Below are 144,179 nucleotides of genomic sequence, written 5' to 3' on the forward strand. Positions count from 1 at the left end.
TATATTGTATATATGATCGGTCTGAGAAATTAAAACTGCAGTTCCCCTTCAATGAGAAAACCTAAAATCTCTACAATCATTTACAGATTTCACTGTTCAGGGTTCTCCTGCAATTTTTCCTCAGAATTACATTCATTTTGACGCTCTAACCTATCATGTTCATTCTCACATTCTTTCTTTTTGTTCTCCATGCTTTGTAAAAGCACACTTGCTCTTTCCTTCACTGAGACATGAAGAAGACGTAACACCTAAAATTGTATGTTTTTTTTCTTTCTGCTTTTCAGTGTTGGATGAATGTCTACCTGGTCATTTACTCCATGTGGTTATCTTCCTTTTGCCTATGCAATCACTTTGCAAATAAAACAAATAATGTAAAGTTTTTCTTGACAATACTTACACTTTTGACTAAATGTATTAATCAATCTAGGGAAGATAGAACTTCACATGCTTATTCTATGTAAAAAAATACCTACGTCAGACTTCAAAATTACATTCCAGAATGACAATTAAATACCATACAGAGAGCTTAGGAGCTTGTTTTTATATAGTTTGTGTAATCTCTTATTTTGCTTGTAGAATTGTTATGCGAGCATGCATCTAACGGTTAATTTTATTGTTGATTCAGATGCATAGGGAATGTGTAAACACAATCACATCATAAAGTCAATGCGTTTCATTATTTGAACGCCTCAGAATGAGGCAGAATCTAGGTAAACATCACAAATTGTTTCACAAAGGAATCCCTGTAGAGATCTATATCTTTGTTTAACACATTCTGGAATATAAATTATTCAAATGCAAATGGTCTCTCTTTCAGAAACTGTTGTTAAAAGTCTGTAGTTCCTGTAAAGTGAAAAGCCTTTTTCATGAGTAACAAAGTATTAGAGAGTACTTTATTGAAAGCTACATGGACAGGAAACATGGTGAAGTTCCTCCTATATCCCCTTTGAAACAGCCACAAATACAGTATACTGTATCCTTCTACAATTATTATTCAAGTGAAGATTGAATATTGTATTAGAAATACACTGTCGTTCAACATAGAATAACAGTACAGGAGTGGGAGGAGCCGAGGCAAGCACTGGGAAAAAGTCGACCCACGTGAGGTTAGGGAAAACCAAAAAAAACACAAAAATGGAGGGAAAAAAGGAGAAAGAAAAATGCACCGCTGTGCACCATGCTGTCCAGACTGAACTTACCCTATCTAACGGGGTCCAGCCATGAAGAACAAGAAGCGCATAGTCAAAACAAAAAGAGAACTCAACCTGTCCCGGTGGGACAGGACGGGAAGAGACGGAGGGAAGGAGGTAACAAAGGAATGAAAGAACAAGGGCCTTACGCTCGCGTCACAATCCACTCCGGGATTGTCGCTGGAATTTTTGCCAGGTGGTCTCTCCGGGAGGTGTTCACTGTGTTCTTAAAGGACCCCCACGGTTGTGGCCTGTCGTGAATTAGCCAGAACAGCTGTGGTTACTAAGGCAACACGTCACCCTTAATCCGGGGTTCCACCTCCACACTGAACACGCCCACGCGTAATGCCACAACAGTAAAGGGTGAGAATGCAAATAAAGATAGAAATGGATCTTAAAAAGGCTGCACCAGGGGTATGGGGCAACAGATGGTGATTCAAATTAAATGGGTCAGTGTACTGCTGAAGAAAGTATTCTGCATGGGTTAAGCGAATTGTTTAGGTGACCTTCCTCTACATTTAAAAACTGGGATAAATAAATATAAATATCCCATTTAGAGCTATGTTATTGTAGTGTATATACTTTTTCAGTGCAAAGATAATAATTCTGTAATAATTTCCATACAGTAAGTGTTTATCTTCTTTTCACTAACTTTAACAGCTATCATTAAGGTGAAAGTAGTTAATTACATTAAGAACATAAGAATGCTACACAGGAATGAATAGCTGATAACAGCTCTCTTTATATAAATAGATGTGAAATATCATTAAGATGCCATTTAGAATGTCCATTAATATTGAAATTAATTTATTTAGACACACTATTCCATATTATTTTTCATATTAAGCAGATTCTAAAAAGTATGCAGTTTTTTACTGTGATAACGAGTACACGTATTCATAAAAAAGGTAAAAACATTATAGCTTTTTATAAAGTATATAACTTTAATACATTCAGAATAAGCATGCCAAAACATTTCCAAAATAACTACAGTAAGTGACTGAGTGAAAGACTTTGATGCATAAAATGTTTATGAAGAAAGTGGAATACTGTTGTGCATTTTTTATTTATACTACCACTACCAGCCTTGACGTTCAGAGACATTATGTTCCTCTTATGTTTATGCTCCGCAACTAAACTTTCCCTTTAGTTGTAAATTTCTATATTAATATATAATATTAACCGGATTTAAACATCCACTGTAAAGAGATTAAAAGCAGCAATAGTTTCACAAACAACTAATGCACCACTAGTGCCACCTGTCTGTCATTTTGGCCAGCCAATCAATACCGCAGTAGTCTGCGCGTGGAAATTCGCGGTACAGAATTTTACCGCGCATTTTGAATGGCTGCATCTGTAAGTAATGTGAGAATGCTAACCCCTAGCTAGGGTTTCTGCTGAGCAATTCTGCAATCTGTCTCTGAAGCCCTCCCACACCTTAGACATTTTTTACGCTCAGTGCATAGGGAACTTCAGAACAAGTGATAATTTGATCCTTTCTGCAAGTTTATTTTTCAGAGACTTTTGGCTGCCAATGTTGCATATTGCAGCTTTCAGGTATTGAATGGCAAAACCGAGTGAGATCAAAAGTATTAGAAAACCTATTTTATTGGGTAAATTCTCCTAATTCTGTCATTTAAGGTGCAACTAGATGTGTCACTGCAGTCAGTGATTGAAAATTTGCCTAAAGCAGACAAATTATTGAAGATGATAATTTTCCAAGAGCTTTTTTAAATGGCTTTCATTGTGCTAGACTCATACTGTATGTTTTGGTTCGACCAACATTTTCTCATTTTATGACTGGTGGGCATCAGAGGGCAGATTGCAGGATTGCTCTGTTGAAACCCTAGCTAGGGTTAGCATTCACAAACTACTTAAACAATTGTTATGCTCACTGCTGGATTTTGGAGCCCAAAACGGGTTTAGGACAAGTGATTTTTGCTGCTTTCTGAAATTTTTGCTGCCTGGATGGTGCGGTGCACCATTCAGTATTTGTATCTCAAAATGGAAACGGTCGGATCAAAGTTGTAACAAAAACAATACATTTACATTTGGAAAACCTTTTCTCAATAGGTTCAGTTGTTTCAGTCTCATTGGTTTGGGGAACATGTCAAAATCTGATGAGTGAAAAGCTTCATAGACAAAATGCGAAACTGCTCAGTTGAAGTCCCAGCTAGGGTTAGGGTGAGCAGTCACAGACTACTTAGACAATTTTTACACTCAGTGCTGGAATTTGGGGCCCAAGACAGCCTTAGGATGAGTGAATTTTTGTATCATTTTTTGGCTGCCTGAATAGAGCAATGCACAGTTTGGTAATTTATCCCAAAAGTGAGCCGGTCAGATATAAAGTTGAAAAAAAAGCTTGTCGATTCCAATAAATCTGGAAGAACTTCCCTCAATGGTTTTGGTTGCTTCACACTCATACTTTTTGGTTTGGGGAACATGTCAAAATCCGAGGCCCAGAGAGGCTCAGATATAGATCGCGGAAATGCTCAGTTGACATGCCAGGTAGGGTCAGGGTAAGCATTTACACACTACTTAGACAATTTTTAAGCTCAGCATTGGATTTCAGGTTTAGGTTTAGGATGAGTGATTTGTTGCTCCTATTTGAAATGTTATTTTTTGGAAACACTCTGGAGTCTGGATTGCACGGTGCACTGAGCAGTAATTGTATTCTAAAACTGAATCAGTCAGAACAAAAGTCGAAAACAAACATTAAAGAATCTAATACTTTTGCAAGAGCTTTTATCAATGGTTTTGATTGTTTCCCTCTCATACTTTTTGGTTTTAAGAAAATGTCAAAATCTGATGCCAAGAGAGGTTCAGCTATAGATCGGAGAAATGCTTATTTGACACCCACGGTAGGCTTAGGGTTAGCATTCAAACACTACTTAGACAATTTTTAAGGTCAGCGCTGGATATTGGGACCCAAGTCATGTTTAGGACGAGTGATTTGCTGTTCCCATCTGAATTTATTTTCTGAAACTTGGGCCTGGATGGCGAGGTGCACCGTGCGGTAATTGTATCCCAAAACCGAGTCGGTCGAATCAAAATTTGTAACCGAGCATTATTGAATCTCATTCACTTGCAAGAGATTTGATCAATGGTTTTGATTGTTTCCACACTCATACTTTTTGGTTTCAGAAAGCTTAATTCGTTCAGAGCACCTGACATTACAAACTCAGAGTTAAAAAGAACATATTTCCAATATAATCACAAGTGAACGAGTTGAGGGATTCGATAATAATAGAAAAATCATAACAATAACCCAGAGTTGTTTCATGCTAATCATGTACTGAACTGAAAGAAGGACACTTAAATCAACACAAAAAGACTTTATAACATAACATAACATCACTTTATTAGCCCTATACAATTTCTTGCATTAGGAATTTGTCTTTTCTCATACGCCAGCTTGCTCTCCATGAGACACACAGATAGGGAGAAAGCCTGGGGTCAGAGCGGAGGGTCAGCCATTGTACAGTGCCCCTGGAGCAATTGGGGTTAAGGGCCTTGCTCAGGGGCCCAATGGAGTAGGATTCCTCTGCTGGCTGCGGGATTTTAACCAGCAACCTTCCAGCCACAGATGCAGATCCTTAGCCTTCGTGTAAATTCTTTTTACCTCTTAATTAAACATTTTAAACAATTTAATTTTTTAAACACACAGAATTTTGTTTCTGTACAGAAATAAAATCATGTTTTCTACAGGTGTTAAGTAGATTAGCAGGTTGCTGACAAAATAGCACACCGTCCACTAACTGTAAAGACTGTTCTACAGCTTCTATTTTTAAAAAAAACATTTGGAAAAGATTAATCTATTCAAATACCACAGACTATTCTCGATTGTTTTTCTGAATGTCACACTTAGTTCAATATTTTATTTACATATAAATAAGAAAGTCAGGTGTTAGCATAAACTATTAGTAATCAATAATATTAAAATTTGCAATATAATAATTTGTTGCACTTCTACCACATCTTGTAAAAACATTAATTTACAATAATTTGATTGAATATATGTTGAATCTGACTATCTGAAAATAAGTAAAATACAAAACTATAAAGTAAAAAGGCAAAATATAATTTGAAATTAAGACAGGATACTTTCTGTCTCTCCTTACTCTCTCTCACCCGCTTTGATTCGGACACAGAATGATTAAAAATAGGAGGAAATGTTTCGTGCCAGTCTGTGCTTTATCATCTCGCACCAGAGGGAAGGAAAAAAGCTGGTAGTACTAGTCATTTATTTAAGTCTTCATCACTCTGCCCATTGATATAACTTTTATATAAACAAAATTTAGTACCTGGTTCAATTTAAAAAAAAACTTATTTTGAATTAATCAAATCCCAGGTGTGAATTCATAAAGCCAGAATTACGTACTATCTCCATGTAACACCTGACCATTTACTGTAAAGCTTTCAGTGCTTTGTTTGTGTATATTCCAATCGCAGTGGGGGCAGGGTGTGTGGGGAAACGTTTAGGCTGCAATTGAATTGGGGCTATATATTGTTCACACCTGAAACATCGTTTTCTCTGAAAGTGTTTTCTTCCCTCTTTAGCTGATCTTTTGCAGCCTACAGCTCCCTACATGAATTCTCATTCTTGACTGAGAAAGCTTTAGAGAACTTTACAACCATTTTTATTTTCAACAAATTGTAAATATGATGTTTACATTGGAGTTTTTATTAATTTTTCACTTAAGCATATGGGGGAGTGTCAGCTGTCAAGGAGACATGCAGGTGTGTAATAGAGTTAACAGCTTTAGATTTAAAAGGTTATTAGTAATATCTTCCATGTCGCATTAACATTGGAATGTTCTTACAAGTGTAAAAAGAGGCGATACACTACGTGTCTCCTCTATAACTCTTCAGTTTACAGAGAAATTCCGCCAGAGCCACACAACATTGTCCAATGATACTCTTCTTGTGTCTAATTTCCAGGGAGTAACCCTGTTACAAAAGGGAACAGTTAATTGGTCCTTGACTATGATTAAACAGTACATACGATGTCTGGTAGAGTTTCAGCGTTCACTTTTCTGTAATCTGTACAGAACCATGACGTATCATCAATGTTTGGTACCAATATATAGGGGGGGCTTCACAGACTTCCTTCTTTGAACTAAACTGCGCTCCAGTAAATAATGTACAGTTTATCACCTTCTGCAATGCTTTGTTTTGCGCGATAAGCACATTGTTTAATGGGGATCACGTTACCCACGTCTGTATCACTGTAAGACACAGGTTTGAGTTGGAGTGTCTGTTAATAAAACAGAGCGCCTTCCAATACATACAGTATAACTACTGCACGATTTCTTTATCTGTTTCAGCTAAATGAGGGGAATTAAATCACTCAGAATCTCGGAGTTCCAATTGTAAAAATAACCCTCCCCCCCCCCCCCCTTTGTTTAATTTAAAGAATTTCGCTAAGAAATCCTTAATCACATAACCATCACTTAATTTATCCAGATACACAAATTCACGCCAGAGCCAGTAACAAGCTATAATAGTGGACTGTTTTTATATATTCACTATATAAGAAACAAACCAAAAGTAACACTCTGATTGTGCTTTGAACCATTGGGTGCAGTGCTTTGTCCATTACCAGTACAAGGACAATAAAAGTTTTTTAAAAAGAACTTTTTCTAAATTTTCTAAATTGTTGTGAAATGTCCACCTGTGATATTTTAGCAGCTTAGTTACACGATTCCATATTCATATAACTATCAAGTGATGTTAAATCACTACAACATTTATCGTTTAACAATAACAGCAAGTGGTGTTCATACTACGTATTCTTAGAAAAGTATAAAACGTTATAACTTTTTATGTAGTACAGCATATAAGCTTAATGTTAGAACAAGCACGTTAAAACCAGAACCCAAGTTACCAAGATAAAGTCTTTGATTCATAAAATATTTATGCTTAATTTAAATATTTATGATGAAGGTGGAGGGTTGTGTACTTTTGTCCAGCAGTCTTGCTTTTATAAAATATGCAACTTTTTAATATTAAATGATTAACATGCTATAATACACAGTTTAAAATTATTAAAAGTCTAAGGAGTATACAACTTAAATTCTGATTGGAAAAAGATTGTCTCTCAGCAATAACTAGGATTTGAAACTGGCCTTTTTCTGGTGACAGCTCAAATGCTGTACATGAGATGTTAAGCTTTATTAGCTCCACCTGGCAGTTTTACAAGGTGCTTCCGGATACTATTATCATATAATTCAAATAACATGCGGTATGATGCGGTATATTGCGCCACGCCCACCTTGCGCATTTTGAATGGCTGGATCTGTATATCTGAACTTTTCTCGGCATCAGATTTAGACATTTTCCCCAAAACCAAAAATTATGAGTGAGAAACAATCAAAACCATTCTTAAAACTCTTGCAAAAGTATTAGATTCTATAATGTTTATTTAAGACTTTTTATTCGACTGATTCAGTTTTGAGACACAACTACCATGTGGTGCATGAAAAAAAAAATTCAGATAAGGACAAAAAAACACTCGTTTTAAATCTGACTTGGGCCCCAAAATACAGTGATAAGCAAATAAATTGTCTAAGTAGAGTGTAAAAGTTAACCCTAAACCTAGCGGGGGTGTCAAATGAGCATTTTACGATCTACATCTGAGCTTCTCTGGTCAGGGGATTTTGACATGTTCCCCAAATCAAAAGGCACGAGTAGGACGCATTCAAGACTATTGAACAAAGCTCTTGCAATTGAAAGAGATTCAGTATTACTTGGTGACAACTTTTGATCCAACCGACTCAGTTTCTTGATACAACTACCACGTGGTACACAGCGCCATCTAGGCCCCCCAGAGTTTCTGAAAAAAAATGTTCAGATAAGGACAAAAAAACATTCATTCTAAACCTTACTTGGGCCCCAAAATACAGTAGTAAGCAAATAAATGGTCTAAGCAGATTGTAAAAGCTAACCCTAAACCTAGCTGGGGTGACAACTGAGTATTTTGAGATCTAAATCTGAGCCTCGCTGGCCTTGGGATTTTTTAATGTTTTAGAAATCAACAGGCAAGAGTGGGACACATTCAAGACTGTTGAACAAAGCTCTTGCAATTGAAAGTGATTCAGTATTGCTTGGTGACAACTTTGATCCGACTGACTCAGTTTCAATATAAAATTACCACGCTATTCACGGAGCCATCCAGGCCCCAGAGAGTTTCTGAAAAAAAAATTTCAGATAACTTGTCAAAACCACCTGTCCTAAACCTGGCATGGGCCAAAAAAAACAGCACTGAGCTTAAAAATTGTCTCAGCACTTTGTGAATCTTAACCCTAACCCTACCTCGGGTTCCAACAGAGGATTTCTGTGAACTACACCTGAGCCTCTCTGGGCATTGGATTTTGAAATGTTCCACAAACCTCAAGGTATTACTAGGAAAAAATCGAGAACATTGGTCTTAGCTCTTGCAATTAAATGATATTCTATAATGCTTGTTGACAACTTTTGATCCCAACGACACAGTTTCGGCATAAAATTACAGCACTATTCACGGACGCATCCAGGCCCCAGAGAGTTTCTGAAAAACAATTTCCAGATAACTCTACAAAACCACCCATCCTAAACCTGGCTATGGCCAAAAATAACAGCCCTGAGCTTAAAAATTGTCTCAGCAGTTTGTTAATGCTAATCCTAACGCTACCCTGGGGTTCCAACTGAGCATTTCCGCAATCTATACCTGAACCTCTTTGAGCATTGGATTTTGACATGTTCCAAAAACCTCAAGGTATTACTAGGAAACAATCGAGAACATTTGTCTTAGCCCTTGCAATTAAATGATATTCTATAATGCTTGTTGACAACTTTTGATCCCACCAACTCAGTTTCGACATTAAATTATAGCACTTGTGATATTTTAGCTGCTTAGTTATACAACTCAATACTAATATTACTATCAAATGGTATTAAATCAGTACAACTTTTATTTTTTTAAAATAACAGCAAGCGGTGTTCTTACTACAGTACGTATTCATTGAAAAGGATAAAACGTTACAACTTTTTATGAAGTACAGTATATAAGCTTTATAATGTTAGAACAAGCACGTTAAAACCACAAACCACTGTAAGTTACCAAGTTAATGACTTTGATGCATAAAATATTTATGCATAATTAAAATCTTTACAGTATGAAGAAGGCAGAAGGTTGTGTACTTTTGTCCAACTGTGCAATCTTGCTTTTATAAAAATATACCTAATTTTTAATCAGTTTAATGTTTATTAAGTCTAAAAAGTATACTTAAATTCTGTAATTGGCAAAAGATTGTCCCTCAGCATTGACCAGGATTTGAAACCGTGCGTTTTCTGGTGACAGCCCAAATGCTGCACATGAGACGTTAAGTTTTCTTAGCTACACCTGGTGGTTTTACAAGGGATTTTACCCTATTTAAAAAACCTTGTGGTTCCTTGCGGAACATGCACTTTGATTTACCGCAGCATACCTCACACATTTTGAAAGGCTGGATCTGTAGGTACTGTAATTTTCTATTAAACATTCTGCTCTACATTGTTTCCAGCTTAAATACACAGATGTCAAATAAAACCTAAATGCACAAGCATACTGTATATGTTCAGGTGGGTAGCTGCGTCAGCATGCGTAGGCTGCAAAGGAACAAGTAATAGGTTTATTCCATGCTGAAAAAAAGAAGAAAGAGAACACGTTTCGGCCGTGGAGCCTTCTTCAGGTGTGTTAAGTAATAAGTTAAGTAATAAGTTAAGTGTTAAGTAATAAGTTAAAACTATATTACTAGTTTTAACTTATTTTCACTGGCTTTCTGTGGACTTCAGAAGATGATTCAAAATATGGCAGCTTTCCATTAAGGGTTTGAACTGAGTACATCAGTGAACTGTTAACTCCTTTTACACCTGCTGTACATGTCATTTGTCATTTTTGGAATCTGGCCTTCTTCATTTCCTTATAAAAAGCTCTGAAGACTGAAAGACTGTGCCTTCTGTTCTGTCTATTCTAGACTGTTGAATGATCTCCAAACCCATATCTGATTTTACAAGTTAGACAGACCTGTGTTAAAACTCACTTTCATACTCTAGCTTTTCATTACTTTTAATTTACTGGTTTAATTGGTTTATACATGTTTTGTTTGATTGTTTTATTGTTCAGTCCATTGTGATATTGTACCATGAAAGTGCTATACTGTACATACGAAAAGCTATTATATTGATGACTAATATACTAGTTTTTATCTGAAGTAACTACTTTTATACTGTAGTATTTTGCAAATTTGCACAGTTATGTGGCAATAAACACTTTTTAGTGTTTTAACAGGTTATAGGGTTGTAAAGAGTATTAAAGTATTATTTCTAATTGCTTCCACAAAACAATCTTCTAACAAATTTACAAACACCTGCATGAATCTCTTTGAATGAGTCCACAAAGCATTTCAGACCCAGCTTCATAAAGAAAGTTGGGAGTTTCCAAACAATGTGCAGGAAAATAAAGATGGGTTTAACAAGGCTAAAGCCGTGGATTTCTGGACCAACATCTCAAAAAAGTCTTGTACTAATTATTAACAGAGTATTCAGGATAAAGCAACAAAACCTCAAACATAGGCACAGAGCTATCATATTTGTTTTCTTTTCCAAAAATGCAAAATGAGTCTGTATTTATAGGTATAATTAGGACACCTGGTTTTAATGTTTTGAATTTTCAAATAGTGCACATGTATACTACTGTATTTGCATTTCTAAAATGAAAAACACATTGTACTGCACAGTCTTGAACAATGTGGAATTATTGCCTTTTAATTTCTAGGCATCTGTGCCAAATAACTTTTTCTATTTTTCCACTGATCTCATCTACATCACACTACAATGAGTACATTTGAACAGGCAGACTGAATAAAAAAAAACCCTTATACAGTATGAATATAGATTATTTATCAAAAAGTACCTAGAAAAACCAAACTGCTCCTAGAACAAATCTTTGTGCAGCAGTACTTTGTTGCACTATTTCTATATATAACAGGGAAATAAGATTTTAAGACATAAAATTCATCTCCCTTTTAAAATTTAAAATTTAAAATTTAAAATATGTAAAAGGCCATGCTCGAGAAATCCCAAGGAGAATTTCTTTCCCATTTTACACCATTACAGTTATTGAAGACATTCATAGCTTTTCGAACTTAACATTACCAATGAGTCTGCAAAGTAACAAGCAATACGTTAATTCCATGCTTTCACAGTTTACAGGATAATCCAAATCTTAGATGTTGTCAATGTGTATTATTACTGTTATCCATCAGAGTTTGAAGATTAATTTAATCATGAACTGTACACTGTACAGGGAAATAATAAAGTTTATGAACTTGCATTTACAGGCATTTACAGGCTGTTAGATCAAACGGTTTAAGTTACTTTCTTCCCACTCTCCACAGGTGATCAAGAAACATCTGGAACTGCAATCTGACAATTCTGTTCACAAAGGGTTGATTGGCTTGAATTGAGTTTTATGACTGTTTGTCAGCAGTGTTGATCAAAGGTGACTACTTAACTTGTCTGTATTTATTGTGGCCAGCTAGGATTCAATGCTTTCATCACTTCAGACAGAATGGCAGCCTAAGTAGATGGGAAAAAATCAACATGATTAAAATATTCTAAAACTAGTTGTTTTAGCTGTAAAATCATAACTACTGCTGTCATGTCTAACACTAATGAACCTACATCTACTGCTTTGAACATGAAAGCTAAATAAGTCTGACATTATGTGTGTATGTTTTGTATTAAATTGAGTGGACATCACATTTACATCTGTTAATTACATTTACATAATTAAATCATGTGTAATCATTTACATCTGTTTCTTTAGGACAAAGCGTACTGTACGTATGTGAAAATTTAGAAAAGGGAAAAAATCGGTGCTGTTTCAAGTATCCTTAAGTATTCAGCTGCAAAAGCAATGTATTTACAGCTGAATACCTTGTTATATACGGTACCAGATTACACTTTGTTTCTGGTTCACAGCACAAAATTAATTATATCATCATCAGACACCATTCAAATACAGTACTTCCATCCTCCTCCACCACTTAGAAAGCATTATGTGAGGACAAAGCTGCAGTAACTTCTTCACAATTATGAATGTGTCAGATATATGCTTACCAACATTGTGTTTTTGTTACAGATGAAAGGACATAATTTGTGAAAAAATATGAGGTGGTAGAATAGAAGCAGTTAATGTGAAAAATAATTTACAGACAGCCCTTTGGGAAAGTAAACTATTTCAATGGCAACATACAGCTCCTTAAAGGGGAACTGCAGTCCCAATTTTTCAGACCGATTATAAAATCTGGGTAACAAAATAAATTGACAGTATCACAAAATTTTACAAATTTCAATAAATTGTAAAACCGTGAACTTGGTAAAAGTACTGTATGGTTGCCATGTTGTCCCTGGAAGATGGGAAATTGCTGGTCTTATCACGAGTGGGAGCAAGGGTTCGCGTGTATTGTGACTTCAAAGCAGCCCTTCCTGCTCACTGATGGCTATAAACAAATGAGAAATGTTGTCTCCTAACAACATTAATCCATTTTTGTTTTTTTGAACTCACGTATATACTTTTAACGATGCCTCACTGTCGATCATTTAGCTGTTCAGAACATTGTGGTTTCACACAAAAACAGAGGATCAGATCAGCAGAAACTCAGATTGTTTCCTTTTCCAAGGGATATTCAACTAGGAAGGAAAGAGGTAATAAAAATGGGCACTGACATTGATCCCCTCAACAAGTTTCTCGACAAAATTCAGTGTGGTGTTTAATCAACTACTGTAAGTACATGTTGTACAGCAGATACTGCACTGTATTTTACCCCAGAAATGTTTGAAAGTGATCGACATGCTGAAATAACAAGTAAGTAGTATTTGTCGACAAAACCGTCTCGAAGAAGATAAGTTCAAGTGACAGCATGGGTTATGCCACAGCACGTCCTCCAAAAATATAAGCCCTTCTAGAACTTTTTTTCTATTTGATGTACCATAAAATGACAGGTTGCTCTTTTTTTGTAATATACTGTATACATAAAATATCTCTCAACTGGCTACCCACTGAAGCTAAGTAGGGTTGAGCCTGGTGAGTATCTTGACAGGAGACCTCCTGGGAAGCTATGGTTGCTGCTTGAAATGGTGTTAGTGGGATGAGAGGAGGGCACCCACCCTGTGGTCTGTGTGGGTTCTATTGCCCCTGTATAGTGGCATATACTATACTGTAGTGGGTGCTGTCTTTCAGATGAGACGTTAAACAGAGGTCCTGACTTTGAGTGATCATTAAAGATCTCTGGGCAGTTCTCGATAAAAGTAGGGAGTTATCCTGGTGTCCGGGCCAAATTTCCCCCCTCTGCCTTTACAGTGGCTTCCAAATTGTCCCCATGTATGATTGGCTTGCACTTGCCCTGCGATGGACTGGTGCCCCGTCCAGGGTGTACCCTGCCTCGCGCTCGTTGCTTGCCAGGTAGGCTCCGGCTTCCCGCGACACCGTATGGTATAAAGCAATTTGGTAAATGACATGACGTGACATCTAATCAACAGGTTGCCTTGTACGTTGTCAATTTCATGAAAATATTAACTATTAATATAATAGCAAAATTCACTTAGTCTAAAGCACATTTACAATGTAATAGGGCCACTTTTGTGTCACCGGAAGTTTTGTTGCCTCATTCTGAATTGCAGAAAATGAAGGCAATATGATGCTATGACTACATTGAAGTTCCATCTCTTTGTAAAGTGGAGGTTGCTCACATTACCGTGTATTTGGTAGTGTAATTGTGGTTTGAAATGCCTATTAACTGTAACCCTGAAATGTAAAAATAGCACTGTAGTTCCCCTAGAAGCTATTCGGAATCTTTCATCACCCTGCCTGGCAATCTTAACATACCTTGTGACTTTCACTCAGAGTTGAAAATGAGACAAATCTGACGAATCTATGGGTCCTTCTGACAATTATTTCTTTTTCTACCTTAGAGGAAATCCTGCTACTGTCTCACGTTACCATTACTAACCCTACAACAACAGGCATTGTTATGCTTTTTTGCAGTGATTGTAGACTTGTATTCATTTTAATTATCTGAATAATCTAAAAGAATTAAGGCAGATTCTACATCTGTTAATCAAGGTCTGTTTCAACATATTATTTAACCCATCAGTGGTATTTGGGTTTTAAAATAGGAAGCTCAGTTTAAAATAATAACGTCAAAAGGACCCAATGCAACTATTTCTTACTTTTTTAAGAAAAAAAGTCACATAGCTGTCTTGCTTTTTTGCTTATTTAATTTACTGTAGTGTACCACAGAAGGGATGTGTGCTTTTCCTATCTCAGCAGGCTCCTTACAATACACAGCCATAAAGCTGCAAAGCAAAGTCCTTGTAACACAAGTTATGGTAGAGTTGTAAAACCTCATTGTTTAAAGTCAGACCTCAAGCTGTGAGAACAGATGTGAGCTCTCATTAAAAAAGAAGTCCTGTAAAAATCTTTTAACCTGGATTCTCCCCTGGAACTGCCGAGTGTTTAAAAAAGAGCCTCCATAATAAATTGTACAAAGTCAGGGAATTCAGATGCATGTTCTATTTCTTCTAACTACTGTACTTCATTATTTTTAACTTAAATGAACCCTTATTAGAATAGGTTTTATTTATTCAGAGATATCAACTGAACTAAAAATAAAGGTTCTTCATGTTCTTCCTCACATCAATACCAAAGTCTTCTAATCAGTTCAAAACAAACATTATACCATGCAATATGCAGTACTATACACAGCCTATCAAGTTAGAGTTTTTACTACAGCTGAGATCACAAATTTAACAGATTTTATTTAAATATCATGTCTAATTCACAGCACTCACCGATTATTTTTATAAAGGGAAAATAGTTTAAATGAAAATGCTTTCAGCTGTATGTATTATAGTTTGAAAGCCTTTTTTTTGGCAGTAACTTATGACAACACTCAGGTTAGATTTTTAATGCAAATTATATGAAGGTGGCAGAAAACTGTTGAAACCATTGTAGAGGACCAACAGTAAATTTGTGAGGACTAGGATAATTCAGACCTTATTTTAGTGTAGGTTAACTTTATTCAGCTGGTTAATTTCAACACAGTTGTTAACAATAAGTGGGAGACATTTTAAGATAAAGTGTGACAAGAAAATACCTGCATTTAGAAACTTAACAGTGATATATATTTTAGAAAGAATCACTGATTAGAGACACTTCCATTTTTTAAAATGGCCCAGTGACCTTCTCTCATCCTTAAACGTTTTAACATAAAATTATACTGCAATTAGGAATTGGTACACTATGAATAAGAATATGTATTTTGATTTGACAATGGTGTCTAAAAGTGCAACAATACTTTGTTGTTGTTTAATATGTTAAATTTGTTTAATATTATGTGTTAGATTTCCAGATCGTTAAATTAAAAAGTAAATAACTTTTAGCTATTTAATATGAAACGCATGTAAAGTGAAATTTTAGAACAAAAAACACAACACTGAAACAACTGAAAAAACATCTCCAGTTTTTTTTTGCCTCATTCCTTTTCAATGCAAGTAATACTCAGTAATGTGATGTAATATTGTGTTAATGTGATCTTGTAAGTGGGTCACAGAGCAAACATTCACCTCCTACACCCCTCCCCCCAAAACAGCAAGTTGTATTTATCATTAATCAAAAAAGCACTGTCCTGTACTAGGATAAGCTGTAACAGGCAGTGCCATGGCCTTTTATGCCATTAATCAGATGTTACCATGTTGTACAGATCTGATCTATTGCCTGGCCAGGACCTCTGATCATTCTTCATTAATCATTTTATTCAAGAACGGATTGTCTACCAACCTGCCAGCCACCCTTCCATCACTGAATATCCTCATTATGATCTGTGAAATTGACTAACACTTTTCTTTCAGCAACTGAGAACTGAGCACTTCATCATCATTATTTCAAAAGGAGATTACATTTCGAAAAATAGCTTTGATACTTTTTTACAGAGATTACAAACATGTTTCACTCTTCTATCCTGATTTTAGAATGGCACATGGTTTTACAGTATGGTGCTTTCATATTTCATGAATATAGATTTTGTATCTTTACACTGTCTCCGATGACGTACTGATACTTTCGTAAACTCTTTGACTGAAAATTAACAGATGAAGTTAATTTCTTCCATTCACTTATAGTTATACAGATTATCGGTTTAAATGATCACAAAATAACTTATTTGCATCAGATCGAGAAATAGTTACATTTATGATAAAGTTTGATTCTGTGTAATACATTAATTTTGCACTCTTGTGGGACTTCAGAATCATTACACTTTGCTTAGACTGTAGACCTTGGTCTAAAGTGAAAACAATGACAAAAAGTTTTAAGGAAAAATTGTTCAAAACATTTTTTTCCTGTGAGAACTTTACAGATACAAAAATGCAGCCCCATTAAGGAATAATGCGCCAACATACAGGATTCCAATGGAAAAGAAGAATATAATGTTCAATCAGCATTTCCAAATCAGAACTTTAGTTGCTTTAATAGTTGCTATAGTAAAATCCATCTATATCCTGAGACTAACTACATACTGTGTTCATCTTTACCAATACTAATAATTTAAAATTACTTCCAAATTTCAATACAGCTAAAGATATATGTATTGTAACGCAACGGGGGTTCAGGTGGGCGCCTTTGCCGCATTAGGTCGGCCCCGCACCGACGGGGGCTCGAACCCGGGACTCCCACATCACTCAACAGTGACCCAGCCCGGTGAACTAAAGAGAGATCTCTCTATAGCCCAGTAGCTGTAGTCCTGCTATCACAGGGAAGGGCGGTGACGTCACCGCTCTGGTAAGTCGGCTCTTACACAGTACCTGTCGGCCGTAAGCGTTACAGTATATATAACAATGGGGTTTCATGTTATCAAATAACATTTAACACAACACATTACCATGGTCTTTCTTTCATGTATCTCTGTTTTGTCTGTGGCAGCGTGTCTGGCCATTTGGTCATGCGATTTCAGCAAATTCAGAAATTCAGAAAATCATATCTTAGTTTTAATTGCTCAAATAGTTAATTAATTTGTGTTCCCGACAGTGGTCTACAATGCCACTTTCCTTAGTGCATTCTGTTTCCCCATGACCAGCATCAGAAATCTCTAGAATTATATATACAGAATACAATAATTATTCCCAAATCAAGGAAATATCTATATGCCACTTACATACTTCATTTTGAAAACTATAAGCAGAATAAACCATTATTTAAATGTTATGCTAAAATGTACCTCATTTCTATTAATAATAAAGTAGTAATAAAGTAATAAAATAGAATATGCATATACCTGTACATGTAATATTTAAGTCATAGTACTATAATTTATCTTTCTGATAACTTCCACCAAGGTGTTATTAGATTTTCTTTTAACGAAAACAATAAAAGTCTTGGAGAGAAAATAAAAAAGAGGATTTCAAAAGGAAACCTCTACAAAACTAACAAGCATCTGGATATCCTTCTGTTCTGAGTAGTAAGTGACAGCTGCTCCTTTTCACTGAGTCTTGGAGCCTAATTCAGTCACGTACTCCTACACTTTTGTAAGGGGTATCCAAGGATGTCAAGGGGGTTGAAAAATAAGGGGAGAAGAAGATCACTGGCATTAGTAAATGTAAGGCCCTGAACCTAAAAAATCCTCTACTTTAATCCTTTAATATTCATAATTGCACATGGTGGCAATCCCTGCCCCAAATAATCTCCTGCACCACTGAAGCATTGCATCATATTTCAAAATCTAGAGATGATGTTTAAATTTGCATTTTATGTTTCTTATTTCATTTTTTGGCACTTTACTCCCATTTTGCTTCAGAAGTGAAGCTTTTGCAGATATCAGTTCCTCCCAGTAAACAGGTTCTCGTAGTCATCAAAAAACATTTATACAGTACATTTTCGTTTTTACACCTGTAATCACAGTTTTGCACTAAAATCAAAACATGATCCCAGACGTTCTCATTATGTTCACTGAAAAATTAGCTGCAAATTAGTTCAAAGTTTTTACAGTACATGAATAATTTGCTGTCAGGAACATTTACTGAAATTGGCTGAACACAACCAAATGTACTTTTACATTGAAGGCTCACTCAAACCCTCTAGAACAGGTATTATCATTCAAATCTTGAGCATGTGTAACCAACTGACAAGGATTCCCGAGCCCCCATGAGCCATTTGTTTAGTACCGCTGAGTTGGGTAAGTTTGAGATTAAATCTTGAGATTCAGGATTAAGGCTTTTCTGGCACTTGAGAGCAGTTATCTGATACCTCTTTTTCAGTAAAAGCTGTGCTGGCACTGCATTTATTTTATTTGTGGTATAGATCCTTTGGAGGTCATTGTACAAAAACATGTTTAATTACAACGGTGCAGATATTAGTACAAAGTGTGCATATTATCTTCATCTTTCCTGGTAGGTGCAAAATTTGTAACTGTGAGGCAATTAAGAATTAAGAAACACATTCAAAGAGTGTATAAATATTAAATCAATTTTATTTTAAATATTTGTTAATTTCTTTGTTCAACATTTTACTAGACTATTAATTGTTACGACCCCAAGTGTCTAGGGGTAAAGGGGTGTAACATTTAGGATAATTCTTTTGGAAGCAGGGGGGTTTTGGTGAGGGACTAGGAAGCGTGATAACAAGGGTAAGGAACTAGAGTGGTGCCAAAGAAAAGAAAATTACAAACAAAATGGAGCTGGCTAGGACAGTGAGGGAAAGCTAACCTGACTACAAAAGAAAACCCGAAACACACGGTCTTTGGCGTCTTCAACACCCTAGCTAACCTCCACTGAATACCCAAAACCATACAGGAAAATGGCACTCACCCGTACTAAACTAGTGTACTAATACAAAATCAACTAAGTGTGTAAAGTGTACCCAACAACCTAAACTAACCTTATACACAAAAGTTCAAACAAAAACACAAGTGAACCAGGAATACAAATAAGGAAAATGAGAGTAATCAACAGGTACAGGGTACAAAGAACACAAAAGTTGAATATATAACACGTTAGGGCAAGGTAATGGCAAAACAAGGATAAACACACAAACAAACGAAAGTACAAAGAAACTAACAGAAAACCAACAAAACAACAAAGCCAAAGCAATAACCATAAGCGAAGCGAAGCAATAACCAAAACCAAACAGGACCGAAGCCAAACAAAAGGCCTCTCCTTGCTGAAAACCTCCATGTTATATGCTGAATAAGATGTGTTCTGATTGGCTGAGAGCTAATTGATGATGACGTCATACTGAAAGTGTGGTGTAATGGTGGGCCAATGGGGAAGGGAGAACAATCAAGGGTCAGCAGTGTGGAGATAGAAAAAACACACACAGAACACACACTGGGACGTAACACTAATATTTTAACAAACCTTCTTATCTTTCGGGTTTGGCTGTTCACTAAAAGTACCAAGCAAACTATATGCTAGTTTACCCTTGTTTGGCTTGGTAACCTTTATTATGTTCTTAATCTCCTATTTTTTTTATTAATTATAAATGAAAACGTTTAGGTAATTACTACAATAAATGATTTTTATTGACACTGAAAAATCAAGTGACGGTTTTTATACTTCACATGCAGTTCGTCTGTTACATCATTTCAGTATTTCATTTCATGTATGACTATGAAGTTAACACCAATCCAAATCTGGCAGTGTATTGTCAGAACTTGTCATATATTGAAATGTTCTCTGTGTACAAAGTTGTGTAATTAAGTACATTGGACTCTCTTAAAATAAAGAGAATTCTTACAGGTATCATGGTGAACTTGTATACTTAGAGTGGAGTGGTGGCACTGTCGCTAAGGATCTGTGCTTGTGGCTGAAAGGTTGCCAATTCAAATCCCATGGCTGGCAGAAGAATCCTACTCTGTTGGGCCCCTGAGCAAGGCCCTTAACCCCAACTGCCCCAGGGGCACTGTACAATGACTGACCCTGCACTCTGACCCCCAGCTTCTCTCCGTGTCTGTGTCTCAAGGAGAGCAAGCTGGGATATGTGAAAAGACAAGTTCCTAATGCAAGAAATTGTATATGGCTAATAAAGTGATCTTATCTTATACCGAAAAAAAACTGAATGAATCTGTCATGATAAAAACCAAACCAATGTGTCTGACGTATTTAGGGTGCAAGACTATATCAGTCATACCTCAATGGACTTTGATATTTTATACCTACTGCTCGAAGATATTCCTTGACAGTTGTGCCCAAGATACCAATTGTCACGATCACCATCCCTCCTCTAGAGGGTGCTCCGACCCTTTTTGTATTTAAGTTTCATTATTACGTTCACCTGCCCCTTGTTCCATGTATTTTATTAAAACTCCAGGCCTCCAAAGCTTCGCGCTCAGCATTGGAAGATGGATGCTACAAGGCTTGCCTGTGAATAGCAGGGACCTCAGCCGCCGGGCTGGTGGGAGATCTCCCTTTAGCTCAGCTGGCTAGTTCCCTGTTGAGTGGTGGGGGGCTGACCTAAGGCGGCAGTGGCGAGGGCGCATACCCACATGAACCCGAGAGCGCTACATTGGCGTGTGAAGAGGGATGGGATAGCCCTTCTCCGAGGATGGCAAATTAACCGGGGTAGAGTGTAACACATATGGCTGACATAACAGGTTGTGAGAGTCGGCTTGCCAGCATGGTGACGTCACTGCCCTTCCCTGTGAATAGCAGGGACCTCAGCTAATGGGAGATCTTCCTTTACTTCAGCTGGCTGGTTCCCTGTTGAGTGACGCCGGAGGCCCTGGTTCGAGTGCCCAGCGGTGGGGGGCCGACCTGAGGCGGCAGTGGTGAGGGCGTATACCCATGTGAACCCGAGAGCACTACAATATAAAATTCTAGCTCTGTAACCATAATGCATGTCTTGTAAACCTGTAAATAGTATGTATGAGTTTCACTTTTCTTCAATTCAGTTGGGCCCTTTTATATACTGTATACGTTACAATGTGGCTGGATATAGCTACAGGGGTGGTAATTGGACTAAACCCAAATGCTAGGGACCAGTGAGAGGCAGAGACACCCAACCAAGGCATTGAAGAAGGCTCCACGGCCGAAACATTGTGTTTTCTTTCTTCTCTTTTCAGCATGGAATAAACCTATTACTTGTTCCATTGAAAGTTTTGTATTTTTAATTATTTTTTCTAAAAATGATCCATTTGTTTTTCCCTTAAATTTGCTGGTTACAAGATCTTATTAAAAGTGAAAAAAAGCCTGACATGATTTGTCTTGATTTCAGCCATTATCATCAACAATAGCTAAAATTTCAATAAGGATGTGTAGACGTTCTATATCCACTGTAGGATTTATGTCAGTTTAGATTGTGCAATTTAGGTTATGTTGTACATATCCGATTCATTATACAATATATAAGATCACCACTCATTCCCTCTTACGGCCAGCTAACTACTTTATACTATAATACATATTCAATATGTATGTTTTGTCATCAGCTGTCACACATGTATTCAGGGCCTTGAATCAAAAGAAGACAAAATTATAATATTCTTATTCCATTATAATCATTGTACAATTTACATTCCCATCATAGTACTTCATTTTCTTTCAGTTTTTTCCTGGTACATGATCATCTTTTTTTTTCTCCTTGAATCGTGTAGGCTGTCAGCCGAATGGGTTATAATGGGGAATTCAGGCTCAAAACATATTTCACTCCTTCAGGTGGTGAAAGAAACAATTATAATTTATCCAGACGCAATAGGAAATGAGTGGAAACCAATCTGAAAGCAATAGATTCTTATTATAACAACTTTAATCATCCTAACTAGAGAAATGTTATTAGAAATGTTATTATTTTTTGCCTCTGGTTCTGAAAGAAAAAGTCCCAAAGCAAAACATTTTGATTAATTTCTGTAAGCCTGGACTCAGACAACAAAGGAAGCCTATGATGGTTATTAGACTTCTACTCATCAGGAATTCATCCTTACAAATACAGACAGTAAATGTTCATAAATGTTCATATAGAAACATGACAATACGAATAACTTGTATTTTTTTTATAATTCAGCAAGCAGATTTCCTATTGGTTCAACACAGAGCATATTAAAACAAAATGACTGTTACAACGCAGGATACATTGTACAGGTCATGGGTGTCAAGTCAGTTCCTAAATAAGGCTCCAAAAACTGGGAGACTGGGCTTTTCATTCTGTCACTCCGAAGCTGTGGAATGACCTTTTGTCTCAGACTTTGAAAATCCTGTCTTTTAAACATCACGTTTTTTTAGTTTTTGTTTCCTTTACATTGTTTGTGTTTCCCTGTCTCTTTTGTTGATTGATTCATTGTAAGGATCATTAAGATGATGTACTTTATGCTGTGAAAGTTGCATTATAACTTCTTATACAGAATATCACAAAGAAAGTATTTGAATACATTAATAAATGTGATATTTCTGGGTTTTTATTTCAGAAAATGCATAATGACAGTGTACCTGAGATCTACATGAACCTGAAAAGCAAAGTCTTAAAGAGGTTTATAACTTTACAGATTTAAATTATATAAAAAATACATGAATGTTACCACATTCCATGATTCATCTTTTTGGAGATCTACAGATCACCACAGGAATTATTATTGCCAAATGCCAACATATCTGTTCTGCAATATAACTTTTTATTTAATTTCAATGTCAATAAAATTATTTGCCTCTGTTATTAAATTTCCCTTTCTTTTTATTAGGAAAGAGGCATCTGTGCTTTTTTTAAACACAGATTGGGCACCACACTCTAAAATCAAACCTCTCTTCATTTTGAAAGAAAAGAACTAAGCCCCTACTTTTCAAAGACCATACATATGTATGGATAAATCTGTAACTGTGACACCCCAGTTTTCTGAATTATCCCAACTGTGACAGCAGGGGTTTTTAAATGGTAATTTCTTCCCTTTTTAATTTAATGTACTGTATAATGGAAGACCTGGAATTCAGAATAACACTTGTCTGCTTGCCAGATAGATAGGGGTGTTTGTAGATAACTGACAGAACTGAGAAAGTAGTGATTTAGTGAAAGATAATAATGCTTTGGCACCAATTTTGGACATTTAGGAGGGTCTTTTAACTGAGGCCTCTGCTGATTTATTTAAAAAAAATGTATAATATGTATTATAATACATTCTGGTAAATACAAATGAGCAGGGCTTTGTGTGAATTATCAAAGCCACTTTCAGTATTCTTTATTAACATAAATGGTAAAGTCAGACACAGTGAGCTGAATCTTTATTATCACATTATGCCCTTGGAACTCAAACATGTTGAAGGCATCTGCAGCATTTCAGCAAGTACAGGACTAAAATAACCAAACTCATTTTTTTTCATTTCTTGTAATATTTATATGTATGTATATCATATGCACTGTGTTTCAGTTTGTATTTTTCTTTTCTTAATTATTTGGGTGCATTTGTCTCACTTATACTAATGCCATGTAATTTGCTTCAATTGGATAACTGCCACATTGCCTGCGTATAAAAAGCTCAGAAATGTGTTAATAAACTCCTTTTCATGTTTTGAATGTGTTATGCAGAAGAAAAGGAAAAAGACAGCCAAAGATAAGTTTTTGTTTATAGAGGAGTGTATAATGATTTTACTGTGACTAGGTTCTGACAAAATGTGCTTTAGAATCAGTAAATTGTGTTTGGAGGTCTGTAAGCAGCTTGTAAGCACCTACTGTATCTTGCATTATGTGTTTAATTTAAAATTGTTTTTAATTGTGTCTTCTATTAGTGTACTCAATGTACCAGCTAGATATGTCGATGAGCCATTGATTTCTGTAGTACTGTTGTGTCTAAATTTTCTTTTAATCTTTGTAATCATTTTATGTTTTAGTTTTCTGTATCATTCTAAGTTTGTTTTGCCTTTCCAGTCTTCCATAAACAATTATCTGTTTCGTGTTTAGTTCAAATGACTGAATCTTTCTTATTCTTTTCCTTGGTTGTGACAGACCAGTTTCTGAGATGTGTAAAAACTAAAATTTTAAGTCCGATAATAAATGTTGGAATGTTGTCTGTGACATCCAAAATTATCGTTACCTCTTACTCTTAAAAGCTGTTGTCCAGTGACTAAATGTAAATTATACCTTTAGGGAAACTCCTACCGATTTTATTGTATCTCAGCATGTAGAAATGTGTTCTAATTTACATCTGCACTCTGGATCACACACAATAAGCAATGGCCTGTTATATCTGACAGATAGGTGTGGAATGCGCCTGCCGCCTTCTCAGACTTAATTGACTTCTTTTACTACTTTTTCCCAGCTTCCAAGCCCCAAAAAGTGTTGTGTCCTTAATTCGTGGTTGACCGTCAATGTGTTGTTATTGATTTCACACTTTGTTCCCCACATTTGTTAAAAAACCCACCACTGCAGTTCTATTGTACTATATAGTTAGCTATTGTATGAATAATACAGGCATAAGCTTATTAACTGTTTTTTTTTCTTTAAAATGTAAAGCATGAGCAATATAATGAACATTCTAGCAGGTCCCTGAGTCATCAGTAGCTACAGTAGATTATATGCATAGTACTGTATACAGTATGTCTTTTCAAAAGAAAACATTCACCCACAGAATGAAGTTGTTTGCCTTTTACTGGTTCAACATAAACTTAATGAAGACTTAATATAATAGAGATTGAATGAGGTCTTTTGTATTAAAGAGTAAACATTTACCATCATCTTATGTGAAGCAAGGTAGTTGCTTCATAGTTCTTTGGTCCTGAGTTTGATTCTGGCCTGGATACTTCCTTGTGTGGCTTATACTTTACTGTGCCTGCATGAACTTTGTCACACTGCTCACACTGATGTTTTTTTTAACTTGTTGATTGCTGCTGTTCTGTTCGTGTTTTTTTTTTTTTTTGGTGTTTCCATAATTTACTTTGTATTGAAGCATACATGCAAATAAACATGTCATTACACTTGTGCATATGACAATAAACTGAACTGAACTAGGAACCTAGTTTTTCTCTCTCAGTCAAAAGCCATGTTGTAAAATTTGCATTTCTGAACTGCACTGTGAACATACTCTGTTATGTCATCCTGCCATGTGTCCTGTGCCTGCCAGTTTAAGCTTACCATCCTCTAAAAACAAAGCCGTTACTGAAAATGGATGGATGTATATACATATACATGTGATTTCTTGTAATTTTTTTAGAGATAGATTGCTTAGGATGTTATGTCTGTTACAGACTGATAGTACTGAAAAATATTTTAGTGGTTGTAAATTGAAGACAACTCCTACAAACATTCTGTAAAAATAATCTTTTGACTTTTTGCTACTTGTTTTCCTCAAATCATTACTTTCCTATCTCAGTTTATTTCCCCAGTCACCCTGCATACATGACCTTTTGATATGAGGTTCAAAGCAGCTTCAAACAAAAATGCCCTGAAATGTGTCTTCTTAACAACAAACTGACACGTTCCATATGAGCCTACAGTTGTATGAAGCTTTTGTATTTGCTAGATAGAGTCCAAGGTTCCTTTCTGAATGCCAGCCATCTGATCCCTACTATTACACCTTCAACAATCACTGAAGAGAGTATTAATATATAGAAAATGTGAAATATTTAGAGGCTGGGACTACAGCATAAACTACTTGAACAAAATTATGGGAAAAGCATGGCCTAAGGGTACAGAATGACAATTCTTCAGCCAATTTAATACACAACATCTTACACAAAGTAAAAGAAAAGAAATGCTACATTTCTGCTGTGGAGCCTTCTTCAGGTGCCTTCTAAAGGTGTCCATTTATAATATGTTTATTCTGTATGTACTGTATATATATATATTTTATGGTTGTACATTTTATGGCTTTTTTGTATGTTTATTTGATTAGGTGTACATTTAAATAATGTCTAAAGTGATAATTGATGTCCATCACTTCTCTGCTCAGTAACCTTATTGACCACTTACTGATTTCATTATAGCTTTACACACCTAAATACAAAAAGAACAATTTCATAAAAGACAGGGATGCCAAATTTGCTTTATTGTTTTGCTTTAAAGCTTTCTATTTATTTTTTCTGTCTTGTGAGCTTCTAATTTTGTATTTTTTCTCTTGTTTTATTTTGTTCTGTTTTATAAATATAATGAAAAATACATTTTTAAAGAAATTTGGATATCCTGAGGGTGTGTGCCTGTCTTTGTTATTGTGTTGAAGAGAATATTTTTTAAAAGGGGGATTGAAATATCGAGGAGAGACCTGTCCCTCTGAATGTAACAGGTTTCTTGAAGGCTTTGATCATTTTAATTTTCTTCTTAAATTTTTTATTACCTTAAATTAATATATATTAACCGACCATTTATAACAAAATATAGTGTGTTGCTGTTGCAATATAAAAAGAACTAGATTTTATATGTTATATACAGTAGCAGTAGCAGAATCTTTTTAAATTCATAAATATCATTATGAAACATTTTGATCTTATAACTTACACAGTATTACTATTATTGACCATGCTCAATACTTTTTCCTTTCATGATTTAAAGGACTTAATCTTCTTGCAGTGAACTGGCATAGTTTTGTCTCACTCTAAATGTCTTGTGATTTTATCATCTTTAAACTTTCTGGAGTATTTCTGCAAGTATAAATTTACTTAGTATAACATTTGTTTTTCATGTAGAGTTTTAAATAAATTTACTTTTAGGTTTGAAGTTTAACCTGAAGCATATTCCAACAGATATGATTTTGTGTTTATGTGCTCATGATCTACAGTAATTCTATTAAATGTACCTTATGACTTACAGCAGGTTTAAGAAAAATAGGCATCAGCCTTCTTCCTTATGTAAAGGAAGTTTCCCTGTAAAAATTGAAATCTATCATTTTAGCTAACATCATTTGGTCATCAGGTTTTCTGACAATGTTACTTATAGCACAGTGATTCCTGTAATCCATACGTAAGGCTTTTGTTGTATACTGGTGCACTGTAAACCAGAAGTGAACAATGCCCTGTACATTTTGGTCCCCCTTGGCAGATGCAGTTTCAAATCTATTCATCATTACAGTTGAACACAAAAAAGAAAGAAAATGAAGAGCAATAAACCCACATGGCGAGAAAAAAGGTGGCTCCCTGCTGGGGTATGCTCTCTCCAGGGCAGGAATTAATTTGCTGTGAATGCTAACAAGTCACGATTCCCTTCATTACCCATTCCGGTTTTGTGGAGATCCTGAAGTAGAAAAGTAGAGGAGCCCCAGATGCTGGGTGTTTTGAATGCAATCCCCCTTGCAGACAGCCTGATGTTCATGAAATATTTATTTGCACAGACATGTGACAACTTAAATTGAATCCTAGAGTGCTCTTATATGGATCACACCAACTGGGTCACACCTGTGGGTACCTTCATTTTCTGAATTCTAATGGCAGCTTGTAGAGCGTTCCAAATTGTTTTAATAGCAGGAGTAGTATTTGCAGTGAAGAAAAATTAAGAGAATTTTACCAAAATGGAAGAGTGATAATGGTGTATTTTGAAAGTGCATGGCTATTCTCTGTCAAATATTATCAATCTGTCGTTTAGCTGTAGAATTCTATAACTTCAAACGATTACGGTTTTGATAGGAGTTATAAAAATGCATACCTCTGTTTAATATGTGTTTATTTGTACAGTATATACAATCTTCATTGCTCCATTGTGTTTCTTTTTAAAACAACATATTAGTAAGGAATGTGAATCCTTTAAAGTCATTTTAAGAGAAGCTCCAAACGACATCTTTTCACACGGGGTACATCCCTATTGTAACCTCTCACGTGCAAGGTAAATCTCCTGGACTTGGGCAACAGTTATTATAATATATATACAAAAGTTCTAATTGTGCCAAATCATGCTAATGCAGGTTTATGGCTATCAGCATGTTTTCAATTGTTGTGGTTATTTCCCTTATCTTATGTGCTGTCATGAATTGGTCTGTGGATTCTGTTTGTGTCTGCATGCATTTAGAAAAGACAGATCTTGCTTTCCTAAGTAGATACTGTAGGTCAGCTGCTGAAAGACCATCAGCAGTAATGAACATAGAATATTCAATGTTTTGGGGCTGGTCCCCTTAATCGATAGCATGGTGGTGGAGACATTAACCACTACTGAGTGTTTGTACTGTTATTTCTAAGCTGAATATATCAGTCCAGGGTATCTCTGCACCAAGATTTCTTGTGCAACTTAAGTAGTTCTAGAGGTACTATGTTATTTACTTTCATGGTCATTGCAGCTCTATGGGATGCTATGGTGTCTTCTGTTGGGGTTTTTTCCCAGGAAAACAACACCTTCCATTTTACTGTGGATGGTAGCGTTACACTTTATAATCACTAGGAACTATATCCTACTAGTATGGCAGGGGAGGACGTGCTCAAATTAACCACATGTTAGTCAGGTCTTTGTACCATTTACACTCCTAAACTGAATATAACCATAAAGGGAATGTCTAGGCTGGGTTGAGGCTGGACCAACCCTGGTGTTAGGAAATTACTTTGGCACCCTGGCCTCATCTCTGACCTACTTTGTTCACCCAGTTTGCTATTTGTTCAGATCCCTAGGAACAGTAGGTTCCTTTAGCTTGAACCAGCAGCATAAGTTACTTAGTCCTCCTGAGAGCTTCACCTCTTTTTGCAATGGAACCAACTGGCTCTTTGGAGAGTGAGCTCACCATTGGTACCTAAATATTATTATACTAGTTGGAAGAGCAAATCAAACTTCTCCCTTTACATTTCCTGACATAAGGCATTCCATAACAACTGGGAAATACCATCACTATTTAAGCATATCGTTTTTAATGAATACTCAGTTGATGGGCAAGCACTGAAACTTCTCACTTTCGTGCCAACTCTTATTGCTCATACTGGTCTTTCCCAAACATATCTTCTCCTGCTTTCTTTAATTATTTATAGTAAAACTTAATTGGAATCAGCTACAGAAGATCCCTCTGTTTCATCACATATGAATGCTTGCCATTATTTCCTCCTCTAAAATGGCCTTGAGCCACCCTCCAGCATCTTAGACTGACAACAACAGCTCGGTGAGACAGCCTTTTCATTACAGATGCTTTATTTAAATTTTAAAAGGCTTTGATAAAGTTCAAAATTAATTTTGCAGTTTTATTCAATACAATTCAGCATGTATAATTGGTTAATGCACAAACTGGAGTGATGTTATTAGTGTAGTACCATAGAGGTCCATTTTAGAACACTTCTGAACTAATATACATTCCGGAATAGTTAATAGTAAGGAAGACAAACCTGCAGATGATACCACAATAGGAGGATTATCCACCACTGCAGAAGCTGTGAATAAAATTATTTAGGCAAAATGCAAGAGAAGGGAAACACCTGATAGAGGACATTTAATTTAGGAAAGTGCAGAATGTCACATGCAGGTAGCAGATGCTTGAATTATAGATATATGATATCAAAGACTTTTGACTTTTTGTCAAAATACATTTCATATAAAGACATAAAAAAGACATTTATATAAAAGACTGAATGTAGGTATCAATATGGTGGATCCTTTACATCTTCTAACCTGTAGAAGCAATAACAAAGACAAAATGAACTGGATGAAGAAAAAATCATTGGATGTATTGTACAGTGCACTAGTAAGACCTCATTTGGAATAGCGTGTATGATTTTGGTCAGTATGCAGCCAAAAAGTGTCACACACTTACAGGCTAAAAACTGAATCTTTTCAGTCTTGAACAGAGAAGACTACAAGGGTACATGATTCAAGTATTTAAAATACTGAAAGGAAATGAAAGTCAACCCAGTGAATGTCTTCTTAATAAACAGTGAAGACGGAAACAGAGGACACAAGTGCAAACAACATGGAGGTAAATTTAAAACTGGGAACAGGAGACACTTTTCCCACAAATGGTTGTTGGTGGATAAAACAATTTATCGGGCAAAGTTACTGGAGCTGAAACTCTTTGAAGAAATAGAAAGGAAAGATCCTTGGCTTCCCCAGACAGATAGCTCCCTTTTGGTTATAAACTTTCTTATGTTCTGCTTTTTTACCTGTGTGTCTGTCCATCCTTATGTGGTAGTACGTGGTTGGTCACTCTAAGTGAGAAATATGCAACTGGTGCCATCATTATCCTGTGCTCTGACAGTGCAGGTTGTGCCCTCTGCTGTAATTTGCCTGCATAAAGTCTTGTGAAACATTCACATGATAAATAATATAGAGCAATAGACTTTAACACGAGTCTACTTTTTGCTAGAACCCTTTAGGTTTGCACTATGCATTATTATTATTATTATTATTATTATTATTATTATTATTATTATTACTGGCTTAATCAGAACTTCACTATGGTTCCTAAATGAGTAAAGGCGAAAAACTTCTGTATTTCTCCATAGACAAATTTGAATTTTCAGAAAATCCGAATTATAATGTTTTTGAAATTACCCCCTTCCCCCATCTGTCATTCAGCAAACAGGCCTGAGGTCCCTGCCCCCTACTGATCCTCTCAATACACTGTCTGAAAATCAAAGCTGCTCTGTCATTATATCTGTCTTGTCTTTTTTAAGGTTTCTTGATCTGCCCCTTCAAATGTTGCAGCTGGTAGACATTTCATGTTTCCATTATTTGATATTTCTAGAAAGATATGAATAATCTGAGATGCCTACTTTTAAACAAAGGTCTTGAAGTAAAGATGCCCAAGGATTTTTGTGTTTCTTCCAAAGGGAGGCAACCCTTCTAGCACACCAGGGTCTGACAGCATGGTTGAATTGGCAATTAGATGAGGTTATTCATCCAAGTACTGACTACGCCCAGCATTATATATTGTGCTGAAATGATCAGGCAACAAAGTGCTTTAGCTAAAGGCTATTGGAAGGATTTTGAAACAGTTCATTTGAATTAATTAAAAATTGTGACTAGAGCACACTAGTCAGTGCAATGTCAACATTAAATTATGCTGGAGAGAAAATAAATGGTATTACAGATTATTTAAAATGGACTTATTTAGTCAAGTGGAAAGATTCAATAATATAACACAAAAGATAAATTGATATAGTAACTACAGTAAAAGCCATAGAACATAGAATTTCACACAAGACTGCAAACATTTGTGTCATAGAACAAAGGACACAAGGAACTTAATTCTAAGAATTTGTCTTTTCAGTTTTTCTTTCGTATGTTACAAAACAAGGAAAGCTGCACTTGTCAAATTGAAGGACTTTGTTAATGAAAGGAATGCTTTTGATCAAAAGTTCATTGACTGAATTTCTGCATTGTAAACGATGAGTTAATTCCTCTACAGTTTCCTTCACAGAGTATTAAAAATAACACATGATGGATTGGTGCTTATAGACTAAGCATTTTTAATAAATTGCAGGCATCTTAAATGCAACAGGGTTCTGAATTATTGTATTACTTTGCAAAAGGATTAAAATTAGTTACTTTGGTACATAATAAAAACAAGATATCTGTCAGATCAAAAGAAATACATAATCGTACTATAAACAAAATAATAGCTTCAATACTACAAACTTATATAAATGTAAATATAGCTGCTGCCTTTTTATGAAAAAAAAACTGATATACATGTAATACACACTTAAATGGGAAATTAAAACTCACTTAGGGCACATGTATTGCTGATCTGAAATAGGAAGATCTGTATTCAATTGATCAATTGTACAGCATATGTATAAAAAGCATCTGCTGATTGTTTTTTTATATTTTGGGGTGGGAGGGGATCTGACCACTACTGTCTTACAGCTTTTAGGTCCTGAGTTAAATTCTGTAATGGGGCTCCTTCTGTGTGCACTTTGCATGTTCTTTCTGTGCTGATATGTGTTATAAGTGCTCTGATTTCCTCATGTTCCCAGAGATACAGTATGCTGGTTAGGTTAAGTCATGTCTCCAAACTGTCACTGTGAGTGTGTGCTTTCTGATTGTTGTGCTGTCTAGAGTTCAGTTCAGTGTTACAAAGGTAAATTCTGAGTTGCTACAACATTTACCAGGAATAAAAGGCAATAGGGGATTAGTTTATTATTATATTATGTTATATACATTCTTATATACTACTTAATATAAAACAAAATTGCTGTTTAATTGGTGAACAATAACTTTCTTGTTTAGACATCATACCCTCTCACCGGTTTGCATTTTTGTAAGCATTTCTAAAACAACAGGGCCCCTGAAGAGTTCTTTTGTCATGTGTGTGTCTTCTTCTCATTAAGATCATTAGTGTTCAAATGTAATTCTATTTTAAATCTTGTTATTTTTGTTCCCGTTCTCTGTGCCATGTGCCTGGAATAATAGCTTCTGTTTCTGACATGCTTATGTTGTCACTGTGACCTTTCTTGATTACTTACTCCTCAATTAATTTAAAGAGTGTAGATTTAGAATAGACAAATTATTTAGATGGGTGCTACTTACAACAATTGATGGGGTTTGTTTCATCTAATTGTGGTATTAACTATAGCAAATATATAAGCCACATATAACAAACAGAAAACAACAGCCATAAAGACTGTATATACTGTATATATATTTTAAAGGTGCAGCTGAAACTCTTTTTACAATGAAAATTATGTAGAATTATTATCTGGAACAATGTGTCTTAAATTAAAAAAAATCATCTATGATGCTTCCATTGAACAAAATCCTTACTAACACAATGCATATTGCAAACATAACATGAAATATTTCATTGACAGCTTGCAAGACAAATGTCTGACTGACTAGTGAACTCTGTGAGGCCCAAGGCGCAAGATTTTAGTTTATTTTTGTACAGGAATTCAAGCACTGTCAGCTTGCAGCTGTTGTGTATTATCACAGATCTGAGATTATTAGGAAACTAGATAGCACATTATTTGTTAATCATTATATTTTAATATAAAGGAACAATATTTTGGTATACCATAGCCTTTATTGTACATTAAGCTCATTATGAAATTTGTTTTTACTATTATTTCTATTTTATTTTAAAACAGTATATCAAGTTTACAATTCATTCTAATGAAGTAATTATCATATTTTATAACAAATTGTTGAGAGATACTAAATACAGAAAAAGTATTAAAACACTATAACATCAGCAAAAACAGGTAGGTAAAAATGTGAAATGTCTCTTTTTGGTCTAGTGTGTATTGGGAAGCTGAATACAAAATATGGATTCTATAAAGCAGATTAGATCTGTTTATGAACATGTTGTTAACCCTGTTCCTGCTAATGATTTTGTACCACAGTGCTGAATTTATCTATTTCTTATTTATGCATTTGGTAAAGTACTGTGCATTAGCAACCTCCAGTTTAGTGGTAAAAGTTACAGAAAGTTCAGTTCAATGTAAATATTCTCACATTTTACATTCAAGCACCTATGCATTTTCCAGAAATAAATAAGAACTCAACTTTCTTAAACTAAGCTGTTTTTTACTGTGGTCATGATTCACATTTACATTGATGAATTGACTTAATCAGTGTAAAACTGTAGAATTACATAATTGTTAAGTCATTTATAGCTTTCCTCATTAACTGAGCAGATCTTGTCATGCAAGCAAAATATTTGCTTTCCATGAAATGAATCCTGTGCTTGCAATTCCAGAAGCTAAACCCAGCCCCTAGACTTAACCTGGTCCTATTAAAATACCACTGGGTGGTTGTGAAGTAAACAGCTGTCAAAATAGTCTAGTCTGTTTTATTAGACCTTAATTCCAGTGCCAATAGCAGAAACTAGAAAAAAACATATCTTTTCTGATAAGGGTTTTGATGGGTATTATTTCTCTTTCTTATTCTGCTTTCAATAGAACATACATTTCTATACCAAACCTACTATTATTTCTTAGACAGAAAAGGTGATATTAATTAATTATTCCTAAAAAAATGGGAAGCAGTCTCTTTAATTTATATTTCATTCCTTATGTTTAATTCTTCAGTCATGAATTATTACAGGCTGACATTATTACTTACATTATAGACTTACATTACAGAATATAAATTTAGGGCAGCATAGTGGTACAATAATAATAATTTCTCCTCATTGTTTTCAGGGGTTCCCTCCAGTTTCTCCGGTTTCCTCCCCCCAGTTCAAAGACATTCTAGTAGATTAATTGGCTTATATGAAAAATTGGCTCTAATGTACTGTAAGTGTGTGTGCATGTTTGTATTTCTATCGGTGTGTGTCCTGCAATGGACTGGCTTCTCATCCAGTGTGCATCCCACCTTGCACCCATTGCTTGCCATGATAGGCCTTCTTCACCTCCAGAGTCCATATAGCAATACATTATATTATGATGTCTTTTGAAAGTTGTTTGACAAATACAAGTACAATATGTAATTGCGAGAAATAAGTACTGTATTCTAGTTTCCTTTTATCTTTACACACATCAGACTCACTGTTACTTCACCCCTTAGTGAAATGACTTTGTTATCCCCAAATGTTTTCAAAGTATTTTTCTCTTTTCTCATACATAATTATTGAAGGCACAGTAAAGAAGAATAAATGCAGAACACTGGACAGCCACAGGTTTACAATAGTTCAGGTGGGTAGCTGCGTCAGCATGCGTAGGCTGCAAAGGAACAAGTAAAAGGTTTATTCCATGCTGAAAAGAGAAGAGGGAAAACACAACGTTTCGGCTGTGAACCCTTCTTCAGGTGTGAAGAAGAAGCATTGCATTTCACACCTGAGGAAGGCTTCACATCCGAAACGTTCTGTTTTCTCTTTTCAGCACAGATTTACAATGGCTGTTCCACAAGATGATGGCATTTCACAAAATCTCTAAAGAACGGGTAACTTCCCACAAGACAATAAAAGGGCAATTATTCTCTGAGTATTATTTATTGCATTCACTTTGCTATAAAAGGAGACATTAATCAACACGTAGAGTGTCCTCCATATTTATTCATAACTTTATACAAAAAAGAACAAAAACAGCTTAATAAAATAATGATTGTGTAAAAATTCACCTCCTTTAGGACCTAAATAAGTTCATGCTCCCAAAAGAGAGGTCAACATGAACAGTTGAATGGTCTCTGTGTGCAATAATAATATACCACCTAATTTCAAATTAAATATACCTGTTCCTGTAAGGTGCCTCAGCCTGGTCACTCCAAACTGGGTAAGGCTTTTAGGGTTGCCGGTTTGAGTCCAATAGTGACTTTTAAAGAGCTACATTGTACAATAGCTGAAATGGAAGAAATTGTTCTTGAGTTAACAATAAGAACGTATAAATATTACAAACAAGAAGAGACCATTTGGCCCTTATACTCAGTAAGGGTATCTCATCAATAACATGGCTGGCCAAAAATACTCCATACTGCCTCAACCCAAGCTGTGGCAAACCCAAAATCTGAGTGGCAAACACAGCTTAAATCAGAATTTAAAACAGAATTTAAAATAACTTACAGTACTTCAGTAACTAAGTATTTAAAGTAGTTAGCTGACACACCTGAAGAAGGCTCCACGGCTGAAAACCTTGTGTTTTCTTTCTTCTCTTTTCAGCATGGAATAAACCTATTACTTGTTCCTTAGTTAGTTGTGTCAGCATGCTTAGGCTTCTTCTCTTTTCAGCATGAAATTAACCTTCATTTGTACTTCAGTACGTATGTACTTCACTGAACTTCAGTAATATGGAAACATGGAAAAAGATTTTGTGGTCAGACAAGACAAAATAGGATCTTTTTGAGCTAAAAAGGAACTTTTTGATCAAAATGCAATGCTTTATCTTTTGCATAAACTCAACATAACACATCGCCCATTCAACACCAATCCTACAGTACGTGTCAAGCTTAGTGGTGGCAGCATTATGCTATGGGGCTGCTTCTCATTAGTATCACTGGGAAATGTGTTTAAACAGAGAGAAAAATGGATGGAGCAAAATAAAGGCAACTCCTAGAGGCAAACCTTCTTCAGTGTGCTAAACACAAGAATTGTGGACAGAAAACACTTTTCAGCAGGACAATGATCTACAGTAAAGCACCAGACTAATGCTACACTGGAGTGGCTTAATAGGAAGAATGTGAATGTCCTTGAGTGGCAAAACGTGAAAATAGCTGCCCACCTGCTTAACATATTTTAGTTCTAAACTTGAAAATAGCTGCCCACCTGCTTAACATATTTTAGTTCTTGACTAACCCAAAAACTAACCCAATTAATATATTTTAGTTTTTAATTTTTCTTTGCAGTTTTTGCTGACATTTAACTGCTTACACCCATAAAAACATTCTGTTCAGGATTCAAGTTTTGATTCAGTTTAAAAATTGTGTACTCATCATTTGTAATTAAACAAAATTAGACATCATGGGAAGGGTATTAATACTTTTGAAATGCATTGAATAGGCAGATTATATTTTTACATTATATAAAAACATATATGTATTAAACTTACATAAAGTGGAGACCTATCCAAGAAGACTCATGGCTATAATTTATCCCAAAGGTGCTTCTACCAACTCAAGGGGAGTGAATACTTATGTAATCCTTTTTTTCGCTTCTATATTTATAATTAATTTAAGGACAATATGTAAAGTTTCACTTTGACATTCCAGATTATTGTTTGTCTATGGCAAAGCGACACAAAATAACATAATGTACTGTACAATATTTAATTGGGATTTAAATGGCAAAAAATCCCAATTAAATATTGTATATTAAGTTTCTATATGGTAACACAAAAAAAATGTGAAAAGGTCCCAGAATGATGAATACTTTTGATAGACCCTGTGATATAGATAATGTATGACAACAGCCATGATTTGTAAATGTATAATATTGACATATGTAACTGAATTTCATCTAGACATTCGGTTACAGCCAAATATGTCCTGCGGGCCTTGTTGATGGGCGTGTAGACTAGTAAAATGTCTTATATTAGTGACTAATGCCGTGGAAACCTGGAATCATACCCTACAATTAATGGCTTTCAGGTGGTAGAGAGGGTGGAGAATTTTGTAAGAGTTTACAGTGACAAACGAGTCTCCTAAATGACATCCTTAAAAGTGTTTGTGAACAGAGGACATTTGTTATTACTTCATCACTCACAGCATTTAATTACTATCTGTTCTACTAGTTAAATCTATAGGCTGACCAAAGCACAGAAGTAGTTTTTTTTAATAGAAATTTAAAGCATTTTCTGGTGCAATTCTGAGAAAATAGTGTTCTTTTATAGCAAACTGCTATAATTATAGCTGTTCCTTCAATCATAGCCTGATCCCCTTTCAGAAGTTAAGAAGGGTTGAGCCTAGTTACTACTGAGATGGAAGAACTCCAAGGAAAATCAGGTTGCTGTTGCAACTGGTGGGTCAGTAGGTGGCACTCTTTGCCCTGAGCTAGAATTTCCAGATGTTCCAGTATGACCAGGGTCACTGTGTTGTTGTTTTTGTGGTTCTGTCCTTCAGATGAGACATTGAGCTTAGTTCCTCACTGCTTGGTTTGTTAAAAATCTTCTAAAACTGTCCAAGCACACAGGAGTATTATCAAAAAAAAAAATTCTGGCTAAACTCCCAGTCTAGACTTACATAGCCTAAAGTTCCCAAGTAATTCAATTGATGGAGCATTTAATCACATCTGTACCTATGTGATCTCTACTGATCTTCTTCTTATAGGGTTTACTCCTATACATAAAATCACTTTGGGATGAAAGCAGTGCGATATAAAATAAATTATTATTATTATTTGAACATTTTCAAACCTATCCATAGCCAGAGCCTATCCCAACAAGCAACAGGCACAAGAGTGGATATATCCTCTGGATGGGACACCAGTTCATTGTAGAGCACACACAGACACAAAGATGTACACACTCACACCACTACCAGCTTTCTCAGAAGTCAAATGACCTGTCACGCCCTCTGCAGCCAGAGGGCGCTCCTTCTCTGTCCTGTCTCTCATTTCCGGTTCTCTGCTGTCCTTCCGGTGTTTCTCTCTCTCTGGGGCTATGTTTCCGGGTCTTTCATTCTGCCTTCGTCAGCATTGACGTTCGGATGTCCTAAAACCCGCCTAGCACCAGGTCGTCCCATGTCCGCTACCTGAGGGCATAGGTTTCTATATGGCATTCCCTGAACAGCTGAGCCCGGGCTAACCCCCGTCTCGCCGCTACGCATTGGGTCTTTTCGCTCTCCTGTCATTCTATGGTTCGTCCTTTCCGACATCCGTGACATAACCTACCTGTATATTTTTGGACTGTGGGAGGAAACCCCACACAAACCAAGGGGTAACATACAAACCCAAAACAGACAGCACCCCAGGAATAACTCAGGTCTTCAGTGCTGCAAGGCAGCAATGCTAACCACTACAACACCATTTTACTCATTATGGCTGTCTGATCTTTTTTGATTTTCTTGGATGGTGTTGTTCTATTTACTGTAAATGCCTTAATGTATTTAGGCATCAAGCAATCTGTAAATTATTGTAACTATTTTCTATTTTCTGTCACATACTGCCTATCAACATCCTCCTCCAACAATGCAAACTAACTCTTTTGAGGACATGATCATTATACAAAAAGAAATTACATTTTCCAATTATAATTTGCTAATGGGTAGATCAAATGGCCACAGCTAGGGCAGCAGCTACCTACCATGTGGAATGTTGGGGATTAGAAAAACAATTCAATCTTTGCCTGCTTCTTCCTAGTCAAGAAGAAGATGAAAGGATTTGACTAAAAAGAGTCAATCTGTTCACATGGTCAACCGAGCAGCAGGCGCTGCTTGTTAAAACCGAGAGGGTGGCACTGAGCTCATGGATTTTTGTAATAGAGACAGACGTAAACTCTCAGATGTCTGCAATTCAGCAACTGATCTCGAAACTGAACTTGGTTTCAGGTGACCAAAAGGAACAAAAAAGTCACAAAATACCTTGACAGTGAAACTGGAGAGTCTGGAACACAAGACTGTTGAGATGGAAGACTGCTCATGTTATAGCTACATCTCTATACTGGCTCTTCCAGAGGGAGCTGAGTGAGAAAATCGAGTCAGTTTCTTAAAAAACAATCCTTATATCGCTTCAAGCTTTGAAATGTGGTGGTTGGGAGGTGGAGTGATCAAACAGAATCTATGGTAATCCACCTTTGGAGGCCCTGACGAGCCCTAATTGTTTATTTTCAAGCCTATCCATGAAACTGAAAGAAAACTGCTTCTGATGGAAAACAGGTGATCCAGCCCATTCACTGTTCTGAGGAATCTGTATATCAGATTGTCTTTTATTTCTTATTGTGGTGAGTTGTTTTGGTCCATTACTTTGGCCGTGTTGTAAGGAGTGGTGCGTGAGTGCTCTGCCATAGAGTTACTGTATAATTGCAACTGATTTGATGAGAGGAAGGGCCTGGATAGGGAGGGGCTCCAAATTCAATTGACTTCTCCTTTGTTGGAATCTTTTCTGGGAGGTGGTTTCCTGTACTTGTTATTGTCTAGGATGGTTTTGGGTAGTGGTACCCTTTTTAAGGATTTTGTTTGTGTTATTTTATCTCTCCATTTTTTCTTGTCACCTGGTACACTTACTTCATTCAATAAAGAAATATTTATTCATCTTTTTCATTGATTTTCATCACTGATTTCTATGACTAATGTTCCTCTTTTGTCCAGGGTAATTATCCTACCAGGCATGCTAGCTGGATAGATTTACAGCTAAAGAAAAAATCTATACAGGAATCTCATTAAAAACAACAGGATACTTGTAGATTTGCTAATAGATATTATATTACGGCAGTTGCTTGTTTTGCAGAAAACAAAACAAAGGTTGCTTTAATGACAGTTGATCTACCATTTAGATTCCCCAATAAAAATGCTTTCTTGTCATTATATTGGGGTATTACGGTTAGATGTCATGCAGAAAAACTACACATTTGGCCTCTTTTATTTAAAACTGTTAAGTCTTGATTTATGATATGATCGAGAAAACTGCATGATTCACCAATCCCTTCATTTACATTACCTTTCCTGTTCTAAACTTGCTGTACTAGAGGTGCTTATAACCATGTCTAACCTAGGACCTGAGAATAGGTGAATTAGCTGAATAGTATTCCACTTTTTGACCACAATTAAGCCTTCTCTTTGAAGTGATGCAAATGGCAATTGAGAAGGGTTCATTTTGGAGGGATGTTAAAAGACAAAGAACATACACTTTTTCCATCTCTGTGTCATTCCTTTATTAGATATTATATTATGGTCTCTCACAGTGCTGTTATTAGATAAGAGATAATTAATATATACATATACACGTACTGTACATACTGTGATGAAATGGCATCCCATTCTGGGTGTGACCTGGCTTGTGCAATAATAGTGTAATAATATTGAAGCAAATGTGTCTGTGTCTCATAGAGAGCAAGCTGGGGTATGCAAAAAGACGAATTCCTAATGCAAGAAATTGTATAGGGCTAATAAAGCAACATTATATTACATTATTATTATTATTATTATTATTATTATTATTATTATTATTATTAGATAAGAAAATTTTTGGCTCAAGTGGGAATATTTTTGGTTGGTTATAGTTCTGGCTTTAGATAATACTAATACAGTTAAAACTTTATACACTATTTTAAACACCGAAGGTGTTGTTATTTTTGTTGTGCATTGGATTTGTTATGTTAAAAAATGTATTAGTAATAACCTTAAAAAAGTAAAATACATATATAGTACATATACTGTATGTGCATGCTTTATCCATTTTCAATAACTGCTTAGTCTAATACTAAGTAAACTTAAATAGACAAGCTAATATTTAGTTACAACACTTAACACTAGCACACAAACTACTATTAACATAATATTTACAAAATGTGAGTCCCTGAGTACAGGCTTGCTATAGACCTAAATTACTTTCACTTGACACTTCAGAGATGGGCCAGACTTACTGCTAAAAAAACACAGCAGCTAAGGGAGGACATGCTGAATTCCAAACAACAAAAGGCCTTTCACAGGGCAGTCTGCTTTCTAAAACTGACACATAATTCTGAGAACCATTTCGCTAATGGAGATAATGCATCCTAGAGATGTGAGCACAGCCTGGTGAGTGCTAAAAAGGAAATAAATCTTTCCTCAGCTATAAAAAAGAAACACAGCTATTTCCTCCCTAGACTTAAACTGGTTTCTTCTGTGAGCAGACTTACCTACTGTTCTAGTCCCCAAAATGTAGGCTGAAGTGCTGGTATCTTGGATCTGTAGGCGGGTGGTTACTCACAAGGGTGCTGCCTCTTGTCTTGTTGAAGGATGAGATAGATAAAAGAGAGGAAGAAAACAACTGACTTGGCTCTATACCATATACAGTATATCAAGCTAGTCCCATAGGAAAGGCCAATCATCTATTAGGCCAACTCCAGCCTAGGTGTAGGCTACCAACAGGTTTTCTATTGATAGAGGGCAGGAAAGACATTCTTAACCACTCCTTCACACGCAACAACATAAAATAGGCCCCTAGAAGCAAACATACAACAAAGAGAGGCAGAGATGCATGCCAAGTTTGAAGAGACTTATATTGATAATTATTTTTATCTTCTAGATACTGTGAGGAAGTAATACAAAAAGCAAACAGAATATTAGGATACACAGCTCCAAGTAAAAAACTGAAATCCAGGGTTTGGTTAAAATTGTACACTGCATTGTAAAACCTCATTAAGGATACTGTGTCCAAGTTTGGTCACCGAAATACAGTCCACACAAAGATACCACATACTTTCCTGAGCTGAACCTTTTTTAGTCTTGAACAGAGAAGACTACAAGTTGACCTGATTCGAGAATTCAAAATTCTCACTAACCTTTTCTTGAAAAGAGAAACACAAACTAGAGGGCACAACTGGAAACATGGGGCACTTTTTACAAAGTGTTGTTGGAGAAGGACACAGGTTTTCCAGCCATGTTGACACTCTACCCTCTTTCAGTAAGTAATTGGATGAGGTCTTTGAGTCTGCTACTGTAAAACCAAATGAGCAAGACAGGCTAAATCACCTCCTCTTGGTTTTAACCATTCTTATGTTCTTTCACCTCCAGAGGTTTTCATTTGTTTTAAATTCTGTTAAACTTTAAAATACAAATGTGGTCAGAGTTTTGTGTTTAAAACATTTTTCATATATGATCTGAAACTGTTTATAAATCAAAAAAAGATATATAAATGTGGTTACAGCCTACATTATATCTGATTTTAATCCCATTGCCTTCTCATTCTTCTGTGTCACACACTAAAGGTGGATGGAGTGGAACAGAGCTTAGGGACAAGACCTCAGATGGCATTTAATTTATATGTTAATCTGTTGACCTTTGCTCTTGTTCCTTGGTGTAATTGGTTCATGACTATTCGACCCTTCGACTACTTTAACCCTTGTTATTTGGTTTAAATGTCAGTTGATTGCATTTTTAAAAAAAATTTAGAAGTAACATCATTCAGTAATGATCTATCATTCATGGTGATTTCGTTTGTACTGTAGCTCTCTTGCTGCAGGTGTATGTTGTTATATCAAAATCACCAACCAAAATTATTTTGTACTACAGACAAAAGGAAATAACTAACACATGGGTAAAAAGAAATTTGTTCAAATAAGGAAGCATTTTTTTCTGAAAAACAGGAACATTTTGCATATTCATATTTAACATTTTTTTCATAAAAGACAACTACACTGTTTATACATTGCTTTTAGTTAGTAGTAAATTTAGTTTTGTGGCAACAATAGAATGCCTTCATTGTTTTCACTTGTAACACTGATTCTCTTGCATAGCTTCTAACTAGTGGTGTGAATCCTAAAGAAGCCATCATTTTTATTATTAAGTCTACATAATGTGTAATTACAATTACACAAAAAGCTGAAAAGCAGTTCTCTCACTATCCTAAGAAGACATTTCAAAATATCGTCAGGTAATCAAAGGTTCAATGTGGTAATAGGTAAGGAAAATATTTAATTACAGTAGTCCAATAATAGTCTAATTATTTAAGAAATATGTTTAATTGTGAAAAAGATGTAGAAAATATTTAAAAACTACCACTAAAGAGGCCGTAACATAAGCAATGTTAGCATATAAACAGTGTGTGTATAGGCTGGCTGTGAAGCAATGACAGCTCTAATAACAAGACATGTAGTTTCTCTTTTGAACAGCTTCTCTTTAATTATATGATTTATATTATAAATATAATTATTGTTTCTGTAAAATATTTTTTTCTTACTTCAACTTGCATTACATAAAACCACAGAAATCACAAATATAAATAGAATTTTCTTTCACCACAATTCTCTTTTTTTTCTGTAGAGCAGTTACTTCATAATTATGACACTTGTTCTGTTTTGTAATTATAATCAAAGATATTTAAAAAATGTCATTCATGTATATTATTTCTATTTACATCTATAAATGCATAAAATGCTCTTAAAATATCTATTTTTTATTTTAGAAATGAACTGTTTACCATTTTTCCCTCAGCTTAAATGCTGTAAGTACAGTACAGTTAATTAAGAGTGCCAAAACAGCCCCATGCAACAAAGAAGGAAGACTGACACAGTACATCAAAACTGTAAAATGATTAAATGTGGAACTCCAGAATGAGAATATAAATAGTGCAGGGACTTAATAATTTTAGACAGCTGGGACATTAATAATAAAGGTATCATCTACTGTCCTTTACAACCTTTGTTATTGCTTATGAAGACGCAGCCTTATGAGCCCATTTGTAACAACCATTATTTTTCAATAAAATCACACTCTTGTCATTAATTGTTCATGTACAGTAACCATCATCTCTGGAGTAGAATATTGTCCTGGATCTCATCAGTGTCAACAGTGTCCTCAGATGAACCTGGCAGCAGCTATTGAATAATGTGTGGAGGAGTGTAAGGGAAAGATCCCTTGCCAGCATTCCTAAAGGGCATGAACACAAGCCATCCGGGAGCTGGAATTTCAAATAGTGTCAGCCGCACTGCACGCCTGTACAATGCCCAGTCAGCACAAAAATATGATTTGGTTTTGAAGAGTTATTATAGGAGAACCAGTTTTGTGGTCATTGTCACTCTGTTTAATTTTTTTGTAAAAAAACATTTAATTCTTTTAATTCAGATTTTATGTGCAAAAATAGAAAGACCCAGTAAAGTGCCCAATGTTAAATGCAATTTTATAACAGCTGTACATTTGCACTGAAATAGCATTTGCTATTTAAAAATAAAAAGGAAAAGAAAGGAGGATGCACTGTATTTGACTATACTACAGTTTGGTTATTGTTATATCTGCTTGTATAGATTAAGTGCTGCAAAGAAAAAATATCTGTAAATGAACTAATACCTGTCTTTAGGATGAGACATTAAACTGAGGTCCTGACTCTGAGTGGTCATTAAAGATCCCCGGGCATTTCTCGATAAGAGTAGGGAGTTATCCCGGTGTCCATGCCAGATTTCCCCCCTCAGCCTTTACTGTGACCTCCAAATTGTCCCCATGTATGATTGGCTTGCACTTGCCCTGCGATGGAATGGCGCCCCCTCCAGGGTGTACCCTGCCTTGCGCTTGTTGCTTGCTGGGTAGGCTCCGGCTTCCCACGGCACCGTGTGGTATAAAGCAGTTTGGCAAATGACATGACATGAACTAATGCAATAATCTAAGTGGTCTGTGAAAAATTCCCAGGTAACAAAGTATGTATTTTATGCCATTTGTAGTTCTTTTACCGCTTTTTCTGTTCCTCTTTTATTGTTATAATTGAAATCCATCAAAGATCATTTGGATTATGCATTTGTGGTATTGTATATAACCATTCTAATACAGCACATTGTATAAAATTGTGTATACCTTATGAAAGCAGTTTAAATATATTTGGTGATTTACAGATGTAATTTGTACATCTATAAATATAAGCAAATCAACATTTAAGGTGTAATATTTCATAGCATATTTTATGCTTTGTTTTATCAAACGCATTGCTATGTAACAAAAATGAAACACCAAGAAACAGCCATGAAATGATGGGTGAACAATAATTTTATTTTACATCACAAATGGTGTGCCCTGCAGCTCTAAACACATACACAAAACCACAATAGCTGCTATATGTGAACAGAACACAAATCAACCTCTTATTGCTTTAACAGGATTAAACTCGCTTTACGGTAAGGCAAATTAAAATGTATAATTTCAAAACCAGATTCAATGCTTTGTTTCTTATATTGAAGTTTTACAACATGCCTGTGGTAATAATAATAATGTGAAAACCTAAAAGGGTGTATATTTATTTAAGCTACAATGGATGGAGAAAAAAAACGCAAAGAAAATTTGCAAGACAGATACTTAGGGACTGGAGTCAAAAAGAAAACCAGAGGAAAAAGTAATTAATTGCTTATACCTAAATGCTATTTACATACATTTGAAAGAACCTTTAGAAAACTACAATAGTCATATACTGTTACAAGATGGAGGTTACAAAATGAGGATGTGGATGCAGATTAGTTAAAAATTAAATAATCATAACCCCCTACTTGATTTTTTCCAAGAATATACCCGAGCGGTTAATATAGGTAGAGGAACGTGAATTATTTGTTCTTTGACATAGTTTTGGTGAAAAGAGAAATAATTCATGGACACTTGGTTAAACAGATATTTATTAAAAATTACCATACACACACAACATAAAGATACACAGTACGTTTACAGGCATTTCAGATGCCTACTGTATGTCTCCAGTAACCAGAAAAACCCCAAAGTGCTACGAAGTATTCAGACTTCTAACACCTTCAAAGGTCAGAATAAGATAAAGCTGCCTTCTGAACTAAATATAAACTAAATAACCTGCAGTTAAATCTCTCTCTCTCCAAACCCAGGTCCCAACAAAAGAAAGGGAACATATCTCCTTCTTTTAAAATGCACCCACAACCACGAGAGGGTGACTTTAACCAAGGGATTCTTTGCTCTGGAATTCAGGGTTGCACAGAATTGCAAACTCTCTTAGCAAGGTTCACATATTTAGTTTTAATCTTTTTTTTTACAGATTATTTTGACAAGGACCTCTTGCCTGGCACACACTATACATTCTGTCTCCTCCTGTCTACCCTCTCTTTTCTGTCCTTCTCTCTTCTCTTTTTCTCTCCTGATTTGATCTGTTTTTTTATCCTACACTTTTTACACTCAATCATTAAGGCAGTATTTAATTAACTAAGGTAAACCAGGAGATTCTTTTGATCGGTGTGTCCCACATGCAACACAAGTTAACATCCTTTGGTTTGAAGCTCAAGGAAGTGGAAATGTTAGCACAGGCAAGGTGTTACCCAGTGTCTCTGGATGCTTAGAGACACCTCCATAGCCACCTACCATAACATATAACAATATTATTATTCATATATATTATTTATGCATTATTCAAATCTTTGTAAATTGTACAGGTGGAGTCCAAGACAAATGTTTACAATTTTAGAAAAACAGATCATTAAGGAATGAGACAGAGTTAGGAATGAGACAAAGAAGTAAAATTGGTTAGTACAGAAACTGAAATAGTAGAGAATTTATGGGAACAGGTTAAAGAGATTCCGCTTTGAGCATGGAACAAATTATCCCATAGACAGAAAAAGTAGTGACTGAAATGTTTTAATAATCAGTAAAGAAAAAATAAAAGCTGAAGAAAGCAGTTTACAAAATCATCAAAAAGGATTAGGATCCTGTTGTGACAAGGCTAGTTGTTGGAAACAGCCATGTCTTGCTGACAGGCTGGAGAACTCCAGTGCAGTAAGGGCTTGAAGAAAGTTGAAAGTTGAACTGAAGATAGGCACACTGAGGATGATGAAGATTGCCAAAGTGGAATGAAGCCAGGTGAAGATTGAGGAAATAGAATGGAGACCACTGATCCAGTGCTCTGTAATTGAAATACCTTCAGACCTAGATAGTGTGCTCAACAATACTAAGCTGTGTCACCACAGGATACTCTGATTGAAGGAGAGTGGCAGGAATGAGAAGGTGAGAGCTTTCAGGCAGGAGGCTGTGCAGAGAAATTCTGGCAGAACCATACTAATGGTCCGGTGTTGACAAGGCATCTAGCTGGTGACTGGGAGAATAGGCTTAAGACAAACCAGGAATCTTTCAGGTGGATTCAGGCAGAATATTCTATGATGACGCAGGTTAGTATTGCTGAGCACTGTATATATCGGACTCAATGACAGAGCACTGGATCAGTAGCAGAGCAGGGTTTAAATATAGTGGGCTGATGAATAAATCACCAGTTAACTGGATGAAGGAAGCTGTGACAATTGGTTCAAACAAGTCTGAACAGCCCTGGTTGAAATGCAGCTCCTCGTGGGCATGTGCCCAATTTCTGTGGAAACTGAGTGCTGTGAGCTTTGGCTTGCCTTGGCATAACAGTTCCAGTTAAAAGAAAAAAATAATATAATGAATTATAAGCAAAAGTAAACAGGGATATTAGAAAGCACAAGAAAGAGAAAAAATAAAAATTACAATGTAGTTTAAAACAACAGCACAGATTAAAATTAAGTATCTCGCATACCAAGACACCAAATACCAGGGAAGATTTAAATCAAGAAGAAATCACATACGTAACCCAGGTGTTTACCAAGAAAGAAAGAGACAATGAGTTTCATGCTAAGAAGACAAAATTACACATAAGTAGTATTAACATGGGTGACGAAAAAGGTTACAGTTGTTCTTAATCAGCTGTTCTTAAGAAAATGAAGGGGAAACCTTTCATGTTCTCATGGAATGTATTACAAAGTAAAAGGTTAAAATAACTGAAACTTTTTATTCTCTCTCTGTAGAGATGACTATAGAAGGATACAAGTCTTCAAAACCATCTATGGCATTGACAAAATTAGCCCAGTGGATTTCATTGAAACCAACAGTAAAACCTCATCCCTAGGACTCTAGTGTAAATTATGTGCAAGTACATTTAACTTGGAAACTAGAATAACTTCTTTATCCAATGGGCTTTGGGAATAGAGAGCAAGCTTCTCGGTCGTGTGTTGAAGCCATTACCCTGCGTTCTTTCACAAGATGGCTGGATGAGAACTTTGGTTAAATTAGTTACCGACTACCAAACAAGCTAGATGGGTTGATTTTAAAAACAAGAGATGTTACTCACAGGCCAAAACCAAAGCTCTTCTAACAATTACTCAAAACGGGGTAGTACCCGTGGAGTAGAAAATTGATAATTTAGGTACCCAGCCATATAAAGGTTGAAAAACTGAAACAAGCAATTAAAGTCCAGAAAGTCTTACTTATATCACGTGTAAGTTTATGGAAGCTACAATTTGGACCAAATTAGTATGTGCATCTGTATGGAAATAGGTTTCTAGAGGATTGGCAGCATCAGTAATGTATACATACATTTGAATATTGAATGTTTGATTTCATGTTTTTGGATTCATTTTGATTAATTCATCATTCATGACTAACTCAAATGATTTTCACTGTTTCATAACAACAAAATCATCTTAAGTGAGAGGCTGGCATAGATGAGGAGGTGATTTCACCTTTTGAATGAGTGAAAACCAATAATGACAAAAACGGAAACGAACCGGAACCAGAATCAGAATCAACACCTTTGTCCTACTGGTATGTTAGAGCAACAACACAGATACCTTTTCCAGGGTATCGACTTCAACAACATGGTTGTCTCTTCTGTAACCCCACAGCTTTTGGCATTGTAAAAAAGGAAAACAGAATGTTGATACATAGTTAAAAGCCCATTATTATATATACCAAAACATTATCAAACTTTAATATAGACAAAACTATCCCTGTGTTTTAAGAGGATGTCAGACATTTCTTGTCATTGGAGATACCTTGGGAACATACACTAATTAATGTTGTCACAGACCAAAAAATTTAAAAACAGAAAAACAATGCACAACATCATTTTACATATAGGATAAATGTAAGCATGCAAAAAGTGATGCAATATAATATTCCATCCAAAATACCCTAACCTAATTTAAAAATGAAATTCGAACTCTCAGAATCAATAAAATAATCATACTCCATTTGATCCTTATTTTACAAGCCTTCTGTACTACTGTAATACAAAACAAGAAACCAGCTGAAACAGATGTTTATATTGGCAAAAGTATACTAGAAATATTTATGAATACTTTTTTTCAGGAAAATATGACTTCAGCAACATTTGGTTTGCTCATTATCTCAGTCATGCTTGTCTGTTCTCATGACATGAGACCACTTCACATTTGTTATTGTTTGAGAGTAAGATTTTATTTATTCTTTTTGACAATGTATTAACATTGTGCTATTGAACATTTCACTGTACATTTTCATTGTTTTTTTCCCCAAGTACTTTTAAAACACTTTTATGGGTTTTCAGGTCAGCAGTTTGTTATTATACTGTATGTTTCATGTTCAAACTAATGAAATGCAGAGTCTTGTAATTACTGTGACAATAAATATTTTAAAAATACTTTGCGGTTAACACTATGAAATCTAATAAGGAAACTGTCTAAACTTCAAAACAAGATTAAGCTTTAAAACACCATATTGTACCATTTTACACAACAATGTATGCAACAAATCAATGGATTTAAGTGGATTTCTGCTATTAAGAAGAACCTATCTGTCCTTTGGTTTAATGTCAATCCCATCCACTTAAAATTATCTTAAATGGACAAATATCTGGTCTAGCTAAACCAAATACACAGAAAAAACCCACATTTTTCAAAATATTTTTTCATTAAACAAAGAATACTTGCCTTTATATATGGGTTAGAACAAGTGTTATTTTGAAGAGGCCTGTGGATCCAATGCATGTCAGGCACTGAACTAGCATTAAAAAGCTAAAAGGTAAAAGGTATCAGGTATTAATTAAAATAATGTTCTTTACAATAATTAAGGCATACTTACCGGCATCCAAGTCTCCAATTTTGAATTCTTAAATTTCTTTAAGGTTTAAATTGCGTTATAATTTATAGTAATACTGTATATATTATACTTGGAAAACATGACCATGTGATTAAAAAACAAATTGTTCCCTAAGCAATTTAAAGCTCTTTGCAAGATTAATTTGTTAAATTGTATAACTGTGAATCCCCCAAATTAGAAAAGTATTGTCTAATAATAAGTGTAGTCTTGTTCCAGTCTTGTATATTCAAGACACTACACTATCTGGAAGGCAAATTAATTTTTGATATTCTGGAAGAGATCCATCTATCCAGAATAGATCAACATTTCCAGGTCCTAATCTGTCTTGCAGTTTACACTATTGCTTAAACAGCTTTTGTAGAAAAAATAGCAGTTTTTAGAGGAAGATATATAGTAGAAATGTGTTCATTGTCCCTGTTCTTTAAGTCATATTTGTGTTAATTGCCTTACAATGCTTATAACTTTGTTTTCAGTTTACTCACCTAAGTCATTCTCAAATTTTCAATGTAATTCCCAAAGACCGATGGATTAATTGAGGCAATTAAACATGCTGTCACAGGCACAACAGCAGTCAGGGAATAGAACAAACTGGGTCAGTGACTGCTAGGAGCAAAGAGATATCAAATACGTTATACACAAAAAGACAAGCGAAAAAGAGGAAGAAAGTTAAAAAGTGTGTTTAAAAATAAAACGACATTACCAGGGCTAAGAGTTATTAATTGAACAGATCAAAAGTGCAAGTGATCTATAAATGAGCAACATCTGGAAGACCCATACTGTGCTGACAAAACATTTATGTACACGTTTGTTTGACCACATCACATCGACAGGTTGTTTGGTTGGCTTCCCATGTCTTTAATTATCAGTCCAACATGGTCTTCATGTTAGCACTTCGAATTTCTCCAATGAGTGTGTTATGACTGCTCTTTCAGATCTGTGCAGTATAAAAGGTTGGGAGCTGACCTCATGACCATATCTAAGACTTTTTCATCTTAGGGTTGGACTGAGGTATCATGTAAGGCCAAAGGTTAATGGCTTAATACAGGATTAAATCAGCTTGAAGTGATATAAAAAGCTAAGCAACTGTGAAATGTGCTGTCATCTGATAATCTTATCAAACATGCCGTAACATAAATGACAATTCTCATAAACATTGGGGTGCAGCACTGAATGAGAATTGTGTATGAACAAACAAAATCTACAGCTGTGCTAGAATTGAATGGTCTTTTAAACCTAAAGATTCAAACACTGCATTCTGTATGCCTGCTCATACCATATGGTGAAGTGTACAGTATGTAGAGGCACATTAAAGAAAGAAAAAAAAACATGAGCTCAACCATTTCTTGTCTTGTAGGCTTTATTCTATTGTAAAACAAACTGAAAATGTAACAAGGATAATGGCAGCTGCAAAGTAGCAGGGCAACATTGCTACTGGAGCACAAGAAACATATTCCCCTGCAACATAAACCGGTTTATAGCCATGCTGTTCTGTGCTATATATGCTTTTCTGTATTCTATAACATCAAGAGCATGAAACTCTTTGTTCAGCCCTCAGTCTTATAATAATTAAAAAAAAAATCAACATTACTGAAAGGTGGAAAGGCCACAGGGAAAGGCAGTCATCATGGAACAGAACCATTCCTGCATTTTTTGCCCAACTGAAAACGAAGAGCATAGGTTTTTTTATATTTACAATACTGACTTCAGATTTAATGAGATCAGCCAAAGTACACATTTATTGGATATTTCCACCTTCATTCTGAAACAATATTAGACTGCTCACTGATGTGTGTTAAATCTATGGTAATACAGAAATAATTGCAGTGGGAAGGGAAAAATGTCATATAAAATAAAACAAAATAAGTTCTGGAAAGTGTCCCCTTGAAGCACTGTGACAATAATATGCAACCAATCCAATGAAAAACCTAAATAATAATTAATAATAAATCTAAGCTTTTATAATGTGGCCATATGAAATGAATGTTGTGATTTATAAACTAGACAGGAAAAAATGTGGTTATGAAAAAAAAGTGAATCTATAGGGCTATTGATTTAAAAAAAAGTGTCAGCATTATAAACAAGGGAGAGTCTGAACAGTTACCTGCAGAAAAGCAAATATATTTATTAAGCACTTTAATATACATAAGGAATTTCAGCTTCATATAATACAAGAAATAAAATAATTTTTAAAATGTGAAGGTCAATGTACATTATATGCTATTTACAACCATACTGTTTAAATGCAATCCTTACAGCCTAAAATGAAAAACATACTTGCATAACAAAAAAAAGATGGAAAAATAAGTTCAAAGTTGGCTAAATGATCATAAATACTGTCCAGGACAGAAGGCCTTTAAAGGGCCCTTCTGTTTCCTATGTGCTTTTCCCAGTCCTTGCTAGTTTGCAAGTTTAAGCAAAAACCAGAACACTTTAGTTTGAAGCTGTTATACAGATCTGTTTGAAAGATGGCCACAGTTTATTTCTTTATAAACATAGTTCTCCACACATTAATGGTTTTCCACTTTGTTTTTAATTTAGGAAAGCAGTGGCATACTGATAGTCCATCTTCGTGAAACTAAAAAGCCAGAAAAACTATGACATTACACAAAAACGCGCACACACCCTTCACAGGTCCACAAGAAACAGATGTTCAGAATCTCAGAGCTCCTTGTGCTCTAATTCTGAGCTCCTTTGCTTCCTGGCAGTCAAAGCTTGGGGATATGAAATATAGCCGCTGAAACCAATACTTTTTCCTCTTTGTTTTTCCATTGACTTTCAGAGACATGACAAGCATAAAACATCCAACACTGGCTTAAAACAAGAATATTATTGAAGTTTAAAGCTTCAAGGGATCAGAAAAAAAATACCCTTTACCAACCCATGGAAAGTGTTTTTTGCCACAAACTGCTGCATTCTCAAGAATGTCTTATTGTAATTACGACAGCAAGGAAAGTCTTAGAAAAAAAAGGTTACACATCTTATCTTGCAATGCACATATCATAGGCTGCTGAAAACAACTTAATTTCATCATGTTACTGATGAAATTCATTTCTCTAACCTCAAATACTGGCGCACCCTAAGAAGCTTAAATCTAACACTATTTTAAGTATCTTTTCTGACATATCTAGTCATTAAAGTCCCACTGGGACAAATGAAAAGCAACTGTTCCTGATGATTTCATTGAAATTTGCTATTGGGGACCCAGTAATACTATGGTATTCATGAACAAAATAAAAATGCTTAATGGATGTCAACACAGCCCCTTTACATATCTGTAGGGAAATGATCATGACAGCACCATGGTATAATACACAATACAAGTGGCTTTTTCCATAATAAATAGTGTTGATTATATCCATACTGTAAGTTACGATTTCTGTTAACATAAAACACACAAGATCTATAGGAAATGTATGATTTCTTATGAGAGGAACACTGTTTCAAGTCCACAGAGAGAGGTTTTGACATCAGAAAGGCAGAGTATATAAATACATGTAACACTGCCCTAGGCGATGAAATATCTTGAAATTCAACAGTGAGGTGTTGCAGTATTGTACTAAGCAGTACATTTATTTCTAGAAATGTATATTTGCAGGCAAGGAAAACAATAAAAAAGCATTTTCAACAATTATTTTGTTAGGAAACAAACAGAAGTTGTCTAAAAAAAGTGCATACTCTGCATATTAAATATATGGTACATTAAATAAAATTATAAAGCGTGCAGGGCTACACTGAAAAGGCCATCACAGATGTAGGCACATTGCAGTATCAGTTCATGTAATCAGTGTGCAGCAATCACATTCTTCCCTAGGCTTTCGAGGTGTTCAAAGTTCCCACTCTGTAAAGAGTGGAAAATAAATTCAGTTTTCTGCAGATAAAAGAGGTTCCTTTGGCACATTCTCTCCAATGTCTGTATGGCGGATACTGTTGAAGACATCTGAAACAGAAAAAGGAAATCAGCTGTAAATTTCAGTTATCTATTTTAAAAATGTTATAAACAGTTCTCAGCAACAGAGATATGGACATTATATGGGACTTAAAACTTTCACAAAATGTATTTTAACAGCTATTCATACGGTGTCGTAATCAACAAAGAAGCACTAGAGTTGAGAATAGACTTCACTTTGCTTGTTTTTTACCACCAGAAGAATCAATTCATAGCAGACAAGGTGTTGAAAAAGAAGAGTTACCTCCAAATCATGACAATTTAATACACAGAACCAAAGCCTCTGCTTTTTAAAAAGTATTAGCATCCAAATTTAAAAAATCTTGCTCCCTGTAAGCGTTTCTAAAACAAAACAACATTAATTCAGATTAATAATTTAACTATATTCTCTCAAATATTTAAATAAAACAGACAAGATATTTTTTGTCAAGTCTTATGTTGACTGAGTAGCAGTCCCTTACATTTCAGTATTGCTTAACAAGCAGAATCAAGCAGAAACATGTCCCAGGGTTCTCAATGTACAATAGGATAAAGGTTTATACAAAAGTCATGGGCAGATGCAAGAGCTACGAACACCAAGTTACAAGGAAAATGTTTTCATAAACTTCCTTGTGCCTTCCTTTTTGTATTTTTTGGACACAATACTAAGGTACCAATTAAATTCTTCCTTCAGCAAAAAGATACTATATTTTTTTCTAATTTCTTTTCTAAAAAGAACAAATGTCAGTCCATGTTTGACATAACGTACCAGCTATAATGGAGTTTCCTTTTTGTAGTTAAAGCTTGGGTCTGTTCCTTCAATCTGCAGTTTCAGGGCTTGTTTAAGGCTAAGTTCTGTCTCCCCTATGGGGTAACCATCTAGTACTTCCTGATGCCCTCTATCTTGGACAGTTCTTGGGACAGACACTCTCCCAAGGAAAACTTGATTCCCCTGAAGGTGATAGTTGGGATTGGTCATGATGCCATTCCTTTTCTTTTCTGTACTGTTTTGCTGTTGGATAAGGAACTGTTGTGGTGACCTTCCCACCTCTTGCTGGGTGGGTGGAACAACTATTTTACACTGAGGTTCTGGAAGGAGCTGCTTCACTGTCACTCCAGCATTTGATGCAGGCTTTGTTAGAGAGATCCTTTTGTCAAACTGCGTCATTTCATATTCTAACACCTGACTTTGTGAGCCACTATTCTTGGACCTTTTTTTCTCCCCTGAACTACCCTTACTTGAGCCATTGGATGCATTATTTAATTTACTTCCTTTGGTTGACTTTAGGCTTGGCTTTACTTGACTCCATTCATATTCACTAGAGGGTGAACTGGGATGTTGTCCTATGGACTTTGTTGTAGAAGACGGTGATACTATAGACTGCCTGCTTCGACTGCGAGGCAAAGAGTGCTGTTGAATTTGCTCAGTAAAGGACAACCCATGGAAACTATCAATTGGCACAGTCTGGGCAGTTGCCGTGGATGATGTTGTTCGCAAGGAAGAGTTCTTTGAGCTTTTGAGAGAGTTGTTGGAGAGAGAAGACTTATGCCGGTCAACAGTTGAGTCAGGGGATTCTGAAGGAGAGCTAAAAGCGTGTACAGGTCCATTAGATAAGCCACGACCTGAAGGCTGGAGTTCCCCAGCACCTGTGCTGCCAGAGCTGTTTGATTTTATTGTTAAAGACTGCATCTTACCAGTTACAGAAATGGGAGCTTTCTGTTCCATTGTGTGAACAGGAGAAGGACTACAACCATTCAAACTAGAAGCCCCGTATGTTTCTAAAAGTTTGATAATCTGCGAATGCCCTCCCTTTGCAGCCACTCGCATGGCTGTGCGTCCAAACTGGTCTGCGTGGTTTGGGTCAGCACCATGTTCTAATAATAGCTGGACCACATCAATGTGTCCTTCCTGGGCTGCAATGCATAATGCTGTTGCTCCTTGATTACATGTGTGATCCACGTGAGTTCCATTATCAATCAATAACTGCACTACCTTGATGTGACCCTGCCATGCTGCAGACTGCAAAGCCGAACGCTTTTCATTATCACAAGAATTCACATCAGCATGGTAGTTTATCAGCATTCGCACCATTTCTACATGCCCCTGCCAGCAGGACACATGAAGAGCTGTTCTTCCTTCTGTATCACTGGCTTCTACATTTGCTCCATTTTCTAAGAAATATTCTGCCATGGCTAGTTGATTTTCAAGAGCCAAGATATATAGAGTAGGACGTCCATCTGCATCTTTACAGTCTATGTCAGCTCCATGGTTAAGAAGCAGCTCAACAATGTCTCTATGTCCTTCCAAAGCTGCTACTCTGAGTGAATTCCTTCCATCATAGCCTCTCTGGTCAATGCTAGATTTATTTTCAATTAGTATCTGTACACAATCATAATGACCTTCTTGCGCAGCAAGTATCAGTGGAATCCGCCCATCATTGTCAACTTCACTGCATCGGGCACCTTGTTCAATAAGCGCATCACATACTAGCCTGTGCCCCTCAAAAGAAGCCATGTGCAGTGGGGTCCAGCCTGCGTCATCTCTATGATTTTCATCTAGTCCCCTGTCCAGCAGAGTTCGCACAACTTCCACATTCCCTTGAGCAGATGCTATACTCAGTACAGTTCTTCCTTCACTGTCAATACTATCTACTGCAGCTCCCCAAAAGAGAAGGGTGTTGACAACTGATGCATGTCCCATAGAAGCAGCTGCAAGAAGAGGTGTTCTCCCATTGTTATCAGTATGATCAACATCTGCTCCCCCTTCCAGCAGTAAATCAACAACATCAACGTGTCCTTCATAGGCAGCAACTAATAAGGGGGTCATGCCATCTTTGTCACAGTGATCAACTTCTGCTCCTCTGTCTATAAGTAGACTGACTACAGAGGCATGCCCTTTGCTTGCTGGTACACAGAGGGCAGCTACTGAAAGAGCAGTCCTTCCATCCACATCCTCATGATTTACTTCTGCCCCATGGTCAAGAAGATGCTCCACAATCTCTCTGTGGCCCATATATGCTGCAGCAATGAGTGCGGTCCTTCCTTCATTATCTGCTTTATTGACTTCTGCCCCATGTTGTAGCAGATTCAACACAATGTCCTCGTGTCCTCCCCAAGCTGCAGCCCTCAAGGCTGTTCTACTATCAGCATCTGCACAATCTACTTTGGCGCCAGAGTACAAAAGTGCAGAAACCACCTCAGAGTGTCCTCCCCATGCAGCAGACCTTAGCGCTGTCCAACCATCATGATCAGTGTGATTGATATTTGCTCCACACCCAATAAGGCAGTTCACAACCTTGGTATGACCTTGTCTTGCTGCAAGTGTAAGTGCTGTCTGTCCATGGCCATCTTCAATTTCCAAATTTGCTTCTCTAGAAATTAATAAATTAACCACATCTAGATTGCCACTGTATGCAGCATTTGCTAATAAAGTTCTTCCACTTGAGTCACTTTGGTTTACAGAAGCTCCATTATCAAGTAAAGTCCGAATTGAATCCTCCCTTTCCAAGGCCTGTTGGACGATACATGACGCTCGGTCATCTTCACTGCTGACATGGGCACCAGCTTTGACCAACAGCTGTAAAACCTCCTGTTCTTTTGGGATGGAGGTTGTCAAAGAGTCTTTAGCAGGTGTGCCATTCCATACCATCCAGAGTGCAAGATGATAGGGCTCTATCTGGAAGTTGGAGTTAATCAGGTGTAATGCAAATTCTTGCACTTCCAGTGGTTTAAGCTCCTTGGCTCTACAGGTATAACTCATAGCCATCATTCTGTGTCCCTCTGCTGCATTACACAAATATTTTTGAGTACAATGCTTTACATCCAACAGCCACTCTGCAAAGCTATAATGAAAAAGGATTTTAGTATTTCCCAGGCCATCGATGAGTAGCTTTGACAGGATATCCATCTTTCTTTGAAATTCTTCCAATGTCAATGACATGTTTTTTGTCCAGACTGCATGATAAAGCTCCTTAACAGTAAGCGGTCTGCATGCTGCAAGAATCACATTCAAGATGGGTTGCACTTTTGTAAACTGCTTTCTCACAAAAAGCCTCTGGCAAAGCCACAGGTACAACCCATTCAGTGTTCCAGGGATGTCACGGATCTCTCGAAGCATGATGAAGTTCTCCACAACTCCATCTAGCACTCGTTCCAAATACAGGAAGCATCCGCTGCTTTTGATATGGAGTTGATTCAGCATTTCTGCCGTTTCTTTTGTTAGGTGTTGCCTCAGTGCTTCTTCTTGGTCTAATCGGTGTAGGATATACTGTTGCACATCCTTCACAATGTAAGCTTTACGAAGGTCATCAAGGCTGATTTTACGGAATCCTATGAGAGAAAAGCAGAAAAAATTAGTACAGATGACTTTTACTCACATGACAATACATACTTTATTTAATTGTGGAGCTTTTTAGGAAATGGTCTAAAAAGTACTGGCTCTTTGAAAAAGATATGACATCTTTTTTTATAAATATATATAAATGACACTTTTAGTAACAGAAAACTTTTTTCACAGTGTTATGCTTTTATTATTAACTTGGTATTTACAAAAATATTTTATATTAAATGCACTTGTTAAATGTTAATAACTGAATTTCCTGCTATATGCAGCACATATTCTCCATTTTTCAGTGATATTACAAAGTTTACAAATATAAATCATTTGGCCCAGCTAGGTTTTTAGTTAAATTAATAGTTTGCTGTTATGAGGTCAGATCCAGTTTTACTTTCTGATGTTGTCATACAACTGGTAGTCAGATTTCAAATGGCTTAAGAACAAGATAGACCATAACCCAGCAGGCCTACCAGGATCAAATACTTCAAAGAAATCCACATTTTATTACCCCAGGCTGTACGTATTCACAAAAGGTGAAACCTCCTGCTACTGTAACATCTATATTTAACAGGTTAAAATAGAGAGCTGCATCAGTGTTTGAGCTGAAAGGAACAAACAGTGGTTAATTCCACAATAAAGATCAATCCTTTCACCATTTAATGTGGAATTAACCTCTGCTTGGTTCCTATGTATAATACATATAGATAAATTGAATACTTACATATGAAATATAAAAGATTGCTTATTTATGCAATATAATCTACATAATATAAAACTAAAAATTAAAAGCATATTTAATTTTAAGTAGGTTTTGTATAATGTGAAATACTGTCAAAAAACAGTTTAAATCTAATGTATAGTCAGTGAATTACTAACCAGACCATCAGGCCCCTACATTTACCTCCCTAGAACAATTTGTTTTATCATCTTAGCTGTCTAAAAAAAATATTTTGCAGTTACATGAAAAACGCTCACTTTTCTATGATATCAGAAATGCAAATTACATGATAATAATGAATAGTGCATGAAATTAAAAACAATATATCCTTTTATGTACAGAGACACTGTAATGCTTTTTAGTTTATGGTTTCCCGTCTTTTACTTGTTAGTTATATTTCAGGGATATAAAACTACTTATTACCGTGTGTTGCTTAACCTCAATCCAAACCAATCAGTTAAATTCCTATTAGCAACATACACAAGCACAAAGAAGTAGGAAGATCATTTCAGAAACAACACAAGGTTGTATTGCAGAAAGCAGTAAAGCTGAATAATGAAAAAAAAACATCACATAACCACCAAAACTATCATCACAACCTGTTCAATCATACTTTTTGTTTGGCTGTAATCAAAACTATATCGGAGACATTAAGAAATAAGTATCTGAATTTAAAAAAAATGTCCTCAACCATTTTTAACCGTTAAATACCACAAGATAGAAATTATTTGTTCTGTGTTTATAAGGTCATAATCACATTTTACACGGAAAACAATTATTAATTATAAAAACTTCTACATATCACTAGGTCCAAGGACAGAGGAGTATTTACATAAAGCTGTACTGTTCCCAGGGTCTCCCTTAACTTGTTAAAGGGGGGAAGGGACACAGTCTAAACATTCACTTGCACTGCTTTGGCATAGTTCACATATTTCATAAATGTAATCAGTGTATTCAGTGGGAAAAAGAAATGCTGCATTCTCTTATTTATTGAATTCCCTCATTGACCAAAAACAATTCTGCTCTGAATGCAAATCTTCACATTCTACAGAGCCCATGGGTCATTAAATAAGTGCATCCAAATTCCCCATTTCTGGTGAGAAAGTCTAATGTTTACATCTTTTTATTCTAATGAAGCAGCAGATTTGCTTAGAAAATAACATTAAGCCATATTTTAAACCCTTCCCCTCTTAATATCCACTGCAAACTATCTTCTGTGAAAAGGACAAAATTTGCAACTTTTATACAAGATAACACAAAGTCATTATAAAAACAGTAAATTGACCATTTAATTTAATATCACTATAAATCTAAGAAAATTCAAATATACATTCTAGCATATCAGCAAAATACTGTGTAGCCTTCTATGATTTGTCATTTCTACAGAAAATAGATCATACCTAAAATTTAGTAAAATCTAAATTCAAAACTGCTCATCTGTTAGGCAGACCTTGACTGGAACTTCCAGTTGGTTTAGGTTTTTGTAAAGAAAACACCTAATGTCCAACACAAAAAAATAGTTCTATTATGATGACTAGGCTAAACAAAAGTAATCAAACCTAAACAAAAAACAGTGACTATTTTCCACGCCTCTATTCCAAACACTTAGTGTGATCACAAAATAATTTCTAAGGAATAATGCTTACTGGTGATAATTTAGTATTTGGTAGAAAGCAAGTAAAAACCGTTTGCTCTCAAGAATTAAGTAAAGTACACTTATTTTATTTAATTAAATCCACATACATTACTCAAGGATCCTCCTTGTGTTTTACAAAGCATTCTTCTTGTATGTAACAACTCTATAGTACCTGGACAAGCAGAAAACAGGTATACACTGGTAACTTAAGTAACAGCCTGATAATACTTATTGATAAATTTCACAACATCTTGCTTATAACAGTAGTACTGTACCTCAAATTATGAAAATTAACAATAAAACCCTAACACATTCAGTGGCATTAACTTAAAAATGTGAACTTCACAGACTTCTATATATACAGCCGCATTACCATTTTATCATCAGAAACTATTTTCCATTACTGCTCCAGACAGCCTACATTTATTTCCAGTTACAATGATCTAACGGTACAGAGCTGCTTAATACTTAAGTGAACACTTGGGAAGAATCCAGGCTGAACAGGAAACAGTCTGGTTTGGAGAAAAAGGATAGAGGCCATGCAAAAGGATAACCAATAAACGAAACATTTTATGTATTTCTGATGGCAAATGCAGACTGACATTTCTTTCTCCCACTGTAGAAATCTTGCAGTTTTAGTGTATTTTGAAAATGTACCTTTTGTTTACCTTTTAGAACACAGAGTTTACCTTTTAGAATAAATGTTTCCAAGGATTAATTCCTTCCGGACTTCAAATGGTAGAGAAAAATAACAGGATTGTGATGTTTCATTTCTTCAAGTTAACAAAGTTTGGCTCCGCAGAATATAATGTGCAAATTCTATGGGTGTGTGAAGACAGTATACCTTCTATACTGAGATAGCATAAGGTGTGATATTATACAAACCATTATTAAGGGGATATTAATATGTAAAAACAAAAGAAATTCTAACAACTCCTATAAAAAATCAAAAATCTATTGCCTACTTGAAGTTTAGATAATGCTATTTTATAACTCACGAGCTATAGATAACAGATCTAGAAATACAGATTAAAGCTGTTAGCTAGTACAAGTACTACCACATATGGTGTATTACCTGTTAATTGACATTTTAACGTATTTGAATCTCACATTATTATTCATGGCAAGATAAAGCCTTACTTCTTTAAGTGTGGAAGATCTGAATTTTGTTTTAAATTCATATTGTATAAATAAACTTCACAAAGTATCAGAATTACACAAAAATTAAATGTATTTGCTTCCTTATACTTGAAGGTCTAAAATGTTTACATTTTCTGGATAATAAGCATATGTTAGATTTTCATCATAGTTTTCACCTTGGTATACCAATGAAAAGTTCTCTGTAATGCAATCCTTGTATCAAGTAGTGTAACTGATCTTAAAATAGTGATAAAATACATTTGGCTTTAGAATAAGAGCTGCAACAGTCATTATTAATGATGTCTTACCTGTTGAAATGTGCTTTATTATTGCAAACCTTAATTTTGAAAAGGAAGTCATATTATAAAAGTCTAATAAGGTCTTCATTAGCATAAATATAATATTCACTTCGGAATAGGAGCTATGGAAGTCTTTATTCCTGATCTACAAGTAGTGGATAAAAAATGGAAACACCAATATAAAGCCACTTAACAGGGTGGCTTTCGGGTACTTAATATTAACCAACCAGCCGTTTCCAGAATTTCTATAGATCATCCTGAGCATAAGGGGATGTTATTTACTTAATGCATGAGCCACACCTGTTTGGAAGCCCTTATTTTCAATATACTTGATGCCCCTCAGTTACCCATAGTGTCCCTTAGTTATTTCCATGTCATACTTCATTAATCATTAATGACTAACAACCAAGGCTCTTCGAAAAGGAAAATATGCTTAGAACAACATGCTAAGCTCTGACTAAAACTGCAGGGAAAAACTTATAAATATAATGTGGAATTTTAAACTGAAGAACATTTTACACATACATCCTTCAATTTGTTGCTTTATTACCTAAGTGTTTATGCTTAAAAAGCAGACAGTAGGCTCTTAACTGGACACCTCTAGTCTTCACTTCAGAACCAGAGTTAAATAATTTGCAGACTTCAATTTATATCCAGTGAATTCAGTGGCAGAGTGGAGTAGCTGTTAGGGCTACAGACTCTTAATCAGATTGTTGTGGTCTGAAATAACTGGTAAACACACTGTAGCCTTGAACTACGTACTTTACACAGATTATACTATATGAGTGGGTACCAAAATTTACATGTAAAAACAGGTAATCTCCATAAGGTTGTCTGGCCTAAAGTGTCAGCCAAATACATGTATAAGACTGTAAAAAGAGAGTGGAATAACTAGCTTACAGTTTTATTCTTAGCTGACATACAGTGCCATAAAAAAATATTTGCCCCCTTCCTGATTTCCTCTATTGTTGCAGACTTTTGACACTGAATGTTTTCAGATCTTCAACCAAAATCTAATTTTAGATAAACAGAACCTGAGTGAACAAATAACACCTTTTTTTTTACTTATTTAATTTATTTAATGAACAAAGTTATCCAACATCAACTGGCACTGTGGGAAAAAGTAATTGCCCAATTAAATCAACCCAATTAAAGAGAGAATTTAGAGTCAGCTGACTGAACACAGGCAGGCTTGATTGCAGCCAGTCCTGTTCAATATAAACCTCACTTATTTTGACCCTTACCATCAGAGTCAAGTTGCCAGCACAAAGATTCAACAAGCACATTATGACATGATCAAAGGAAATTCCTGAAGAGATCAGAAAAAAGGTGTTGATATCTATCAGTTTGGAAAAGGTTACAAAGCCATTTACAGAGAGAGTCAATCTCCAAATGGAGAACACATGGAACAGTAATGAAACTTTCCAGGAGAAGCTGATCTGCCAAAATGTCTCCAAAGGCGCAGCGTTTCATCCAGGAAGTCACAAAGGATCTAAAAAAAAACATCCAAAGAACTGCAGGCTTCTCTTGCCTCAGCTAAGGTCAGTGTTCATGACTCCGGAATCAGAAAGAGACTGGGCAAAAATGGGCTTCATAGGAGAGTAGCAAGGCGGAAAAAACTGCTAACCAAGAAGAACAAAAGCTCGTCTCTCATTTGCCAAGAAGAACCTGGATGATCCCCAAGCCTTTTGGGAGAATCTTCTATGGACAGATGAGTCAGAAGTGCAATTTTTTGGACGACATGGGTCCCATTATGTCTGGCGTAAAGAAAACACAGCATTCCACATTAAGAACATCATACCCACAGTCAAACATGGTGGTAGTAATGTGATGGTGTGGGGATGCTTTGCTGCCTCAGGACCTGGGCGACTTGCCATAATCGAAGGAACCATGAATTCTGCTCTGTATCAGAAAATTCTTAAGGAGAATGTCCAGTCATCTGTCCATCAGCTGAGGCTGAAGCATAGTTAGGTCATGCAGCAAGACAATAATCCAAAACACAAAAGCAAGTCCACATCAGAATGGCTGAAAAGAATCAAAATTAAAGTTTTGCAGTGGCCTAGTCCAGACCTAAAGCCAATAGAGATGTTGTGGCAGGACCTAAAACAAGCAGTTCATGCTCAAAAACCTACCAATGTTTCTGAATTAAAGCAGTTCTGCAAGGAAGAGCAGGGTAAAATTCCTCCACAGCGATGTGAAACACTCATATTGACTTACAGGAAGCATTTGGTTGCAGTCACTGCAGCTAAAGGTGGCGCAACCAGTTATTAAGTGCAATTACTTTTTCACACAGGGGATATGGGTAATGGATAACTTTGTTTATTGAATAAATCAAAGTGTTATTTGTTCACTTAGGTTCCCTTTATCTAATATTAGATTTTGTCTAAAGATCTGAAAACATCCAGTTTGACACATATGCAATAATATAGGAAATCAGGATTTTTCACAGCACTGTATGCTTTGTTTGGAGCTTGTTATTTACCAATAGGGAATACATGTCTAGTGATGATGTTTTCAATCAAGTTATACTAGTTTGAAAGGGATAATGCCAACATCAATATACAGAAACAAGACAAAAATAATCCACTCAAAAAAGCATCTTATTCATAGTCCGCTATACGATGGGATGAAACTCATCTCTGGACAAAACAAAATCCGTTGTTGTTTGCCAAAAACTGGAAATGAGCCACAAGCCAACAAACACAAAAGTAAATTCCAGTTTTCCCTGTTTAATTACTCTTCCACATGATAAAAGGACATGTGGTTTTCTGACTGCTGGCATATAAAAATCAGCTCTTCCTTTTGCATCCCAGAGTAAGGTGATAGCCACATCCATGACTAGTGTTAAAGTTCAGTTATAATCCTAAACAGAAGATGGATGATATAAAAAATTGACAGCTCTAAGATACTCTGCAATGCTCTCCCCTAACCTTAACCCGTCCCTAACCTTAAAGGTTCCTTACATTTCCAAAAGCTGTGAAATAAGTCAGGAGTTATGATACGTGGAGTTTATACTTCTTTGCATTCTTTGCTCATATGTTTATTGAAAAAAAAGTTAAGACTGAGATTGATACTTGCTTTCACTATTTTATGTTATGATGAAAACATATCTGCTTTATCAACAAATGGATATAGGTTTATGAGAAAACCTGGGAAAATATTCGTACATTTTATTATTGGTTTCATACGCTGTAACCCAATAATGTGACTACAACTGAAAAAAACTGAAAACAGAGTACTATTGGATTTACTCTAAGAAGAATAAAACAGTTCTAAATCCATTTTTCCATTAATCACTCAGGACACATGTATGCTCTTCAGTAGGTATGATGGATGAATGAAGCATAAGATCAATTTACAGGACAATGACTTAGACCCTTCAGTAATGTGAACTTTGTAACCTTCAGAAGCAAGTACCCACTGCACCTTATAACGTTTTAATTGGAGATTTGATATAAATATATATTATCTTTGAAATGTTGGTAAAAATAGGGACATGGTCCCTCTCTTACAGAAATACATAATGAGAATATTACAGAACCTTTTCTGGATGTTGAGTCAGTCAATATGGAAATGCCAACTTATTAATAGTAAATTTTTTTTTAATTTGTAAATGATTTTAAACCTAAAAACTGTACTTCACAGTAAACATCAAGAGGGCATAAAAATAATCTCTGTTCTACAAATGAAACACATTTACTTCATATTAAGAGTTTTAAAAGCACACTGTCAAGTTCAGACATGCCAAGTCCTAACATTTAAATACTAGCTTCAGAAAAATCTGGAAAGCACCTTTAGTAAGTGATAGATCCAACAGATTTACATGTAGGAGAATGGCAATGTAAGCAAAAGGAAACATATACTAACCAAAAGTAAATCCTGCTTTCTGATCACGTATTTTGGTTGAACACCTCTTTAAAATTCTGTTTAAGAAGAATAACATGCACAATGACAAGAACTGTGAATTGTCAGCTGGTTACCAACACTAAATACATGAAGTCATTATCTGTTTTCTGAAAACATGCAAGCCATTTTCAGCATCAAAAATTTTCTGATGGCAGTCATGTCATATAAATGACATGCAATGTCTTTCTCCATGAAAATAGATTAATCATAAATGATCTATGTGAAACTCAAGATCAACAGTTTATGGGCCATGGAAGGACACATATTTCCATTATATATACCCCTCTCCCATTTAGACCAATGGTATATTACAGTTTTATACCCCATGATAAATCTAGTGTAAAGCACACCTGCACGCACAAAACATGGTGAATAACAGTTCACTATTTCAAGACATTTATCATGATAATCTCTTTTGTCATACCACACAGTTGCTTTTGAGAACTACATCTTTAGTTGGATTACTTTCAAACAACTACATGACAAACATGATCTGGAGTTAAAATTATTACATTTTAATTACAATAAGTTTTTGTCAAGCATATGTAGGATGACAACAATAGGGGTGCTGGTTTTCAACAAGCTTTGCTTTTCTCTAAATTACTGTGTATTACAATAAAGAAAAAAAAACATTTTCTAGTAAAGTCCAACTAAAAAAAGCATTATGATCTAAGCAATTTCTACATTCATGGCATGTAACTTGCAGGCTACTGAAACATTCCCAAATTTTTTTGCCATTTATGACCTCTGCTCAACCTTTTGTACTAGAATCATTGTATTTTCTCTGCTGCTGCGCTGTCACATACAGAACAGACCCAGAATACTTTGCTAGAATTCTAGAACAGCATTGTAAATGTCTCTGCTTCTAAAGACAAATGTGTTTTTTTAGCAGTAAAGAAACTTCAAACAAACATGTCTCTGCTACTGGTTTGCAATGGAATCTGAAATTACTTTGGGCCAGCAGTTCAACATACAGGATTTAGAATCAGGTACTTGTAAAGTTATTCTTGGCATGCATGTGGAGCTTTGGACACTCAGGGATGCCTCCCAGTCACTAAAACACTTTTGCTCAAAATTATAAAAGGCCTTAGAGTTAAATAGGTACAGGACTGCTGTATTTTATTGCATTCCAATAAATAGATGACAACCACTTTGTGCAAACTTATTTTTTTCTTCACATTTAAAATGCTTAATTACAAACCATCTGGATAAATAAAATATATACATTTTCATGGCACTTGTATTCAGAATATAAAACCTTAAGATTATAAATGGAATATGTACTGAATCAATGGCCTTTCATTGCTGAAGACCAAATAAGGAAATATTCTGGTATTGTGCTAAAAAAAAGTCTGAATTCTGTAGTTCAACTGCAAGGTGCTGTACTCAAAAAAAGACCTGACCTGTAATTACCAAGCTCTTTAGGGAGGACTGTGCATGGCAAATTACAGTATTTAACAGAAAAAAATTCTGGCCTGCTCTATCACTGTACAGCAGCAAGCAAACCTAAACATATGAAAATGATTCATTTTCTACAGGATAAATAACTGCGACAAGACTGAAGTCATGCTTATTGGCACCCCCCATCAACTTCATAAAGCCAGTCCTGTAACCCTATCTGTAGATGGTTCTGTACTTGAGCTTCAATCAAAATTGAAAAACCTTGGGGTTATATTTGATTTTGGCTTAACATTCAACCCACATGTGCAGCATACTGTCAAAACATCTGTTTTTCACCTCAGAAATATCGCTAGACTACGCCCTATGCTATCACTAACTGTGGCTGAAAAGCTGATCAACACATTTGTGTTCTCTCGAATTGACTACTGTAATGCTCTACTCGCTGGGGTATCTAAATCTACTCTGAACAAACTGCAGTATGTCCAAAACTCAGCAGCCAGAATCCTGACCAGGTCTAGTGCAAGTGTTCACATTACTCCTATGCTGGAGTACTTGCACTGGCTTCCAGTCAAATTCCGTGTAGACTTTAAAATCCTTATGCTCACCTATAAGGCTCTGCATGGCTTGGCACCTCAGTACCTGTCTGAACTATTATCTCCCTACTCCCCACCTCACAACCTTCGCTCTTCTAATTCTGCTCTCCTTACTGTCCCCCAAGCCCGTCTACATTGTATGGGTGACAGGGCCTTCTCCTGTTATGCCCCCAAGCTCTGGAACTCTCTCCCCAAGGATATCAGAGAGTCACCTTCTCTAAACTTCTTCAAATCCAGACTCAAAACCCTCTTCTTCAGAAAAGCCTTTACTTAACTGTTTCCATTCTTATTCTTATTTATTGTTGTTGTCATCCTGTAAAGCACTTTAAGAAGCCACCTTTAAAGGCGCTATATAAAATAAAGTTTATTATTATTAAATATTAAAATAATAAACTGCCCTCTCAGCACAAAAAATAGACTACTAGATACGTCTATTTCTAACACTAAACATGGACATTTTTTAAAATTACCTGATTTAAAAAAAACAAGTAAGAACTGGAGTTTGGGCAGACAAATTTTACATTTTATTATTTCATGTTATTGGTTTACTATAAAAAAACAACAAGTTTCCAAATACTAAAACTTCAAAAACTTGAAGTTGTAAATGCACAAAAAACATGCAGACAAAACAAGTTTTAACAAATTTAAAACTATGTTTGGACAACAGATATGTAAGTGACAAGATTGTCAAAACTGGTCTGCATCTTGCACCTGCACCTACAATTTGTACAAGGCAGAGAACTTCATTAAGAGCTAATAATTTCTAATTATTTATATAATAATATTCTTATTAATTTCTAATAATAAAACTCGTGTGCAACATGAGTTTCTGGATTTCATGTCACCAGACTTTACAACAGCACCTTTCTTATCCATAAGTAGTTCAATGTTTGTATGGGGATGAATGGACATTAATCACTCATTATCACCATCCATTAGGAGAAACCCCACAGGTAACAGTAGAAATAAACCCTCTGAACCATCTGAAAATGGTCTGTAATGGCAATAAGTCAGACCCTTCAAACTAAGAAAAATCCTTCCATTTGCCACAAGAACAGAGGATGAAACAGTCAGGAATGTTACACCAACAACCTACTTTTCAAGGAACTTTAGTCACCTACGATCAAGGGGTCATGTAACTTTCAGCAGGGGGCAAGCATTTCAGTTACGGGCAAGGAGACAACTGTTATATTCATTTCTGATTCACAATCTAAAATTAAGCTGATCACCTGCTGACAAGAAGTAAAAAGCCTCATTCGTGTTGGCATACAGGAGCTACAGAGAATGTGAAAACAGAGAAAAAGACTGCTTAGAATGACTTGGCAAGACAAAAGCATCTATTCATAATCTTCAACTGGATTTGGCAGTTTATGTCCACTTAAAGGTTTACCATAAAAAATGCCAAAATTGCAATTACACAGCAGATACACAAAATATGAATACGGAGACAAATGCCAAGACTTCATTACAAGGTCGAATGATAAAAAAAAGTTTGTAGCAACACACCTAGGAGAAACAACAGACAGTGCTATTTTAATTAAAAGTTGTGATTTGCTTTATCACAGCAGCATACTAAAGGCAAAAGTGCTTATGTCAACATAAAAATTAAAGGTAATTATAGTTTGTATTGATAGCTACAGGCCTCTTCTATAGGTGTGTCAGCAGACTGAAGTGCAGTTAAACAAAGGTGATTTATAACATATGCCAATTCAAGAACAACAAATGTATTCAGCAATGAATACTGCATGGGCGAGACAGACCTCACTCACCAGGATATCTCTGAAAATTAGGCATCAAATGTTGGCTTTAAATGTTCGAATTCCAAATCAATCAATGCATATAATTATACTCCCAGTTCCTAAAGGAGAGCAATCATATTGAGCTTCACATTAAAAAACAAATCCAAAGAAATGTTTTACATTTTGGAAATAAATGGAATATACACAATGTAAACTGCTCTGTTACCTAGATAATTTATTTAATTCCTGTGGATTGTGTTAATTCAAAGCTCTGCCGATTTTTAATAAAATGTAATAAAAGTAACCATATGATAAATCTTTTCTTGTGCTGCTTCATCTGCTAGAATTGGAATTTCAGCTCATATGTAAATATACCCCTTCATGCACTTTCAGTAACCATCAAACCTTAGAGGGTCAGTTAGTCAAAGCCAAAACCAGAAGGCAGAGAACACAAGGTGGGACCAACAAGCTAGGTCTTCATGATAGGGATGCCAGCCCATTGCAAGCGCCCACAGGCATACTGCATGTTCAAATTTCTGAATGCGTTGCTGAATGCTGAAAAGAGTTTGGAGCAATTTGCTATTACTATAAATTATTGAATTTACATAGCGCGTTTCATCCCATTGGACAATAAAGTACTTTTACATCTTCCACCACCTAAGTTCAGTGCCCACCTGAGTGATGAGTGGCAGCCATTTTGAGCCAGCAGCCTTACTACACAGTAGTTCAGGTGGAAGAGTGAGAAATTACTTCACCAATTGAATTTTTGTTTTGGTAGGCAGACTGCTGAATTTAGCCAGGACACCGAGGTTTAAACCCCCATTCTTTCTAACACTGGCATGGAATCTTTATGACCAAAATAGTCAGGACCTCAGTTTAATGTATAAACCAAAGGACAGTGACTTATGGAACATTTCACTTCCGGTATATGTATTTCATATTTTATACAATTGTTTTAAGCAAAAAAAAAAGTCAAAGATGAGATGCATTTAATTACACAGTACATAAATATAAGCATGGAGTAATATTGTTGATTTTATCTTTTCAAATGATCAAGATAGAGTGAGAAAGGCAGCATAAAGAAGAACTGGCAAATCGTGACCAAAATGCAACCACTTTGGATTTATATTTCAAAACTAGATAAGAGTATAAAGCAATGGTTCACGATATTAAAAAATAAGTCTGAAGAGAGAGGATTAAGATAAATACATAAAATAGAGAATATGAAAGCTAAGGTAAAGCACAGAGAGTACACTGAATTATAAGCACAAATTAAGCAAGATAGCAGAAGAGCTGAAAAAATAATAACAGATCACTTACAAGTTATCGTCATAGTTTATAAATACCTGATGGAACGAAACATTGAAACTTCCATATAAGGTTTCAATGTAGTTATGGAGTATATTCAACAGTGCACAAGTTATTTTTCTTTTATATTAATCTTGCTGAATAGTGAGCTGAAATATTAATATAAGCTGAATTAATCAAACTCTGTAGCTAAGCTTTGATAAAGTCAAATATGATAAGACTGATCCTCAAACTTAGAACTGTAGGAATTGAAAGCAATGTGTGTGCGTGCTCAAACAGTTGGTTCAGGAGCAGAAAACAGGATATTTATTAGCAGTTTCTTTGTGAGCCATTACTGGAGTACCACAGACATCAGTTCTAGGCATCAGCTCCTCCTAATTTTTATCAATTATTAAAAAAAACAGTAAAGTCTATGACAGTATTCATACACAAAGACTATGTCTATACACTGATTTTGATGGAGCAGATGTGGTATATTTTGAAAAGTGCAAGACTTTTCAAATCCACCTACACCTTGTCATTAGTGTCAAAGCTTTGACAGAAATGACTCATCCCACACTTGCAGGAATACATTTCCTTATCAGTTCTCTAACTCCGATCTGTTTTCCAAGCCATACATAATTTTGAGTGGGTATTATACAAATGCTAATTTCAAGGAATCAAATTTTGTAATAACAGAGGTTTAAACTTTATCAGCCAAGCAAATTAATTGGCTGATCATGTTAAATGTTACATTAAAATATCAAAATAAATACACTAAATCAATGTTAACAGAAAAGACAGCCATTCGATACTTGTTCTACTGGTTTAATATAGAGTTATACAGAAAAAGTAACAATTTAAGATGGTGAGGAGAGAAGAATAGATTTTTTCCAACTCTAGATGGATCACTCACAGGGCTCCATAGAAAACAGAATATCCATGTGAAGACTGAGAATTAAAAGACATGCAGAAATAATGATTCAATTGTTTTATAAGTCGATCTTTAGCTTTTTTTTTGCTAGAGGCCTGTTTCCTGCACAAATTGGCACTGTTTCTAAACAAAATTAACTGTACTTGCCAAGCAGGTGCTTACTATTTCACATTCCCACTGATAGCTGATTGCTAACAAACAATACTACAAATATATCACAGAGACACAACTCTGTTCAAACCACACACTGCACTTATTAGGAACATGACAACATATAAGTTACAAATGAGAGAACCATCCAGTTAATTTGGCTGTTAGTGTTTAAGTGATCTAAGGATCTTATCCAACAGCTTTCTGAAAGAAGCCAGGGAGTCAACTTCAACAGCATGACTGAATAGCTTATGTAAAAAAGCTTTATGTAAAAAACTGCTTTCTGGTCTGTTCTTCATGCACTTCCATGAGAAAAAGGAAAGCACTGTAATGTTGAACTGTTTTTCACCTTTTGCTTTTGAGAATCTTCAACCTACATTTTGGAATATTGCAGTCGAATGTTGTTTAATTTTCTTTAAGCAAATGCCCGTTTACTAGTGTACCTCCTTGCCAAAGTTAAAAAAAATACAGCGATTCCGTTTTATGTACACAGCAGGTAACGCAGAGGGTAGACTCGTGAAAAGAGCCAAAATAAACGTCTTTAACCTCATTAATATACAATCTACCACTGTACTTAACTTACTTTAACATCCTTATATACAACAGAGTTTATTTTTATAGCCTTAACCATGTGGAAATGTAGTTTATGGAAAGTTTACTTCACTGCAAGACCTCAATACCTTTTCCAGAAAAAAACAGTTCCATAAAAGGACTTTGAATGACAAATTATTAATTCAACCAAAAATTGAAATCAGAGATTATAATATTCTGCACACCAAAATGATCTTGTCCACTCCACAAATGTTAGGGTTAAGCTTTCACACTTTACATTTCTTGTTTACAAAATAAGGGGAGGTGGCTGAGAATCCATGTTGTGTCAGAACGGACAAGGCATATACTGAGCATTCTTCTATACAATACCAAAATTGTTTTACCAGCCTAAAATATAAAGAAATTAACATGCCCAACATAAGTCAAATACAAAGGATTTAATCAAAATACACTGGACATGTTAGTTTTTTAATTAAATTTTTGGATTCAGTTTTAAATGTGACTATATAAAATTGTAAAATACAAAAAGAAAATTTCTCCCTCAAACCAGATGCCAATGGAATCTCAAACAGGGTACCTTAACACTAACGTTCAGCTAAACAATCGGCTACCCTAGAATACTGGAAAGGACCACAGTCCATTGCAGAGCACAGAATATTGTCTTTCAAAAGAACATTATCCTGTGGCATCATCTTGTTGTAAGGCTGATAATCAGGATAACTAAACAAAGGAAATAACTAACAATAATGCAGACTGGCAGTACAGGCTTCCTGTTGTTCAGCACTGCATGCTGCTTGTCTGACAAAAAAAAACCTTTATTTCCAACTTCACTTTTGCATCTTTGGATTACTAATAACTTAAATTTTGTTATCCTTTACAAGAATGATGGACAGAGGAGTTATGACCCTGACAAAACGTCATAGCATGTTAAATTTCCATTAGTGACAGACAGACAATTCATTTATCTGTGTTCCTAACTCCCTGACATTTCCATGACAGTATGACAAAAGGCTCGGTGGCAAGCAGAAACAGAACAACAGAACAACAAAGAGACTGGGAGTGTCCATCAAAAAACAAAAGAAATTGTCGCCTTAGAGGCATACTGTAGCAATTCACTTCTGAAAGACCAAAAGAAAACATGAAAAAAAAGTTTTCAGATTCAGATCTGTGCCGTTCTTCTGAAAATAAATTAGCAAATATCCGAAAATTCCACATGTGGCTTGCTAAAAATAATTGACACTATTAATCAAATAAAGATTCACGTAAAACATTGCTAGGAGAATTGGAGAGATAGACCCTAAAGCTTATAAATACATCAGAGAACAGTAGATTATTCTTAGTAATACAGATCTACTTCAGAACTATCACCAAGGCCCAGCTTTCCAGTCTGAATTGTTTGAAGCATTTAAAAGTCAAGTAAAAATTTTTTTTAAAAAGCTAAAAAGCATTCTTTTTGTTTATTTGAGCTAAAATTAATGGCTACTGGAAACTGTGGTAGGACAATAAAACATTTTCTTCATTCAAGCCAGATGCCAAAAGAATCACAAATGGAGTACTTTATCAGTGGTTCAGGAGCAATACATTTTATACACGATAGCAAGATCTCCTATAAATAGAATATAATATTTGGAGGAAGGTATGAGGGAATGACATTTTATCAGTGTTGGTCATCTGGTCTTATTTCTTTCTGTCACTGCTGTAATAAAGCTCCAAAAAGCCTATACAATATTGTGCTGGCTAGAATGAAAATCCCAATCTGTTGGTAATAGCCTAAGACAGAGACTACAAAACAGACCTAATGAAACAAGACAAATCTATTAGTACCTACAGTATTCTCACTCATTATAACATATTCTCTGTGATGGATAATGAGAAGCTAAACTACAGCCGACTTTTAGAGTGTAAAATCTGAATTCTCATAAGCACAATATTAAAGTCTTGCATTTAGTTTCCTGATGGCTTTGCAGATATCAGAGGTTTTCAAAAAAATGTTACCCCTATCATTCCTGCAATACCAAATGTACAAAATATTGTATATAGTACCCTTTTTGGCTGGATATATTTAACACATCAGTTTCCTGAGATACAAGAGAGTATACAGAGTAACACAGGATAGTTAATGCCCTGTCCCTTGATCTGAAAGCCAGTTTTTCTCAGGACATAATTTCACTGTTAGATTTATGAGAGGCAATGAAGTATTAAGACAGAACTATGCAATTTGTTGCTGCACTTTCTGGCAAAGAGTCTAACACATGTGCCAACATATGACAAAAATATTCCAACTCATGGATCCAGAGTATCCATAGGGACCACCCAAACTTTCCTCACTGTAAGCTCCCACAAGCTCAATACTGTCACAAGCTTTGTGGTTAATGTCATTGCTCTGAGCTTGCATATGGACTCCATAAAAAAGCAGAAAACAATTAACTGTTTCTTGCATAAAACTGTAGAATTAAAACAAATGTTTGACTCATTACAAATGCTGTTTTGTATGTACATTGCAGCTACTGTAAGCTACACATACATATATTGTCCTATACTAAGTAAATCTTACTCAGTTGGCACGTAAAAATATGCCTTTCCCCTATACTGGCCAGTATGCCAGTATCACTACATCCACCCTAGAATGTAAGAATACAGTAATGTATAATTCAGATTATTAATCCATACAAAACAAAGATAAATATTGGACATCATAGCTCCTTCACTAAGTGGCCCAATTCCAGTACAGTTGAAGGTTCCGGAGTATTTGAGATTATATACCAACCACCAAACAAGTTGCTATAAAAGGGTGTCCTCCTCTTGTTTGAAACAGTTATTACAATGGCTGCTTCAGATACTGATATTTTTGGGTACAAAATGAGAGTTTCACTTTTTTTTTACAAAAATACAGATATCCTAAACTGTACTGAACAGAATAACAGGTGTTGACTCAACTATAGAATTAAATAATATCCTATAAAAAAAATCAATCAATGAAACTCATAACTCTGCAGAGTGGGTTAAAATAGGTAAAAGTACAAAGACCCACATTATTGCTAAACAGAACTCCTACACTCCTACCATGAGATGAGCTCTACAATGTTTTGCATGACTAATATAATTACAGTACCTTTTCTCATCACTTTAGTGTGGGATGGTCCTCTATCAACCTGATAACGCCTTAGTACCTGAGAGTCTGTATTACATAACAATTCATAGATACTGTAATACATCAGTATTCTCCATGGCAATGACTAATCGGGTTTCATGTTTTCACATAACTCTGCAAAATGTGCATTCCCCATGGTTTACATAACCATGGGTAACATGGCATACCTTATCTAAATGTTTGAGGGAACAACATTCTGACATTCAACAGGACTGTGTTTGAATGAAGGCAGGAATAATTATTAACTAACATGATATTCCTGAGTCAACAGTAAGTTTAAAAAACAATGGAATGAAGCTACTGGAACTTAAGATGAAGTACAGACAACAGGGTGTATGGAATTTCTATTCTATAACATGGATATTCTAGTTACAGAGTAAGGATACAGTGACTACTATAAATGCAGGCTAATAAATGCATTCTGCAATGCAAATCCACTTTTAATGGCATCTAAGAGGTCAGGAGACCTTAACAAGGCAGGACTTAATTAAACTAATAGTAGTATCATGTGCTAACAGAAAGTGAAACAAGCTTGCTTTTTTCATTAACTGAACGCTTTAAACTCTCTGCAAATATATTGGTATTTTAAACAGTTCACTTACTCCTATTAGATGGGCATTCATTTTTGACAGCACAGCACATCCCTTCCACCATTTTAATCATTTAAAAATCACAATCCTAGATTCACAAAAGTTTTCTAACACTTAAGATACACACTTTGGAGACCAAAAAAAACAACTTAGATTTCATTTTTAAAAGAACTATTTATAACATTGTATGAAGGTCACAAAGGTCTCTCTTTAAATGTCCATTACCCTAAAACATTCAGAAAAGCAGAACACTAACCATAAAAGAGCTTACCTGTAAACAATTTAGTGACAGCTTTATTTTGCTTCCGAGCTGAGCATATCAGTAACAGCCAGGGAGGAAAGAACTCGTGGTGGCTAGCTAAAAGCTCAGCAATAGTACGGGAAGGGCTTGAAGATCTCTGCTCCCCTTCTCCGAAGTGGCATCCCTCATCAATGGAATCAACAAGAATGAAGACAGACTGCTGTGGAGCCTTCACTCCCAGAAGAGGAAGAAGAATACACCTGTGGACAGACAAAACTGCTGTTAGACCATCTCGGGAAAACTGTCACAACACTAATGAAGACGTGTATCTTAGGACAAGCTTGCAAGCTGCAAATTCACAATAACTGCTTAACTTTTCAGCATAAAAACTCACAGCAACCGTTTCAAAGACTCATATCAGTGAAATGATTATCTACCAACATATTAGTGTATGCTAAAAAGGTAATTGTTTTGATTCCTAAATTTAAATGATATATTTTCTTTAACCTAGTAAAAACTTCTACAAAGTTAGTGAGTCTGTGAGTTGAAAAACAGAAGTGTTTAAATTTCAGCTTCTAACATGATCCAAAGCATACTTTAGGTTTAGAGCATGTACTTAGATATAGTTTTTCCTTAACAGATATCTGAAATGATCATTCAGTGGAACCTACCACTTGCTTCTTAGATCCAGCATCCATATCACTCTGCAACTCACAACTGGCAAGCCACTGAAGCTCAGCAGGTGTGAGCCTGGTTAGTACCTGGATGGAAGATTGACCTCCTGGGAAAAACTAAGGTTGCTGCTGGAAGAAGTGTTAGTGGGGCCAGCAGGGGGCGCTCACCCTGCGGTCTATGTGGGTCTTAATGCCCCAGTATAGTGACGGAGACAATACTGTAAAAAGGCACCGTCCTTTGGATGAGACGTAAAACCAAGGTCCTGACTCTCTGTGGTCATTAAAAATCCCAGGGGATTTCTCAAAAAGAATTGGGGTGTAACCCTAGCGTCCTGGCCAAATTTCCAATTGGACCTTACCAATCATGGCGTGCAAATAATACCCATCTATGAATTGGCTTCATTACTCTGTTCTCCTCCCCACTTATAGCTGATGTGTGGTGAGCGTTCTGGTGCACTATGGCTGCCGTCGCACCATCCAGGTGTATGCTGCACATCATACTGTCAGGCATATCAATTAATCATTAAGATCTGTTGTTGTTCTCATAGCCCTTAAATGTGACGTATTAGACCAGACAGAAACTCACTCACCTTGACTACTCACTAATTACAGTGCCTTCTAAATGTATTCAGACCCTTGACCAATTCTCTCATTTTACTGAATTACAAATCCTTTGATTGAAATGTTGTTCTCTGTGATATTTTTATTTCAGAGCACCAAAACACAAAATAAATTATTTTAATGTGTGTAATGTAATTATTTGAATGTGTCTTATGTTAGAAAATATTCTTTAAAAAAAACCTGAAATTGCTGTTTGTATAAGTATTCAATCCCCACATTTTAATATTTTGCAGAGCTACTTTTTGCAGCAATAACGGCTTTAAGTCTTTTGGGGTAAGCATGCACCAGCTTTGCACACTGTTCAGGAGTGATTAAGCCCATTTAAGCCCCTTCTTCCAGGCAGATTTGCTCCACGCTGTTCAGGTTAGTCGGATGATGCATGCGCACAGCAATTTTCAAATAGTGCCACAGATTCTCAATTGGATTGAGATCAGGGCTTTGACTGGGCCATTGTAGGACATTCACCTTTTTGTTCTTGAGCCACTCCAGTGTTACTTTGGCCTTGTGTTGGGTATCATTTCCCTGCTGAAAGATGAACTTTATCCCAAGCTTCAGTTTTTTAGCAGACTGAAACAGGTTCTCTTGTAGTACTTCCCTGTATTTTGCACCATCCATTCTTCTTTCTATTTCAACAAGATGTCCAGTCCCTGCTGATGAAAAGCAGCCCCACAGCATGATGCTACCACCACCATACTTCACTGTAGGTATGGTGTTTTTTTAAGTGTGGGCAGTGTTAGATTTGTACCACACATATCACTTTGAATTTTGGCTAAAAAGCTCCATCTCGGTTTCATCAGACCACAAAATCTTTTCCCACATTGGAATTGGGTCACTATCATGCTTTTTGGCAAACTCCACACATGCTTTCACATGGTTCTTTTTGAGTAATGGCTTCTTTTGTGCCATCCTCCCACACAGGCCAGTGTTGTGCAGAGCTCCTGATATGGTTGCCTGGTGCACCTTTACTCCGCTCTCAGCTACTGAACTCTGTAGCTCCTTCAAAGTGACTGTTGGCCTCTCTGTGGCTTCTCTCACAAGTCTCCTTGTTCGCACAGAGAGTTTTGAGGGATGGCTTTTTCTAGGCAGCGTCTGGATGGTTTGATATAGCTTCCACTTCCTGCTAATTGAAGCAACAGTGCCCATTGGGACATCCAAACACGTGGATATTGTTTTGTACCATTTTCCTAATTTATGTATCTGTTTTATTTTATCTCTAACTTTTTTGGAATATTCTTTAGTCTTAATTTTCACAGCTGTCCTTCAGATTTACAACCTGAATAATGACCACTTAACACTGGGGTTTTTATCAAGAAAATGTGGCAGCTACTTTAATGATTCACAGTAGAGGCCAATTGTGTTATTGTCCAGTATTCCAATTGTGTCCTCGTTAGGGCAATCGTTTTGCACCGTGTAAACTTAGAGCTTCTGCAACACAGGGATTGAATATGCAAACAGCATATTTCAGTTTTTTATTTTTCTTAAGAATATTTTCTAACAAAACAATGCCACATTAAAATAATTCGAGTTTCAGTGTTTAGAAATATCACAGAGAACTAAATTTCAATGTAGGATTTGCAATTCAGTAAAATGAGAGAACTGGTCAAGGGTCTGAAGATGTTTGCAAGACACTGTATTTGGCCAATACCTAATTTACCATGTCTGGAAATGGTTTTGCAACAGAATGTTGTCTTTCAGTTACAAGGTTATCAGAGTATAAAATGAATGAATGATTTCAATCTTGGTTCAGATTGATACAGTATGTAATAGTGAAAAGGCTCTTCTTAGTTTTACAAATGATTCATTATGACTGCTGACTTTTTTCTTATCCTATTGGATCTCACTGCAGCCTTGAAATTTAATCTAAGCTACCTATAATACAAAAAAACACAACTAGGGCATTTTTCTTGGTGTCACATTTGGCATGCCACAGGCTTATTCTTGGTCAGATTCTTTTTCATATGTATAAATTACCATTGGATTATATTCTTATTAGGTATGGTATCAATTTTCCTTTCTATGCTGATGACACACAAATTTATGTTCACAAGAAACAGGACATAAATCAATGTTTTACAACTGAATTCTGACAAGACTGCAGTTACTGTATGCTCCTTATCGACTCCACAACTGAGTCAACCTCAGTCTGATTTTGATGGTACTGGAATTGTTCCAAGGACTCAACATGTCAAGAATCTTGGTTTCATTGCATTTGAAGCTTGTGGTTGTAATGATGTGAAAAGGCCCCATCTTCTTGAAATTGCTAGTATCCATTCACATCTCTCCCAATCTGATAAAGAAGAGCTATTGCATGCATTTATCTTTTCCAGGCGTGATTACTGTAATGCAGGCATTGTTAAGTGTATGCAAACATGTTCTTAAGTTACAGCTTGCCCAGATCTCTGAAGCCCAGATGAAAACTAAGATATTATAATGGATAAGCACCTTTCTGCTTTTTTTAACTTCCATATACTGTCTCCATGTGGTGGACATCAGGAAAAAATATTGTTCTTCATTAATGGCTTGAAATTTTTTACTCCTAAATACATCAGTAAACTGTTATCCTTTTATAAACCTACATGCCATCTGTGTTCTTTAGACTCTACTTCTTTCAGCTTCAATAACTAGGCTCAAGATCTTGGGGATTGCATTTTCTGTTGCTCCAAGGATATGTGCAATAATCTCTCTGACAATATTAGACCTTGAAAGTCAATTTTTCTCTCTGTAAACATTTTTTTATAAGCCTACTTTTACCTCAACTTAGTTTCTTGTGTTAAATTGTGTCCTCGTGTCTCTTTACTTTTGTTTGAAATATAAAGCACCATGAGATTTTGAGAATATTGTTATACTTAATCCTTTAGCTCTAGTGATTTTGACTACCATAATGTGCCCGAGAATGCAAAACTGATAATGATGTATTTATATACTCAGCACATTGTTTTGAAAACAAAGGTGTAACAATACAATTTTATATTATTTTTATCTCTTTTTTGTGTTTCCACAACTACTAGTTCTACTACAAAAGGCTAGCAAAACTGTCAAGTGTCACATGACATGATACATACAAAATGTATAAATCTGAAACCACTACATACAATACAGTGACCAGCACAAACTTATTCTCAATGGGTCAAGTTTAGCTTTTTCATAATCTGAAAAATTTCAAACGGATAAAACCAGCTCACACAATAAATAGAAAAACAATATACAGTTCTTGAGAACTTCAAAGTTCCATTGACTAATTTTCTGAATTGATCAACTCCCATGTGCCCCAATATTTAGGATTTATTTCCAAGTCTCCGCATGGGGAGATAATCAAGATAAGGTGACTCTTTGTACCTTTCTCTTTCCTAACAATGCTGGGAAGACTTTTCACAATGATTCTGAAATGCATATAAATTATGAAAAGTAGCAGACAGTGGCTGTACTTAAATATGGCACAATACATTCTTATAAATTAAAAACAAATGAAAAACTAGGGTATTACATACATGTACTGTATATGCTTTTTTTCTTTTCTCAAAAGGCCTACAATATATACAATATATTTGGTGCCATGCAAATGTTTTGACTGAGCAAGCATTCTCCATGAAATGGAGATTTTTTTTGGTACTGCTGCTGTTGTTCTCCTATTACTAATTGCTACAGGAAGTTGCTCCTGCGGTACGTGTAGGATAGACTGAATTCTCTTAGACAAGTGACATTATTCACAGTGCATATGCTGCTGGCAATACCGCAATGCTACAGATGGGGGATTATTTGAACTGCAGCTGCTCATTTTCAAGACAACTATGCCTGGTGAAACATCGTTGTTAATTTCTAAATGACTTTAGAATATTTCTCATCTTAATTACCAAAAGCAAGATTCCCTGAAAGTCACATAACTGTAACTAACGACAAATTCTGCGCATGAAGGGATGTGACTCGGAGTCAAAGATTCATCCCTCCCCCACCTATTCAGACTGAGAATGTTGCAGAAACCAGTTTTCCTTCACTTTACAACCCAGCTGTTACTAATCAATTACACAAATAATGGACAAAGGTAAAACTCACAAGGTTTACTGGGTTCAACAACTGAAACATGGGGACATGGGATAAATCAATAAAAACCTGAAACCATGAGAAGTTATTTGTAGTCATAAATTTGCTTACTATCAAGTTTTCTTTTTCTTTTTACATAACTGGCCCTTTAAAGTAAGTTTGCTTTGCACTCACACAGTCCTTATAGTTCTTATAGGTTTAAATAGAATTACTTAAAACTAAAATGACCAAATCAGGAATGGAGATTATAGGAAGTTGTAACACACGGATTACAACAAAGTAAACTTTTCAGAAAACTTGTATGTACTTGTATAGGCAAACATAAAAATAACAGCCATAATTTGTACTATTGCTGCAACTGTTTTGACAGCAGTTTTGTATTTAACCTTAAGGAAGGGTTGAAAGCCAAAATATTTTATGGATTGAGCATTTACAGGGTTCCTACACGTGCTCTGGAGTAACCCTGACTATATATACACTCTTAAAGGAACTAAGATGCAGTTTTTTATTTGACCTTCACAAAAGGTCAATGGTCATAGATTAGTACATGTTTGTATAGAGCACTTGTGGTTCCCTGTATGTTTTACACAATAACCATGACAATAACCATGACCCTGTCAGCAATCTGTTGAAAGTTAGGAAAAGATATGAATAAACCTCTAGAAAATCAATCTATGTAGTGCCAAGTATCTTCCCTTATTCCAACCTGGGTGGTAATTTAAATTGACCTAATAGTTCTTTTAGTTAGAACAATGCAGCATTTTCTTTTCAGGATTTTTTGTACCTGACAAACTCCACAACAGTATGACAGCAGTTAAATCGTTCAATTATGTCAGGCCGTAGACAAAGAACCAGCAGCAATTGTAGTTTTTGTGTGAGGAAGTTGACAACAGTTAAGAGAATCTGGAGTTGCACACATACATAAGATGGCTTTCACAAGGATGTGCTAAGACATTTTGGAGATGTTTTTGAGCCACCTTAACTTTTTGTTTATGGGCATGGTGGACTTCACTGAGAGTCATTCTTGGGCAAAAGACTTTATTGCTCCCTGTGAAGGATATCAGCACTTGAGTTAAATCATGAAGTAGGTAATTACCATGAGGAGGTTCAAGCTGATGAATGCAATAAAATGCAATTAAATTCCAAGATGGCACAGAAAACAAATTTGAAAGATTACATGTTTTCTCAGTAAAGCTTTAATAATTAAAATATTCTAGTGAAGCATTCTTCCAAGCATCCAGAGAAAGCCAATCATCATAGAATCAAGAAGATAAGTATAAGGGTTTCCAGTGGCAAAGTTTTGAGCTGAATGATATAAAATATCATGCTTTCCAAACATCATCAAAGTCACCACCAAGCACATCCGTAGAGGAATATGTAAAACAGGATTTGCAGTCATAAAGAAAACCAAGTTTTAACTTCAGCTTTTAGTTTGTGAGACTAGAAAGTTTGAGAATTATACAACCAGATGTTTTGACATTCATTAATGGTACAACTGTATCTTAAAGTGATTTTTTTAGGATTGTTACTAAGGGATAATTTATGGAATAGTATAAATTGACTTTGATTTGTTCTTCACAAAGGAAGGTCATCTCATATCACAACTATATGATATGAGAGTTGCCTGTCGTCTAAGCAGCATAGTTAAAACAAAGAAAAACATTGGGCCCTGGCCAGAACTTTGGGGGACTCCTTTACTAATTGGAAAGGATTGTTAAATCAGATTTAACACACTGGACAGTGATAATAGCAATTCTGACACCATGGATTGGAGTTCTTACTAAGATTTATACTACACAACATTTTCAGAAGAACAGAGTGATCCACAGAACCAAAAGCCTTAGATAAATCTGTAAAACTATCGGCATTTGTGACATTTTTGTTGTTGATGTTTAAGGCTTGTATTGTAACTCAGGCCCACAATTAAAAGCAGACCATTTCAGATAAAATGTAATTCCTAGAAATGAATTTAACAGATTATTTTTTCCACATCTTCTGCCATACTTTGCCACCTAAGCAGTGAAAAATGAATGGGTATGGGAAGGTAAAAAATATCATTAAAGCTGCTCTTTGGCGGAAGGTTTCAGAAATACAGAAAAGCATTTATCTGAAAAAATCTCAGAAAGGTACCGTCCTCAAAAGTACAACAGTGGCACCCCACCTGGATTTTTTGAACACACAATTTTCGAGCTGTGAGTCTGGAGTATTGAGTACTACTCCATTCCACTGTCCTACAAGATCTACCCTCTAATGATCAACCCTTTCATTTCCATTGCAACAGCAATCTCTGATTAGCCTATGTGGTGCTCAACATGGCTCATAGAAGAAAATCAAATAAATCATAATTAATAAGAATGCATATTTCACTAGATCTTTAAGACTAACTCCACACATGCTTAGCTTTGTTTTCTTTGTCTTCTTGTGCAATCTTGCTAAATGAGAACATGAGCTCAGCACTTTCAATGTGAACCATATGGAATTTTACTCCACGTCCAAGCTGCAGTAGGAAAGAGTGTGATAAGAGGAATCAGCAACCTGTGCACTTAATCATTACACTGCTTGAATCCCAAGTGCCTTGAGAGCAATCATGTAAATGTCAGAGAGAGGCAAGACGGATTTAGCGCCCATAGCACAAATGTTCTGAAAAGCCACTAGAAAATGTTTTCATTAGTCTGTTTTTCTTGCTTTGTGCTACATATTGAGCATCAGCAATAACCTAGAAAATTCTGAAAGCTAAATTTATTTTGACAGCACTGTGCTCCTTATGGAAACAAAGACAGATTCTTCCTTTGAAAAGCATCTGCATTCAAATTACATTCAATCAAAACCAATGTATCAGATGTCTTCTGACACGGACGTCAGAAGGTTTGCAATAAACAGAAGACAAGCCAAATTTTCCATCTGGAGCTGATGACAAGAACAAGCAACATTTCTTTGTAAGCACTCCATGCTTACAGTAACAAAACATTCATATACTTCACCTGGTCCAAACTCAAAACAGTAAGTGGCCTGCAATGCTTCATATGAATTCTTCCTCTAAGAAAAAAGAGGAATAATATCTACCTCTAGGTAAAGTAAGGGATACAGCTGTTTCATAGATTTTTTTAAGTATAGATAATACCAACATCTCTGCAGAAAGAGTTCTGATCCACTGAACATACATTTACAATCCTATTTAATAATCTGAACTGTTCAATTAGCCACTTTAAGCAAAAAAAGTAGTGTCTTGCATACAAAATCTGCTGTGTAGCATTTGACACTGCTGAGAATAGAGCACAAAATACATTTCACTATGATATTATATAAAGACATCGGGGACTGATTTTTCTTTCCGGGCAAGATGCCCATCTCTTACATTTTACAGAGTTAAGTTTACAAAGTGGGCACTTTGCCTAAAATTCACCCACAGCGAAAAAGACAGCAAGGCTAAGACTCAGTATGTGTCAAGCCACGACACCATTTTGCAACTACTGTACATAAAAACAGCAGGTGACAAATTCTTAACTGCTTCATTATATCAGTAGAAACTGTAAGAAAAGGACTAATACTGCACACATCCTGTGAGATGTCAAGAAAAAAAAAGTATCAACCAACTCAGAGAGCTCTTAATCTGGGGGAAGTTAAAAAAATACAAAGATATATTGAAAGTCAGAATACATAAATAGGTTGTGCTCCATTCCACTTTCCAACTTGATTATTTTACCGCAATAGTATTCTTTCTTTCGCCATCATTGATGACTAATCTTACTGTAAGATACAAATGGTTCTGACCATCAGTATTGCAGAGAAACTGTCTAGGTTCAAGATAAAATGTAAGAAAACTATGTGCTATAAGTTGTCAGTATTATGGATTTATTTTTAGTTTTTGAAACACAGCAAGTGCAGTTACTATTTGATTCTCTTTCGACCAACAGAAAATACTGCTCAGCAAATACTGATAGAAGACACTTGAGCTTTTTGCCTCCTGTGACACTGACTTGCAGTGGAGTACATTCAGACTAGTTCAACCCATTTTGGTTCCCTAGTAGTTGAAAAAATTCAGTCCTGTAAAATTTGCTACTGCAACTTTGTAATTATGAAAAAAACATGTGCAATATTAAAATTACAACGATAAAAGTTGATAAATCACACAGCTCCATTACGTGCTAAAATTATGTACTCAGAAATTAATCCCAAAATATCCAAAAGGGCCTTTTTACTAAATCATAGCCTTGCTGCTCTTCATTGCATAGCTTCATGGCTAACGGCGTCTGGATTGAGCTGGGTTCAAGACTTTTCTTCACTCCAACAAAAAGCAAACATTTAAATTGGGAAAGTGAGATAACCCCCAGGAAAACACCACAAATTAATATATTATTTCCCACATGAATCAGGCATATGAGAGAGTTATTTCTTGCTGATAATACAACACTGCCTAGGAAAGAACAGAATATATTGTATTTCTCTGCATATTCGTTTGAATTAATTTTCAAATAAATTTTCCCCACTTTAGATAACTGAAAAGGCACCCTGATAAATTTTAAATTTAAGAAAGTCAGAAATAAGTTTTTCAAATAGTTTTCAATAAATAAAACTATGGCCATTCAATACATTCTTATGTGTTCAGCTTAGATCTATAAAGCTTATAATGTAATAATTCATTTATAGGAATCTCTGGAGAGGTGCAAAATCTTTTATCTTTTACTACAGATTTCCATGAAATAAACTTCATTTTAAAAGAGACCAGAAAATATTTATTAAGGTTGAGTGGGGAACTGCGTCAGCATGCACTGGCTGAAAAGGCACAGGTAAAGGTCAATTCCACGCTGAAAAGGATTTTAGTTTATGTGGGAACAGCTGAAGAACACTCAATGGCCAAAATACTACATTTATCCAATATATTCATAGTTGTTCAAGGGTTTTATTTAAATGCTGTAGTAGATATTTCAACATATAATATCGAATATTACCAGCCAAAATCAATTTTTAAACCAGCATATAATATTGATAACTATTATGTCTCCCATTAAATCTCTATCAGAGCTTATTACCTTAACATAGTACTTCATAGGGATGAAGTCTGGCATGAAACACAATAAGCAAGGTTTGATTAATCCATATTAGTTCTAAAACTAACTTTACAGAAACATTTTAATCAACTGCTAATCTTTCAGTTTATTAATGGCATTGCTCAATTAAAAAAAAAGAGGCAGAGCAAGTGGAAGCAAACTTTGGAATGCTATGAAATGATTAAAAAAACTTCTCAACTATTTTTTTTTATAGAAATAAGTTAAAAACATACTTTTATTGTTAAAAATTGTGTTCTCATTTAACATTCACAAAGACTCTGTATAAGTTTTACATCAGCCATGTTGTAAATGTGGAACAAACTAATGCTTAAAATGAATGCCTTGAAACATGCAATAAAAAAAGCTAGGGTTCTTTTACTCAAAATTTTCAAAAAGATTAACATTTCATTACTAGAAGAACATTTGATGTCAACTGTGGCACAGCTGAACTTTTATCAAGATTTTCCCAAACAAGAAACTATTTGACCCACATTTCACACCTCTACTCATAAACAATTGCTGCATGGTCTCATAGCAACATGGTCTCAAGGCAATCAAAAGCATTCTTATTTTGCAGTGGTCCATGATTGACCCAAACTACATAGTGAACAACGCAGCAAGCACATATTCTATTTTACTTCAGAAGTCACAGGCTATTAAGTTACTGCAGACAACACAGTGAGTAGCTCGTAGCCTCCAATATCATACAGCCAATGTACTATACATTAGTCAGGGGTTAATGAAGTTAAACCTCATCACTGGGCGAAATCTTCCATAGTAAAGGCATTATGCTAAAGAAAAGAAAAGTATTAAAAAATAATCATAGATTCATAAGTACAAGTCAGACTTGTCAGTTCCCGATTTCCCACCTCCAAAGGTTGTCAAGAAAGTTAATTTTCTTGTGATAACTTATCACATATGTCATTAATAATTACAGTTACATCAAAATGTTACATTGTTGCAGATATGGGATCATCAACTAACTTCTACAATGCAAACATTCATAAATGGCTTCCAGACAAATACAGATCTTCTCTTTTTAATTCTATAATGTATCTGTGATCCATGATCAATCTAGTTAAGTTGTAATGCTCTTCTCAAACTGTACAGTGTTAATAATTCAGTCTCAGAATTTCGTAATATATCATGGAGTTTGTTCAACAATCTATACTACCTTTTATTAAATCGAAGGCACACATTCAAAATTATTGATATTCAGCTGGTAAGAATCCATTATATGAGCTATCTTCAATCACTTAATGAAAAAGTCCAGTTTTATAGTGAGAATGGAAACAGAAAATGTTACCTTTAACCTCTTTAAGCAGCTTGGTGTAAATTATACTTTACTGTTAGGGAGCAATACATTTTTTTGTCATTTGAATTTGCATATTTCACTATTAATGAACATGAATTAATAAATTGAAAAACTGAACTATAATGATATTTGATATGGGACCTCTTATGATGCATCATCTCAGCAAATTTCACAATAAGATAAGGGAGACCGGCATACATAAATTAATACAGCAAATTAAACAGATTTAAAAGGATAGAGTATAAAACTGTTTTACTATTATGCTGAGCTGTGCAGCTTGGGGATTCCCTCACCTGTCTAAAACCTCACCTCGTTAATCCCTAAAAAAATCCACAAATATAAACTGTGGGCTAGTTCCACTCCCCTAGTGGGTATGTGTGGCACAGCAGACTTAAAAACCTTACTGTACCTAATTCAGTCCCAGCAGATGGCACAGCTTAGATTCATGAATACCTTGATTTCTGAGATTGGAACGAACCAGTCCCTAAACATAACCATTTTCCTTTTTTCCCACAGCAAATTAGTAAGTAAGACGAATATAAACATTAATGGTCCACATCTTTATCAAGGAACAAGATCATAGTACAAACAATTTATTGTACTAAGCTTATGGCCTTTGAAATAAAACTGACTACAAACATCAGGATTCTACTCAATAATGGAGTACTAGAGTACTTGGGAGTACTGCTGTTCTTTGTATTGCACACGTCACAGAAAGAGTGGTTTAATCCTCCCTGAACCTTCCACAGCTGTGCTCCAGATGAAGGCTACAGGGACCTTTTGATCCTGTATTTATGTTCTTTGAGCCTTTTTCATTCTGATCTCTCCCAAAAGCAATAGCAACAAAGGGGAAACAGGCGTACCACAGAAATTGTGTATCTAATAATACTGAACTACAAGGTACTTTCAATATTTTCTATTCATTTTTGAACCATTACATTTGTTAATGTTATGATTCCAGGATGGGCTCTAGGTTGCTGCAGTTAATACCAGGAATATATGGTGAACTCATTTATTAGTTTAGTTTCTGTGATGCGCAGGCCTATATTAAATCTGAGACGTAAGTTATTAGACTGTATGATTTTTAGTAAATGAATTCCAAGTTTAGTCTTAAAATACTTTTTGTTTGTCATCTCAGATCTCATCTGTGCAATAAACTATTGACACTTCCCGAATGAAGACTTACCCAATTTGACAGTGATTACCTTGACTGCACGAAACTATTGCAAAGAAAACTCACTTAAAAAACTGGTTTGCACTAAGACTATACTGTGCATTGTGTTACAGACATTAACCACAGATTAGGGCAAGACAGTGAGCCTCTACACCTACCACTGAGCACAAGAAGCGGTTTGAAAATGTGCACTCTCAGCAAATCTCAAGACCAGCAACTATTCGTACACCCATATATGCAGGGTAAAACCCACATCATTTAAGTGCTCACTGGCAATACAGAAGAAAAGACATAATGGATCATAAAGGGACTGCTGCAAGATTATTCTACACAACAAAAGCAAGACTTCCAAGGTAAATTAATTACACCCTGGAGGTAGTCATAACATTTTTGAATGCAGCCATATACTGGGCTTCCTTTTTGTTTGTGTCACTAAAAGACAAAAAACGTCACCACCCTTTATGTCCATGGTGTGAATCAAGACATGTTCACTGAGACTTACAATGAAAAACTAATTATAATTCATTTAACGGCGCTTCACCTCGGTTAAATTCAGCCACAGGAAACAGTTGTAGAAAGAAGGATAATACTGTATGTAGGAAGCAGAGTAAATTCTGCTTCATTTTTAAAGGACTAGCACATCACAGATCATCAGTGAAAACAATCATTGTGTGACCAATTTAGAAGCCAACAGTGTAGTCCCCTGTGTAGTTCAGTATAAGCAGACCTGCAGAGCTAAACACAGGTTGCAATACTTGTAATGCTAATGCACTACTACATGTGCTAACATGTTTGAAAACCATTAAAAACATATTTGATTTTCTTCAAACTACAAATCTCAAGAGTGGGTACTTCAATGTGTTGACAATTTTAAGAGAAATTCAAGAACAGTGTAAACCGTTATTGTGCTATAAAATTGAAAGAGCTTTTTGTGGGGTATTTAAATTCAGATACAAATCTGTCCACTTCTCCTGATAAGAGAAGAATGCTTATTAAATACCATACTGCTGGAGGCACTTGGATAAATCAAGTTTATCCTCCATGCATCTGTGATATTTAAGGACCTGTGTGCATTTTTGTTTGTCTATATACGATTGACCCTCAACACCCTCAATGATTGTATCTCAGGAGAAAATATTTGCATGGTGTCAAGACATACACACCTGAAACTGTCTGCTTCAAACCCTAAAATGTAACTTTTGAAAATCTATAACGCTAAAATGTTATTACAAATCTTTTCCAGGTGCTTATTTAATAAGAAAAAAAAACATCGACACCAAGAAGGATTGCTGTATTTTGGTATAAAATTCAAATCAGCCTTTTTAAAGTTATACCTGGTCTGGGGTGTGCACAGTGCAACATGTCCACTTCTATTTTAGAACCTAATGAACAGCAAAAGTCACATTTCCCTCCCAGAAATTAATTGCCATCACTTCCAATCCGCAATCTAGTTTAGTTTTTGCTGATTTACCACTGTTGCCACATCATCATGGTCAACCTGGGTCACTGCCTAGCACCTTGTGGGATGAGGTGGTAAAGACATGTTAATGCTTTTCACTTTTCTTTCATGTCTTAGTGAGACCCACATGGTAAAGGCTGGGTAGATGGGCAAGGATAATCTACTCTGCTGCCACCATTAGTGGATCAATTTTCTTCAGACTTTTTTTATATAGTATTGCTTTGGGTTTTTCTTTTGGATACACAGATACTAATCAGCTTCTTGTTATCAGTCAACACCAAAATTGCATCCGTTTCATTTTCCCTCCCAAGTAAAATCTACATTATTACATTATTTTAACCAGGAACAACCTTGCCAACCATGTTTCTCAAGGTGACACATTCTGGAATCAGGTTGTTGAGAGCTTCAGATGAATTAGCTACTAGCAGCCTAGACAGGGGAAGGCTTATTCTGCCTCTCATTGGCAACATTTTTCATTACACAGCAGTTGCATTTTACACAGAAGTGTAAATCTACATACATTCTCTCAATTCACTTTGGAAGTTTGAGAAGCTAGAACTTGGATCATTTTAGGCTGATACATAAAAAACAACCTTCTAAAGCCATGTGACACTATAGAATGGAAGTAATGGAATATAGGATAGAAAGGAATAGAATGTTCCAGAAAGCACCATTGTTACTTTAGGAATTAAACATCCAAGAGCGGTGCATCATTTACTATAAAGCAACAGGTAAAGGTTAATTTCACGCTGAAAGGTAAAGAAAGGAAATTATGTTTAGGCTGTAAAGACTTTTTAGATCACTTACTATAGTTCACAACAGCCACAAAACACATCTAACCAATATCTGTGAGGGTTCTGTGATAATGGCTTGACAAACAAGTCGCTAATATTGAAAAAGTATTACTATTTTTTCAGCATCTGGCATAAAATAACTACAGAATCACACAAAATTCTCAAAAGCAAATAAACTTTTTCAATATTTCAATACATCTTTAATCAACTGCAAAACCCAATTTCTATTCATTTTCTACAAACAGCTGAACAACAGACTTTGAAGACTTATATTGGACTCAGACTTGTCAACATTAAGTATCAGACCACTAAGTAATATGCGGAACTACTGGGGAACAGTTTGCCATTAAAGAAAGTAACCAACATAGAAAGGTATTGTGACAAGCTTTTATCCTCATCCAGATTTTATATATTACATATTTACCCACCTAGAAGACTGCTTCGCTGAGGGATAACGTTTTTAAACCACCAAATTTGAATAACTGTCTGTTATAGCCCCCCCCCCCCCCCCAACACACACACACACACCAAAGTGATTGTACTACTGATACAATGTTGACATTTGGTTTTCAAATAGAAGTCCCTCCCATCTTAATACAACCCATCTTTAAAAGACCAAGACCTAACGGTACCTAAAAAAATATAAATGTCCTAATATGTTAACAGACTGGAAGGGGTTTTAGTTTGTTCCTGATTTTTAAGATACATAATCATAAAATCTAACTAGAAAACTTACTTTAATCTAAATGTTATTTTGAGAAAAACTTCATCTGTTATTATTAGTAGTAGAAGTAGTATTACTTACACCAGAAGTCAATCATCCAATCTATATCTAGCCAATAAAAGGTATTTAAGTAGCTAATCCAACCACTGGTGTGAATAAAAATCAAAATGAAAGTGATTTTTATTTTTAAGTGTGTCTTTTTAAGAATTTAAGTGTGTCTACTATAAGGGCTCATGACTTACACTACAAAAGGATTAATATTAAACTGAAGTGACGAATTTAAGCGAAACCCCTTTTTAATATTTCAGACCCAGCTGATAACCATGAAAATGATCCTGGCTTGAATATGCGTTAGAACAGACGGCTAACAGACTGCGGAAGACCTGGGAGACAAGCAAGTGAAGTGTAAAAATACCTTTTGAAAGCCTCAGCGGGGTTCCTTTCGCACTCGCCGGGTCTCAGTGCACTTTGAACCGCGGGGTCTCTAACTTTCTCCTCGTAGCCCGGGATCAGTCCACTGTGGCAAATCTGGGCCACCAGAGTCCGAATAAACCCGCTAACGCAGAGGGTGTCGGAGTCCTCGGCCCGACAAAAGTGGAAGGCCAGGCCCTGGTGGTGCAGCCCCCTGTGGGCTCCTTGAGGTGAGCTAGGCCACAGCAGCTCTGTGCAGAGGGCTGTCTTCCCGCTGCCTGGACCCCCGACCAGCAACACTCCCCAGGCAGTGCCTTTGCTGGAGGAAGGGCTGGCGCTGCTCAGGGGGCTCGCCACACAGGCCTGCTTGGTGGGAATGCTGTTAGCGCCAAGGATGCTGTTCGTTTTCTCCTGGAGGCAGTGCTGGAGCTTGTGGAAGACCCACTCCCTGCAGTAAAACCTCTTCCCCTGCAGCAAACTGGTTTGTGCCATTGTGAAAACCTGCTGTTCCAGCAATTCCTCATATGGCTCTCTTCATCTCCAGTGCTGTGAACTGAAGCGGCCTCGTCTCAATTTCAGGCCTGCATTTTGATCTCATTCCCACTATGGCTCCACATATGCTGCCAAGGCTGATTATTGCTCACTCCACACGACCTGGTTTGTTGCTTACTTATGCCAGAACTGGATTTGCTTCTCTCTTGGTAAATGGGAAAACTGATAAAGTGCAAAGCTGTTTCCTTGAGGTGACTTATGGCAGAGGTTCAAATTCTGTAAAAGTGCTGCTGATTCCCATCTGTAAGACGCTGTTTTTCTTATGGCTTTCTCAATTCCATTGCTCTGAGTATCACCTTAAATGCAGACAATGCATCTGGAAAAAAATCATATCATGTGTGACATCAACCCTTCGATGTATGCCGAAAGCTCAGTTTTATTCCAAACCTTAGTTTTCAGTCCTTATAAAATACTGCACATCTGGAATCTTTACATTAGCAAGGGCACCAGCGAATGCTAAAATATGTTGCCAGTTGGTGCAGGGCTTAGTTACAACTGAAAGTTCTTGTCTTCCACTAGTGGGTAACTCACAGCTGCAAAGATACCACACAACAGATATACTGTCTTCATTGTTTTAGGAATAACATAACGTTGTGTTGGACAGTTCAGTTCGGAAACTTCTGCCCATGAATCGGCAATCTCCCAAATGACATCTGTGTGTGCTCCCTACTCTGCAATCTTCCTCACGTTTAAAAGGGGGCAGTCCTCAAAACGAAAAGTAATCCACTGAAAAAGAAAAAAAAACACCACCATTCAATAAATGCTTTTAAATTTTATTCTTTGCATTAAACAAGGACGGAATTAAAGCGTTTTCCTTTTTCAAACGTTGATTATATTAAAACAAAGCACGCTATTCCTAGTGACACCCGTTGCCCTTTATTTTCCGTTCCAAGTGCTGAATAATTAATTATTCAGTCCTCATACACTCTTGCGGATGAAAAAGGGTTCTTCTCATGGTCTCGCCCCCTTTCTCTCTCCCTCCGCTGATCTTGCCTTTTCCTTCCTATGTGGCTTTAAATTTTAAATAATTCACATTCACATCCGTCCTGCATGGACCGAGGTTTAACCTCAAAAACCAGAAAGAGACCCGTTTTCCTCCGCCTACACATTTTGCCCTCACTGATGTTCTCCCACTTGTATTTACTTTAATGAATAGATACAAAAAAACTAAAAAGCGTTTATTTCCTAGTGTTTCTAAAAGCCTGCAGCTATACAGTAATTTATAACATGTCTTGGTCAACCAGTAAGATGCCTTACGCCTTATCGAATTTGGGATATTCGTATTATCGTATGAGGTTCATAATCAGCTTTGTACGGTAAGGATGGAATGGCTAAAAAGGAATAAAAAACAATCATAAGACTTTACCATTTGTTTCCACCCGTAAACAAAGAGTTTCCCCCTCCCTAGAACTGTCGCAAAATATTACCAAACTACTGGATGTTGTATTACAAGGCAAAGGGGCATGTAATACATTAATTTGGCAAACCTCACCCCCTTTTTTATTTTGCATTAGCCAACCACCTATCATCGTGAATTTCTTTATATACTATAAGGCTTCATTATTGGTATTTAAATTGCAATAGCACAGTCTCCCTAGACAACCAGCTCACATTATTCGAATACACAGCCTTTGTTACAACTGCTTCCCTTCTACTTTCGGGATGATAAAATTTTAATGGTTCTCACCTCTAACCGCGGTTGCCTTTTCTGTCTTTTTTTTTTCTTTTATCGTCTCTGTTCACAAATCAGCGGTCTGTTTCATTTGGGTCTGCAAAACGATCAGGAGTTCCGTTGCTTCTGTTGCGCTTATTACAAACCATTTATAAGCAAATGCTCCTTTTCTGCGCTCGGCAGTAACAAATTCAGCCCTCTTTTTCTGTTTGGTTCGTCTGTGCCCGTCTTTTCTGTTTCTCTCGCTCTCTTGCTGGAGCTCCTCCTGCCATCAAACACAGCCTTGGACTGAGCCGATGTCTCCTCCTCCAAACATCCAAAGCAGCTCCCTTACTGACTGACCGCAGACACAGATGCAGAACAACGGGCTCTTGGGATTATGGGAAATGTAGTTCCGTTTTAACGTTTGGCTCAGCTGACGCCTCAGAAAAAAAACCATTTAATGTTTTTATTCTTCTGTTGACGTGGAACTTTTTATTTTTTTTCGTAGCAGTTTTCTTCTGTAAACAAGAGTGTTATTAATTTTGGATCATCTTATGTCACTGATCTTAACTTAAACTGCAAAACATGGCTCTTTATGGCTTTAATACAGAAAATAAAAATATACTAAGGTATATTATAATAATATACTAATCATAATATACAATAAGAATACGACATTACTTATTGTCATTACTGTCATTATCTTGGTGTGTTTTATATTAATGAAGTAAAATGAGTGTGTTTAAATGAAATACATTTACCTTTAACTAAAATAGATTATACGAAACAGAACTAAAATATTATATGTTATATGAATAGCTACAGTCATTATTATTTCACTGCTAAATGAAGCCTGTTTCCATCTAGTACAAAGTGCTTTTTTTAAATTCAAAATGTACAACATCATCATGACTATGGCATCTCTACCTCTTAACATCTGTCCTGACCTTTTCATTATTGCCCATCTTGGTCACTGCCTTGATTCGTCTGTCATTTAGTCTTTGACAAACGCACCCGAACATCGTGGTCACTCTTTCTGAGGATAGATTGTTCTATGCCTTTTTGAACAGCTTGCAGCATTTTTATCTCTAGTTTCTTGCTTAGAGCTCAAGTTTATCTTTTATAACACTGCACATAGTTCTTCTATCCACTTCTTCGGTTAACCATAATTGTCCGATAGTTTAGAATTACCACAGTCTATACTTAGGGATAGTAATTCACACTTCCATGTGAGAAGTTAGTTCAGAGAGAAGCTAAAAAAGCTCTTAGCTCTGGATTGTGAATACCATACAGTATATTCAATGCTGAAATGCAGGTACCTTATTATAGACATCTCAAAACAGCAATTAGTTTACAAAGATCAACACAAGCATGCTTAGTGTTACATAAACTTCATGCAAGTTAAAACTAGCCTTGTGGTGCTCTGTTGAGTTTCCTGTTTTTTTTAGATTGGTATTCTTTACATGTATTCCTTCTACATGAACGTAAATAGTTATCACCTTCTCCAAACGAGTATGATCCAAAACCAAATGATCTTTAAAATGTTACTTAGCATATAAAACATAGGAATGGGTGCATGTCAGAGGAAGCAATTCAGCCCATTTACTGTAGCTGGTTGTTAGAAGCAAAATGACCCGAGAATCTCATATAGCCATCTTGGCAGAGAAATACACGTTATGAATTTGTGTGTTTGCAAAATAGAGTTATCCAGAAACTGTACATATAATTACCTAATGGGGTCACTTCAAACATTAATGTTTGAACTAATGGTCCTTTCAGGACTTCATTACAAGGGACATTTTGCATCCTTAACCCATGAAGCTTGTTTTACAATGCATTTCTAAATCACATCATTCATCCCTTTTTTTCTTTCTAATCCTTTTCTAGTTTATCTAGAGTTAGTTGCAGAAGTGACATCACTCCCTTCTAAAATCTAGACAGTGCAGCAGAGCTGTACCACGGCAGAGAACCCAACCTTTTGGTGTGGCGGAGTCTACTGAGTAGCGCTGTGCTTGTTCGGAGCCCGGCAGGGGTGGGGAGAGCTGCGTGTGTCACACTGTCAATCCAATTTTCATTTATTGCATAGTGACAGGGTTAGTTAAAATAGTATGGTTTCATGATAAAAGGTTGGCCTCAAGACCCGATAAGAAAAGAGCTTTGGGTGTTGTTTGTAAAAAAACAAGTTTGGAGAAAGTGAAAGAGTTTGTTTTATTAACCATCACTGAATTTGATTTTGATGAAAGGGAATACAATATTTTTCTTTGAACTGCACATATTCCCTATAGGGAAAAAAAACACTTTCAACAACTACATGTATGTGAAATGTGCCTTATCCTGCTTGTGTCTTGCTTGTGTAACAGGACTCATAATGTCTAACCAGCCTCTACTGTATGTTGATGAAATTCCTCTAATTTAAGAACGTTTGACTCCCCTATGCCACATGAGTTGTCTTCTGGGGTAGTGGATTTGGTTGTGTTTTGGGCTATATGGTTTGAATGCATGAAGATGTGTTTGAATGCTTTTTGGGGCTGCAGTTCATATCCATGCCATGACCGTATCTGTAGTACCTGAGCATGTTTATAGAACAGTGCTTCCCAATGGTCTTGGTGGCCCATACACCTGGTGGATATCATTCCATTCCATCTTAATAAGATAATAAATAAGCTTTAATTAACCTAAGAAGTTGCTTCCTTGGAATATTTGCATTTTGCTTCAAGCCAGAAGCTTGGGATTTGATTTAACTTAGAAAAAACAACATTTGAAGCTCCAAGATATTTAAGAACTGGGAAGAAACACTTCAGAGTAATCTTATTATCAAATTAATTAAGGGTTTGATTGTGTAACAGAGAGCATGGCAGGAAAAAAAACAACAGATGTGTGGGTTCCCACAGCAGCAACCAGCATCGGCAACCACTGGTATAGACATTCAAGTTAAAATGATAAAACCTCTCTCATCAGTCTATGATCTGGCTGCCTGATTACACATTTTTATCTCCATTATACAGTACCTACTGTACTACGTCCACATTTGTATTGTTTCTACTATGTGAAAAAATGTTTCTAGTTACAATAATTGAGATGTATACCAACTAGATAGATTGACAGAATATATAAATAATATTAGTGTCATTATTATGTTTTAATAAGGGACATGTCTGATTCTAATCTAGAGAAATACCAGATCACTAATGATATGCCACATCCAAAGTCTTGACATGGGGTAAGGTGTTGATATTCATGTGTGCATTGTATATATTTCTCTACAGGTGTTCTCTAACTTATATTTTAAGTGCCTGTAAACTTTCTTTTGTATGGGTCATATTGACCAAATATACACCCAGTTTCTTCCACTTTTGAAGAACATGTTTTGTTAGGTACATTGACGCAAAACATACATCAAACAGTTTCTGCAAGAAAATAAAATGTTGAGGCATTGTATAAAAAGAAACTCTTACAATATTTTACTGTATGTCTGTTAAATATCCTGTTAGTGAATGAAATCAGTGAGAATTTCCTTTCTAAGCTGCAGTTATTGCATTCTAAAACACATTTTGAAAAGATTTTCTTAAATGATAAAATCATCCTCTCTCTGTATGTTAAGAAGCAGACAAACATTTCACCCAGTCTACATTTGTACAATGGATTGTACAGTATATCTCTGCTTCTAAACAAGAAGTGTTTTTGCATATTTTATAATCACTCAAAATTAAACTCCATAAGCTAAAAAAGAAAATATTTCATCATCTTTATTTAACTTGGCACTTAATATTTAGCTTTGCTTTAACAATTTAGTTACTACATAAAATTATTGTATTTTTATTATTTTAAATTAAGATCTTTTTACAACATTGTGAAACATCGGGCCTACACTGTAGGTACTGAATACTGTATGTTATAAAACAGCAAAATACACAGTATACAGTATTCTTCACTTTTGTAAAGCTCAGAATGTTAAAATAAACTTAAATATACTGTAATTCTTCACACTTTCTATGAAAATGTTTATTTTTGTGTTGCATATTGGTAACAAAATTCTACAAACTGAGAAGTGTGCCAACCAGAGACTAAAATAAAAGGGAAGACTTCTATGGTAGACCTAGTAGTTTGAAAAGCTAGGATTACAGTAATTATAAAACACATGAGACTACTGTGTTATTATGAGCGGGTGTAATAGTAAGTGTTTCAATAGTGCATATACACAGGAATGAAGCATCTAAAAATAAAATTAAAATAAATTTGTATCAATTGAAGTCTTGTGAACAGCATTTAAAAATAACATCTGCTTAATTTTTATATTTCTGGATAGTGTATATTGTATCTTCTGTGATATATATTTAAAAAGGATAATGGGATTATAAGAAATATTAGAAATGACAGGACATTTATCCTTTGTTGCTGATTTGATTGCCTTATTTTATTCAAGGATGTCATCCAGCAATTTTCTAAAAAGATCTTATGAAAACTGTTCAATTCAGTTCATCTGTCATATGCACAAGTGCAATTAAATTCTTATTTGTTTTGCTGAAAATGTAAAGCACAGCTTTTAAATGTATTATCATAGCCTTTGCTTTATCCTTAGCAATGGCTTGAATTGAAATTAAGGACAAATAACAGAAAAACATAAAAGATACAAATAACAAACACACATAGACACCACCACACAACAGGTACAGATACACGGACAAGTGCAAATACTACAGAATATCTGCCAAGTGACACACAATACATCAGTAATGTGCCTTGAAGTTGCACAAAATCATTCATATACAAATTTTACATTGCACTACACCTTTCAAGCCTTTAACAAGCACTTACAAGAAATAATTTATATAGCTAAAGGATAAAAATATCTGAAATTACCATTTTTTTTAAATTGATTTAGAATTCCTGCCAGGTTGTAAAAGCTGATGCAGGTAGTAATTTGGAGGAAAATGATCAACACTACACCAAAACGTTCTAAAAGACTTTCACTATGCAGGCTGATGAGAGATACAAAATCACAGCCATTGCACAGCCTAGATGCTGACTTAACAGTTTCCTTGAGCTGATATTTATCATTTTGTAATGTAATATCAAACCTTGGAACTTAGGCATGCTCTCAATAATTGCTCGATAAAACTGAGTCATAATATCCTTCAGCATACCAATATGTTTCAGCTGGCTGAAAAAGGTGGTGTTCTTTTTTCTGTGAAATATTAATATCCCTATATCATCCATAAGAGCATATGATACGAAGACATACTTTCAAAACATTAACAACCTCCTCTCCTTAAAATCCTTTGTCTGTTACAAAAAATGGCCTTGTTCTAAACTGAAGCTGCTTGTGTAAATAAATAAAATCTTTAAAGATGTGTTTAAGAACTCATACGTATTGTCTAAAAATAATAATAACATTTTTGTTAAATTTTATTTTAAAATATTGTGCTTTTTTAATTAGGCTATTCCAATGCTTGACTAAATTTTATTAGCATAAAAAAACTGACTCTTCAAAGTTTCTTCAGCTTTTATATGTAGTGTCTTCTTTACAGGGCTAATTCACTGACTGACCATGCAATGCCTAGGAGGCATAATGCCACGTTCTTGTGCAGGTTAGTCGGTTAACTGGCTCCAGGCAGAAGCCATGAGCAGAGGTAATGGTTAAATAGGTCTGGCAAATAATTGCACACAGTTAAAAAATAATAATGCAGAAAATAACACCTAGAAATTATTGGGCACAATATTAGAAAAGGTTCTTCACACTCCATATTCTAATATACATTGATACTTTACTCAATGGCTGCATATAGATAAGAAGTTGGGTAAGAGGACATTTTCAGAAAGAAACTTTTCGTGTTCTAACATTAGTAGTCAAAGAAGAATGTTCCACAGCTGAAATGTTGTGTTTATTTTCTTCTCTTTTCAGCATGTACAGTAATAAACCTTTACTTGTTCCTTTGCAGCCTACACATGCTGACACTGCTACTTACTTCAAATACTTTTTATGTAATATACATCTCGGTTGTTTCTGATGTCACCCTAACCAATTTCAATGAAAAAAAAAACCCTTAACTTTATCTCTTTTTTGTCTCATTAACTCGCCCATGTGTTGCAGGAAACTGTAGTCATAAATTATCTGTAATTTGGCCCTTGTAAAACTTTAAATACCTGTTGTATAAAACATATTCTGAAATAGCACATTGTTATGTCTTTATTCAATGCCACTTAACTCCACACCCTGTAAATAGACGTATTTAATTTTTTCATAGCAAACTTATCCAGCTTTATCTTCTTTACCTAATTGATACTGTCAGTATATCCAAGTGAATTTGTTAGTTAATCTGAACTCAGGTCTGCACCTGTCCTTAAACTCTTTCAACACCATGACAAATAAAAGTCTGAGATGGAGGGTTTAAAGTGACAGTTTGAGCTGATTAAGTAAAATTGGTCAAGGATCTGAAGTTGGAACTCTTCTGTTTCCTTAAGGGTTGTGTATACTATTTGTTGGCTTAGGTGCAAAGTCCTGGTTTTAAACCATAGGCAAACAACATTTAGAGACACATAAACAGTGGTAGGTAGTAATGCACATCTTGAGATATGGAGTTCTATAAAATATATTGGGAATTTTAGGGTCTCAGACATCCCAACAAATAAAGACTCAATAAAAGTGTGGTTTTCTTAGTTTTCATAGACATATAATGAGACTGAAACTTATTGTCAGCCTGTATACCTTTATTTCTGAGGATAAGTGAACCAGTAACCATGGATTAGTACAGCATAGTAGCACCTATTTATTGCTATATAACAAAAAATAGCACCTGTCTTAAAGGTAGATCTCAGTGATTGCTTTATGTTCAAACGTAGAATAATCATTGGTTGATTCATAATTCTCTTTTAAAAACTCAAAAGCAATAGTATATTTACCTGTTATAGACTCAGTTTTTCACTTTCAGTTATTTTATTATAAGAAAAATGCACCCAAAAGAACCTGACTGTTAAATAATGGGTAGAAATTTCAAATACCCAACATTTTGAAGTTCTAAATCTTTATTATCTTTGCAAAATCTAGGTCATCAGCTATCTTATACAATAGCTAGCATTAGGAATGATCAGGATATGTAATTTAAGAAAAGCCAGACTTCTATAAGTTAATATATTAATATACTTGCAGTATTAAAATCTTTACGGCAGTCTTGTTAGTTTGTCTTTGCTTGATACTACCTTAGGTATTGATTTGTCTCTCCATTAGTGAATGGCACTGTGATCCTTTCTTGGCAGCTCTTCAGCTTCATAAATCTTTTATGTAAACTGGCTGTTCATTATTGCTGTGTGACTGGACCTAAAACCTAATGTAAGCTTTTTCCAGCAAAGTATATCTACTAAAGTTAGACTCCTCCTGACAACTAAAAGTGGAATTAATTTTCTCTATGAATCTTGCCAAAATAGCTACAGTATCTCTGCAAGAAAAAGAATGTGTTATGATGAGGGGTTAGGACTGGACAATTTAAAATGCTAAAAATCCCACTTATGTTTTTAAATGCCATTTGTAAGAATACTGTTAACAAGAAAGAGGGAAAAATCTCTCTCCTCCATGAATGATATTTCCACATTTCAAAAGTCACTCCTAAATCCTTTTTCTGAATATTTCAAGAGTGTTGTCTTGATAAACAAATTTAAGCTTTGTTACTAGGTAAGTATGGGCAGTATGCATGGTGTTGAAGCTAAGCATTGTAGAAAACAATATTTAAAAGTACTCTGATCAGATTAAGAAATGACCATATACAGTATGGTCACAATGTTTCTGAAACCAATCATTGTATTCTATCAGGTTTGGAGGAAACATGCAAAAAAGGACATTGTAAGACTATCAATTAAAAACAAACAAAAGGGAAAAAAATGCCAGGACCATTAAAACGTGTGCAGTTTGTTTTCTGACCAAGTTGTAATTGAGACTGAAACATTTTACCGCATCTAGTTCAATAGGTCTTGTGTGATATTGATCAAGAGGATTCACATTAGACTAACTAAACATACCCATCAATGTGCTGGCAAGCTTAATTTGAAATTGAAACATCTTTGAAGTCTTACAGATACCCTCTTTGAGGGTATTTTATCACAAGGGAGTTTTCTTTACAATTATATTATTTAAAAAAACAAAAAGTTTTTGGCACAGTATTTTACAAAGAAAATGCAATGGATCTTGATATATGCATATGAAGCTCATATTTTAATATGTACAGATGGAAAAATGAAACACAACATTTTTTGGAATCGAAATACTATAGTTATAGTTTACGTACGTTCGCAATAAGTGAAAGCAATACAGCTTGTGCAGTGAGGCATTGCAACTTGCCAATCACACAAAAGCTTGTTAGGTGCACTTTTACCCAGCGAGGTCCAGGTGGAACAGTGCCTGATCAGATCACCTTTCAAAAAAGATCTTAATTCAAAGCTTAGTTCACTGCAAGAAAAAGGCCACACTTAGTCAGTTTTCTGTGAATTGCATTATGCCTCGAATGTCACCAGAAGCAAGAGAGAGGGCCATTGGCATGCTGCAGGCAGGCATGCCAGCGTTGCCAGACACTATGGAGTAAACCGCTCCACTGTGTTCTGACTGCAGAGAAGGTTTCAGCAGACCGGCAGGACAGACAATCGTCCAAGATCCGGTCGCCCTCGAGTGCCACACCAGAGCAGGACCGACACATCAGACTGGTCCATCTGAGAGATCGTTTCAGATCTGCCACCCGTACTGCTGCTGAAACTGCCGGCAGACACAATGCCCGCATCAGTGACAGGAAAGTGAGGCTCCATGTTGTATGCCTTAGAGCAAGGCAATCTGTCAGAGGCCCTCTGCTCACACCTCCTAGACATCACACCCGACTGTCTTGGGCCAGATAGAGGCTGCGATGGACTCATCAGCTGTGGCATCAGGTCCTCTTCATGGATGAGTCACTCTTCAGCCTGTTCCATGCAGACGGGAGGGCCAAGTTTCTGCACTGCTTTAATCTGTACTGGATTCCTACAGTACCTTCCAGTGCCTTTGTCTTCCATGCTAAATCAGTGACATTCCTTGTTCTGGTGATTGCAAATTAAATTTAAATGAAGGCAGTTTTAAACAATGTAATATAAAGATTAAAATGTTCTCTACTAACTAATAAAGCTGCTTGAACCATGGATTTAAGAGTTATAACTAATGGCTTATGTCTGCTCCCCATGTACTATAAATTATAATATAAAAAAAGTAAGGACATTGTATTTAAGTAATGTGTTTTGCATCTTTATGTCACTCCCTTTCTGTGTATTTTGTACCAGTACGTTTAGAAAGTCTGTAGGGTGTACAGTATACAGTGGAACAACTACAGTTTGATGGAATTCATAGCCTTAAGAGAAAGTGATCCTGAAATGGTGACTTGTTTTGTAACTCTAATCTTGTAAAGGTTTGACTTGAACGTACCTACTGTATGCTCCCTTCTTCTTCCAATAAACAAAATATCTGTTTTTTTTCAGTTATACAGGATATTGTGATGACTATGGTACTAAAAAGAAATGTGGCAACATCAGCATGAAGTCTTTATTTTGCAAAAATAGGTACAGGTTTTGCTCTGGGATTATCTTGAATTTCATCCATTTATCAGTTTGACAGTTAAGTGCTCAATGCAGTTTAGCTTTAACATTGACAAAACACTTAGCTGAGAATAGCCTGTACTTTGATAACAAAAGGTAACAGATAAAGATGCTTTGTGGTAAATAGAATTTATAGAGCACAGTTTTAATTTAGTACCTTAGCAACCAGCAAAAGGTCATTACTTACAAACAAATTTAAATTCCAAGCAATTTCCATAGGTATACTCAACATTATTTAACAGAAACAAGCTGTTCCTCATTTGTGCCTTCTAGCTTTAGTTTGTGCTACAAATATATTTTAAACTAATGCAATAGCTGGCAGTTTTACTAAACGTGACAGCTCAAGAGGAACTAAATCATCCTAGCAAATCAAGCAAATTTGGATAATTGCAGCAATTTTCTTCATGCCAGCTAAATACCAACTGGAAAAATCTCAGCCTATAAAATAAAATGGATTTGGGGTCATTTAAAAGTGCAATAATTATGGGCCTTTTCAAACATGCAAATATGGATGCATGCCATATGTACTGTACTGTAACATCACTTATCAGTCAATATATTTTTAAAACTAACAGGCCATTAGTTCTCTGTAATCTTGGTTTTACAGCAGAATCTATACACTACAGGAGTGTCTACGGATAAAAGGATGATTTTGCTAGCTAAAACAAAAATGCATCTTTTTTTTAATTACTTTTCTTTTTGCAAGTATTTCAAAAGTATTATTTTCCTTATTTTGTGTATTTCAGAATGTGACATGGTTATCCTCAATTATTCTGGTAAATGCTCTGCCCCTTTGGATTAAAATTTAGATTCACAGGAACATATTAAGTCTTTTTACTTTTTTGTTTATTTTTGCTAACCGCTATAAGCTGATACAATATACAGGCATATATAAAACTATTTGGAGCGTTAATAAAAAAATTACTGTATTTGCTAAATGTTCTATTGAAAGTACAAATTTATAGTTAAATGACTATTAGATTTAATATTGAGTAAACAGCTATGGAATAAATGTAAAAATAACAAGCACAGATTTACAATACAGTGGTGCAGTGGTTAGTATTGCTGCTTTGCAGCACTGGAGCTCTAATTCCTGGGCTGCTATCTGCATAGAGTTTGTATGTTCTCCCTGTGTTCATGTGGGTTTTCTCCAGGTGCTCATGTTGCTTCCCACAGTCTAAAGATGCTCCAGCTCTCCCGTGACCATGACTTGGATGAAGTGGTTAGAAAAATGGATAGATGAATGGTAGTAAAAGATTTTGACAAATACAGTATGTTTGGAAAAATCATCATGCAGTATTTTGTGTGACAGTCATTTATTGTTAATTATTGCAAGTTATTATATAATTTAATCATTTTGGATTCAATTATATGCATTTCATTCCTAACATATATTAAAAAAATGGAAAATTGTAATTATAAAATGGCAAAGGCGGTAAGCACTAAGGAGTAACAGTTTTAATAGTGTTAAAAAAACAAATCCTAACCAAACGACAATGCGCACAATTATCAGAATGACTCAGTTTACTAACAATGACTGGACTATTGCTGACAAACGCAGGAGAAAACACTTGCTGCAACCAGCCTGTTTCAGGATTGGAAAACCAAGAAAAACCAATAATTTCTCTAAAATGTAGAAGAAGAAATGTTCAAACAGCCTGACAAAATCCTCAGTTTGCTGCAAAGATCCATCCATCACCAGAAAGCTGGTTAATGACTACAAGTGTGACAGCAGTCAGGAGCCTATCCAAGAAGCTTACTGTAGGACAAAAGAGGTGACTACACCAGCCCCTCACTACAGTAGGTATTGTACAGAAACAAGCACACATGAACAGTTTAGAGACACTAATTAATCATCCAGCGTGTCTTTGGAAGGCAGGAGAAAACCAGAGCAGCTGGTGAAACCTATATGGGATGGACATACAAACTCCATAAAGTTGGTACAGGTTCTGCTGTCTGGAACTGAACCCAGGCACTCGGCCACCTTTAACAGCCACAAGATAAATCAAGATGCTAACTTTTTGTTTAAAGCATTACACAAAAGAAAGGGATTGAAATTTTCCCCTGACTTTTTTAAGCAAATAATGTAGTCAGAGAAATCCAAAATAATAAAACACATTTTCTCCAAGAAAAGGACGAAAGTGGATAGAAGTTTTTAAGGGGGAGGCTGTGTAGTAGTTGTGTGATTGTTTTCTCTTCTTTGGGCATTAGTAATATTTGTATTTTATAGTGGAATTAAGTAACACATCAAGATGCAAAGAAACACTGTACATTAAAATTGTATCTAGTGTTAGAAGATATTCTAGCAGGACAAGACTGCAAGTCTTTAAAGTGTATGAAGGAAGTTCTGCAAAAAAGTAAGATTCCAGTTCCAGATTGCCCATGTCTGTGCCCCAGCTTAAATCCCACTTACAGTAGGTGTGGCATATTGACTTAAGGGCTCCCATTGCAAAGAAGTCAACTCAATGCTGTATGTGTTGAAGAAAGGGCAAAGATATTCCTGGAAAGATGCCAGGAAGAATTTTCTAAAAACAAATAAAAATTGCAAGCTTTAAGGGAAGCAAAGAGTGGAAACACAAAATACTAGGGTGACATTAGTTTTATCATGTTTTATCATTTTTTTTCTATTATACAAGCTTCTGTATATGAATACTGATTTTAAAACTCTTATTGTCCTTTTATTGCTATGGCATTCAAGGACGAAATGTGTTAATGAAATACACACCTTTCCTGATTCATACTGCAGACTGGATTCATAGACTAAAATATTAAATTAAAACTGTACATTTGTAAAAATTGAATTTCCTTTACTAATATCCACATTCCTTTGATTTTTGTTATTAGACATTCTCTACGATATCTCTATAATACTCTGGGAAATGTCTCTTAGTTAGCTATAATGTAATAACAAAAATAATAATATTTATTCTACAGTTTCATATATGTCAAAGCAACTGAAAGTGTTTTACATAAAATAAAAAAAGAAAGCTACAAAAGGCATATAAAACACAAAATAACATTAGAAAACTTCAAAATGATTATTAAAAGTACTGAACTAAAATTAAATTAGGAAATTTACATATACATACTTTCAAATGAGATTTAAAACTTCCAGTAGGGGGAAAGTCTCTGAAAGACTTCCATTTTCTGTTGGCATTATGACAAAATGTACCCTCTCCTTGGATCTAGGTTTTTCTCCATTGACACTACACCATTACTATGCATATCACCAATATGTGTTAAAGTAATAAATACAATTCAAATGCTGCAATTTAAAATGTTCTTCTTTTTCTTTTATTATGAGAATTCATGGAGCAGATTTCTAATATTTATTATATGCAAAATAAATTGCATGAATGGAGCACATGATCATATGTAACATAATTATGTTTCATAAGCAATTGAGTCTGCTCCACCTGGATCCAATTAAGTTTTGTGGGAAAAGTTTCAGAGAAAAATCAAATTGCCAATCAGCAATTGCAGCACCAGAAAGAATAGGATTCTCAGCAAATACTATTGTAGGTTTGAAGTCCTTGACAGTTCAGAATTGATTCTTCTTTAAATTATGATCAAAAGATACAAACTGTGAATCTACTTACAGAACAACAAATAGCACTTTGTGTCCTCATTGAGCTATTTCTTAAAATGAAGCGCCAATCTCATCACAGGCTTCCAGGAACATTTTTTGTTTCCAAATTGTCTCATTTAGGGTTATTTACCAAAATCAGTGATAGATAAAAACGTATTTTGCATACTAGTGCCAATTTAGATTTGAAGAACGATATCACTTAATTTATCAGTTTTATTGGATAAAACTGAAGAACAGCCTCCAAAAGTGACTTTTTTTCTAAAGGGAATCTAGAGGCATGGAACTGTCACTGTTCTAGCAGAAAAGCTGCAAACAGAAAAGTAATAATAATAATATAATGTGCATCTGTAGCAATAACTCATTATAGTTTATGTACAGTTTTATAAGCACATCCTGTTAATCTTGGAGAAAATAAATTTTGTTAAGTGCTTTTCTGGGCTGAAACATTTGGCAAAATTAGTATTGCTACAGTTATAAAGACTGAATAAAAATTCTAGAAATGTGAAAAGAACAATTCTAATGCATTTATAAACATTTGTGCAAAAAAGCAAAGAGTGAATGGAGGAGACAGTTTGTTATCCATAGGAAATGAATGGTGGGTATCAAATGTCAGAAATGCCCTGCTGTCCCTCAGCAGGTGCATACTTATCACAAAGCGTCCAGTATTCATTGCAAAGAAGGGCTGGCAAAGCCACACTTGTATGATCCCCTAAGGGTGTGGACCAAGATAAACCAGTTATATGAGTAAAGTAGTGTATTTAAACATGATTCATTAGTACTGCTACCTTCTCCAAAGAAATTGTTATCCATTGAACAAGCCTTGCGGCTTTCAGAATCTAGAAAAACAAAAGCATAATTTCTCACATTGGAGTGTCCTTCACACTGGGTCAGTAATTGACTCTCAAGAGTGATGCAATGCAAAAGGAATTCTAAGCCAACAGTTTGAAACACCAGAAAGGTAAACCACCTAGAAAAAAATAGCATATACCTGTATAGTTTTGACCAGTATGTTAAAAGAAACACTGGGCAGCACCTGGCTATGAAAGAAAGAGCCTTTTTTGGACTTCCATTCTGAATAAGCTCCCAATAACTTAACAGACATGCTAATATAGCACAAGACTTCTGGTAATTATTCTTGTGCCCTTGTAAAGGTCTTGCTAATGACATTATCACTTCAATCAAAAGAGTCTTTTGTACTATATAAATTGATTTTATCGAAAACAAGATATCCTACTTGACAGTTCCTGTTCTACTGCAGCCCCTCTGAAAATGTTCATCAATAGACTACAATTAAGTGGCACTGTAATGCTTCTCTGAAAATAATTCAAACTAGTGCAGTTGCTGTTAGAATAATACCTGACTTATAATGCAAAGTAATGGTACTAGAATAGATGGACAATGAAAGTTAAGTTAAACTTGCATGATTTCACTAAATTAAGTAAACTAAAATATAAATATTCCTAAAACGTTGTAGCAAAATTATCAGTTTCATACAATGAACAAAGCACTGCAAAGCATTTAACTGAGAACCTGAATGGTAGTGGTTTAAATAAATAAGAAGCAATTAGTGTTCATCTGTAAACTCTCACATATGTTATTGTGTAATTACTAAAGCAATACTTAACTCTCTGAATTAACTCTCAAATTTGGATCTAGTGGATATTTTGGTCCATTGCCATCATCATTATATTTACCATAATAAACATTTCATAAATATTAATTGAATGCTATTAACACAACAACTATGAATGAAGAGGTGGACATTTATACTGATGAGTCTACACACAATTGCCAGCTGGTCTCGACTGCTTTTTCAGATAGGGGAGTCCAATAGACTGTAACTAACAACTGCATTTTAAAATATTAATTATCCAAGAAAGGTCCCACATGTTTAGATGTCAAGAGATATACAGATACATGGCCTCTACTCAACTGATGAAGAAATCATCATAGTGTTTACACAGTGCTTTGGAAAACTTGTCAGAATGTTCTATGTTGTCCCATCTTTTGAATTGATGTATACACATTTTTAAATTTAGTATTTAATTTAAAACCTGAATTCTCAAGCAAAGGCTTCTAAGGATAAAATAAGTCTGGCACCAATTACACCCACATTTCCTTTTGGGTAAATCTGTACCTGCCTTGCACACTGGCTTAGTGCACATTTTGTCTAGTCTTCTTGGCAGATTTACTCTTAAGTGGCTTAAGAATCACTTATGAACAGCAGCTTAAGATTTTTCAATTATTCTGAAGTAAAGACTTTGACTGGCTCACTCAAAGACATTTACTTTCTTATTCTTAAGCCACTCCAGTGTAGCTTTGCTCTTGTACTTTGGGTTATTGTCCTGGTGAAAGGTAAACTGACCCAGTGTTAAGTCTGCAGCAGGTTTTCCTTTAAGATTTGCTAGTACTTTACACTATGTTCCCATCAGTCCCGTGCTTCCCAGTCCCTGCTGACGAGAAACAGAACAATAACAATATTGTTTCCACCACCAAGCTTGACAGTAATGATGATGTTAACTACAGTAAGTCATGCACTATATTGGAGTTGAAGAAGTTCCAATTTTGTCTTTCAGACCTCAAAATCTTTTGTCATATGTTTAAAGTAATTATATAAACACTTTCTTGTGAACTACATGTGGGATTTAACATGGATTTTCCTCTGCCATACAGGACAACTTTGTGGAGTGACTGGGATATTGTTGGCTCATGAACATTTTCTCTAATCTCAGCTATTGAGCTCTGTAGAATTTTGAAAGTCTGACACTTGCATCCCTTACCAGTTTCCTCCTTGTCCTACAACTAAGTTTGAATGTAGGCATTCTCCTCCTGATCTTAATTATCCATTTCAACATGTTCTAAGAGACATTAAATGTCTTTGAATTTTTTTCACCTTTCTGCTGATCTGTGCCTCTATACATCTTACATACATGTTGTTATGAAAGCTCCTTGCACTTCACAGTTGAATCTTTGCTTGAAATTCACTACCTGTCAGAGGGACCTTACAGAGACAGGTTTATTTATTTTGAAATCATGTCAACCACAATTATTACACACAGACAGAAGCCACAAATTGTTTGGCTCATTACTCTTCAGCACATTAAATATTTACTTCAGGTTGTGAAAGTAATTTTGACTTACAAGATCTAAAAAGAAAAGGTCTGCCCTGTAAAACAAACATTATGCTCTTCTGTCTCATGTAAATTTCCTTTAAGAATTACTAATTATAATATAGCATTCCTGAAAAGAGAACACTTACATCTGTTACAGCCTTTTTAAAATGCAAGCTTAGTGATTCTTTCACATGCTTCATGTCACGGATGTTGGAAAGGATGAACCGTGGAATGGCAGGAGAGTGAAAATAGACCCTATGCGTAGCGGCGAGACGGGAGTTAGCCCGGGCTCAGCTGTTCAGGAAATGCCATATAGAAACCTTTGCCCTCAGGCCATGGACAGGAGTGACCTGGTGCTAGGCGGGTCTCAGGACATCCGAACCTCAATGCTGACCAAGAAGCAGAGCAGAAGCAGGAAGTAAATAGGCTACACAACAAGACACACCAGGAAGACATGAATAATCACAGGGAACTAGGAACAGGACATATGTAGAGCGCCCTCTAGGTGTACTGGGTGTGACACTACAAAATATGCCATTTATTGTGTTCAGTGACATTCTATGCTAAATTTCACAACAGGCTTTCACCATGACAGTTGAGTCAAATATCTGAGAAGAAACATAAGGTAACATTAATTATAATAATAATAAACATTAATTTACATTTCACAGCATCATAAGCTAGGCAGTCAGGTTGTTGAAGTTGATATTGTCACTTCTATCAAATAATGGCTGGAAGAGTAACAAATATCACCTTTTCTTTTTACTTATTAAATTTATTTAATGAACAAAGTTATTCAACACCAACTGGCACTGTGAGAAAAAATAATTGCCCAATTAAATCAACCCAATTAAAGGGATAATTTAGAGTCAGCTGATTGAACACAGGCAGGCTTGATTACAGCCAGCCCTGCTCAATATAAACCTCACTTAATTTGACCCTTACCATCAGGGTCAAGTTGCCAGCACAAAGATTCAACAAGCACATTATGACATTCCTGAAAAGATCAGAAAAAACGTTGTTGATATCTATCAGTCTGGAAAAGTTACAAAGTCATTTCTAAGGCTCTGGGACTCCACTGAACCACAGTGAGAGACAATCTCCAAATGGAGAACACTTGGAACGGTAGTGAAACTTCCCAGGAGTGGCCTACCAGCCAAACTTTCTCCAACAGTGCAGTGTAATATCATTCAGGAAGTCACAAAGGATCCTAAAAAAAACATTGAAAGAACTGCAGGCTTCTCTTGCCTCAGCTAAGGTCAATGTTCATGACTCCACAATCAGAAAGAGACTGGGCAAATGGGAGAGTAGCAAGGTGGAAAAAACTGCTAACCAAGAAGAACATAAATGCTCGTCTCTCATTTGCCATTAAAGCACCTGGATGATCCCCAAGCCTTTTGGGAGAATGTTCTATGGACAGATGAGTCAAAAGTGGAACTTTTTGGACGACATGGGTCCCATTATGTCTGGTGTAAAGCAAACACTGCACTCCACAGTAAGAACATCATACCCACAGCCAAACATGGTGGTGGTTGTGTGATGGTGTGGGGGTGCTTTGCTGGCTCAGGACCTGGGCGACTTGCCATAATTGAAGGAACCATGAATTCTGCTCTGTATCAGAAAATTCTTAAGGAGAATGTCCAGTCATCTGTCCATCAGCTGAAGCTGAAGCGTAGTTGGGTCATGCGGCAAGACAATGATCCAAAACACAAAAGCAAGTCCACATCAAAATGGCTGAAAAGAAGCAAAATTAAAGTTTTGGAGTGGCCTAGTCAAAGTCCAGACCTAAACCCAATAGAGATGTTGTGGCAGGACCTGAAACGAGCAGTTCATGCTCGAAAATCCACCAATGTTTCTGAATTAAAGCAGTTCTGCGAGGAAGAGTGGGCTACAATTCCTCCACAACGATGTGAAAGACTCATATTGAATAATAGGAAGCATTTGGTTGCAGTCATTGCAGCTAAAGGTGCCGCAACCAGTTATTAAGTGCAATTACTTTTTTACACAGGGGATATGGGTGTTGGATAACTTTGTTTATTAAATAAATGAAATAATCATAATAAAAAAGTGTTATTTGTTCACTCAGGTTCCCTTTATCTAATATAAGACTTTGCCTAAAGGTCTGAAAACATCCAGTATGACAAATATGCAATTATAGAGGAAATCAGAAAGGGGGCAAATACTTTTTCACAGCACTGTAGTAGTGCACTGCAGTATATGAATGTATCAGAACAGTTTGGAAATAAGGGAATTATCTTGAATCAAATGAATGTGAATACCATTTTAGCTTTCCTGGCTTCTTTAAGCAAAGGCTTCAGGCAGCTGCCAGGTGTCCACTATTTCTTTCACCACAATTTAATTTAGCACTTGTAGTCTAACCTGCTCGAGGTCACACATTAGAATGACTCATTGCAGGTCTCATTTTGTTACCATAACGTAGGGCAGTTTAATGGCATGTGCACCCAGTCTGCACACTTTCTGTTTGCACAGGTTGTAAAACTACTGTGGCCAAGGTCATATGATGCCTTTTAATAGATTTCTGAAGTCAACAGTAAATATATTACTTTATGGGCAAGTAAATACAGCCTCAATAACAAGTTATATATTAATGTTGTATATATATTGTCAAATGAAAAAAGTTAAGACTATTTTCATTTCACAAATTCGCAAATGTAAAACCCATCAATAAATCACATAAACCAAGTATTTACTGTATACTGAAATTAATTACACACCTGGTATTCAAGCCTTTATACAATAAGTAAAACAATTACATTCATTTACCTGTAGCTTTTAAATTGTAGTAATTCTCTCTTCTTTGTGAAGAATACTAAAACTCACATTATGCGTTGCAATATTTGATAGATAAACAGTAATTTGACACAAAGTTTGAAAGAAATCACATAACAGAGAAGATCTTCCTCATTAATACATAAAGGTATATATATTAAAGACTAATTCAGAAAATCTGATCATGTTATTTGTGTCTTGCTTTACTTATATTATTTTAGGCTGTTGGTTCTCAATTATATATCTGTGATTGTAATAAGCAATACTATTGCTTCATCTCAAATACTGTACTTTTTAACTTCTTCCTAAATAACTTGTTACCTTCCTCAACAGGAGGAACTGAGGTGAGGAAGAGAATTAGTGTGGTAATATATAATATTATCAGCAAACTACACAGCTGCAATGTTATTTGACCATCTTGTAAATTTATGAGCAGTCACCTTTCAGACATCCTTTTAAAACTTAGATCATGTCATAGCAATTTTTACAGCTTTGGAAAACAGGATTTTTACTAGAGATGGGACTAGCTTTAAGAATACCTGCAATGATTAAGTTCCATCATGTGTTTCTTGTGAGTTTTATTTGAAATGATTTTTAAAATCACATAGATCATATGGATTAATTAATACGGAATTAATTAACAACACCAAGCAAGTAATTTATATCACAATGCTATTATGTACTACATATCTACTGTGCCACAAACCTGTGTATCAACTGAATATCAAATATCATTTTTTTTTTAAAAGTTGTTACTGTTTTTTTTTTCCTGGATAACTATTTGCAGGTGAGTGTGTTTTATTTCAAATGTGTTTTTATTTAGTACTTGCAGTGCCGATGAGCAGTTCTGATGCTACATCATTGCAATAGCTATCAAAACATATACAAATAATTATAAAATGTGAATGAATTTTGATTTGTACTTCAGAATTTTCCATGTAACAGTTACAAAATTCACTCCGAAGAAGTTATTAAATTAACTGATAATGACCTTTCCATTTAGTACAACTAAAACTCTGTCTTGAACTCCACAGTTGGTTACGTGGTTGAAAAACATTGCAGTTGATTTAGGCTTCATGCATTCTTTGATTAACCTTTCTCCCTGTCACACGCACTCAGAGCTGCACAGGCCAATGGGTTCAAAGTGGTTCAAGCAGACAGGGGCTTTAATGTGTTTTCCAGCACTTGCACACTCCAATGTTTATCTGGCTAGATTCCACGTGAGGCACATTATTACATAACAATTTAACTTTAATATACTTCACCTTTTTAATAAACTACATCTTTTGGAAAAATTTAAGAGCAATAAAGATAATTCGATTGTTTTTAATTTATTTTTGGAGATCTAGACTGTGTGTGTTGAGAAATGACCTTTGGAGTGACATCTCTTTGTTCAGCAGACATCTCATTGTTAGTTTTAGCCATAAGCAAATTGTCCCTTCTGCAATATTACATAGTTTTGGAAACATTGTGAGACAGAGCAGTTTTAAACTTAAAACCACATGTTACATGATCCTGTTTAACTGTTTCAAATAAATTAGTAAAATCATCTTTTTTCCAATGATCTTACTCTGGTTTTGTCTGCATGAGTGCATCTGGTTAGATGGCTAACTTACTAGCATAAACTAATTATTAATGTTAATATAGACAGTTACTGACACAATTTTCCTCCACAAACTTTACAAAAAACAACATAAACTAAATGCAAAAAAAAACATTTCAGAAGAAAAATAAATGGCAGGATTATGTTTCCCTTCAAGTGAAAAAAAAAGTTAAATATATCTTACAATTACAGGATATATTTAAAATTAACTTTCTTGTTTCTTTGATGTTAACCTGATATTTTGATGTAATTTAACACAAAAGTTTCTGATCAAGACCATTTCAGAGATATTAGTTTCTGTATATAAATGTGTATAAAAATATTACCATTATTACATCAAACTGCACAGTAAAATACTATATTTTCTTACAAATGGATTAAACAAAATGTTACATAAAACTTCAGATTCCACAAATAATAAATTCATAATACCACCATATAAGAACCTGTAAAAATTTTCTACACAATCTCTCTTAAAAAACTAGATAGTATCATTTCCACAAAATTATCATCTACAGAATTCTGTATCTGCATCAACATACAGTACTTCTTGTGCAATTATAGTAAAGCCTGGCCTAGCTAGATATGCAGCCTACCAGGTGGTTGAAATTGTATGTTGTTGGAGAATAGCATTCATTCTCCAAATTCCTTCAGTACTCTTTTGTCTTTTATTCTGTGGCACATTACTTAGTGTTCTGAAATTAAAGATATATTAAGCCATACAGCAGTAGTTGTCAAAGAAAATTAAAAATGCCCAAGCCTGGACATCATTCTGAAGGCAATTTACACAACATGCAACACTGAATTAGTTTAAAATGAGAAATTCAATTTAAAAATGTGAAGCTGAGGGTATGTATTTTTAGCCAATGTAACATTGCCTTTCTGGCTCTTGCAAAAAGAATCTCACAGACATTTTCATTTGCACTTCAAACATTTGAATTCTGGAAGGATAACCAGAGACTTTATTTGGAAACCTTCAATTAAATTGTACTGTAGTTCTTCATGCATTATACATTGACTGCACTTCATAGTGTAACATAATGATTTGTAAAGCCCTTTGTTGTTCAATATGAAAAACAGCTGAATTATTTCTTTATATTTCTTATAGATATTTTATAGATAGGTATATTGTTTGGCTGAGCTCAAATTTAAGTACATGTGCATATCTAAAGTGAATTAAAATTAGCATAAGAATTTGTTCATTTATGTTTTTTTGGCCTATTATATTAGTCCCTGTGATGTCATCAATTTCTTACTATTTTAGTCTCTTATTTAATGTCTTCAGTTAATTCTGTGAGAGTGAATGACTGGATATTTAATGTGTACCTAAACTACATATAATACATTATTATGCTGAATCTGTTGCAAACACAGACGCTGCATTTTTTATCTAACAACGAATTCTAATTCTTCTGATATAAGATTGTCTCATAAAAATGTCTCAACTCTTTAAATGTTGAGTGGAAGACATGGTTAATGTCACTTGCCTTTGATGTGAATCAGAGAAGTCCATACTCTGCACTTCACCTGTATGAGTACAGAGGTGATCAGCAGCAAAGACACATTTGGTGAATCCAGATTAGGGGAGTACTGTATATAATAAAAAAAATGGCAAAAGAAAATATATAAAAAAGATACTTTGATTTAATAACCCAGTTTCCCCCCCTTTTAAAAATCTGTGATAATTCAGATTCATAAAAAAAACATTTTTAAAGGCAAAATTGGTAATGAAATCTGAGGACCTTGATGATGATGATTATTGTATTTGGCAGGCATTTTTATTTAAAGTGCATTAGACTTAAAGTATATTGCTACCATAGGTACTTTACCTTGAAGAACCTTACTCAAGGGTACAAGGACAGACTTTAAATCACTCATATGGTAATGTGCAATAGAAAAGAAAATAACATATTTCAATGTTTACAGCTGAGATGACTTCTTCACCACTTGGATTCCTGCCTTTTGTCTATTTTATTGATCCCTGGGATGCATCATTTAGAATACAGAATGCTGGACTTTAACAAATACTCATAAGCAGTTTTCATTTTCCATGTAAACCTCTGCACACCAATTTCCCAGAGCATTTTGTAAGCATGAATGTTTAAAAAAGACATTGTGCAATGTAAAGATTTGTATACATACGTTCAACTTTCACATCCCTGCACAACACTTTAATAGTCCCAAATTATTGCTCCAGATGGTTTTTACTAAGATGTCTTTTATACTAGTTTCAAGCTGACTTCCACTCACAATTTCTCACATTTATTTTCTCTTTCATCCTTAAATGAATGCTGCTGAATTGGCATGAGGAAGTGACAGAATCCCTACAGGGGTGAAAAACCTGCTAGACCCAAACAGAGTCTTTGCATTCCAACAATTGTTTATGATTTATGAAACATAACCCCCACACACACCCCTTTCCTGGCAATTGTGCATATTCTTTGCCATAGTTATTGGAACATAAAGAAAGCTTTCTTTGCTCATGTTGCTTATGAAAGAGAATGCAGGCATGCAGAGAGAAAAGCAAACACAAAATTTAGAAGAACAGGGCATAATGTACATTATAATAAGGGTATTGTATCAATGCCAGACTCACACTGTACAAGAAGCAGATTCAAAATGCAGTCGTATGAGAAGTACTATTCTTGTTTTTCAAAAAACAAGTTTATCACTGTTTTACAGTTAGAAATATGTGAACATACTGCAATATTGTATAGGAAAATACATAAGACAAGATTTTTCACTAATTAGCTTAGTACTTTCCACAGAATTAGACATATGTTTAAGTGTATTGCATATTATTTTGTAGTAAATCAGGTAATGCTTAATGTGTGCACTCTAAAAGTTATAATCCATGAAAATAAGAAAAGATAGGTATTCAATATGTTCTGTACATGTGAGGTTTACCTAGAAATGAAGACCCTACTTGATCCATTCATATGACATTTATTTCTTAGAGTAATCATCCACATCCTTTATGTTTTTTTCATTAGTGTTCAAGTTTCTAAAGGCACAATGAATGAGACACAAACATAGGCATCAATACTAAGGATTTTTTCCTGACCTACAGTAACTCTGTTTCTTAGCTCTCTATGATTGGGAATATCCTGCTGGGCAAGAACTGGTCCATCTGAAAAAAAAAATGTAGTTACTGTACATTTCTAGTATTGTTTAGAATGTTTAGGTATTTTAAGGTTTTTTTTCTCCTAGTTCAGGGGAACATTGGAAAAAGAAAATACGTTTTTCTAGCAGGAACCACAAAGGGCATTGATGGTAAAGAAAATCTCATTAATACAAATGTCCTTTTCTGCAACCTGGGAAATGAAAACCTTGTTACAGAGAAAAGCTGCACAGTCACAAGCTACCAACTATTTGATCAGCAAATTTTAAATTCCTATAGTCCAACATTCCCAGTATCCAGAATACATTCTACTAATGGAAGACAGATACTCAGAGCGACTTTAATGATATGATGGAGTGTTAATTTTTCATGTTGAAAATTCTGATTACTCTTGCTACCAGGAAAAAAAAACATTTTCCAATACCTACAGTATATAACGAATCAAAAAACTGCAATAGAAAAACGAGAGAAAAAAAACTGCACACACATCCAGCTCCCAGTTCACATCTGGAATTCACCATGACAGACAGTACCAACAAATAGATATGAATAATGGCAATGTGAATATTAATTATCTCTGACCATTTCAAGGTGCTAGAAAATATAACTATCTAAGCAGTAGATATTCTACAGTATTTCTGTACAGTAATACTGTACAGTTCTACAGTAATTCTGCTTTGCCATGTAGAAAGTCAAAGGCAGCAGCCACAAACAGCTATTTAGCCCTTATTAAGGCTCAGGAAACATCACATACTTTAGCTGACTTTAACTGCTGAAACAAGTGTATATGTGTATCTTACAATGAACACCTTTTGGTGTTATGTTGTGTTTTAAGAGCTAACATGGTGCTCTTTTATCAAAAAAATGTATTCTTGAAACACATTGATTTATTTAAAAAGGGTGGGACAATAATGCTATTCAATCACATAAAAACACAGGAAAGATTACAATCGACTGGAGGCCATCCAGCCTATTCTTGAATCTTTCAGTATCAGATTCAGATTCAACAACATAGCTTATTCCAACGCTCTGACAAACCTTTGAGTAAAGAAGTGCCTCCTATTCTTTGTATTAAATGTTTGGTAGTTTCCATTTTTGCCCATCTTTGCATGTTGTTCACCATTTATTCACTTTTCGTTCGGAAATGATCGAAAACATCACAATCATTCAATTTTATTCCATTAGTCATTTATGGATTTGATACAAAAACATTCGTAACTTATGCACAGATATTCAGTTGTTAAGATAAATTTGGAGATTACGTTATCATGCAAAACATTTAAAGTATGTAAATATAAAACCGCCATTTAAGAAACTTTTTTTTACAATTCTAAAGCAGTTACAGATATTAGAGAAGAATTAAATATTTGCACAAAACCCATATGGTCTTTCGTATAAGAATTACAAACCATAAATGTAAAGAACTATGCATCTGACTGAAAGGGTAGTTGTTCCACACTGGGAGTAAGAAACAAGACACCCAGCCATGTTATTGAAGTGGATACCCTGGATTCCTAAAAGAAATGCAGGGATGGGTAAGATGTGCTGAATGGCTTCTCATTTGTACACTTTATTCTACTCCTATGAACTATTTCCAGTTCCACAAACAGTTACTTTTCCCTATTAAACTACCTCTATCTTGCGTTTATTTTGAATAATAACTGCAATGCCGAGCTTGTGAAGCATTTTGTTATATTTGAGTTCTGATGTACCTTTTATCGCACCCTGTGTCCGACGTTGACAACACAGAATATTGTAAAAATAAGTAATGTGTTTCAAGTGTAATGAACCCGATACCCTGCATTTCCCCAGCTGACAGGTGTGGGACACAATGTGCTAGTTACCACTGAATAGAATCCCTCCAGTGAGTCAGCTCTGCTCAGTGCACCAGCACTAAATCTGGAGCCCAGGACTGCTGACAAACCCACTCCATCCATCTCCCTCTAACGTAAGTGCTGATAAATTGCGTTTCCACAGAATCTGAAGCTGCTGACAAAGACAGTTTGTCTGTGTTGACCTAGCCCTGAAACAAACTCTGTCTGCTGCAAATTCATTGTTGATGTTTCTTGCTTGCATAAAAAAATGCTTTAAAATGTTGATGCATTTGTAGCTTAGATACTTGCATTTTTATTACTATTTTATTATGACTGTTGCTGTTTTACCAGTGAACATGAGCAAATATTATATTTTATTTAGTAAAGTCATCCAGATTTGATGCAGCGCCTTTCTAATTCTGTCAAATTTCATTTGTTTGTCATTTCAGTAGTTATAGTTTTTAATGTCATTTATTATTACGTCAGTTATTATCTGTCATAGTTTCAACTGACATGTAATAATAAATAATAATCATATACTTTGTAAAGTAACTGTGTTAACTGCATTTAAAGTCTATCAGATCCTTGAAATTAAAACATGATGCTGACGATTACTAAATGTACACAGAGATATTCATCATAGTTTTCCAACATTACACCTTCAACATTTATTGTTTTATGGAAATGATGCATACTACTGTATATAGAAAGCTCTGTTCTGTAAATAGGATTTGCAAATCTCAATCTCTTATATTGCTTTATAAAATATATCACTTAAACAAGCTAATTCATAAAAATTGAAAGCAGGTCAGATACAATAATATCCAATACCACACATGCACTTTAACTGCAATGGACTTCAGTCCAGTCCATTGTGTATCCTGCCTTGCGCCCATTGCTTGTTGGGATGGAATCTGGTTCTCCCGTGACCCTGAATTGGATGAAACAGTTAGAAAATGGATGAATGGACATGCACTTTAAATGTCAAACACTGAATTGCTCAACTAATTGAATCTTACCTTAAAAGGATAAAAGCTCTATGCTTTTCTGTTTCAAGAAATGACATTTTCATTAGTGACAGTCTGCTCATTCCAGAAAGTCTTGACTTTATTTTCACATTCCACTTATACTGAGTCTGCTGAAATGTAGTTTTGTTAGTTTGTAAGTGTGTGTGGCTTCTCACCCTGGGGTACTTGTGGTTCAGCTGTATAAGGATTTAGCCTAAAGCTGCTCATTTGTGAGATTCATGGTTTTGTTTTCCTTAGAGGAATTTAGAAAATTCAGGGAAGCAGTTGTAAGTAACATTTACATTCTACGTCCCACTGTAACACTGGACACACAATAACAGGACAATGCATATTTTCCACACAAAACTAGAAGTGTGAGATTTTTTATCTTGAAATTCATGCTCTGTATTAATGAGATATGGATTCCAACATCATGCTATTGAAGTAATTGCTCTTCAGTATTCTTGAAATATTGTCTGCACTTAAACCTAATTCCTCCTTTGTTTGATCTATTGTCTAATAGAAAATTGCTAAATTAAAACAAACTGTTATACAATACATAGATTGTTTTATTAATTCTAGATATATACTGTATATCAAGTAAGATGTTGACAATTGTACTTTCAACATGCATATTTTAGTTCACATACTTGTATATACACAGAGAAATTTGAATCATATTACTCATTGAACGTTAGGTACAACATGGTTAAATAACATTTTATTATGGACATTTTGACAATCTTTGTAGCAAATCTGAGTGGATTTAAGAGGTACTGTATAAATTTAAGAGTTTAATAATCACTGCAATGATGATATTAATTTGTTAAAATTCTAAAAGATTATCGGATATTGTGACAAGCGTGACAAATTATTTCTACTTTTCTATAGAAATGCTGTAGTAAACACTTTAATGTACAGTATACAATATTGTAGCTTACTTAATGCTTAAATAACTGCTAAATACCAAATATTTGTTGACATTTTTATTTTGAAATCTGAATTAACATTGCATTGCATAAAATTATTAGCCACAGGTTAGCTATCCTTCAGAATCGTAAAACATCTCATTTTTAAGAACTTGATGCTGTACAGTATATAATGTTGAAGTCTTTAAAGTACATAGGAATAATTGAATAGGTTCCATTTAACACAACCAAAATGCTAAGAACTATTATCACATAGGAGACTCATTTTGATTATTAGTCTTCTTACACCATAACATGGAAATGCTTATTAAAATCACTGTAAATTGTAAACAGAACATCACATGGAGGATTAAAAGAAATTAAAAGCCACATTAAAGAGATGAGATTGAAAAATGAAATATTGTAGTATGTGATATTTGTATTTCCGCTTCATTTCAATTATCTGCTGTATTTTGACCATATTTAAATCAGCAAACATGTATTGTTATAATAACCCATTGTTGATTTATGTCATTTATGGCAGAAGAAAGGCTTCTCACTGACCCATTAAAATAGAATCACAATAGAACAAGCTCATAGAGACTTTTCCAACAGATTGTGTAACCTGAAATGAGCGATGGGTGGAAAGGGATAAAACACTATACAAATATTGAATTTGAATTCATATTGTTTCTACCTATAGCTATATACTAAAATGTACATTGTCATAGTCCATGTCCTCCCTGAGTCTGATACCATGACACAGGTCAGCAACTTACCTGAGGCATGTCATACTAAACGTCAGACACTCTGGATACACTGAGCGTTTTGTGAGTCATGGCATTTTGCTCATCAGACTGAATTCCGTTATTATGCCTTTATACTAAAGGCCACACTGGATGATTCAATAAGGATGTACAGTACTTACCTACTGTACATGTCTGGAATAATTCTGGCATTGTAAAGAAATCACTATTTTCACTTAAGAATGTTTTTATCTGTTGCAAGGAACTGGGAAGAAAAAGAAATGCTTAGAACAATATAGTCATTTATTGCCAGAATGCAGAATTTTTGTTAGTTCACAAGCTTGTAAAGGGCAGTACAGGTCTAGTATTAAGATCTCTACAAACTGTTGTCGAACTCAGAGGTCTGACTGCATATGCTTCACTTGGGTAACAAATATATGAAACATCCTACAGCTGGATTCGACATGATATATTGTATGTTGTCTCCCTGCAGGGAGACCAAGACAACAGCATTGTCATCCTGAAACTAAGTACAGTAATCCTGGGCCTGATGGTAAAGGAAGCCTCCTTTCTTTTTTCGGATCAATATAGTGGCATGGAAAGATGTTTGGATAAGATATGAGAGATTAAACAGAAGTGTTCACTATCTGTTCATTAAAGATCCCACATCAGATTTTCAAAAACTCTGGTGTCCAGGCTAGATCCCACTCACTCAGTCAGAAAATACTCCCTTCTCTACCTGATCTGCTGTATAGTACGGCTGATGTCATATACTGTAATTGAGTGAAGCAAGCTCCTTTAATGATTTAATATATGAAGTATATTAGCATCACTTGGGATGAAAAGCTCTATATACTGTAAATATATGGAATAATAATTATTATTAAGACATCTTAAATCTTAAAACACCCACAATTTTGGTGCATTCCAGAAAATATTTTTAAAGTTATAATTGCCAATTATTTTAAGACTCTCTGACAACAACCTATGGACATACTGTACTTGGACAAGGAAGCTATTTAGATACAGTATGCAACAGTATGACCACCTGTAGTACCTACTGCTATTTGACACACTGCAAACTCCACAGTGCCTGACAGAAGAGGTGGTATTGGAGGAGCAGGAAACTCACTGCAAACAGGGCAGTAAAAACAAGATAACCTAGACTGATTAATCATAGCCTTTCCCGCTGGTTACTCTGCAAATTGTAAATTCCATGGGGAATCCTGCCACACTCAGCTAGTGATATAACCCAGGCTGAAATCTACAATGTCTGAACCTAATATTTCAAGTTGATCTCAGAGAAAATATCTCAACTGATTGAGCCCAGTGATCTACAGTTTCTGATTAAATAAAGCTGAAATTCATGTGTCTTCATGATAACAGGCAAATACTATAAGTAAAACCACATAGTGAAACAGTGTTTGGATAAGTGTTATGCAACTGCATGGATTTCATTTCATTGACACAGAAGGCTTTTCCAGTATATGGTAGTTTGTGGTAGTTTTTTATCTGGGTTGAGAAAATAACAGAACAATAATATAATTGATTAATTTATTATCATTAAATTGTGTATTTAGTTTAATATGTTTTCTTACAATACAGTTTTACATAATGTTTTAATTGATAGCCTTCTAATTAACCCAATCAGCTTTCAATGTTTGTGCTGTAGTGGAAAATGTGCTCCAGTTCTAACAAAATCAATTAAATCCTTGTGAAATCTACAGCATATTTAAAGAATCTAAATATTTAGTTTTCCTTACTTACATCTTGCTAGATGTGCAACCTCAAACATTGAAAAATATTTTTTTACAAAACCAGTTTCTGCAGCAGAATATTTCCTGTAACGTGAATGTAGGTGTTAATTTCACAATATGTGGCCACATTGAAGCATGACAGGTTTTTCATGTTGGTTCACAAGTATACATTTGCCAGGTGCTCTTTTTGTCTTCAGTTCTCCACATCATGCCATGTTAATATCATTGCATTGCCTTTCAAAAATATAATCCATGTCAAGGCATATTGAGTGGAAAACCATTGGGTAACTCCACATTAATGCACAGTAATTATATGAAGATAAATATCAGGGAATGTTGAAATAAAAATGATCTCAGCCTATTTGTTTTCCTAAGAATCATACAACTAAATGAGTTTGTCTAAAAATGAATTTTGCATTTTAAGTATGTTGAAAATAAGATATAAATTAAAAAATGAAATTAACTATATCTGATAAATATAATGTGGAAACAGTTTGCAGTGACAGCATTTTACTTGCAAACATCTGTCACACAATGGTAGTTATTTTTATGCATTAAGCCTTGAAGGAAAGCCAATTTTTCCTTCGGAAGGCTGCTTTGATGACACATTACATTTGTCTTTCCTTGTGGGATATGAAATTGGCCTGCACGTGTAATGATTTAGCAGCTGTAGATATAACTATTTGCTTATTTTTTTATGATTTAGTGTGGACTGTTTCAAAATGTATTGTGGAATACATTCTAAAAGGTCAGTGACAAACAGAAAAGCTGAATTTGTTTTATAAATGGATTATCTGAGAAAGTTTTAAAATGGCTATTGGTAATTCCCGATAAACCCATATATTGGAAGCAAGTATTTTTTAACATAATTAGTTTTTTGTTTGTATTCTACTCTATTATTATAATATCGAAAAGTTCCAATTAGGAAAACCTTAAATGGCTTCAGGATCATGATTCTGCAGTATCAAAATAATAACAGCTTGTAGTACATTGTGTCCTGAAAGCCTCAGATGCCACATCTGTGTTTTCTAGAATGGCTTTATCATGATAGAAGACAAGTCATTTCCAGTTGAAGTAACTTTCTTTTTTCCAATCACAAACATGTGTGGTGCAGCTGAATTAATGCTCATGTTATCAGAAAGCAGGTTGTGTGTTTTTAATAATTCTAGGGATACAATTGTTTAATATATGGTATATAAACATGTTGCAAAAACACTTAGACCTTACAATGCATTTGTAGTAGATTAGCATTCCTTATAATTGTAGGATGTTTATATGATAGGATGAAGAACAGAGAGATTCTGTAGGATAACTCTGAAAATTAATGTAATTTTCAACGCTGGTATTTATCTCAAGTCCTGATATCAGAAGCATTTCTTTTTTAGATGCTTACTGTTGTGCTATAAGCCCAGGAATGTCCATGCTTCACCTCTCCAAACATCACAGCCTTATCACACTAACAAAATACAGAACTAACTGTCTTTCTTATAACCCTGCTTCTTACACTGCAGTACTGTAGATCCTTCAGCACAGATGTGTGCAAAGAAAGTAAACTGGGAGAACTCTTTCTGCTCCCCATTGTACCCTTCTGACAAAAATCTGCTTTTTTTTCTCTTTATGTCATCAATATATAAAAAATAGATTTATAGAAACAATATACATTATTGGTTATATGGAATGTACAAATGTTGTATATGAAATTCACTACATTATACACAAGAACAAACTGAAATATTTGTTATTGAACAGTATTGAAATCAATTAAGATGTATAATACAGTATGTGCCTAGACTTTTTCCTTGATGATAAAATAACACCTTGAAACATACTGTACATGCAGGTATATTTTATAGCATCAAAAATGCAAATATTCCAATTAAGCAACTTCTAAGATCAATTATCTAATTAAGGTGGGATGGAATGAAAACTAGCAAGTGCGTGGGTCAACAGGACCAGGACTGGGAACTATTGGTATCACTTTTGCAAAGAACTGGTTGTGCTAACCATAAACTAAGGCAACAATTGGATATATAACAGGGCACCTAAGACTGAAATCCAAAACCACCTTTAACCTTTCTCTGAATCAACGACTTTCCACAAACGTCCAAGTGATAAGCCAGCTGTTGCAAGGACTGGAGTTACAGTTGACTTGCCACAACAAGCCATTATGGCCTCTAATAGTTGTAAATAGTCACACTTTAGGTGAATTTGATAATAACTAAGATAACTGATGTAGGGTTATATTCCATAGGGTTATATTCCATTAAGGCAAATTCTTATTCCATATTCTTACATGGATTGGATTATGTTTGGTTATAAAGGGGGTACTGGGTGTTAACTGGTGTTGGATTGTTGGAGAATTTGCTTGTAATATACACCGTATAGTGAATTTACTAAGACTCCTTGCACTGTACTTTGTGCCATTGTTTTTTTAGATTTAATGGTCTCAGGCCTCATGAGGCCCCATATTTGAGGTAAACCTATCACAGGCCACTACTTTGCAGAGCTGTAGTGCTTTAAACAATATGTTTAACAAAGTTGAAATTTATTATCAAAACCGAATGACTTTTTAAAGTTTGCATCATTATGGAATAGTGGTGCATTAATCAATGTATTAAAAGTAAAGGGGTGCAGGAACAAGTTCCTTCCTGATACTTGATTTATGTTTACTTATAAAAGGGAGGGCTAAAAGAAAGTGTTTAATTGACCAATAATTTCAATGCCAATGAAATGGAAATAAATTATTTGTCAGAAGGTACAGTATAAGGAGTTTGAAATGTATATATGAGGCATAATTTTATATATTTGTATTTATTTTATATATTATAAAACAAAATTGGAAGTAAGACGTAAAAAAATATCCTTACACTTATATAGAGCTTTTCTGGTTACCCCACTCAAAGTGCTGTACAAGTAATGGGTGGCTCACTTCCACCACCATCAATGTGTAGCACCCACCTGGATGATGCAACAGCAAGCAAAGTGTGCAAGTACGCTCACCATACTTCAGCTATCAGTTAAAGTGCAATAAAACCTAATGGACTTCAATCTGACAATATACAAAAATAGCAGAAGAAAAAAAATAGTTCATTGAAGATGTAAAACAGAGATCTCTGAGGTTCTCCAGGTCCAGGATAACAGTGATTCAAAATATCTTATTTATTGTACAACTAGTACAATATTTAGCAAATAGGACCATGCATTTTCGAATTTGAGATAAACATTGGTATTTAAATTTAGTAAACTATCTGGATTGCGACTACTGAAGATCTTAGGTCAGATTTACTTCAAGATGTATTGTCCACAAAAAGATAAAAAGAACAGTTTGGTACATCACCTCATGTCAAATAATTGCATAAATTATACAGGCATCAAATTGCTTTTTAACCTCATATTAAATAACAAAAAACCTTAAAATCAGTAAAAATAATAAATAATTAAGAGGTTTGAGCTGTAGTATAATATTGTAAATTATATTTAAAAACTTAAGGCAAATTCTTATTATGAGACTAAAATAAGTATTTCTACATGTGTAATTTCAGATTTGATCAGAGCCTAGCAAAACTATTTCATTTAATAAAATGAACTCTATGACAACATACTGTATACTCATTTTTTTCAGAATGATACAATCTGGAAGTTCTTTCACACACAGAAACATACCCCTTCTGAAAATCTTGTGTGACGTGGCAAGATTTAAAACATCCACCATAAAGTTGGATTGATCACAGTTTCAGGTCAGTGACTTGCTGACATTTTGATCTTGTTGAGCTAAGGTTGGGTGTGACCTTTGACCCGAGGTCCTTTCAGATGAGGTATAAACACTGGGTCCTGACATGCTCACATCTGTCTTGGTTAGACTGATTTCTGCTGCAGCTAACCCAATGAAAATCAAAATGATTTTATCTGAATGACCAGCGAATTCCCAGTTTTAATTTGTATCAACATGTCTCTGTCAAGACCTTTTGCTTTTGGAAGCTTCCCGTGTCAGCTACAGAAAATCTCAAATAAAAAAGTGCTTCATCTTTCAGCAGTGGTAAAAAGCTCTGAGATTTCCTACAACAAGCTGCCCTAGCTCTGCAGATAAACATGATTGATGACGAGATGGGTATTGTCCTTGCAACAAATAGTGAAACAAACAAATTGACAAAAGTGTGGAGCCAGGAACAATAGTTTATTGAGAATAAGTAGACCTACAGTATGTAAGGATGACATGTTCTATTAATGTCAAATGAACATTAAAATTGTATTTAGTCTTATTTAGTATACTGTACTTTGTACCTGCACAGTTTTTGGAATGTAAACACTTCAGGAAAAAAAAGATGTTTAATTCGTTAAATAAAGGGTATCTATTAGGTGATGTTCTGCATTTAATTTTTTGTAACTGGAATTTGTCATTTTTATGTTTAATATTTGAAGAGTGGAAATTATTGTTGTAATTCACTGACTATGACATGTATTTTTTAAATAACTGCTGATGATTGTGATATCTAATTGTGGCATAGGGAGCATGCATTTTTCACTTCATTATTTTTTACAATTATAGATGGTTTCATAAAACTAGCACAGCCTTGGACCGCTTTAGTTTAATTAGTAGAAAAGTGTGATTTTATTATGTTGCTGATACACTATGTTGATATACTCTGTCACATTAGTACAAAAAAGAGAATATATTATTGTTTAATTTACAGCAGCAAAGATTTATTGTTTTAAGTAGTTGTGTCAGCGTGCGTAGGCTGCAAAGGAATAAGTAAAGGTTTATTCCATTCTGGAAAGAGAAATAAAGAAACGCAATGCATGGAATAAACCTCTACTTGTTCATTTACTGTATTGATATATGTTCTGTCTTTCAACAAAATGCAAACTGTATTTTAATTTATGTTTTCAGATTTTGGATAGCTATAAGGGTTTCAATAACAACAAGAGTGGTTATTAAAATGATCAGTTCTCTCTTGGAAACAATAATTTGATCATGCTCAATCCATCTGTATCCCATGCTCAATCCCACTGTATGCAGATTGTACAACCTGGACACACTGCCTTAATCCCAAAATACAATGTCTTTGAGATCTTGGATAAATAGTGTCTGTAGGCACCTCTGCAAGCAAGATGTCTCACCTGACACTTGTTTCAAGCTTAGATGCAGATGAAAAAATGAGACACTTACTGTTCTTGCTTTGCCTATAAAAGAGTGATGAAAAGTCAGAGAGGAATTAGTCAGATTTTGGAGAGAGGATATTCATATTTTATGTTTAAATTTACATTGAAGATATTATTTAAATATCCATTACCACAGAGACCACAAGCCTTAATAACTCAGAAACTCCAGGAAACCACCTAAAGTTAAGCTATTTTGGTCATAAGGTTTAAGAGGCAACTTTAAGAAAAGCTCTCCAAATGCCAAGGTTATATGTCCATGACTCTTTGAGCATACATACTTAATTCCAATTTTAAGTAAGTAAATTCTAGATACCTTGTATTTTCAAACATGTTGCACCAGTGTGCACTCAGCGATAATAAACTACAGACCATAGCCAATAGCCCTCAAAATATTTTCTATTTGGCTGATCTCTGCCATATAACATTGACTCAAAGCTGCTAAATAGCCACAACTCAACTTCAACCATGTCTTGTTACAAAAACAAAATGTTCCCCATATCATTAAGTAAAATAAGAAGTAAAAAGTGTATACTTTTGATTTTCTGGTATGAAGGAATATTGATTTTACTACTGATTTGTCAATTATATGACAAATCAATTCACAACACATTTCTCTCTCAATACATTGTTACAGAATCTTAAAACTGAAACTGCAGAATAATTTTTATTCAAATTAATAAAAACAGAAAAATAGAACAAAATCCATTAAAATTATATATACAATCAGAGCATAACATGAAAAGTTTATTTGATTTTACCCACTGGAAATTGCTTGTTGTTTTAGAATACCTAAAGATTTTTGGGTGTGTAACCAAACTGATTTTCAGAACAGCCATAGAAGATATTTAAACACATGAAAGGATTTTCAAGGATTCATTTCAGTGTCCTTGTGTACCAACAGTGTTTGAGGTACATTAGAGGGTAAAACTAAACTAAAAAAGAATATTGAACAGAAAATGATTGAATAGAGATTCAATAAAGATGTATTAGAATTGTAGTGATGTGGTCACAGAGCCTGGCTGAAGCAGTTGAGTTTTAGGCCATTTGAAGTTTGTTTAGTGACTAAGTAGGGAAACTACTGTAAAGTCTATTACAGTAATCCAGCCAAGATGTGATTAAAAGTACAGTATGTGTTCACTATATGAATAAAATCTGAAAGGTAAATAGCATACAGTAGTATATTAGCAATGTCAGCACGTTTTTCACCAGCGTGATAAGATATCTTTTATATACAGTACTGTATACAGTATATACAAAGATTTACAAAGATTTAATGGCAATGGGGAAGTTAATAGAGTTAATAGAACAGACTGGAATAATCTAGAGCTTGAAGACAAAAGTAGTTGCTTAAACAGCTATCGATTAGTGTATGTGGGGACAAACCATGAATAGGGTTAAATAGGGATTCAATTACAAGCCTATTATTTCAGGTTGAGTTAGTCTAATGAAATAGACAGAGATGGATCAAAGTTGTCATTGTCTTTAAAAAAATATTTGAAAAACTGGAAAATGCCTTGGATACCTTTCAATACCATTTTTAGGGTGTTTTTAAAGGACATAATAACATACCTAAATAAAAAAATATACCTCTTGACAAAATAAATTCACAATCTCAGTCAATACTTGCTGTAAGCATTATGAATAATTCCCTGCCTCTCAGTGTATTTTTCCTGTTGCATTACTAAAGAAAATCCATAGTACCTGAAGGCTGGGGACAGAAGAGGTTCTTCCAGACTTTCTTTTGATCACAAATAAGTAACAACATGATGAATCCTTAAATTGTCTGTAAAAACCTGTGCTCATCTAGTGATGTACTGTATTTGCGGTTTAAAACAATGTGGTAGTTCTTAGGATATATTGCAAATTCACACACATTCATTGGGAGAAATATTAACTTTATAGTATCTAAGGAAAGAGGAAAATCATGATAAAAAAAGTACAGTGTAAATAATAATGACATACCCCCTGGCAATATTTTAATAAAATGCTTTTGTTAAGTGACACTCAGGTATGAAAAAACAGCTTCTGTCCCCACGGTTTAGCATTAAGAAAATGACTACGCCAATAACTGATTTTCTCTATTCATTTTTACATACAGTACAAGCAAGAATAAGCAAAGCATAAGGAGAAGGACATTAAAGTAATGTAAAGCCATCTGTGTGTGAAAATGTGTGAAAATAATACTGGACTGATTTGAAACTCCTGTGCAACAGACAATTTTTGCCCCAGAAGCAAATCAGAGTTCACAGGGAAAATAAAATATAATTCAAAAGTGTGAATCCTATTATTTTGGTTCTGATAAAAAATGTGATGTATAGTTGAATGGATATTAAGACCTGATACACTGCATATATAATGATTCCATTCTTCCTGTGTTGCTTAAATGTTTTTTGTACTGGTATTTCTTTGAGTTTCAAGATTCATTCATTCTTCTGTGAATCTTATTTTTTGCATTTTTTCTTCAGCCATGGTTTAGATACTCTAATTATAGGCTTTACTGTTACTATTTTGGAGATCTCTTTGGATTTTGATAGACCAAAACTGCAGGGCACATTTATCTTCTCAGACTAGAAATAAGATCTCTTCTTTCTGGTTTGGCTGCTTAAAAAAATAACCTCCACTTGACATGGTTAGCTTTACTCTTAAAAATGTGCAGTCTTTACTTTCACAAAGAGGAGAATGGATTAAATTTCATCTGAGGAAATTTGAATTTAGGGGACGTGTCCTTTTTATTTGGCTTGCAATGGTAACAGCGTTATTTAATTGCTACACAGATGGAAATTTTCCTTCACAAAGGCTCTTAAATAACCCTATGACATATGAAAGGCATATCGAAACAATATGTAAATGATGCTGAAACAGATAAAAATGTGAGACGCATATATTCAAATGATACAATTTAAATCTGAACCTAAAGTCATGTTATGAATGGGGAAATATGTTTTATGTTTGTATTTATGTCTTGAAAAAGAATTCACCTCCTAAAGTGAATTGAGGGAATATTTTTAATCAGAACAATTTCAACAAAAATCGCGAGAATCAGAAACTAAAATGTCATTTATATAAGTATTCTGCCTCTTTGCTATGGAAAACATAAATTAGTTCAGGTGCACAAAATTACTTGTGAGCTGCATTTTTGTTTGTATCAAAGCATTTAAGATTGAATTAAGTTGAATTATTTGCCAATTCCTATTCCATTTTGTTTTTCATTTTTAAGTTGCCTTATACATACAATCATCATATGCCTTGTTTGTAGTGATATTTTTTCAATTGCATTTGATTAGAAAACCGTTTATACATGTAATATATTTTTATACATTTATAGTACACTATATATATACTTTTTCACATATTATTTTAAGAAGTTAAACACTTCTTTTGACAAGAGCATTTATCAGATTAAATGAATGAGGTGCGAAAGGCATGCTCAGCCGTTTTTGGAAGCTGATGATGAACTAATAAATCTTAGGTGCAGATACTCAAACTACTCTGAAATATACTGTTTTGTAAGCATTTCAAGCTAATTAGCACAAAAAAAGGAAGAATAAGAAATTATTAAAATGAAGAACAACACATTTCTTAAGCAGATGAGCACCAAAAGAAACATTGCACTCACAGCTGCAACAGATTTTCATGGTTATTAAAAGGACAATGAGAAAATGTTTTTGTAGGAGGTGTTCTAACATGTTATTGAAAAAAAGGTAAATTAATTATGTGGATGAACATAGTGATAATGAACTGATGGTTGTCTGTGAAAGACATGTTAGTAGCATATTTCTCCATTGCTGAAAGCAATACAAACTGCACACCTGCTCCTCTTATAGCTTGTATCTTATCTTGTAGATAACAGGTAAACATGTGCCTATTAACTGGTCTTTGATCCACGGATTCTGCATGTCATTCCAACTCATCTAACAAATGTTCAGGACTTATCGGTTATGTCAATTATTTTTTTCACAATTTACATGAGCAAATGTGTAATGAGCTCCCAGGACTTTATCAATGTATCACGGGGCAGTCATGTTGTCATCAGTCGCAAAAAGTGAAGTCTTTGGCACACTCCTCCTCAGACCTATGGCCTGTCATTGATGGATTGTGTTTAGATGTAGCACCGTTCCACATTAGAAATGATGGGCTTGAACATCCCAGACAGTGAGCAGCAGTGTATAGATTTAATTCAACGCTTAATGCACTGGTCATTCTTGTCCTGGTAAATGGAAGATATGTTTTTTCCTGTGTTTTTCTTTCCTGATTTACAACAGGCCTGATGGTTCAATTCAAAAGGTTAAATCATCTCATCACCTGTGCCCAATCAACTCTCTCACTAATGAGGTGATTTAGTGCTCAGGCAACAGTCAGTGACACTCAGTGTATGATGGTTAATCATGAATAATCATTTATATGATTTTTTTACATCTGCTTTAACACATTTTTGAAAAGAATTTACCAAGCTGCAAAAACTCACAACTCAAAAAGTTGTAAAATTCAAACCATCTGACAGAATACATTCTTAATTTTTTGCTTGGTTACAATTGGTAACAATTATGGCTCTTTTTTCCATATCAGAGTGCAAGGAAACTGACCTACTAATCTCTACATCACTACATGACACACTGTGAGGAAACAGAAGCTGTGGATGTGGAAGTTGACATAGTCTTGGTTGAGGACAACAAAAAAATGTATGCCATCTGAAATGAAATAACAGCATCCACAACTGGCATTGTCATGAAAATTTCTGACAATGCTAGAAGCTAGATATGTTGTCCAACCAAATGTGAAGAGGTCAACCGTAAATTCAATCATAAGAATACTTCAGGCTGAGAATGCGCCAAGTATACTGTAGAATACTAGAATAGTACATTCAGCATGACTGAAACTGCTGAAAGAATGATCGATGTAATTGCCGTGTTTGGAAATTTATTGGACAGTATACCACAATCTATGATGTTTGCTGCCAGAAAGTTGAACTGTGGCATGAAGCCCTGTTCTAAGATTACACAATTCAGCATACCTGCTGTGTTTTCCGGATGTATTACATGATCTCCTTACATGCAATACTAGAATTCACTACTACTTGTACATCCACTGCAAGAATTCCATTTATCATGGTCTGCAAACATGTGAACTTCCATCATGCATTGGTAGTACAAGATTGGGTTGCAGCAAATAGTCATGATTCTTTTATCCCATTTCCCTTTTCTCAAGGCTATAGCGGAATTGTTTCTTGCCCGGCGGGGGAAGGTGTATGATCATTCTGGCCATGGATGAGGCATGTAATAACATCATAGAACAGCAGTGCCAGAGGTGAATTAGACACTCAAAGAGATTCTTTTTTCCACACTGCCTTGATAATGAGGACATCAGATGCGATGTGGATGAAAATCATACCGAAGAGAGCTTGATCAAAGAAGATTAACGTGCTGCATATTAACATTATGCAAATGCAGATTATACCTCCTTTTGTATATTTAAAATAATTAGTCATTTTCCTTTTGTTCACAGTAATTTAGTTCACTTACCATATCCTATTTTAAAAGGATGTATGGTCCATGAGTTTACATTGATATTATTTTCTATGTAATAAGAATATTTGTCAAAAATTATTATATTATGTTTATTTGCTTATTTATTTTTATGAAAATATATACACTGCTAACTATTAAATTTAAAACTATTTAATGTCTTGTTGCTATAATTTGTGCATCTGTAATGCTAATAGGTTTCTGATGCTGGAGTACAGTAAGTAGTCTTGTGTATTTTTGTGTCAAAGTATGGAACTTTTTTATAGTTTTCTTGAAAATGTGTCAAATAGCAAAAACTAAATTACTTGCTATACTGTATATAGAAAAGCATGAACCTATGTATGGAACTCTTTTATAGTTTTCTTGAAAATGTGTCAAGCAGCAAAAAATAAATTACTTGCTAAACTGTATATAGAAAAGCATGAACTTAAGTAAGGAACACAATAATTTTGGCTTTTTTTCTTGATGTATCAAACTACCACTGTCTAGTAAAAGTATATCATTTTCATATTTAAAAAACTGCTACCATTAACTCTAATACTTTTCTAGTATTTATGTGATTAATTAAAATTAGTGGTGATTTGAAGTTTTATAATATTTGTTTTGCATTAGGGGCCAAATATTTTAACTACAGTATGTACAGTAATACAGTATACTGTATATTGTTATCTTCCTAATACTGGTAAGGCCAGGGTCATTCATACCGGGTCATACAACACCTCAGATAGCCTTGCTACATTTTGTTTTGCTCTGACAGGAAATTTAAGAGATTATTTTCAATGGATATTGTTCAGGTTAAATCAACTCCCATCTAGAGAAATAGAGAATTGACTTACTGTAGATGTAAAGACATATACTGTACAGATATGTATTGTTACTACAGTATATACAATATAAATTCCTTAATATACAGTATAATATACAGTATAAAGTCTTTAAGGTCCTGACTCTGTTGTTGTAAGAAACTGAGTTTTACAAGCTATGTATGGAGCAAGAGCCACATTGGTGTGATTTTATTTAAGATATGATTATATCTTAATCATACAGTATATTGTAAGTATGTATATTTAAAAGATACAATCTGTCACACAGTTAAGGTATGTGTGTTAAAATAAAAGAACTAAAAAATCACTTCAGTTTTGTCTGTAAAATGTCTTACTAATTGTGATTTTCCACACTTTTATGATAAGAACTTTCTGCAGCCCAGACCAAAGCAAACAGTGGTTATAGTTTAGATATTAATTTCTATTCTCTTTGCTCTGGAATAGTATACTATTTACGATACAAAAAGTATGATGCAGCTTTTGTTTTTACTTTGGGAGTCCTTCAAAATTAAACAATAATTTCATAGAGTCAGAAAGCAAACTCTTCTTATACCTTCTCACAATTACAATTCCATTAAAAACCTGAGAATATTTATAGGAGCACCCTTTCAACCTAGTTCTTTTCCTGATTAGAAGAGATGTTTTGACTAACATGGATCAGATCATATCTGAGAGGAGACAAAACTTTCCCTGTAACCGATAATTTTAGAACAGGGAGTCATGGCTGGTGCCATAAATTGTGCAACTCAAGATGTAGCTACAGCACTGATGAAAGGATATATCCTTTCACAGCTGCATTTTATGCCATGCTATTGTAAATGCTAAGTCTTGCCTTGGCACTATTCTTTACAGACCCCTACCAGTTCAAATATCAGTAAAAACCACGATAAGCACATTGTTCAGTACTTTCTTTTTTTCTTCTGTCAGCTGCTACATTATAAAAAACTGTGGTATCTTCATCACTGTCCTTTATGTTATAAAAGAACATAATATCCCATTACCCTGTACAGATCCATGCTGGGCACCTAAATGTAATCCATACATCACATTCAGTATAAAGCTGGCGAACTTCATGTTTTCCTGAAATTTATAAATACATATACCAAGAGGAATTGAGAATAAATACACTGAAATCATCTTTTAGTATCAATGTGCACTTTTGAAAAATCCTAAAAAATCAAGATTAAATCAATACAGCATTTCCCTCTCTCTCCTCAAATAGCCCCCTACCCCTGCATCTCTGGCACTCCCCTCTAACTAAGGACTACAAGCATGTCTGATAGCTACACTGGAAGGATCAAGTGATAACGATTTGAGCACTTCAGGAGGAGCACTCCTATAAGATCCTTCTGGCACTACTGATCAGTGCGGAGGAGAACTCCACATAAATAACGTTGAGACTTAACATTAAATGCAAACCTTTTTTTTCTCTTCTACAGCAATCTACAGTATAATTGTAATCAGTAGCTATATTACCCTGCAACTCACAACTGGCAACCCAATGAAGCTATGCAGGGGTGAGCCTGGCCACCTCCTGGGGAAGCTAAGGTTGCTGCTAGAATGAGCTGTTAATAGGGCCAGTAGGGGGCTCTTATCCTGTGGCTTGTGTCAGTCCTAATGCCCCAGTAGAGTGACGGGGACACTATACTGTAAAATAAAAAGGCTCTGTCCTTTAGATGAGATAAAACTGAGGTCCTGGCACTCTGTGGTCATTAAAAATCCCAGGGCGTTTCATAAAAATAGTAGAGATCACTTTATTAGCCAGCAACCTTCCAGCCACAGTGCCAGCGCTCCACCCTGAGGAGTGTTACCCCGATGTCCTTTCCCAATCACGGCCTCCTAGTAATCCCCATCTATAAATTGACTTCTTCAGTCTGTTCTTTTCCATGTTGATAGCTGGTGTGTGGTGAGCGTACTGGCAAGCTATGGGCTGCTATCACACAAGAACTGACAAAACTGTCCATATGTTCAAGTGTTCATTTTATAAATTCGGTTACATTTATAAATTGTCATTATAATTATATCATTACAGTGACAGCTTATAAAGAAGGTCAAAAACAAGGTATTTGCAATGTTTGATTATAATTACAACTCAGGTCAGTTGGGTTTCTCTATTGTTAGTTCAATGACAATACAGATTTTGAATTTTATACCATGACAGAGCACTGAAATAATCACAAATAGCCAATAAAGTAGGACATAGTAGACTTTGTCTAGATATTATTAAATATAGTCATTAATAATACAGTTCTTGGTATTTTTAATGGAAACTGGGGAAAAGATAGTAAATCATGGAAAATGTGAGCTAATTGGTGTCCTGATGAGTACCCTTAGAAATAACAAACTAGGAAGAACACTTGTCCCCCTTGATAACATTGCTGAAAGGTTGTATAATATTATAACCATATTAGTTAAGCCTGAAACCAAGTCAATAGGTAGATCCGGACCTCCATCTAGACCCATATTCCTACTTCCAGTCAAAAACCTTGTTGGAGTTTAATAAAGGAAAAGTATAAGGGGAAGTGATATCTGTTGCTACATGTATAATATTATGAAGCTCAAGTCACTCTTCAATAAACCCTGACAATAGACACAACAAAAAGTACTAAAAGGTGTGAAGCAGCAAGCATGAGCTTATTATCTTCTTGTGTCATCTCTACAGGAGAAAATACATTCCTGACAAATAATTCTTCCTGATAAACATAGAGATATACTTGATCAGATTTTAGGGATGTTACTTTAAAGCTACCTTCTTTTCATCTGAAAACATACTTTACTATATTGAATTTGCAATTTATAGTTTTTTTTCATTTTATTTTCAGAAACTATGATGAAGAAACTAATCTCTCTTTTTTGTCTCATCAATGTTACTTTAGGTGTCACCCTTTTTAGTGTTCATGGATGCATATCACATAGGGAAGCAGTAATTAAAACATCAGAGTTTTACAATTAAAAAGTGAAGTTTTGCCTTTAAGCAGAGGGGGGCATAACTTTACCATTTTGATTGACAGTTTTGTTAATTTTTTGAAAAATTATAACGCATGTGCCCTCTTTTGTCTCTGCGGGAACCATTGTTAAATTTTCCACCAGCAGCATTGTTTATGATGTGTATATATTTTTAGAGATCTGGCAACCTCGTCCCCACAGAGTTGACTAAAGCATAATTTTAACATTAGAACAAAACCTACAGTAAGTACAGAAAGTATACAAGTTGTGAGAAACATTGTCAGTGACCTACCTTCTGTTTGACTCACCATTGAAATTACTTGGAGAAGACTAATTCTCAATTGTGATACTTATCTACAGTACCTATTGTGCTGGCACAGGGGGTGGCACTCACTAAGGGGCATTGATCTGACCCGAGGAGAAGCAACACCCTCTAATGCCCTGCACAGAGTCTCTGTGACCACTCTGGACTTCACAAACTGTATACAGCTGGGCCTCTCTGGCCACACCCCAGCTCACTGATTCTCACAGGCTGCCAGAGAACCAGCAGCTAGACAGACCCTTTCACCACTTTGGATTTCACAAATATAGTCTGGTCACTCTAGCTATACCCCTGCTCTCTGAACTTTACTCAAATGGAGTCTATTTTACTCATGCAGAGACTTTTACTCACAACCATTCAAGCATGACAGACATCTGAAAAGCCTTATAGCTGAGACAGTCGTGTTCTGTTGGCAAACCTTCGGGACAGGCTGTTATTAAGTGCTTGTGGACGGATCCCCTTTGGGTTCTTAGTTCTTTATTCCTCTTCCAGGGGAAACTGTAGCAGTTCATTCCGCTGACGTCCTACACAACAAGCACATTCACACAGCCGCCAGCCTCATGCTGAATAAGCATATGCAGAACACACACACATACATGGCTTGTTCACTCACAGCTGACTGATTCAAAAGCATGGATGTAAGCACATTCAAAAGCACCACCGCTACAAACAGACACACACCTGCTGATTCCCAGCTAGGGTCTATCCAGTCTCACTGTCGTGCCTCCCCCTGAGTCCGGTGAACCCAACAGCACACACATAGATAGTGACCCACTGATTGCTTCAGCTCGGCCAGACCACTTCTAGATGTGCTAGGTGAACTACTGACGAACACTAACATACACTCTTGCTTCTTTCTCTGACCTGAGCCTAGCTCAGACTGACAGGCCTGTCTCTTATTGTCCAGGTAAATATGCAGTCTGTACTTGTACCGCCACCCACAACTGTAGCTTCTCAAATCACATACTTTCTACAGCTGTGGTCACTTAGAGACATAACACTTCTCAAAGAGAAGCTCCACCCCTCAGTATTACTTTCTTGGGCAGCATTTTACGATATTATGAATAACAGACAATATGTGAATAGAGAATATTGTTGAGAACACAGAAGAAGGCTGTGAAAATGCTATTAATGAAAATGTTTGTCAGAGACATAACAACATGATCTCCTTTTACTAAGAATAGGTACAATATATATTTGTTTTGGGACAGTTCCTTAAAAAGTCAAATGTTAAAATAACTTTTACAGTCCCAGGCTAACATGAAGACAACAAGGGTGGATTATAAAAACACTAAGCATCAGCTTAAGAAGGAAAAGATTTTGAAAAAAAAGGTCCTAAAAGGCCTAAAATAAAAGGTACCACAATCATATTTGCAGGAACAATTGGACTGGGCTCAGATACTTTTCGTTAGGAACAGGCTTTTACACAGGATTAGAATCATTTAAGAAACAGATGGTCATCATTCACATACTGCACTGTGTTGTTTAGTTCCAGGATAGCAACAGCCAAGATAGTTAAAGTATTGTGATCGTGTCGGATCTGACAGGGTGCTGCCTGAGTACTGGCAGAGCGCTTGTTATTTCTTTGCGGTGTGCTGGTGTGTAGTCGTCTGCGGTTTTGGGGTTTCTGTTCTCCGGTATAGGAGAGAAATCTTTCTGAACAAGGAGAATAGATCGTCCTTTAGATCAGCGCAAGTTTTTGTGTAGCCAGCTTGGGAACACATTCAGTTCTAAGCTGACCCCTGTCTGCGGGCACGTGGGGATCTTAAAGCGCAGCCCTGATTGGCGTCTGGTGTGGTAGCTGCGCATTCCCGCTCGCCGTGGAGTAGGAGGTGTGTTCCACTGTCACAGTATAGTTACAGGATAGTCAGCCAATATTGTCTTGAGGCAGGGAGTCATTTTTGGTGAATTGTTGAGCTCCTTGCACAGTCACATTATCGTGGGTCTATGAAGTCTGGACCATTTTAGAGACATACTTACCCTTTAGGCTTGAATATAAGGCAGGTGCAGTTACTTTTGGTGCATCTTCCATACAGCTTTGCAAAATTAGATCTACTCTTCAATCAGAACCATTTCCACCTTCTCAGCCATACATTTGAGCACCTTTTCAGCCTCTAATGTATGTCTGAAAAGGTGGATGTAATTGTATTGCTGCTGTCCTAGGCACCTACTGTAGATCATTTTTCTAATTTGGGACACACACAAAAAAGAGTTTTATACTATGTGGTTCAAGTTACTGATCCATTACAAATCTTTCAGAATTAAGCTAAAAAGATCCATCAAATTCCTTTTACATTATGATGTTTAAAAGCGTTTGATGTGTTTTTGTATTCTTTAGGGAAAATCTTTGTATTGAAAGATTTGATGTTTGTCTTTGGGTGAACTAGAAAGTATGTTCAGAAAATATTACTAGAAAGAAACAAAAATGAAATAATACTCTTATTTTTGTAGTAAGGCCATATGTAGGAAAAACATATAGTAATCATTATGTAATATGCCTTTGAAAGTAAATGAGTTGAATACACTTTAATGCCTTGAATTGCACATTTTCAACATTTAGTGATTTCAAAAGGACAATATGAAGATTAAGCTGATTGTTGATTGAAAACAGAAAGATAATTAAACAAACTGAATTATGATATGAGGTGTCTTGTAACATGATTCTGTTCTTGCACTGGATCCCTTAAGAACACATGTGAACAGGCAGTGACAGATTTACCACTCAGTGAGCCATAGCTATGCTTTTATGTCAACATTTCCTGAGACAGACTTAATACTCGCATGATCATTCTGTGGTCCTTTATACCCTGTACCTCAAGAAAAGCTATATTTATATATTTTCAATTTTGTTGCTGCAGAAGTAAAATAATTCACTCAAAATAATTAGATGCAAAAGGCTGCTGCATTAAACAGCTCTCAATTGTCAACAGTTTTTTGGCCCAGAACAGTTTCAATATTTTTAATTGATAGACGTAGACCATTGTGAGGTATTTTCTGGCTCAGGAATCAGACTGTAAAATATTGCTGTTGTGCAATAAAATGTTTAATATACTTTAAAGAAACAATATAATCTAGTAATTATTTTATTTTTAATTATTTTTGTTAGAATTGATGAATGTGATAAATCTTTAAAGCTGGAGTACAAGTTAATTAGTCATTAGACTCATGTAGCATTTATTGTTTTGTAAAACATAAATCAAAGGATTGAGTGTAGTTAACATAGCCTTCCATAGAACATGTTGTAAAACCTGGTTACTGATTTTTTTGAATTTCCTGTCTTTGAATGTTTGATGTTGATCTATGTAGAGTGCCTTATTAAATTGAAGGCTTAATAACTGTTAAATACAGCTACTGTAGACTATAATTCACTTGACATTATTTAAATAAGAAAGTTGAGACTAGTGTTTAAGTAGTATAGAACTAAACAAAGCCTTCAGAACAATGATAGGAAAGAGACAGGTGGAAGAAGATCTATGAATAAATATAATGTCCCAAATTGGTAGCTCCAATTATAAAATTCCCATATTCTTTTTATAAAGACAAACACAATAAACCCACAAAGCAGAGTGCTGTAAACACATCTGAGATTTAATCCATGTTTTCAAAATAACCTCATCTGAAGCAAGTATTCATCTTTGCATTTCAACCTAACTCCTGCTTTTTAAGTCGTTTGTTGTTGGACTGCACACTTACCATGAATGTAGTTGAATTTCATTTAAACCGCCTTTGTATAAGGCCTATTAGGACACTATTTGTAGCTCTAATCGGAAGCAAAACACTTGAATTAAATAATAACTCTGAATTTTAAATGTATTGAAATGTTTCTAAAGGTCATTATACAGTATGTTCTCATGACGAAACATGCATTTTAATTCAGTGGAATAGTATGACAAGGTTTTATGTGATACTCTGTTTTTATTGAGGTAGTATGATAATTATATTGCTGTCACTTGGAACCCTGTTCTTCAGTCAGTGTGAGTGACAGCTTTAGTGCCTCATCGGCCCCCATGGTGAAGTGTATTAGAGGTTGTGGGTAAGTGCTATTTCCCTAGTAGTCAAGGAAATATTGGTAAGTACTTTAGCATGATGTATATGTTACCTTTTAAAGAGGACAGCATGTGGGCTCTGTGAATTGGGAAGTGTGACAAGTTAGTGCAAACAGTCATTGATTTAGACAGGCTCCTCTCACCTTTCTTGGTGTTTAATTAGTAGGAGGATTGGAGCTAAATATAAAAGATGTATCACCTGTTTCTTTCCAGTTTAGCCTTTTCTACCTTAGAAAAGATAAATATGCAATTTT

At 35.3% G+C, this 144,179-nt stretch overlaps 1 protein-coding gene across 1 annotated transcript; it reads right to left on the bottom strand.

Moving 5' to 3' along the window:
• Positions 1-51,334: 51,334 nt before the first annotated feature.
• On the bottom strand, positions 51,335-95,341 carry ankrd50 (ankyrin repeat domain 50). Its single transcript, XM_088923961.1, has 5 exons — positions 95,091-95,341; positions 92,856-94,129; positions 76,624-76,853; positions 54,690-58,249; positions 51,335-53,932 (listed from the first exon to the last, which is right to left on the bottom strand). Exons 2-4 carry the CDS (start codon positions 93,341-93,343, stop codon positions 54,693-54,695), a joined length of 4,275 nt encoding a protein of 1,424 aa, XP_088780087.1. The 5' UTR covers positions 93,344-94,129; positions 95,091-95,341; the 3' UTR covers positions 51,335-53,932; positions 54,690-54,692.
• Between the last annotated feature and the right edge of the window lie 48,838 nt (positions 95,342-144,179).

The sequence above is a fragment of the Atractosteus spatula genome, chromosome 1, assembly GCF_055471065.1.
Source record: "Atractosteus spatula isolate fAtrSpa1 chromosome 1, fAtrSpa1.hap1, whole genome shotgun sequence".
Classification (NCBI taxonomy): Eukaryota; Metazoa; Chordata; class Actinopteri; order Semionotiformes; family Lepisosteidae; genus Atractosteus; species Atractosteus spatula.

What these genes read in the sequence shown, in the direction of transcription:
- ankrd50 (XM_088923961.1), bottom strand. Translation starts at nt 93,343, where the DNA reads ATGGCACAAACCAGTTTGCTGCAGGGGAAGAGGTTTTACTGCAGGGAG. An exon ending in CCCGCTGAGGCTTTCAAAAG is followed by an intron (nt 76,854 to 92,855) that starts GTATTTTTACAC and finishes GTCTGTCCACAG; the next exon opens with GTGTATTCTTCTTCCTCTTC. An exon ending in TGTCACTAAATTGTTTACAG is followed by an intron (nt 58,250 to 76,623) that starts GTAAGCTCTTTT and finishes TTTCTCTCATAG; the next exon opens with GATTCCGTAAAATCAGCCTT.